General features: G+C 44.2%; 2 protein-coding genes across 2 annotated transcripts; both read right to left on the reverse strand.

Moving 5' to 3' along the window:
- Positions 1-40,527: 40,527 nt before the first annotated feature.
- HHEX (hematopoietically expressed homeobox) lies at positions 40,528-46,138 on the reverse strand. Its single transcript, XM_062214705.1, has 4 exons — positions 45,738-46,138; positions 43,630-43,808; positions 43,391-43,441; positions 40,528-41,608 (listed from the first exon to the last, which is right to left on the reverse strand). Exons 1-4 carry the CDS (start codon positions 46,102-46,104, stop codon positions 41,390-41,392), a joined length of 816 nt encoding a protein of 271 aa, XP_062070689.1. The 5' UTR covers positions 46,105-46,138; the 3' UTR covers positions 40,528-41,389.
- Positions 46,139-61,699: 15,561 nt separating this feature from the next.
- On the reverse strand, positions 61,700-120,329 carry KIF11 (kinesin family member 11). The gene is made up of 22 exons (XM_062214563.1): positions 120,014-120,329; positions 109,635-109,767; positions 109,321-109,418; positions 109,160-109,238; positions 105,552-105,737; positions 105,314-105,438; positions 103,297-103,387; positions 102,832-103,074; positions 100,841-100,936; positions 96,236-96,324; positions 91,028-91,115; positions 88,982-89,170; positions 87,524-87,731; positions 83,706-83,878; positions 80,961-81,086; positions 80,723-80,881; positions 76,825-76,931; positions 73,409-73,688; positions 69,010-69,232; positions 66,953-67,101; positions 65,851-65,967; positions 61,700-63,134 (listed from the first exon to the last, which is right to left on the reverse strand). Exons 1-22 carry the CDS (start codon positions 120,088-120,090, stop codon positions 63,003-63,005), a joined length of 3,168 nt encoding a protein of 1,055 aa, XP_062070547.1. The 5' UTR covers positions 120,091-120,329; the 3' UTR covers positions 61,700-63,002.
- Between the last annotated feature and the right edge of the window lie 1,567 nt (positions 120,330-121,896).

Below are 121,896 nucleotides of genomic sequence, written 5' to 3' on the forward strand. Positions count from 1 at the left end.
TCTCTGTTAAGCCATGAAAACCCATGCAATGCTCATCACTCTAACCCCCAACCCTTTCTCCTACTTCTCCTACCTTCGGCTTCTCTGACAGCCCACCAGAACCACCATGCACACCCACCAGGTGGATCTGCACTTGTTAATGAACAGTTCCAAGGTGCTCTGATGTCATACCAGAAGCTCTCTCTCCCAACTACCTTTCTAAGCTCCAGGAAAAGAAGGCAGTCCTTCTCTAAGTCTAAAAATTTGGAGTAAGAGGAGCTGGATTAAACTGGAGGTTCTGTCACTTACTGTGTGGTCTTTGGAAAAGGATTTAGCATCATACCTTGTGTGTATACTAAGGATAACAATACCTACTTTAAAAGGTCAGTGCAAGCTTTTAATGAAATAATGCAACACAGAGCACTGAGTGGTATAAAGTTGCACACTGGAGTAGAATGGTGGCACAATATGTGATTCTTCTCATTATTTCATTTGATGCCAGTCTCCCTGAAGGCCTAATCCATGTTGTTGGTCAGACCTGGGCTCAAATCCTAGATCTACCACTGATCAACTTTATAACTTTGAGCATTTTCTATGCCTTCTTTGAGTTTCCACAAATAAAGCCTGGGCCACACTCAACATTTACCAGCTCTTAGGGATAAAGCTCAATATCTCCTTATTGCATACGACACAATTTCCTTATGGACAGCACAGAGATAATAAATTTGATCTCCTCTTATTGTTACAGGAATAAAATGAAATCTGTAAACACAGTACCTGCTTTGTTCCCCTTCTTCTTTAGCTTAACTGAACTGGTTGCCCTGGAAGGGGAAGGATTCATTGGGTATTAGATAAAGAGTCTTTAATTTGTGTGATATCTTATTACCTATCCATATTTCCTCATTTACCTCCCTTAGCAGCTCTTGTAAGAGAGTGCAGGAGGAAACACAACATCCTCTTCTCCATCTAAACTCTACATCAGCTGAGAAGACAACAATGGCATAATCAAATAGGGGCCCAAGTATCCTTTTCATTTTTAATATAATTTATTTTTATTATCTGAAGACAGATACAGTAGATTCAGATCCACTGGTTCACATCCCAAATGCCCACAACAGCCAGGATTGGGCCTGGTCAAACCCAGGAGCCATAAATTGAACCCAGGTCTCCTATTTGGGTGGTAGGGACCCAACTACGTGAGGCTTAACCTGGTACCTCCCAAGATCCACCTTGGCAGGAAGCCTGGAATCAGGAGCCAGAGCTGGTACTCAATCCCAGGCACTCTAATATGGGATACAGGTGTCTAACTGCTAGGCCAAATGCCCACCCCAGTATGCCATTTATTAAACTGACTTGGGGTTTATACAACTGGGGTTTATATGGGACAAAAGGCCTCCTCATACTGAACCCCAAAGTTAGGCATATTTACATACTCTGCAGCCCTGAAGGTCTCCCTCTCCCCACCCTATCAGGATGTTCTGCCCTAGGAGGAGCAGAACAGATTGTGTAGTTAGGAAGTTAGGCCATGGGTGGCTGATGTTGTGGCCCAGTGGGTTATGCCACCGCCTGCAAGACCAGCATCCCACATGGGTGCCACTTCATGTCCCGTCTGCTGCACTCTGATCCAGCTCCCTGCTAATGCACCTGGGAAAAGCAGGGAAAGATGGCCCAAGTGCTGGGGCCCCTGCACCTATGTGGGAGACCCAGATGGAGTTTCACGTTTCTGGCATCAGCCTGGCCCAGCCCCTCCCATTGCAGCCACTGGCAGAGTGAACCAGTGGATGGAAGATCTCTCCTTTCTCTCTTCTCTCTCTCCTCTGTGTGTGTGTGTGTGTGTGTAACTCTCCCTCTCTAACTCTGCCTTTCAAATAAACAGATCTTCAAAAAAGAAAAAAAGTTAGGCCATACAAGTCCCTTTCCCCTCCCACTCAGGTGACTCACTCCATCCCCCAGGGGAGAAGGAAGGTGAGAGGGAGGCCAGGGCTGTTGGGGAGAAGTCCCCTCTATGTGAAACAAAGTACCTAAGAAGCATTGGAAGTCTAGCAACCTCTGCAGGCAATATGGATCACATCAGCTTGCTCAGTTCCCTGCAAGGATCTGGAGGGGAATCCAGTGGCGGTTTGGGGCCCAGCCTGGAGGCAAACTGCTTGATTGTGAATCCAGGCTCTGCCACTTCATAGATGACTTTGAGCAGTTATCTACCCTTCCTGAGCCCTCTGTCTCTTGGTGTTTCTGTGTGTGTCTAAGTGTACAACACAATGATATACTTGTTATGTGTACACATAAAGCAAATACCACCAGTCACAAATTAACATATCCATCATCTCACAGTTACCTTTCTTGTCCTTTCCTTTTCTTACATTTTGTGATAAGAGCACCTAAAATCTACTCTTTTAGCAAAAACCAGTATTTGATCCAGTATTCTTTTTTTAAAAGATTTATTTATTTATTTGAAAGAGTTCACACAGAAGAGGAGAGGCAGAGAGAGAGAGACAGAGAAGTCTTCCATCCGCTGGTTCACCCCCCAACTGGCCACAATGGCTGGAGCTATGTCCATCCGAAGCCAGGAGCCAGGAGCCAGGAGCTTCTTCTGGATCTCCCACATGGGTGCAGGGGCCCAAGGACTTGGGCCATCTTCTACTGCTTTCCCAGGCCACAGCAGAGAGCTGGATCAGAAGTGGAGCAGCAGGGACTCAAACTGGTGCCCTTACAGGATGCCAGCACTGCAGGCGGCGGCTTTACCCACTAAGCCACAGCACCAGCCCCTGATACAATATTCTTAACTATAGTTCTCATGGTGTACATTAGATTTCTAGACACAGTCACCCCACACTACTGCAACTTGGTACCTGTTGTGAGCCTCTGTCTCTGCCAGTATTGTGAAGGTTAATTGTGAGACCATCTATCAAAAGTACTTAAAGCAATAAAAGGGTCAGTGCAAATGACACGTCATTACCGTGAGGTCGGTGATGTTGTCTTATAAAAAATTACAAGCTCTTGGCCGGCGCCGCGGCTCACTAGGTTAATCCTCCACCTGCAGCACCTGCACCCCGGGTTCTAGTCCCGGTTGCTCCTCTTCCAGTCCAGCTCTCTGCAGTGGAGATGGCAGTGGAGGATGGCCCAAGTGCTTGGGCTCTGCACCCGCATGGGAGACCAGGAGGAAGCACCTGGCTCCCGGCTTTGGATCAGTGCAGTGGCCGTGGTGGCCATCTGGGGGGTGAACTAACAGAAGGAAGACCTTTCTCTCTCTCCTCTCTCTCTCTCACTGTCTAACTCTGCCTGTCAAAAAAAAATTATAAGCTCTTAAGGCAGATGGATGGCCTAGTGGTTAAGATACTCATGTCCCACATCAGAGTGCTTGGCCTAAGCTTAATTCCCAGCCGCAGCTTCTGATTAGCTTCCTGCTAACGCAGACTCTGGGAGTCAAAAGTAATGGCTCTAGTCTTTGAATTCCTGCCACCCACATGGAGGACTGAGATGGAGTTCCTGGCTCCTGGCTTCAGCCTGTCGCAGCTCTGGCTGTTATACGCATTTGGGGGCAAGTCAACTGCTGGAAGATCTCTCTATGTCTCTCTGCCTTTCAAATCAGAGTAAATTAAATAAGTTTCAAAAAGAAAGCTGAGAAATATTTCAACTTAGAGGAGACCAGAGTATTTTAATAAAAGTCTGAAATGTGTGCAAGTGGTGCCCAAGTCAGGATAGAGCACTGACGGAAGGGACCCCTCCCTCCCAAGCAGACATGCATAACAGTGGTTATATGTGTGGGTTGTGGAGCAGTTAGGCAAGTTTTCATTCTTTCTTATATGACCTTGGGTAACTCAAATGTCAGTATATCTTTTGGTATAAAAGTGAGATAATAATACCTACTTTATGGGACCATGAAGAGAATTAAATAAAGCAATGTGTATAAAATTTTAGTACATTGCCTGTACATATCTGTGCTCCCTAAATAAAATCAATATTACTATACACAATAATATACACAATAATAAAATAAATAACAAAACACACAATAATATAGTGAATGTGTTTCATGTGGAAAACCTTTTTTTTTTTTTTTTAAGATTTTATTTATTTGAGAGAGTTACAGACAGTGAGAGGGAGAGACAGAGAAAGGTCTTCCCTCCATTGGTTCACTCCCCAGATGGCCACAATGGCTGCAGCCGTGCTGATCCAAAGCCAGGAGCTTCTTCCCTGTCTCCCATGTGGGTGCAGGGGCTCAAGGACTTGGGCCATCTTCCGCTGCTTTCCCAGGCCATAGCAGAGAGCTGGATGGGAAGAGGGGCAGTCAGGACTAGAACCGGCACCCATATGGGATGCTGGCACCACAGGCGGAGGATTAACCTACTGCACCACGGCACTGGCCCCCTGGGTTTATTCTTTTTAAATTTTTTTTTTTATTATTTCTTTTCATTTGATTTGAAAGGCAGAGAGCGCTCCCCCATTTGCTGATTCACTCTATAAATTCCTTTTTTTTTTTTTTTTTTTGACAGGCAGAGTGGACAGTTAGAGAGAGAGAGACAGAGAGAAAGGTCTTCCTTTGCCGTTGGTTCACCCCACAATGGCCGCTGCAGCCGACACACCACTCTGATCCGAAGCCAGGAGCCAGGTGCTTCTCCTGGTCTCCCATGGGGTGCAGGGCCCAAGGACTTGGGCCATCCTCCACTGCACTCCCAGGCCACAGCAGAGAGCTGGCCTGGAAGAGGGGCAACCGGGACAGAATCCGGCGCCCCTACCGGGACTAGAACCCAGTGTGCCAGCGCCGCAGGCGGAGGATTAGCCTATTGAGCCGTGGCGCCGGCCTATAAATTCCCACAACAGCCAAGAGGTAGGCCAGGCCAAATCCAGTGACTGAGAATTCAGTCTGGGTCTCCCACATGGATGGCAGGGACCCAACTTCTTCAGCTGTTGCCTCCCAGAGTGTGCATTAGTAGGAAGCTGGACTCTAAAGCAGAGCTGGGACTCAAAGTAAGGCACTGTTATGGAATGTGGGCCTCTCAAGCAGTTATGCCACATGCCTGCCCCATTTTCCTATGTTAAACAAATGCTTACATTCTTGCTGCCTTCAAAACCTTAAGGCACTTGGAACTTCATCAGTTGAGTCAATGGGAGACAGAGAACACAAATGGTGAGTTGCACACATTATCCAGACTTTCAATCTGACCTGGCAATTTCAGCCATCGTCCTTTACATTCTTTTTCCAGAGTCATCAAGAGGGCTATCTGAAGCTCATGCAATGCCGTTGCAGCTCAGCCCCATGACTACTGGGGACCAAGGGAGAAGTGTGGTAGGAAAAAGGAGCCCTTCCTCAGAGCTAGCAGAGCCCCAGACTGGGGCCATAGCTCGACAAGTGGGGATCAAACTGAAGTTCAACTCTTCAGTCTGCCCGACTGTACACAGCGGCCCTGTTTAGCTGTCAAAGCAATTTTGAATTACTCCGTCCACAGATGAAAGTGGTCTTCCTCCAAGGAAGCTGTGAAACTAAGGGCAAGAAAACAAGGCAGCATCAGAGAAAAAACCCGACAGCTGTAGTTGGCTATTTTGAACTCTCCGCATCAGCTGCTCCATCTTACTTCTCTCATTCTAAACCCACAGCCTCAGCTGAGAAGCCAAGAGTCTATTTACATAGCATGGATTCAACCACAAACGATTTGAATTAATGTTGGAGGACCTGATTAAATTCTGCTGCACAAGAACAAGGCAGTGTTTATTGGCTCACTAGTGCTTCCCCAGCTCTTTAACTGGTGCTTAATAAAATAAAACAAGTTCAACAAATATTTACTGGGGCAAGTATAGAGGTGCAGCAAATTAAGCTGTTGCTTGGGACACCCCCATTCTCTAATGGAGTACTCTGCTCCCAATCCAGCTTCCTGCCAATGAACCTGGAAAGCAGCTGATGTCAACTCAAGTATCGGGGTTCCCGCCACACACGTAGGAGACCTGGATGGAGTACCTGCTCCTGGTTTCTGCCTGGCCCAGTCCCAGTTGTGGGAGTGGGTTTGGGAGTGAACCCACAAATAGAAGATCGATTTCTTCTCTCTCTCTCTCTCTCTCCTTCTTTCCCTCTTTCCCTCTCTTACCTCCCCCACCCCTCTCTGTGTCACTCTACATTGCAAATAAAGAAAGAAATCCTAATAAATAACTATTTATGTATTAAATTTTTTAAATTATTCATTTATTTGAGAAGCAGAGAAAAAAAGACTGTGAAAGAAAGCTCTCACCTGCTGCTTATCTGCCTAAATTCATGGACTATCTGGGACTGGATAGGCCAAAGCTGAGAACCAGAAACTCAGCCAGGGTCTCCCACATGTGTGGTAAGGACCCAACTGCTTGAACCATCACTGTTGCTTCTCAGGTTCTACATTTGTAAGGAGCTGGAGTCAGAGTCAAAGTTGGGAACTGAATCCAGGTACCTCCAATGCTATGTGCCCATCGCTGAATTGATTTTTTTAATATAATAATAATAAATGGGACCGGCGCCATGGCTCACTTGGTTAATCCTCCGCCTGCGGTGCCGGCATCCCATATGGGCACCGGTTCAAGTCCCGGCTGCTCCTCTTCCAGTCCAGCTCTCTGCTGTGGCCCAGGAAGGCAGTGGAGGATGGCCCAAGTGCTTGGACCCCTGCACCTGCGTGGGAGACCAGGAAGAAGCGCCTGGCTCCTGGCTTCAGATTAGCGCAGCACCGGTCATAGCAGCCATTTGGGGAGTGAACCAACGGAAGGAAGACCTTTCTCTCTGTCTGTAACTCTACCTGTCGAATAAAAATATGTATATACATATAATAAAGCCCACTGCTGTCCTCCCTTCACAGATATGATAGCATTTACCTGAAAGCTTAGGCACAGCAACTGCACTTTGAACATTTTAAGTCTGAAGACTTTCTGGAGAAGAGCAAGCAAGTGGGAGAGAAAGGTATTTGATTAAACTTCCAACAGGCAAGGTTTGTGGCTGACAAGAGCTTTGGAGTCCCATATGTCTACCATCTAAGCTGGGAACACTGCACACAGTGACTTGAGTTGTCACAGTCTGCTCGAATCTAAGATAGGGCTACTAATGCCCAACAGAAGGACAGAGAGGATTCCACAACAACACACTTAAGAAATGTTTATCACACTTACTGATACATAGGAAAACTCTGAGTAAATGGTAGTTAATGTTTCTCTGCAGCCTAGAAAAAAATTAAAAGAAAAAATCATATAAATGAGGCAAAATGTTGACAACTGGTGACTCTAAAAGATGTGTATAAAAAAAGTTCAGGGGCTAGTGCTGTGGCATAGCGGGTAAGGCCGCCACCTGCAGTGCCAGTATCGCATATGGGTGCCGGTTCAAATCCTGACTGCTCCACTTCCGATCCAGCTCTCTGCTATGCTTAGGGAAAGCAGCAGAAGATGGCTCAAGTGCTTGGGCCCCTGCCCAGGTAGGAGACCCAGAGGAAGCTCCTGGCTCCTGGCTTCAGATTGGCGCAGCTCCAGCCATTGCAGCCAACTAGGGAGTAAACCAGCAGATGGAAGACCTCCCTCTTTTCCTCTCTCTCTGCCTCTCCTTCTCTATGTGTAACTCTGACTTTCAAATAAATAAATGAATCTTTTTAAAAAGTTCAATGTATTGTTTTATCTACTTTTTTTTTTCTTTGACAGGCAGAGTGGACAGTGAGAGAGAGAGAGAGAAAGGTCTTCCTTTGCCGTTGGTTCACCCTCCAATGGCTGCCATGCTGATCTGAAGCCAGGAGCCAGGTGCTTCTCCTGGTCTCCCATGGGGTGCAGGGCCCAAGGACTTGGGCCATCCTCCACTGCACTCCCGGGCCATAGCAGAGAGCTGGCCTGGAAGAGGGGCAACCGGGACAGAATCCGGCGCCCCGACTGGGACTAGAACCCAGTGTGCTGGCACAGCAAGGCAGAGGATTAGCCTATTGAGCCGCGGCGCCAGCCTGTTTTATCTACTTTTATGGGCATTTGAAATTTTTCAGTTTTCTTAGGTTAAAAAGGCAGAAAATAGGAGCCAGTGCTGTGGCGTAGTAGATCAAGCTGCTGTCTGTGATGGCAGCATCCCATTTAGGCACCAGTTTGATACTGGGCTGCTCCACTTCCAATCTAGCTCCCTGCTCAGGGTCTGGGAAAAGCAACAGAAGATGGCCCAATTGGGAGACCTGCAAGAAGTTCCTGGCTCCTTCCACCTGGCTCAGCCCTGGCTGTTGCGGCCATCTGGGGAGTGAATCAGTGGATAGATCTGTCGCTGTCCCTCCCTCTCTCCATAATTCTGCATTTCAAATAAGTTAAATAAATCTTAAAAGAAAAAAAGCAGAAAATATGAGGGCACTTTGACTAGTTCATGGAAAATTTGAATTAAATGATAAGTTTATTTTTGTGCAAAACTTTTTTGAAATGTATAGTTTTTTCAATATGCATTTTCCATGAGCTGTTTGAAGACTCATCCTACACAATTACCTTCAAACCAACCAGTCAACCAAGACTTCACTTATTTCCTCAAGAAGTATTTATTCAGCACTGTGTGCCAGGATTTTGTGTGCTCTATGTGGGATGCTGGGATCCCTGCTCTCATAGAGCTTATGGTCCAGTGGGAAGTCAGATGTTAAACACAAACTCACACAAATATACAACTATGAAAGTAGAAAACAAATCCCCAAAAGAAGTAATCTGGCTATGCTAAGAGTATAGTGAAGGAGGGCAGGAAACCCCCTCTGAGAATGTAACGTGTAAATGAAGATCTAAAGAAGGCTAGCTGGGCAAAGGAGAGGAGTGAACCCATGTAGCATAACTATCACAGAAAAAGGTCTTGAGGTATGGACAAAGGGAAGGCTAGGGTGGCTAGAGCACAGTGAGAGGGGAAATGTGGCTCAATAGGAGGCTAAAAGCTGGACAGAGCTTTGGAGGCCCTGTTAGAGCTGAGATCTTTGTCTTCCACGCACTGGGAAACCTACAACGGAAATGCACTCTGGTCACATAGAGCAAATGAAAGGGGGAGTGTTTGTATACGTGTAGAATCTCTCTATTATAAGATTACATAACAAATCAGTAGGGGCCAGCGATGTGACATAGTAGGTAAAGCTGCCACCTGTGGTGCTGGCATCCCACACGAGCACCAATTCGGGTCCTGGCTGCTTCAGTTCCAATCCAGCTCCTTGCTAATGTGCTTAGGAAAGCAGTGGAAGATGGTGCAAATACTTGGGCCCCTGCACTCACATGGAAGACCTGGAAGAAGCTCCTGGCTCCTGGCTTCGAACCGACCTAGCTCTGGCCATATTGGCCCTCTGGAGAGTGATCCAGTAGATGGAAGATGTCTCTCTGTCTCTTCCTCTCTCTCTGTTAACTCTGCCTTTCAAATAAACAAATTAATTAAAACAGAAAATCAGTAGTAGTGGCTGCCTGTGCAGTAGGGAACTGAGAGACTAATAACAGACGAGGGAGACAATGCTCACTGTATATGCTCTTTTGTACTGTTGATGGATTTTCCAATAAAAACAAATTAAAAAAATCACTTCAAGAGAAAAACACCGCACTTCTTCAAAGTAAAAATATCTAAGCTACACATCAGAAGTGCACACCCACACACAATACTGGGTTACACAACAACACAGCAGAAGACAGGCCAGTGGCAGATTGCAGCCCTAGCAAAGGCTTCCCCAGGAAGAGTCTGACTTCATCTTTCCTTAGGCTTCCAGGGAGACAGCCCTACAGTGGTTTGCAGTGAGAACTCTGGAATTTCTAGAGTCTTTTCAGGCCATGGCTCTTGGAGCACTACGCTTGCCTGAGAGGCTTGAGAATGTGTTCGGCAGGCATGGCTGGCTGGTTACTGGAGGGACTGTCCTGGGCTGCTGCAGGGCTTTCGAAGGCTCTTGAAATGACTCGCACCAGGCCTGGGGAGGGGGTTACAGCAAAGCAAAGATAATGCAAAAGGCCAGTGTTGAGGGAGAGGCCTCACAGGTGCCCTGTCTTTAGGAACTGACACTCTGCTCACTGAAAAACACCCGCAGCTTCCCGAAGCAGCCAGACGGCAGCTGAGAGATTACAGTTGATTTTGTTTGTTCTGACCTTTGCCGTGGCAGTTCCTTTGCCCCTTCCTTCCCATCTCGCACAATTACTTGATTACAATTTTTTTGGAGACTTTGTGACCTGTGAGGCTGTGATTCACAATTTGTAAACAGCGGTCATTATTTACTATATTGTATTTTGGTAGGTTATGGTTTTATCTTTCTTTCTTGTTTCTAAATTGTCTGCAGTAGACATATATACTTGGACAGTGTAGAGGGCACAGAGAAATCTTTTTTCAATGTTTGCACACAAGTTTGCACCAAGAAATTGGAAACTGCAATTTTGTGCTTTCATATGCAACACACAAAATGAGCAGGGTTCAGAACAGGTAAGGAGAGGCGATACAAGGCTTTGTACTCTTGTCCATGTTTGTTATTTCAGGTACACGGTTTATTTTTGTTGACTGTGTTAACCCGTGATGTACAATTCTGTTGAACTCACTGCTCCTGCCTAGCCAAATTTGTGTTTCCTTTGACCAGCATATCCTTAACCCTCTATCTGCTGGCCTCTGGTGACCCGCAAGGTCTGGATCTGTGTGTTTGACTTTCTACCTCTGCATGTGAGAAGATGTGGTGTTTGTCTTTATGTGCTGAGCTTATTTCACTTACTATAATGTCCTCCTGATTCAGCCACGTTGTCAGAAATGACATGTAGTCAAAAATGCATTTTTTCATCCCATGTTCTTCAAGGGTCAAAGATTCAAATTATTTCCCGATTCTCCAGCCCTACATTCCCCACCTCTACCCTGTTTCCGCCAACACCTGCTAGCTGGGGCACGCTCTTAAACCATTTTCTTCACTTCAGCTGCCTTTATAAATCAACTTTCTAAACTGGGAAAGCAATACTCCACACCGCTAAGCAGAGGCAGTTTCACTAAGGCAGATGGAAACAGAGAAATGGGACCACATTCACTTGAAGATTTGCATAGGCCCAGACACTGAAAGCTGGGGCCCCTAGAATTCAGCCAAGTTGCTCTTACGACTCCTGAAAAGTCACCCCTCCTCTTGGTCCCTGCCTCATCAGTGGTCCTCCACCCCTGTAGGTCCATAGCCACTCAAATTCCTGCCCCAGAGTCAAGTTGCCGAGTTCAAATCCTCATGCTGCCAGTTCAGCGGCAGGACCTGAATAAATCACTTCGCTAAATCTGTTTTCCCATCTGCACAATGGGGCTAACATGTGAATTCAGTAAGAAAATGCCTGTGATAGCTGGTAAATGCTTCCTGGATGTGAGCTATTTTTTTTTTTTTTATTCCAGTGATTCCACTTCTTTGTGCAGCCTCCCATCTCTCAAAGGGCTCTCATTTAGATGTCTGTCTTTAATCAAAGAGCATTCATTTTATTTTTGGACAGTTTGGGGAATTTTGTCCAGGCTGCTTCTGAGGTGCCCCAAACATAAAGGAGGAAAGAACTGCCTGGGTAACTGGCAAGCTGGCACTGAATGCTCACTCAGTACAGAGTTCTGTGTGGGCAAGAGACGGGAAGAAGGAAGGGGGAGAGGAGACAGTGCAGATCCAAGGCCTTGCCATGGAGAGGACAGATGAAGGAGCAGTCAGCGAGAAGGGGATTCCTGGGAGAGGTGGGATGTTCAGCTGTGTCTTCAGTGATGCCATGGAAAGGGGTCGGCAGGGCCACACCAGGATATCTGCGATTCATGCCTGGATATCTGGAACCCTGTCTGGTTCTCTCCTGGAGGCAACTTTGTTCCCAGGAGACATCTAGCAAAGCCTAAAAACCTTCAAACAGGGGGAAGGGCTACCACTGGCATCTACTGGGCAGAGGATAAACATCCTTCGGGCACAGGACAGCTCCTCACAACCCAGCCCCAAAGGCCAATAGAGCCAAGCTTGAGAAACCTTTTCCACTTTTTATGGAGTGCATCCTAGCATTCCTTTGCCTTGAAAGGGTGAGTGTGCCCTGGAGTTCTTACTGATGTTCTCAAATCCTTCCATCCCTGGCAAGAGAGACAATGTGTTCATGCTCAGCTACCAATGCAATTAGGGTCCTCTTTTCCTGTCAGTGCATCAAGGGCTCAGCCTCAGGTCCCTACTCCCCTCACTCTACAATACCCTACACTCTCCTGCATTTCAAAAAGGCATCAAAATGCAGGAAAGCAGTAGCCACATGAGTTAATGATTACAAGACATCACAATACAATCTCTTCAATGCTTCTTTAGATAAGTCCAGACACTTCACTCCAATGAGCTGCTGTCCAAGCAAATTAAATTAAAAGAGCTCATAGCACTCTCCAAAAAACTTATCAACATGATTAATCAGAAGGAGTTTCCCTAACTGTTTGTTAATGCATTTCACCAATCAAACAACTGAGGAATGTGACTGCTGGCTGTTGACCCTGGTAACCCAACACCCACTACGCTGTGTTAAAATGATAAATTCGTTGAAAAGAACGCTTACCTCCCTTTACTGTATGACTCTCTGCCCTTTTATAAGAGGATGAGCCTGACTTCCAAGAGAACAGCAGGTAAGGTAACGGGGACTGACACAAAGAAACCGAATTTACCATGCAAATCTGTCCCTTCACACTCAGAAGGAAAGCAACTCCAGGTCCCTGGAGAGCAAAAGGCCATGGGCCTCCTTAGAAGCTGCTCTTCTACTCACGCCCAAAAACAGAGAAAAACAGAGGCCTCTCCATGAAGCCATGAGCCACTCTGCTCACATTAGGACAGGCCCTCCAATCACTCCCTCTCTGAACTACTTTGGTAGCTAATTCGGGTCTGAGATGTACCAAGCAAACACAAATGGCATTCCAGACAATCAGGCCTCACTGACCAGGAAGTTCAGTAAACCAATATCTACTGGCACTCGTAAGAGCCAGAGAATGTGTGTAGCAAGAGTTAAGGGGGTGTGTTAAGAATGATGTGCTTGAAAGGAGCTGGCACCGGAGTCAGACTTAATGACTTAATGGCTAACAACAGTTGCTACTGCTTATTGAGCACCTATTATGGCCCTTGTGCAAGGCACTGGCTCTCCATGGGATCATTAATCCTTGCAACAGTCTGTGAGGCCGGCAAGTCTTAGGAAGAAAGCTCACAAAACTTGTCTCTGTGCAGACCTGAATGAGTGGCAGGTGAGGCAAGGTACAAAGGCCCAAGAAAGAAGCCAAAGGAGAGAATACAAGACACCAGGCCATCAAGGGGTGGCTTGGGCATTCAAGTTAGGATCAGGATAGATTCAGGTAGTTTGATTAGCAGCCCATCTGCAAGGAAATAGAGCCTTAAGGTGTGATGTGCAGGGGCCAGCGCTGTGGCACAGCAGGTTAAAGCCCTGGCCTGGGGGGCCAGTGCCATGGCTCACTTGGCTAATCCTCCACCTGCGGCGCCAGCATCCCATATGGGCGCCAGATTCTGTCCTGGTTGCTCCTCTTCCAGTCCAGCTCTCTGCTGTGGCCCGAGAGGGCAGTGGAGGATGGCCCAGGTGCTTGGGCCCCTGCACCCACATGGGAGACCAGGAGGAAGCGCCTGGCTCCTGGCTTCAGATCAGCACAGCACTGGCCATAGCAGCCATTTGGGGAGTGAACCAACAGAAAGAAGACCTTTCTCTCTGTCTCTCTCTGTCTATAACTCTACCTGTCAAATAAAAAAATTAATTAATTAATTAATTAATTAAAGCCCTGGCCTGAAGCTGCAGCATCCCATATGGGCACCAGTTCTGGCCCCAGCTGCTCCACTTTCAATCCAGCTCTGCTATGGCCTAGGAAAGCAGTATAAGATGGCCCAAGTCCTTAGACCCCTGCACCTGTGTGGGAGACCTGAAAGAAGATCCTGGCTCCTGGATTCAGATCGGCGCAGCTCCAGCTGTTGCGGCCATTTGGGGAGTGAACCAGCGGATGGAAGATCTCTCTGTCTCTACCTCTCTGTAACTCTTCCAAATAAATAAAATAAATCTTTAAAAAAGAGTGTGATATGTGAATACTTATAATGGATCACTGTTGGCATTTAATAACAGTAAATCATTTGAAGCAATTAGTTTTTCAGTTCTTGTTCAGTGGTTTTGGATTAAGTCAAAGGAAAAAAATCTAAGTTGGCTGCTAATCTGTTTTTAAAGGTGAACACTTACTACTTCCTTTTTTTATTTATTTGAGAGACAGGGCAATACAGAGCAACGGGGTGTGGGGGAGAGGGAGAGAGAGGGGGGAAAGGGGAGAGAGAGAGAGAGGAAGAGAACAAGAGCGAGTACTACCATCCTATCTGCTGCTCCACTTCCCAAACACCTACATTGGCCAGGACTGGACTAGGCCAAAGCCAGGAGCCAGAAATTCAATCCATGTCTCCCATGTAGGTGGCAGGAATCCAGCTACTTGACCCATCACCTGCTGCTTCCCAGGGTCTACAATGGCAGGAAGCTAGAATTAGGTGAGTGGTGAGCTAGCAGTTAAGACACCCATGTGGCCAGTGCCGCTGCTCATTTGATTAATACTCTGCCTGTGGCGCCAGCACCCCGGGTTCTAGTCCCAGTCGGGGTGCCGGATTCTGTCCTGGTTGCTCCTCTTCCAGTCCAGCTCTCTGCTGTGGCCTGGGAAGGCAGTGGAGGATGGCCCAAGTGCTTGGGCCCTGCACCCACATGGGAGACCAGGAGGAAGCACCTGGCTCCTGGCTTTGGATCAGCACAGCACGCCAGCCGTGGCGGCCACTTGGGGGGGTGAACCAACAGAAAAAGGAAGACCTTTCTCTCTCTCTGTCTAATTCTGCCTGTAAAAAAAAAAAGACATCCATGTTCCACATCAGAGTTCCTGGGTTCTATTCCTCCCTCCAGCTTCCACCTCCCATCAGCTCCTGACTCCAGCTTCCTGCTAACACGCACCCTGGGAGGCAACAGCCATGGCTAAACTCACTGGGTTCCGGCCACTCACATGGAAGACACGATTTAAGTTCCTGGCTCACAGCTTCTGCCCTAGCTTAACCCTGATCATTGCTGGTATTTGGGGAGAGTGAAACAATGATGGGAGCTCACTCTCTTTCTTTCCTTATCTTTCTCTTTATGTCTCTCTACCTCTCAAGTAAATAAAAAAAAAAATTTAACAGAAATAAGGTTTCTTTAAGAAACATTAGAGGAAGATAGTAATAAAAGGAAAATACTACCTTGAATTTGTGCTTGTTTGTGTGATACTGTGAAAAGCAATGTAGCAAAAATTCTCAAAGGCTATCCAATTAATAATGACTGCTTAAAAGTGAAAACTGGGGCTGGCATTCTGGTGTAGTATGTTAAATTGCCACTTGCAATGCTGGCATCCCATATGGTCACCAGTTCATGTCCCAGCTGCTCAACTTCCAATCCAGCTCCCTGCTAATGGTCTAGGAAAGCAGCAGAGGATGGTCCAAGTACTTAGGCCTGTGCTACCCTGATGGAAAACTGGGAAGAAGCTCCTGACTTCAGCCTGACCCAGCACCAGCTATTGTGGCCAACCGGGGAGTGTACCAGTGGATATAAGATCTTTCTCTTTCTCTCCCTCTCTCTGTTATTCTGACTTTTGAGTAGATGAATGAATCCTTAAAAAAAAAAAAAGTGAAAATCTCAGTTGATTAACCAGCTGTTTTCTTTACAAAAGGGCAACTAATTAGTCAAAGAATTGATAGGTTAAACACACACACACACACACACAGGCACCTGAACTAACTGGTTTCTGTGCCACCACTCTGAACTGCTCTGATCAAGAAGGGGACATCATAACATAGAGACTGGGGTGACTTTGCCCTGTAAGAGGGAGCAGCTTTTTACCTGGTGGAGTTTCAGGGGTTATGAACAACCTTTATCCTCCAACAAAACAGAGCCTCACCTCACAGAGGCACGGGTGTGCTGTGCCTACTATTTGACACAGGAGTAGAAATCAGAATTGAAATTGAGCTGTCAGCTGTTAACACCTCAGGTCAAACCAGTCCCACAATGTAATTGGGAGCCTTGAAAAACAAGTCCCTTGCAGAACGAAGGCCTTGTTGAAGAACTTGGAAGGGAGAGCAAGGGACCTCAAAGAAAAGCGACAGTGCAGTCACATAGCTCCTCTCCTTTCCTGGGGACACAGTGCTTCCTTGAATGCCCACCAACCCTTCTAATGCATTGGTGTCCAGGAGGGCCCTGGGTCAGGAAGTCCCCAACACCTGGGCCACTGTGACTGAAATGCCTTCATAGCATGGTTATGGAGGCAGAGCCAAGGAAGAAGAGCTAAAGAAGGCACTGGCAGGCCACCTGGCCATTCTCCAGAGGGGAAACTGAGTCCAGAGAAGGAAATAGAAAAAAAAAGGCAGCCATAGGCCAGTGCCGCGGCTCACTAGGCTAATCCTCCGCCTGCGGCGCTGGCACCCCAGGTTCTAGTCCTGGTTAGAGCACCGGATTCTGTCCTGGTTGCTCCTCTTCCAGTCCAGCTGTGGCCCGGGAGTGCAGTGGAGGATGGCCCAGGTCCTTGGGCCCCTACACCCGCATGGGAGACCAGGAGAAGCACCTGGCTCCTGGCTTTGGATTGGCACAGTGCGCCGGCCATAGCGGCCACTTTGGGGGGTGAACCAACAGAAGGAAGACCTTTCTCTCTGTCTCTCTCTCTGTCTAACTCTGCCTGTCAAAAAATTCTAAAAAAGGCAGCCATAGTTTAACCCATTTTTACCTATGAGAAAATACAGGCTCAGAGAGATGTTAAGGGGCTTATTCTGAGTCAAATAAGCCAGTAACTAGTCAGATGGTTACTTGGTTAGTTAGTAAGAAAAAGGAACAGAAGAATGGAACATGGAGGCCACTAAAGTAACTCTGAGTTCCTAATCTCCTCCTGGCACTGGGTAAGCGTGATGCCTGCGTCAGTGGATATACAGCATACAGAAAGGTCATTCTCAGAAAGTAATGTGCATATCACCTAGAAACTTCTTCCTTTCAAATCTGCCATATCCAGGACTGGAAGTGGGGAGTAAGCTCTTTGTTGTTGTTGTTTTTAAAGATTTATTATTTACTTATTTGAAAGGCAGAGACATACAGAAAAATAAGGGTCCTCCATCTGCTTGTTCACTTTCCAAATGCCACAATAGCCAGGGCTGAGCCAGGATGAAGCCTGAAGTCCAGAACTCCGTCCAGGTTTCCCACATGGAAGGCAAGGACCCAAATACTTGGGCCATCATCTGCTGCTTTCTCAGAAGCATTAACAAGAAGCTGGATTGGAAACGAAGCAGCCAAAACTAAAACTAGCACTCCAATATAGGGGAAGCAGGCATCCCAAGTGACTGGCATGTGATGAGTCCAAGACTTGGCAATACCTGAGCCTGGGCCTTCTTAAATCACACCTCTCTCTCCTTCTCTCTCTTTAAAAACATTTGTTTATTTATTTGAAAAGCAGAGTTACAGAGAGGCAGAGGCAGAGAGAGAAAGAGAGGTCTTCCACCTGCTGGTTCACTCCCCAGATGGCCAAAGAAGCCGGAGCTGTGCCAATCCAAAGCCAGGAACCTGAAGCTTCTTCCAGATCTCCCACATGGGTGCAGGGGCCCAAGGATCTGGGCCATCTTCCAATGCTTTCCCAAGCCATAGCAGTAAGGAATCTGAAGGTTAGAGAAGCCCTCCTAAGTGAGAGCAAAACAGCTGGGATTCAAACGCAGCCAGGCTTATTGTAAGACCTGCCTCCCTGACTGTGGTGTCCTTCATAATTCTGGAAATAGGATTGGAGATACTACTGAAAACTAGCTACTTCATAAAGATTTCAATGGACTTTACTGAGTGCCTTTGATATGGAAAAGTTCTACCTACAAACAAAAGTGATTTAAGAGATAGTCCTGGGGATGGGCATTTGATGCAGTAGTTCGAACACCTGCATCTCATATTGGAGTGCCTGGTTCAAGTCCTAACTCTTTCATTTCTGATTCAACTTTCTGCTAATGCACACTCTACAAGGCAGCAGGTGATGGCTCAAGTACTTGGGTCCCTGCCACCCATGTGGGAGACCCGAGTTGAGTTCTGGGCTCCTAGCTTTGGCCTGGCACAGTCGCAGCTGTTGCAGGCATTTACGGAGTGAACCAGAAATGGAAGATCGATCTCTCTCTCTCTCTCTCTCTCTCTCTCTCCCTGCCTCTCCGTCTCCCTCTCCCTGTCCCTCTCTCCTTCACTGCCTCTCTCCCTCTCCCTGCTTTTCAAATAGAATAAATGAGTGAGGCCGGTGCTGTGGCGCAGCAGGTAAAGCCACCGCCTGCAGTGCCGGTATTCCGTATGGGCACTGGTTCTAGTCACGGCTGCTCCTATTCCAATCCAGCTCTCTGCTATGGTCTGGGAAAGCATTAGAAGATGGCACAAGTCCTTGGGCCCCTGTACCCACGTGAGAGACCTGGAAGAAGCTCCTCACTCCTGGCTCAGATCGGCACAGCTCTGGCCACTGCGGCCAGTTGGGGAGTGGACCAGCGGATGGAAGACCTCTCTCTCTGCTTCTCCTTCTCTGTGTAACTCTGACTTTCAAATAAATAAAATAAATCTTTAAAACAATTTAAAAATTTAAAAAATCAAATGAGTACAATTTTTTTAAGTATGTAAGAACAGACAGGCAATCAGCAATGGCTTCCTGGAGGGGTTGGTATATGTAACCTCCTTGAATGACAAATAACGCACTACCAGTAGAGAGAGGGGAGGGCTCAGATACAGCTTCCATCACCTACTGGCTGCAGGTTCACTTCCGGGCCATTTTGACGGTGCTGATTTAGACTTCTCAGGGCTATGTGCTGACTGTTTAGGGATCATGCATCGGAAAGTCTTAAACAGCACACAGTAGGGGCTCGCTGATGCTCTGTCCCTTTCAAGCTCACTGAGTCATTTCAGAACCCGTTGCTCCGAGGCCACTGTCCAGCAAAGCTCCGTCTCTTCCTCTGAGAAAGCACTCTCGTCATGGCTATGCTTCAGGCAAATATTCAAAAGCGGGCCACTTAAACTCACAACAGGGTTTGCAAAGGAAGTGAGCACTGAGGCTTAACTTCAGTAGTGTGACTCAGAGCTACTGTAACAGAACAAATGGATTGTTTATCAGCTTTCTATCTGTCCCTAACAAAACCATGTGAAATGAGGCATTAAACCCCCAGTTTTTTAAAAAGATGACAAACACTGGCTAATTTACTGGAGTAGAACATATTGAGCCAAATGTTTAGTTTTGCATTAAATCTATATCTAGCGTTTTCATTAAAAGGGACAAAATGTAGACTTTATTGATGCTTCAGTGACCATTTCAGATTAATGCTTAACATTTAAAACTGTGCATGAAATCGCAAATGTATCGGCAAACAGCAGAAGGGGCAGGCTGAGGGTTCTGTGCTCGTTCATGGCCAGTCATTTCTCAGGCTGCCGCTGTGTTATTGCAGGCGTTATTTGCCCATACTTGCGTAGGCTGTGAATAGTTAATATCCCTGATTGCTTACTTAAATACCCTTCTAGATAGAGAGAGCAAAGACACGGAAGAAATGGGGGATCATATGATTTTTGTGTAATGAACAATTAAGTCATGATATACTTCTTGATGCATAGTTGATACTTCCAGGGTAATTAGGTTAGTTTCCTTCTGAAAAAGCTGTTAGTTTCCATAACCATCATACATGACCACAGTTTAGCTGAAATAGTTAAGGAATAAAAAAGGATGAAAGGCCTTAGAGGAAAAATAATCATTGTTCAAAAATAACTTTTCTCCACTAAGAGATGATAATTTTTACTTATTTTTATAACCTTAAATCCTGACTCAGATATTATCTTATATGTGGTTATCCAAATGGCTGGCAAGAAACTCTATGGTCTAAGATACTTGGCTATTTAGAGCAATGAAACTTCAAGGCCATATGAATGAAAAGTGATGCAGTTGGGACCAGGAAGCAGGCTAGTGTAATTTTATTATGTTCTAGAGTCAGACCTCTTGGCTTGTAATCCCAGAACTGTTCTTTACTGGCAATTTCTGATCAGTAGATCCACCTGAATCTAGAATGGAAGAGGATTAGTTCTTCCAAGCAAGGGATATCTTATCCTAAGAGGAAAAACAAAAGGGATGCCAACAATTGCAAACAGCAGGTCTAGGGTACTTCAAGGAATGATAATATAACTGAAGGGTGAAAGGTGGAGATCAAAGGCCAGCTCCCAAACCCATAGGACAGACCAGGAAACTGAAGAGTTTTCATTCAAAGCTAAGGGATCATTTCTCACTGAATCAATGTTCATCAAATGGGTTCACCTGGGGTCAGCACTGTGGTACAGCAGGTTAAGGTTATGCCATCGCCTGCAGTGCTGGCATCCCATATGAGCACCAGTTCAATTCCGGGCTTTTCCACTTCCAATCCAGCTCCCTGCTAATGTGCCTGGGAAAGTGGCAGAAGATGGCCCGAGTGCTTGAACTCCCGCCACCACTGTGGGAGACCCACATGGAGTTCCTCACTCCTGGCTGCAGCTTAGCCCAGCCCTAGTAAGCATTTGGCAGTGGAAGATCTCCCCACCCCCTCTCTCTGTCTCTCTTCCCCTCTCTCCATTACTCTGCATTTTAAATAAATAATTTAAAAAATTCATATCCAGCCCTACTATACAAATGCAGCTCCATATTGAGGGCTTACCTCAACCACACAGTAGGTTGAGATCAAGTGGCAGGAAGGTTTCCTATTGGACTTAGAAGATGTAGGGTGAAAAGACAGAGATTCAGGGTGAGAGGAGAACCAATAGAAAGATCTAGATATTTCCAGAAATTTTATTTTCATTTACGTGTCCTCTGAAGTCATAGCATGCAAGATGAAATGCCAACAACTGAGCAAAGCCATTGTCAAGTGCCTCAGTACCACCCAGCACGCTTGCCCCATCTTCAGGATGGTTTTTCTTCCTAGAAATACCCACGGGGATTCTGATACCATGAGGGATCCTGGCTTTCTGTTTTGGTTCCAGTTTTCAGAGAATAAAACATCAACATTCAGGCCTCTGTTTCCCAAACTCTCCACAAAATTCTAAGAGAAATAATGGGTGCAATACAGGCAAAGCTCTATGTTTAAGCAAATTTTAGGAACACCATTAAGCAAAGTTGAATTTATTTCTCTGTCCCGAAGGACTTCTCAGAGTCTTTGAGATGTTCATGTGCTATACAAATAGCTCAAAAATAGTAAGATATGCCAAATTTCTTAAGTGTCTTTGACCCCAGAATTCTTTTTCTCCACACTCTATGTATTAGTGTATTTCTAAAAGTTATTCTGTAATTTTACTTTCTCTGCCTTGAAACTGGGAGGTTCCATTTCCACTTAGGAGACAGAAAGCCACAAGGCCATGTTGCTCCCACGTTAACAACAAAAAGAAGATGGATTATCTACAAGACCGCGATTTTTTGAGCCCATCAGAAAACTGAGCTGTAGAGGGACCTAGGAAGTGAATTCCAAAGGACAAGTCCTTTTAAGGAGAGACTCAACACATCAACTCTTTCTCTTTTGGCAGAGAATGGGAAAAATAGATAATCACCGTCAAGACGGTTAAGAAGAAACGAAATCCTCACAGTAAAACCTGAGTATAAATGAGGGTGAGTGTGCAGAGTGCCTGAGCACTCCAGACACAAGAGGAACCCCCACCTCCGACTTTGCTTTCCCACTGGCCTCTACCGGGTGCCTGCGAGAAAGACCAGAGACCCGGCAGCCTTCGTGGGACAGCCCCACAGCCGGGTGGTCCTGGCCCACCGGAGAGGCCCAAGGCCTGCAAAAGCCAGGGTAGGATTCTGCCCACCAGCCTCCAAGCTCCACCAGCACGTCGATTTTCGACGTCTAGCCTACTGGATGCTGAGGTCATGAGTTTTGTTACTTGAAGCCACCAAGTTAGTGGTACCTTGTACGGGGCTCTAGGAAACTGAAAAATAATTTTGATGTAGGCAAAAAATGTATTCATTTCCAACCCAGGTTTTTCTGCACAAGTAGAAACACTAAACGGAGCCTAGTATTGTGTACAAATAGGAACAGAATTTACTTAACAGTGGGCCACCACACAGAGGCACACCCGATGTGAGTAGGCCAAAGAGGAGCCCATAAACGAGAAACTGAAATGTTACCTCCAGACGAGAGCACGACAGGGCCTTCCGGGATGGCAGAGAGCTGTCAGAGCGCTCCGCGTCAGAAAAGAACGTTCTCCCGCCTTCTCTTTTTATAAGGAAGGGGGTGAACAACCCGGGTGGGGTCTGAGCATGCGCCCTGGTTCCATATGCGACCGGCGCATCCTGGGAAGGTGGGAGGATCAAACCGACAGTTAAAGAGATAGGGTTCCATTGTGAGGGTACAAGCATTATAGCTCACATAAATTTTAACTACCTAGTTACACATCGCAGTCTGACAGTTTATTAAGATAAATCTCCATTTCTCCTATAACTCTGGAATCCCATTCCTAGATTTCTACCCAAGAGAAATGAAAACTATTTAGTTCAACAACCATTTACTTCAACAACAATTTAATTCAAAATACATTACTGATTGACTTATCCACAGCAGTTTCCCATCTGGTGAAGGAGATTGACGGGAGCTCGTGTTATTGCCTATGTGGAAGATTTCACCAGGAACCACTTTTGAGTTGTGATAATAAATCAGATTTGTACACTTTTCTCAAAATAGAAAATAACCTCAAAACATCCATCTGAAGACATAAGATCACAGAAAGAGGAAGGCAGAGGAGGATGCAAAACTATCTGAGTAGTCACAAACCCTATAAAAATTAAGTACTAAATGTGGAAAAGAAAAATGGGTTTCGGTATATCTATCAACCTAACTGTGGGTTACCAATGAGGAAATGTTCACTAGCACAAACACATTTTTCACCTGTTTCCCTAGCCGTTCATAAACCCAAAGCAAACAATGTTACTTAAGCTCCAACAGTCCCTTCATCTTTGACAGTGACAGTATCTCTAATTCTTAAAAAAGTGGACTTGGCAGTTACAGAATCTTGGTTTTAATGCTATTTCTACAGCCAGATCTGTAACCTTCTACAAGCTTTTTAAAATAAGATTTATTTATATTTATTTGTAAAGGAGAGAGGGAGAGACAGAAAAGAAGGAGAAATTCCATCTGCTGGTTCACTCCCCAAATGGTCACAACAGCTAATTGTGGGCCAGGCTGAAGCCAGGAACCCAGAACTCCAACCAAATCTTCCATGCGGGTGGCAGGGTCCCAACCACTTGGGCCATCTTTTGCTGCTTTCCTAGGCACATTAGCAGGGACTTGGATCAGAAGTGGAGCAGCCAGGACTCAAACCTGTGCTGCAATATGGAATGCTGACATTGCAGGCAACAGCTTAACCCACTGTTCCAAAATGCTGGCCCAAGGACAAACTTCTTAACCTGTAAAGTGTGGATATTAGTATTTATATCACAGAATTACGTAATTCAGAACAGAATTGTCACATGAAATATCTAAAATAACATGCTAAGATTTATAATATAAGCCTTCAGTCAAATAATCTTGAAAAAGAATAAAAATGAAAGACACACTTCTCAATAAAAACTTACTACAGGGGCCAGCACTGGGCACAGTGGGTTAAAGCCCGGGCCTGCAGCGCTAGCATCCCATATGTTCACAGGTTCGAGTCCCTGCTGTTCCAGTTCCAATCCAGCTCCCTACTAATGTGCCTGGGAAAGAAGTGGAGGATGGCCCAAGTGCTTGGACTCCTGTACCCACGTGGGAGACCAAGAAGAAGCTCCCTGCTCCTGGCTTCGGATCAGCTCAGCTCAGGCCGTCGCAGCCATTTGGGGAGTGGACCAGCAGATGGAAGACCTCTCTCTCTGTCTCTACTTCGGTATGTAACTCTGTCCTTTAAATAAATTAATTAAATAAATAATAAAAGACTTACTACAAAGCTCCCATTGCCAAATCAGTATGGCACTCACACAAGGATAGACATATAGACAAATGAAATAGAAATGAAAGTCCAGAAATGAACTCATGTATCTATGGTCAATTAATCCTTAGCGAGGATGCCAAGACCATTTAACTGCATGGGGCAGGGAGGACAGGGTGAGAATCTCTTTAAATGTTGCTGGGACAACTGGACATCTGCTTGCAAAAGAATGAACTTGGACTTCCCCTTTTCATATGCAAGAATTAAAATGGAGCTAAAAGAGTAACATTTTGAGAAGAAAACATAGAATTAAATGTTCATATCCTTGGGTCTAGCAATGGATTCTTAGTTAAATGCTAATAGTATAAGCAAAAATAGAGAAACTTGGCTTGATCAAAATTAAAAATTTTTGTGCATCAAAGGACATTATCTAAAAAGTAAAAGAAAACCTACAGAAAGAGAGAAAATATCATACATCTGACAAAATATCTAGAATATGTAAAGAACACTCACAACACAACAACCCAAAAAAAAAAAAAAGAATTTAAAGATGGGCAAAGAATTTGTGTGGGCATTTTCCCAGAGAAGATATACAAATTTCAAATAAGCACATTAAAGCTTATCATCATCACTAGAGAAATGCAAATCAAAACCACAATTAGGGTGCCAACATTGTGGTACAGTGGGTTAAGCTGCTGCTTGGGATGCCAGCATCCCATGTAACAGTGCTTGTTCAAATCCCAGCTGTTCCACTTCTGATCTAGCTCCTTGCAAACATGCAGCAGATGACGGTCCAAGTACTTGGGTCCCTGTCAACTACATGGGAGAACAGCATGGAGCGCTGGACTCCTGGCTTCAGACTGACCCAGCCCAACCTGTTGTGGTCATCTGGGAAGTGAACCAGCAAATGGAAGATCTCTGTCTCTCTCTGTCTCTGTCTCTCTCTCGCTTCCTCTCTCTCTCTCTGCTCTTCAAATAAATAAATCTTTAAAAAACTACAAACACATACAACACAATAGCTCAGATATGCAACCAACCCAGATATCCATCAACTGTTTTCTGGATAAAGAAATTATGGGGGCCAGCGCTGTGGAGTAGCAGGTAAAGCCCTGGCCTACAGCACTGGCATCCCATATGGATGCTGGTTCAAGTCCCAGCTACTCCACTTCCGATCCAGCTCTTTGCCATGGCCTGGGGAAGCAGTAGAAGATGACCCAAGTCCTTGGGCCCTGGCACCCACATAGGAGACCCCAGAGGAAGCTCTTGGCTCCTGGCTTTAGATTGCCTCAACCCCAGCCATTGTAGCCATTTGGGGAGTGAACCAGCGGATGGAAGACAACCCCCCCACACACACAACTCTGCTTTCCAAATAAATAAATACATCTTTAAAAAAAAGAAACTATGATGTACATATATACACTACGGAGTATTACTCAGCTATAAAAAACTAAAAGAAATCCTGTCTTTTGCAACAAGATGGATGCAACTGGAAACAATTATACCTAGTAAAATAAGCCAGTCCCCAAAAGACAAATACAATATGTTTTACCTGTTCTGAGGTAACTAATACAGTACCCAAAATGTAGTATATTGGAGTGAAATGGACATTTTGTGATTTGATGATTGTTCATAGCCCTTGTCTCTCCAATTGAGGAACAGTGGTTTGGTTGTTTTTTTTTGTTTGTTTGTTTTTTTTTCCTTCATACTATTTGTTGAACTCTTTTACTTAGTTAGGGTTAACTTTATGGTCATTGACTAAACTGAAAGTAGATCTCTGTAAAAATTAAGTATGGTAGGGCTGGCGCTGTGGCGCAATGGGTTAAAGCCCCAGCCTGTGGTGCCAGCATCCCATATGCATGCCGGTTCGAGTCCCGGCTGCTCCTCTTCCGATCCAGCTCTGCTGTGGCATGGGAAAGCAGTAGAAGATGACCCAACTCCTTGGGCCCTTGCACCCACGTGGGAGACCTGGAGGAAGCTCCTGGCTCCTGGCTTCAGATCAGCTCAGCTCTGGCCTTTGCGGTCATTTGGGAAGTGAACCAGTCAAATGGAAGTCCTCTCTCTCTCTCTGGCTCTACCTCTCTCTGTAACTGTCTTTCAAATAAATAAAATAATTAAAAAAATTAAGAATGGTAATAGGAGAGGGAGGAGGAAGAAAGATTGGACCATAGGTGAGAGGGAGGGTAGGGTGGGAAGTATCACTATGTTCCTCAACCTGTATATATGAAATACAGGAAACTTGTATAACTTAAATAAAATTTAAAAAAGGAAACACAATGAGATACTGCTTTATATTCATGAGCTATTATTTTGTAAATGGAAAATAGCAAGTATTGGTGAGAGAAAAATTGGAATCCTCCTACATTGCTTGTTGGAATGTAAAATGGTGAGGCCATAATGGAAAACAGTTCAGTTTTCCTCAGAAAGTTAGATATGGAATAATCATATGATCTGGCAATTTCACTCCTAGGTATAGAACCAAAATATCTGAAAATATATATTCAAATAAATGCTTGTACACATATATTCATAGCAGCAGTATTCATAACAGCCAAAAGATGATAAAACCCACATATTCATCAACAGATGGATAAACAAACTGTGATATATGTGTACAATGGAATGTTAACCAGCCACAAGTAAAAATAAAGTACTGGTACTGCTATAACATGGATGAACCTTGAAAACATTGTGTTATAGTTTTAGAAACTAGACATAAAAGATCACACATTGCATTATTCCATGCATATGAAATATCTAGAATAAGAAAACCTACAGGCTGGTGCTGTGGCATAGCGGGTAAAGCCGCTGCCTGCAGTGCCAGCATCCCATATGGGCGCTAGTTCATGTCCTGGTTTCTCCACTTCCGATCCAGCTGCCTGCTAATGCACCTGGGAAGGCAGCCCAGGACAGCCCACATCTTGTATTGCTATTCAAGTCTTGGCTCCACTTCCAGTTCCAGCTTCCTGCTAATGTGCACCCTAGGAGGCAGCAAATGAAAGCTCAAGCACTTGAGTCCCCGCCTCCCACGTGGGAGACCCAGACTGAGTTCCAGGCTCCTGGTTCAGCCTGGCCCAGAACTGGCTGTTGCAGGGATTTGGGGAGTGAACCAACAGATAGAAGATCTCTCTCTGTTTGTCTCTATCTATTTCTCACTCTAACTTTCAAATAAATAAATAAGATTGGTTCCTCACTTGACACTGTGGAGTAAAATAAATTCCAAGCAGATTAACTGTTAAACGCAAAGGGAGTGCCAATTTACAGTTAGATGGGGATAAGACATTCTGGTGTTCTATGGCACAGCTGGGGGACCACAGACAGTGATAAAGTGCTATGTATTTTTCTAAATTAAAAAAACAAAGGAAAAGCTAGAAGAAAGAATTTTTAATGTTTTCACCATAAAGTAATGAAAAAAATTTTTAAATTAATTTGAAAGCAGAATTCAGAGAGAAAGGGACAGAGACAGAGACAAAGACATCTTCTATCCACTGGTTCACTCTCTAGATGGCTTCAATAGCCAGGGCTGGACAGGGCTGAAACCAGGAACTAGGAGCTTCTTCCAGGTCTCCAACATGGGTAGCAGGGGCCCAAGCACTTGGGCCATCCTCTGCTACTTTCCCAGACACATTAGCATGGAGCTGGATCAGAGCAGGAGCAGCTGGGACTTGAACCAGTGCTCATATGAGATGCTGACAGCACAGGCAGTGGCTTTACCCACTACATCACAATGCCAGCCTCCAATTAATTATTTTCTATTGATGTATTCTAGAAGGAATTAAATTGAAATGCAGGCAATGGTGCCTGTTTTAGATTTGATAACAACAAGACAATATCAAACAACCCAACCAGGGAGTAAAGAAATTATGGTATCAATATATTACATTATGCAGCCATGAGGGAGGCCTTTGGCACAGGGGTTAAGATGCTGTTTGGAACACCTGCACCCTATACTGGAGTACAAGGGTTTGCATCCAGCTCCATTTCTGATTCCAGCTTCCTCCCAACATATACCATGGAAGGGTAGCAGATGATTGCTCACATACTTGGATCTCTACCACCCACATGGAAGACTCAGATGGAGGCACTGACTCCTGGCTTCAGCCTGGCCCAGCCCCAGCTGTTGTAGGCATTTGGGGAGTGAATCAATAGATAGAAGATCTCTCTCTCTCTCTCTCTCTCTCTCTCTCTCTCTGTTGTCCTGCTTTTCAAAAACAAATTAATAAACAAATATTTTTACATATACTTAAAGAATATATTATGCAACCATTAAAATAACATTTATAATTTTTTTATTTACTTGAAAGGCAGAATTACAGAGAGGAGGAGAGATATTTAGAAAGAGAAAGAGACAGAGATTTGTATCTGCTGGTTCACTTCCTCAAATGGCTGTAATGGCTGGGGCTGGGCCAGGCTGAAGCCAGGAGCCTGGAGCTTCTTCTGGGTGAACCATCACTCTGACATGGGACACTAGCATCACAAGCAGCAACTTAACCCGCTGTGCCACAATGCTGGCACCCTAATTGTGGTTTTGGTTTGAATTTCGTTAATGATGGTGGGAAACTTTCATGTGCTTATTTAAAATTTGCATATCTTCTCTGGAAAAGTGTCTACTGAAGTTGTATGTCTTTTGGTTGTTGCATTGTAAGAGGTTTTTGTTTTTTTATATATTCTAGATGCTTTGTCAGATGTATGATTTTTCTCCCTTTCTGTACATTTTCTTTTATTTTTTTATAATGTCCTTTGATGCACAAAATTTTCAAATTTTGATCAAGCACAATTTCTCTATTTTTGCTTTGTAGTTCATACTCTTGATACATTACTGAGAATCCATTTATAGGGGCCGGCCTTGTGGCATAGAGGGTAAAGCCACAGCCTGTGTGATACCAGCATCTCATATGGGCGCCAGTTTGAGATCCCACTGCTCCACTTCCGATCCAGCTCCCTGCTGGTGACCTGGGAAAGCAGTGAAGGATGGACACGGAGACAACACTGGGGGACCTGGAGGAAGCGCCTGGCTCCTGGCTTCAACCTGTCCTAGTCCTGGTTATTGCAGCCATCTGGGGAGTGAACCAGTGATGAAGGACTTTATCTCTCTCTTTTGCTCTATTAACTCTTTCAAATAAATAAATAAATATTTAAGAAAATGCATATAAAGTATTTAAAATTTGAAAACAGGAAACAAAATTGCATTTCAGTATAACCATAATTATGATGAAAAATAGAGAGCGGATTGGCAATATCTATCTAGATAAAAAAGACACACACCACAATTCCACATCTAAGAATTTGTCCTAGGTAGGACAAATTTCAGAGCAGGAATGAGATGTGTACAAGATATTTATTGTGCCACTGTTCGTAACAACAAAAGCCTGCAAACCACCTAAATATGCATCAAATCAGTTCGGATTCAGACATACAGTGAAATACAACCCAGCCAGATAAAAAATGGGAGAGACAAAAGTTTTATCTACACTGATATGAGATCATCTTCAAAGTCTATGGCTCCTCCTGCACTATGGTATAGAAGATTAAGCCTCCACTTGCAGTGCTGGCATCCCATATGGCTACCGGTTCCAGTCCTGGCTGCTCCACTTCCAATCCATCTCCCTGCTAAAGCACCTGGGAAAGCAGTAGAGGATGACCCAAGTGCTTGGGCCCCTGCACCCATGTGGGAGACCCAGAAGAAGCTCCTGGCTCCTAGCATCAGCTTGGCCCAGCCCGAGCCATTATGGCCATTTGGGGAGTGAACCAGCAGATGGAAGATATTCTCTCTCTCCTTATAAAAAATAATAACAACAATAATAACGTATTCCTCAGTGAAAAAGCAAAGCATAGAAAAGAATGTATAGTTCAATATCATTTGTATTGAAAAGCAGATAATTTATAAACATGCTTATAAGAGTGTGTGTGTGTGAGTGTGTACACACTTACAGAGAGAGAGAGAGAGAGAGCGAGAGAGACCACCGCTGTAAGACCGTGAGAGAAATCAGGAAGAAGTCACTTCTGATGGGGAACTACATGGCCAGGCAGTAGGGAAAAGGGATAGGAGGGACACTTCCTATTATTGTGTTGTCATTTGTACTATTCCCACTTAAAATGTTTTTTACCTAGTAAACATAATTTTAAGGTGAAATACATTACACGTATAATCATGTGGGAAGCACAGCAAAAGGAAATGTCCTAAGGGGTCCCTGGAGTTTAATTCCTAGATGTGGAATTGTGGATGACTGTGACTACACGCTTTATTTTCCATCTGTTTCACACTGAGGAGATACGGCTTTTATAACCAAGAAAAAATTTTAAGAAAATTAAGAGTATATTAAAGAGATAGATTGAATGATTGATCAAGTCCTGAACCTATTTAATCCCTAAGTAACTGAAATAGCCCTTTTCTACAAAGCAGATAATAGAGAACAGATTTTCTTATATCTAGGAATAAATACCAAAACTGAAGTCAAATCAAAGCTACTCTTAGGTGGTGGTATAAGTTGTCTGTGAAGATTCTAAGACAGCTCTGGGTACTTTCCCCAGTTTTTAGTTCAAAGACTAGAATTTCCTTTCCCTTAAAGAGACATTTCACTGATACGATGTGACACTTCCCAACTTTGCTTTTAAAAAATTTTTTTTAGTTCCCAATTAAAAAAAAAAAAAAAAAGAAGAGAGAGAGAGAGGGTAGAAAATGCAATGCAATAAATATGAGTCTCCTGTGGTTAAGCAGGCATGGCTAGAGGGGCAGAAGGAGGAAGCATATGAGCAAACAGATCAAAGGCCTTGCCCAAGGTGAAACCACCTGGATGAACCCATGGGCGATGGACCAGTGTGCAGCGTGGTGGGAAAGGAAGGAAGTCGAGAGGAAGAGTAGAGGGTTCTGAGTGTGAGGGCCAAGAAACGCCACTTGTCTGGGGCACTTTGGTTGTTACTGAAACCACCCTGGGTTGGGTGGTGGAAGGGGCACATCTGGCCAAGGATGGAAATGAGAAGACAAGAGGGTAGTGGTGAGGGAGGGGAATCCTCTAAACAGAGCCGCCTCACTCAGTTATTTCCAACTTGGCATCCTGCGTGTGTTCATTAAATGTTTTGCTGGGTATTACTTAATTAAAAGCTTTCGCAAAGGTGAACTCAAGAACTGAAATGCTGTGAAATTATTACGCAGCACGAAAACCAGAACGGTGCTTGGAAGCCAAATAGGTGTGTCTTTAAATATTATAAATCCAAAAGATGTTTTTGGTCTGCTCTCCCAAATCATGCTATTTCTTGTTCAAATGTATATTCCAGTGCCTCTCATAACAACTGGTATAGTGGATGTTCAACACATATTTGCTGAATGAATACCTAGATGAATCAGGTATTAATGGATGCTTTATCCATTAGTGGATAAAGGTTGGAAGGGTTGTAATCAACATTATCGTTCACTTAAACACTCAATTATTTGAATGGAAGTACATATGACAAGAAGTGCTTTCCCTAAGAACAGCTCCCTAGGGTGAGTCTTCATGGGCTTTGATGAGACTGAGCCTTGATTCAAACTTAAACCTGAGCATAAGTGTCAGGCAAAGCCCAGCTTGGGAACTGAACACCAGAAATCAGTGAAATAAGGGACCTCTCACTCTCCTAAATGCCTCAAATGAATAAATGTTGAGATGTGAGAGATTCAGAACAGAAAATTGTAGCATCTCAGTGCGGAGGGCAGCAAAGATGCACTGTAGGCTGTGGGACTTACCAGTAATTTCACATTATCTGGAGTGTACATGGGGAGCTTCGTGTCATTTAGGTGTTTGCAAAACAAGCTTTAAGTTAAATTAATGGAATTTCAAGAGGATGGTTGCAGAAGCTTCTGGACTTTTAGATGAACTCAGACCCAAGTCCACCTCAATGAGCTTATGTACATCAAGTTGATAGAGGCCCTTTGTGCTGGGCACCAAATTAATTTAAAATTGCTGACAACAAGACTCTAGGGGAATGGGAAGGCCTCTCTAAAACTGACCAAGAGGGAAGAGCCTATTGGTTGCAGCTGTGTTGTGGTTAAGGCCTATGGCAAAGAAGCTCACGCCAAGGATGTCATCGAAGAGAACTTCAAATGCAAGAAATGAACAAATAAGAGGGTAGGTGTTGTGATGCAGTAGGTTAAGCCACTGCTTGGGACACCCACATTCCAAATCAGAGTGCGGGTTGGAGTCCCAGCTACTCCACTTCCCATCCAGCTTCCAGCTAATGTGCCTAGGAGGCAGCAGATGATGGGCAAAGTTCTTGGGTTCCTGCCACCCACATGGTAGACCTGGGTAGAGTTCCTGGCTCCTGGCTTCAGCCTGGTGCAGCCTTGGCTTCTGGATGTTACCTGTTGCAAGCACTTGAGGAGTGGATGGAAGATCTCTCTGTTCCTCCCTCTTTCTCTGTCACTCAGCCTTTAAATTAAAAAAAAAAAAAAAATCCTAAAAAAAGTTGTATTTAGAATTTTTTTTAATTTAACTCCTTTTACCAGCTAAATTACTGATTTTCCTAGCCCTCCAGACACATGGCAGGTTGCAGAAATTTGTTCCTTAGTACCCTGCTGGATGTCCCAGGTCATTCCACTTTCTTTCCTTTTGTGCACCTAGGAGTTTCAAAATAATATGGATCATGTCAGGTGGATCAGCACTGTGGCGCAGCAGGTAAAGCCACTGCCTGCAGTGCTGGCAACCCATATGAGCACTGGTTCAAGACCTGGCTGCTCACTTCTGATCCAGCTCTCTGCTATGGCCTGGAAAAGCAGTAGAAGATGGCCCAAATGCTCGGTCCCCTGCTCCTGGCTTTGGCTCGGCCCAGCTCTGGCTGTTGCGGCCATTTGGGGAGTGAACCAGCAAATGGAAAACTTCTCTCTCTGCCTCTGCCTCTGCCTCTGCCTCTCTGTAACTCTGCCTTTCAAGTAAATAGATAAATCTCAAAAAAAAAAAAAAAAAAAAAAAAAAGGATCATGCCTCTTGGAAAATTAGTATCTAGTGAGAATATATGACCAGCATTCTTGTTTTTTTTTAAATGTTTATAGGCCAGCACCACAGCTCACTAGGCTAATCCTCCGCCTGCGGCACCAGCACCCCGGGGTTCTAGTCCCAATTGGGGCGCCGGATTCTGTCCCGGTTGCTCCTCTTCCAGTCCAGCTCTCTGCTGTGGCCCGGGAAGGCAGTGGAGGAAGGCCCAGGTCCTTGGGCCCTGCACCCGCATGGGAGACCAAGAGGAAGCACCTGGCTCCTGGCTTCGGATATGCGCGGCGTGCCGGCCGCAGCGCACCAGCCGTGGCAGCCATTTGGGTAGTGAACCAACCGAGAAAAAGGAAGACCTTTCTCTCTGTCTCGCTCTCTCTCTCTTACTGTCTAACTGCCTGTCAAAAAAAAAAAAAAAAAAGTTTGTAAATTTTGTGGTGCAGATTTTAATTTAGATGTTTGAAAGTAGCAGGAAAATGCATACCGTGGACTACTGAACAGCAGTAGTGTTGAACAAACAACATCACAGTAGCATGGATGAATTTTACCAATAAAAATCTAAAAAAGTAGGAGACAAAAGAGAAAAGTACTGTGTGATTCTATTTTTATAAGGTTTAAGAATCAGCAAATGAATCTGTGCTCTTTGGAATCAGGATAAAGGTGTCTCTTAGGGTAGGAAGGGGACAGTGACCCTGGGGAAGCATTAAAGAGACTGCTGATGTTCCGTCTCATGATACGGATTCCAGTTACACGGTACCTTTGTTTCCTGAGCTGCACGTGTAGTTTGGTGAACTTTTGTATATATGCTATACTTTAATAAAAAGCTTCTTTAAAAATAAACAAAAATCTACAAGCCCATTTGTTTAAAAGTTTCATCTGTTAAAAACTACATATTTTGTAAACACAACACTTTAGAAAAAGTAAAATATCATGTAAATATAAATGAATTTTAGTGCCCAGGGTTCTGAAAAGATGGATAAGCTGTGTAATGGCTAAGATTTAGAACCAAACAAGCTTATACAAGAAGTTACATGTTTACATTTTCTGGTCACTATTCTCACCGTGTTTTTATTACTGACTGAAATAACATCTAAACCCGGTGCAGCTGCTTCAGACAAAGTGGTATTTAGGTGATTTTAAAGACCTAATGAGATCAGGTAATTGCTTGATGAAGCTAAAAATTTTACCTTCAATTAACTACTCAACAACACCACCTATCATCATAACTCTCTCACTGCCTTCCACCTACGCATCATCTAGTCAACACATGGGAGGCAGGTGTCTAAGAAACCACTTCCTCTGGACGTCCACACCTGCACTCTGGGGCCATTTTTTAAAAGATCTATTGAATGAGGCTGGTCTAATTTACAATTAATGGAAAGTCTTCAGTAATGCGGATTCCATTCGCAGCTAAGGAAAGGTAAAGCTTTGAACCAGTGGGTGAAGCCAGCACCCTCTATGTTCTTTGCAATTCATGGAATACTTCCAGAAAACTTTTAGGAACATATGAGTGGGTGGCTTGCTTCCATTTTCTAAATGGTTGATGCTGATATAAATAGCAGTAATAACAGGCTACCCCAAATGGTGACATTTTTTCAGTAAACTAGCTGCACATTAAATAAAATTCTTTATTGAAATTGAGAAGTGTGAGTTAGAAATTGAATATAATTGCCAAGTGTAAAGGGAACAATGATCAGTATAAACCACAGAAACACTTCCTCTTAAAATTCATATTATTTAAAAAAAGTCATGTATTCTGAGGAGCAGGCATTTGGGGTAGTGGTTAAGCTGCCATTTGGAATGCCCACATCCCATATCAGAGGGTTTGAGTCTCAGCTGTGCTCTCAATTCCATTAGCTTCCTGCTAATACACACCCTAGGAAGCAACAGGCGATGGCCCAAGTACTTGGGTCCTTGCCATCCACATGGGAGACCTGAATTGAGTTCCCATCTCCTGGTTCCAGCCCTAGCTGCTGTGGGTATTTGGGAAGTAAAGCAGCAGATGTGAAATTTCTCTCTTCCTCTCTTTGTCTCTGTTTTTCAAATAAAATTGGTAAATAAATAAGTTTTTGAAATTCAAGTCAGTAAAAAGAGGAGAGGAAAATATCTTCTTTTAGCACTTGTTTAACCTTAAACCAACCTAAACACATCCTGACCCAGTGGTGGCCCAAGCCTGGCACACACCTGCCCCAGCACTTGCAGACACTTCGTGCCATGCTGTCTGCTCTGCTCTTCGATTCATCTAGAGGAGCTGTGTTTCTAGTGGCCGAGGAATGGGAAATATGATAAGGGTGGAGCGCTAGGAAGGGCAGGGAAATGTTTCTCCTCTCCTTCAGGGAGGGCACACGGCTTTCACTTTCATCCCATAGAACAATATTTATGAAAAGCTCACTGTGTGCTAAACACAATAGTCAACCACTGCTCTGCTGTCCCCTATATGGTATCGTTGTCCCCTCTAGAGTTAATGCTACATTGCAATTATGCCAAAGAGTAAATAAAATGTATGAACTCAAAACCCGAGCTCTCTTCTTCCAATTACAATTAGACCTGACTTGATGGCTTCTCCAAGGGGCAACAGATCCAAGAAGGAATTTCTCACAACAGCGCTGCCCAGTACAGTAATTGAGGTCTTAAGCTGACAGTTTCCTTATCTGGAAAGTGTGGCTGATAACAGGATGGCCCTCACAGGGCTGTTGTGCAGATTACATGCTGTGAAGCATGTGAAGGACTTACAGTGTGCTCATTCATGATCAGTGCTCAGTATACTTCTACACTCATTCATTCATTCAACACACATGTATTGTGTACTTAGTATGCATCAGGCTGGAATGAACAAAACAGAAATCCTAATATACCAATGAGGACAGACAAATGACAACTCAGTGAAATACTGCATCTGATTATAGCAAGTAAGGAGAGAAAAGTAACTTGTGGGAGGGGGCAGGGTAGAGGGGGTGACAGTTGTAACCAGGATGGTCAGGAAAGCCAAGTCTGAAGGAGGGAGCAGGCCAATGAGATTATCTGGAGAAAGGGTGTTTCAGATGGAGGAGAACACTGGTGCCAGGAAACAGAGCAGCCAGGAGACCCACATGGCCAGAGAATGAGTACATGGGTCCACAATCCCTTCTCCAAAATTCTGAACTCCAAAACCCTCCAGTCATAATTATTCCCGGCCCTCTTGCACCTGCAGTTCTGTGGACATGGATCTTCCCTGTCCCTGGAAGGGCAACTTTCCATTTCCTTTTCTCATAGCCTAGGAGCCCCTGGGGATGCTGCCATAGCAACCTGCAGCTACCCCTACTGCTGCCATCTCTCTCTCTCTCTGTCAGCTCCATCACTTCCCTGGCTGTGAAGGGGGTCACCCGTATCATTCATTACTCTGCTATTAATGACATTATTACTGCTTATCTTGGGGGCAATAAAAAAATTGAAGAACTGTCCCTAGAGGGACAACATCCCCCTCAAACAGGTTTGTCACCTCTGCTGAAAGTTAACACTGTGAATCTGATGAAGATCTTGGCCCTAACAGTGACATCTAAAGAGTTAAGATTAGTCATGTTCTGTTCTTAATGGGGAAATAAACTGAATAAGGCAGAGGAATTCTGACAGAGAGGAAGGGGAAAGGAGGATAAAAGGAATGACGAAAAAGAAGAAATAAAAGCAGAGAGGAAGGACACAATTAAACTACAAAAGAAAAACATAAACAAGGTATAGGCAGGGCTCTTCCTGCACCTATGAAAACGGGATGCCCTCACCACTAACTCTTTCCTGCACTCGCTCATCTGGAAAGTTGTCTTTGAATAGTTAAGATTTTTTTTCAATAACAGCAAATTCTCCTTCCAGATTAAAAATGGGGGGTCGGCAGAAAATACCCTCTTCACAAAGGTTTGAAAGTGGGAGGCGGCCTCCTTGGTTTTCCCCTGCAAAATCGCCTGAAACTGGGGGTGACTATTTTCTCTTTGTCTAGTTCTTTTTAAGTAGCTCCACAGGAAAGTGTCGGGATGCCTCGAAACCCTCGCGGCGACCGCCGGAAGCTCCAAAGTCAAGATCCTCCGCAGACAGGAAATGCCTTTGCCTGCTCCAAGGTCTCGCCGCCTCAGCCCTCTCTATTGTCTGCGGAGATTTGTGTACATCCGACTGACGAGGTTTCCCGCCTGCAGATGCGAATCAAAGAGCTGGTCCCAAAGAGGGCCGTCCTGCGGGCTTTCTAGCTCCCCGGGCGAACACTTGGAGCCCACTGTGTGCCAGTATGGATGGATCCTCCTAGGTGAGCGAGCGCCCACTCGCTAGCAACTGAGGGGCTGAGGTCAGGTTTCCCAGGGTCCTCAACCAGCCAGCTCTTTTTCCCAGCGGTGGGGTTGCCTTTGAGATAGGGTTCCCGACAGCCACATCGAAAGGGATCGCTGCTGACTCGCAGATTCTGGATCTCAGATATTGGGGTGGGCTGGAGGAATGGCCAAGGTGCTACTCATTGGAATTTAAGAACAGTTTCAAAAAATTTATCAGGCGACAAAATTAGATCAGACACCAACAGAGTGCAGCTGGGGTTTCATAAAACCCAAACGGGATGGAAAGCAAATGTCAGTACAACCTGAGTTTCTTTTGCCCACAAGATCTCAAACGCCTAACCATTTACAAGCATCCTGAGTGATTGGTTTACCCTATTCTGTCCCGTGCCATAAGCAGGCACATTAATATCTCCAGGCACAGACCTAAAAGATCACTAACTGTTAGATTTTAAAGAAAAGTCAGCCTGACTGGAGCAGTAACTTTGGTAAATATGTCCCCCAGCAAAATGCATTGCTCCCAAATGAAATTTTCTGGAATTCCTGTCCTATCTCCATTAGCTGAGATGAATATTCATAGTAATAAACCGCCCCCCCCCAAAGCTGGCCAAAAATGAAGAAAGAATAGGTACTTTCACTATCAGAGATGGTTTCCTCTTTTCCCACAAGATGTCTTATCAGCTTTCACCCTGAGAAAACCATAAAAAGTAAGAAAAAGAAACCTTATGCAATAGTTCTCTAAATAAAATACTACACAGCAGGCCAGTCATCCCAAAAGTGATGTTGTTTAAAGAGTCAAAGTACATTATCCAACAAAATCAATATCCTATTAAGTTAAAAAGGGCCCTGAATATCAAAGACCAACGAACTGAATCACTTAGAGTGTAAGTACATGACCCAGGGGATTAATCACACACTGTCATGGTGAAATTAGGGCAATTCTTCCAATCATTAACGTTTTGCTTACAAAAATGTGCTTTTCTGTTTGTCTTCCTGCTAAATGATAACCGTTTTCAAGTTGAATCTCCTGATAAAAAGAGTTAAAAACAAAACAGGAGTTGTGCTGTAAAGGTCATACATGCTGCTTCAACATGAAGTAGCCACAAGACAAACAAATGAAAAATGCTTGGATCGTAGGAAGAATTTGTAAATATTCGTTGGCAATCTGCAATGGGGCACTTTACAAAAGTCGATGCCAACCAGTCCTGAGAATACTGTATCTCCTCCAGTCCACATGCTCTTGATTCTTAAGGATATATTTAGACTCGGAATATGAGTGACTGGGAGAGAAGATTCACTTCCGATTGGAAAACAGCCTGCTTCCAGGGAGTCACCTACTTTAGAATGTGATTTCACTCCTCAGATTTTCTAATGTGGATCGATATGAAAACTGGTATTTTTCTGCCTAATAGTCATCATACAGTTACTCCCAAGAATAAATATTTAACCAGAGGTTATCTCCAGAAACAACACACACACACACAATTTCAGGATCACTTTAATTCAACAGTAGGTCCACAAGCACCCCAATTCTCCAGAAATCTGATAGTTCCATTTTCAGACAAGATTATGACCCTTGAAGCTTTGATGTACCTGTTGGCAGGGTCTGGGGGTGGAAGCCTGAATCTGATGCGAAGGGAAACTCACCCCATGGATGGCAGCTTTGAGCCCCAACCTTGAGGAGCCACGGGAAATAGGGGAAGTAGCCAAGGAATGCAGCTCAACAGCTGGCAATTGGGGAACTGGAGGGGGGTCCTGGACAGCCCTCAGACCACCTTCCCTCTTACAGATGAGTGTACTGAGGCCAAGAACTACAAGTCCAACTTAAACCTTCAAATTTCCACATCGACTGATACTTTTTAAAAAAGATTTATATATTTATTTAAAAGTCAGAGTTATATATAGAGAGAAGGAGAGGCAGAGACAAAGAGAGGTCTTCCCTCTGCTGGTTCAGTCCTCAATTGGCTGCAATGGCCTGGCCGGAGCGGCGCTGATCCAAAGCCAGGGGCCAGGAGCTTCTTCTGGGTCTCCCAGGTGGGTGCAGGGGCCTAAGGACTTGGGCCATCTTCTACTGCTTTCCCAGGCCATAGCAGAGAGCTGGATTGGAAGAGCAGCAGCCAGGACCTGAACCTGCGCCCATATGGGATGCTGGCACTGCAGGTGGCAACTTTAACTCCTACTCCACAGCTCTGGCCCCTATACCTCTATCTTAAAGACCAGTACTAACTGTCTCAGAAATCTAAACTCACCTGCACTTCTTGGGACCTTGTGGAAATCTAAGAGGAGGATGGGACAGTCCCCTAAGAGCAAGGACTTTTTCACTATTTTCACCTGAGTGTCCATGTCTGGAAAACCCCAGCCCGGGTAAGGGTCATTCCTGTGAAGGCCATCGGCTGGGTATTCCCAGCTCCCCAGCTAGAGGGGTCCATGGAGGTCAAGGCCAGACAGAGATTTCCTGGCCTGTCCCAAGCATGGGTCTTTGTCATAGTTTTCCTGGAACCTCAGGGACCTGATAGTTCATCTAAGCAGGCACCTGGATGTTGGCTAGCAATACCCAGCTGTCTGAACCCACAGCCCACACCCACCTCACCTCAGCACTTTCTCTCCCTCACAGCCCCTTTCCTCAATCCTGCCATAAAGCCTCCAGCTTCCCTCTGTGCCCTCTCCCTCCCTCCCAGTCCCCACCACCCAGCTCCAGGGGCTGGCAGGAGTTCCGGGAGGGAAGCTTGGGGCGCTGGGGTGAGGAAGGAATTCTGGTCCCACTTGCTGCTAGCACACTTCGGAGCGCCCAAAAGCAGTGGTTCTCCTGCCCAGCAGTCCCCGGCCCAGCAGCTCTGGCATCACCTGCGCGTTCCTTAGAAACACAAACTCCCCTTCCCACTCCACTGATCAAGGCAGGACTCCAAAGACCGAGCAGCCCCAGCCTTTCAACCAAGCCGTGCTGGTGATCTTGCTGCTCCTTGGGTGCAAGAACCAGTCTTGGCGCAGATCACCTGCCCGCGGTTCCGGGCCCACCCGGGCTCCCCAGCCCCAGACGCGGATCCCCACCCCCGCCCCAGCCCCGGCCTGGCCGCTCCGAGCCGGGTCTGGAGCAGCAGCCGCCAAGGGATGACGCAGTGTTGATTCACGCTGGTCAAGGACGGCGGCCCGGGCCAGGTCGGCGACAGAGGTGAATCGATGGGGCCCGGGTGGCTGGCGGAGCTGGCCGCTGCGGCGCTTCCCGCCACCCGGCGCGCCCTGTCCCAGTCAGAGTCTGCGCACAGGAGCCACACCCACACCCTCGATCCCCCACCCAGGTAAACAGCCCCCTAACAAACAGCCAAGGGAGGCCCCGATCTACGATCCAGGGGCCCATCACCAGCCGCAGCCCAAATCCACTCTCGCGGGAGCAAGGGTCCCACCCTAACCCAGCACCCCAGAAGGCACTACAAGGACAGGTTCCTGTGTTTTGTCCATCAAAGAACGAGATGAGACGTGCAAAGAGGTCAGTAGTCCCATGGACGGATTTATTTTGTAGACGTTACTCATTAAAAAACCAAACACAAACACACAATTTGGGCCATTTTTTTTTTACAGGAAACAGATCTATATATACACGTTATAAACAATGTTTGATAGAAAACACAGTATCTACAATCTACTTACATTTAATAAGCCTGCAATGAATTCTGTCTCCAAGGAGTCAGTTTCTCTGCCTGTGCTGGACTGTACTACCCCTTAACACCTTGGTCAAACAGGTAATAAGTGACAGTGCACAACAAGCATTGAAGTCTTATATGACAGAAAGGACACACTGCCCCCAGACACAAGCTATTGAAATGGTTTTGGATTTAAGGCATCGGGATATGACCATCATATAGAAGTAAAGAATGTTCCCTTTTAACACCAAGGGACCCAGACCCAAAGTACACTCTGGATTCGGGGTTGGTTCTGCTCTGCTTTCCCACGCAGTAGGATGTACAGACAGGTCATGGAAAAGTCGTTCAAGCAGACCCTATGAAAACCTTGACGTTATAACAAAATGTTCACAGAAACCTTCAAATATTGCTGTTTATAAATACCAATAACAATTTACTGTTTTAAAGGGGGGTGGTGATGGTGGTGAATTTAATCACTGAAAAGTCACCTTACCCAAACAACCTACATGAACCATCTGTTAAGTCAAAATGCAGGCTTCAACGTAGGTTTGTTCATTAACCAGTGCACCAAATATTTTCGGTTTCCAGAATACCAGAAAATTGATTCCCTTTCTTATAAAGTTTTCCAGTTCTTCTACGAAGACCTTCTGTTGCAAAACGTTATTCCCAAGTCCAGTTTTCTGTGTGCCAGTGCCAGTGGTAATCATCCAGCATTAAAATAGCCTTTATCCCCCTCGATGTCCACTTCCTGATCAGAATCCTCTGAGATCTCTGACTCAAGGTCTTCCTGGGAAGCAGGGGACTGTGAGCATTGGGAGCTATCCAAAGAAGCACCTTTGTGCTGTTCACCGGGCAAGTCTGGCCGCTGCTCACAAGGACTGTCCACATTTTCCTGCTCTTTTTTGCCGCTTTGAGGGTTTTCCTGAAGGAAGCGAATGAAAATGAACATGGGTAGGATCGTGAAACAGGGAGAAGGAAGAGGCATAAATCGAATCGTCTTTCCAGCGTGTACCGTCCATTTGGTTTTTCATTTACCAAATGTGGCCAGCAATACTCTTAATTCATAACACACATACTTATGCAACTTTCTCACTTTGGGAGAAGTAAACAGTTTCTGTCACATCAGAGAAAGATCATCCTCTTGCCAGATAAGTACCAGCCACAAATCTCAATGTCAATGTACTATGCCAATTGAACACTTTACACCAGCCCAGACCTGTGGTTCTTACAAGTTTTAAGGGGGCAAAGACATGAGATCATCACTGCAGATGGGAGCTATCTTCATTCTTCACATTTTTAAACCTTGTCCATTAATGCAACCTCTTAGACATTTTAAAAATAAGAATGTTAAATTTAGTGAGTTAAGAAAGAAGTTCAAAATTATTAGCTTGAATCCCTTTGCAATTCATCTCTTGGAGTACATTTATAAACATCTGCGTGCCACAAGTTACAAAGCCATGGCAAAGAAGCAAATGCCAAACTGGAAGCATGTGGCCGGCTGAGAAGGGAGACTTCCTACAGTATGCTTCAACTCTGGGGCAATCTCCTACAAATATTCCCATATTCCAATACTTTTTTAAAAGCTCCAGTAAGCTAAAGGCTTTGACCAAGAAGTAAATAAATCTGAGCATTTCTAATCCCGTGCTTGTCTATAGCGAACACTGGACACTACACAGAAGCATTATGGTATTCTGCTAAGATTTAAAAAAAAAAATGATTGTAGAGTAATAAGCTCACCATACACAAACTATGTAGCAAACAGACAATCGCAGGGAGATCTGCAAACATTTAAATCATGTGAGAGTACTGGAATTATGGGAATTTTACTTTTGGTTTCAAAATTATCTTTAATACAACACCTTGTCTGGAATGAAAAAGTAATGAGCACGAATATTTTAAAATCCACATTGCTAAAACTTTGTGTTTTTGTTTCAAAATCTTTTATATACTCGAAATTGTATATGCACTGGCAAAGCGAACAGTGTAGCAATTTTCCTATAATTTCGGAAACGCATCCAAATTAGGACATCAAAAATGAATCTTTAGCTTTAAGCCAATAGAGCTTCTTTAGAAACTCAGCCTTTAGTTTTTATCACATATTGCGAAACAAGGTCATTGGAAGAAAGACTAAGAAAGTCTAAGCCACTTTGCAAACAGGCTTGAATATTTTCTTACATGTTTTATAATCGTTGTAAGAGCTGGCATTAGGTGGAAAATAATTTTAAACTCTTTGATATTTAATTCTTGTTTAAAAGAAGCACACAATGCAAACAAGACTTAAAGGTGTTTGTTTCCTTATATTTACCCTTGAGTTCTGTCTGGTTTTATTATGGCTGTGTAAATAAAAGAAACAATTTTCTCCCGAAGATAACTGCTTAAGTCATTTACTGTCAATTACTTTATCTTTCCTGCGTTAATTAGATAAACAACATATGGGGTTTATAAAACAATTAGCCGGGAGTTTTACTAGCCAGTGTGTGAAAACCCAAGCATAATTGATATAGGAACTGCATTAGGCGCTTTTAGCATTACTGCCACCTGAGCAACTCATCCTGCATTTCGGCAGGAGTATTTGCCTTTTGAATCAAGGTGGAGAGGTTAAATAGTCTCTCAAATGACTTTTGCATACAGCCCATAACAGGCCCCGCAAAGAGATAACATGATACAAATATTTATTTCCATAGAAACGGAACCACGTCGATACCTGTTTTAGTCTTCTCCATTTAGCGCGTCGATTCTGAAACCAGGTTTTGACCTACAGGAAGGAAAGAAAGAAAACTTGCCAGGAGCTTGGGATCCAGAGGGCCAGAGAGCGAGCGCTGGGAGGCGGGAAGCCGCGGCCCCGGGCGGCGGCGCAGGCCAGCTCTCCAGGGGCGCACGGGGCCCCGTGGCCCCCAGCGTCTCCCGAGCGGACCACCCCGGCAGGAGGCCGGGCGCGCTCACCTGCCTCTCGCTGAGCTGCAGCATCTTGGCCAGCCGCTTCCTCTCGGGCGGGGAGAGGTACTTCTGGGTCTCGAACTTCTTCTCCAGCTCGATGGTCTGGTCGTTGGAGAACCTCACCTGGCCGCCTTTCCTCTTATGCAGAGGCCTCTGCAGGAAGGGGCTCCAGAGCAAGGGTTTGCCTGCGGAAGGCGGGAGCGGAGGTCAGCGCGCTCCATCCGCTCCGGGCCTGCTCACGGGGTGACAAAGGCGGCGAGGGGGGCTCCGGGGGGCCACCCAGACACGTCCCCGGGGCAGCACTACTCTCCCCCGCCTCCCCGCGCAGCTGGACACAAACGCACACATCTCTGGGCTTAAGAGACCTGGGCCTTATTTCACCAAGAACTGCTCCGCAACTGTTTACACCGCCAGGTCCTCTCCCTGAGTGACCCGCATTTCCAAACGCTCGGGGTAGGGAGTGGAACGCGGGGGTGTGCGTCTGGGGGCGGAGCGGGGCTGCTTCACTACCCCAGCGCAGGCTGTGCGTGCGGGCAGCGACCGGCGCGGGCGCCCCGTTAGGCCGCGCGATGAGCCTCCAATCCGGACCGGAGCGCGCCGCGGGAGCCTCTGATTTCACACTCGGCCGGCGGGGGCGGCCAGTTAAAGCCACGCCGTGGGCTATGGCAACATTTCCGTCAATGTGTTTCCTGTTGGTCTATCTCGAAAAACCCTTCGCTTCCTCCTGCGCAGTCCCAGCAGTAACCCAAGGAAACCCGGAGAGCGCTCGGCGACAACGTTCGCCACAGGCCGGCCAGGCCGAGGGTCCCACTCGCGCCGGGCCCCACGGGAGAGTAGTCACGCCATGGGGCCGCGGCACCAAACCCTCGAGGCTGGAATAAGAAACACGACCTAAGTTTGCGAAGGAACTCAGACACTACCCCTCCATCTCGCCAAAGGTGCGCGGCGAGTTCAACGACATCAAGTCCATAATGGATTAAAATGCTAATGGCCTCCAGGGTCCCTACTGAAGCTGCCAACAGCAGAGTAGATTGAAAACCCTGGTGGCCCCAGCCGCGCCGCGCCGCTTCCTTATTTGCCCTAGGGCTTCAGACCCCAGAGGCGCCAAGGGCCACCCAGAGCGCGAATCACGGGTGGCTTAATTCTAAGCCGGCGCGCTTAGGGGACAAGCCCCGCAAATTCGGTGCGCCCCAAGTATCCTATCGGCCGGCGCCGGGATGGGGTGGGGAGGTCTGCAGTTTCCCACTGCCAAAGGGGGTGTCCGTCCGTCCGTCCGTCCATCGGTGCCTCTGCAGGCCTGCGCTTAAACGCTTTGAAAGCTGGTATTGTTTTTTCGAGATTTTGCTTGCGTCAGGCTTCAGACTGGTGCAAAACAGCCTCGAGAAGAAGAAAAAAAAAAAAAAAAGGAAGCAACTGGTTATTTTAGCTGCCATACAGTCACATCCCACACAGAGGAAATGAACAATATCAGAAAAACGGATCCCGGCTATCAGAAGTCGAGTGTTTCCTGAATTTGTCTGTATTGAGGATGTCGATAAAATAATCAGCAGCGTGCACTACTCCGGGGGAAGGGTCTGCTTCATGCAGCCAGGAAAACACTTAACAGCTTCTGAAACCAGATTTACTCCTATCGAGAACTCAAGATTTCCTGTATGAACGGAAAGGGTCAGGCTCTTTCACTGCACAAGCTTGTTGAACCCAGGCCAGCCCGGTAACCACCCGGGGCCCAGCAGCTCGCGCTCTCTGGCCCGCAGGAGCCGGCCCGCGCCGCCCCGACACCCGCTGCCTTCGTCCCTCCCGCGCAAGGGCCCCCCACTCCGGGCGACACGCGCGGCCCACGGCAGCTCTCCCCCTGGCCCGCGCCTCCCGACGCCTGCAAGGTGCAGGAAAACCAATCTGAGTCACCGTGCGGTCAGCCCGGGCCCGCGCTTCGAGTCCCCCGCGCGCGCGCGCCCGCCCGAAAGTCGCTTTTCAGTCGCTTTCGCCACAACTTTCTATTGCTTTCCCCCGCGCCGCCCCCGCCGCCTCCCGGGCGCTGCCACCTGCCGGGTGGCGCCTCTCTAGCCGTCGCCGGGGGGGGGGGCTCGGCCCCACCGTGACCCCGGCCGCCTTACCCAAGGGGTCGTGGCGGAGCAAGGCGTGCGTGTAGTCGTTCACCGTCCGCGGGAAGGGGTACAGAGGGCCCCCGAAGCCGCTGGGGCCGTAGGCGGCGGCCAGCGCGGCGGCGGAGTGGTGGGAGAAGGCGGGGTGGATCGGCGTGGGCTCGTATACCGGGGTCCGGTAGGAGGACACGAGGCTGGTGAAGGACGAGTTGGGGGACGGCAGCGTGGGGGTGGGCGTGGGCGCGGCGGGCGCCCGGCCCAGGATGTCCTCGATGTAGAAGGGCGTCGGGTGCGCGGGCTGCAACAGAGGCGTGGGCGCGTACAGGGGCACCCCCGCCGCCGCCGCCGCCGCCGCGGGCCCGGGGTGCGGGTACTGCATGGCTCCGTGCGCTGCGGCCCCTCCGAGAGCTGCCGGCCCGCGCCGCGGCGCTACATTTATCCGCGCTCCGCGCTCCCGGCGATAGGCTCCGCCGGCCGCGGGGTGGGGCCGCGCTCGCTGGCCCCTTCCTGCCGCCGGGCTCTGCGGCCAATGGCGCGGGGCCCCCAGAGCCGCCTCCCGCCCCCACCCCCGGCCCGCCCCCCGCCGGCCGAGCTCTCCGCCCCCCCTCCTGTCCCGGACCCGCTAGCTCCCTGGCTCCAGAGACCCCGAGCCGGGGCGCCCCGCCGCCGGCGACCCCATCCCCGCTCGGGGCTGCAGACCCCTCGGGGCCACGGACGCCTTCGAGGGCAGCCCAGAAGCGCGGCCGTCGCTGGAGGCGCGTGGAAAGTAGCCGCTGGGAGCGCAGGCCTGGCCCGGAGGCACTTCTGCCGAAATCGGGGCGGGTGGGGGGAAAGGAGGACAGTCCAGACACGGGCCGGGCCCCTGACCCCGGCAGAGATGCGGCGGGAGCGGGGGCGCCCAAGCGCTGGCGGAGCAACGCCCCGCTGCCCGTGCGCCCCCTCCCTTCCCCGAGGCAGGCGGCGCTGGCTGTGGTCGCTGGCAGCCGGAGAGCGCCCTGGGTTCCCGGCGCTGCTTCAGAGAGCCCCGGCCCTGAGCTGCGCACCCCGCGGGGCCCGCACCGCTGGACTTACGGCGCTCCGGGCCCTGGGCCGCTCCAGCCCGTTTCACTTGCGGGACTCGGTCTCAGCCACCTCCCTCCATGGGATGCTAGCAGAAAGCTGCTCTGGACAGGACTCCAGGGGGAGCCCGGGGCCACGGCGTCGGGCAGAAGCGGTGCAGTCTTCTTGGATCCCATGGGGGGGCAGTCCTCTGTCCGTTCTCCGCCTGCCCTGGGGGTCGCAGCTGCGCGCAGCCGGGCTTCCCCGTTCTGCATGTGTTTCCTATTGTCGCGGTGGCGCTGGCCCGCGTGGCCCCGGCTCTGTTCGACTCCACTCGCCTCCGGGGCGAGGGGGCATTTTATTGATTGACGCCCTCCTGCGGTCGTCACACCTCGCGGTGAGCTGTTTCTGCTGAGGTCCTCCATTAGTCGTGGAAATGGAAAGACTTCCCAGCTTCTGCTATTGCGCAGGGTTTAACGTCTACGCCTTGGCACTTTTTCCAGCTGCAGCCAGGCCGGGGTGGGAAGAGGAGGGGCCTGGGAGCCGGATGGCCTGGGTTCGAGTTTCATTGCGCACGTTTTTGTTGCGCGGCTACTGTGGGCCGGCAGTGGACGGGTCACGCGTGGCCTCTGCCCTCGGGAGACGGGAGGCAGATCCAACGCAGTGACCTGTATGCGTTTGGGAGGAGACGTCCCTAATTACCTGAAACCATGCGCCGTGACCTGATTGCGGGGGCGGGAGGAGGTCCTTAAGGGAGGGAACGGTTTCCCAAGGACAGGATGCTTGAGAGGAGCAGGTGTCACCACGCCCGAGGGGGACAGGGACCAACACTCCCAGTCTAGCATCTAGCACGTGAGCATTCGGTAAATGAAGCTTCGGTGGAGCCGTCACCTTTGGCCTTTTTCACCTGGAACATTTGAAACTTGGCCTGAAGATGCCTGATCTTTTTGAGTTGGGGGCATAAGTATCTTTAGGCATCTGACTAGAGCAACAAGTGCAGACCCAGCGAGTGTAGTGTGCTCTCATTCCGGTTCAAACCTTGAGGGTAGGTGAGAGAAAGGGAGAGAAAAGAAGGGGGGAGGGGAGATTGCTTTTTTTTTATATAAATTATCTCTGGAAGAATAACGAACTAGTGATCTAGTGACGACTTTAGCTGTCCCGGAAAAGAAAGGTAGGGTTGGAGGGTGAATGTTTGAAGAGTTGACCCATAGGAAGACAGAACTGCCTTGAAGGGGCGTCCATTAACCAAAACCGGGTGATGTAAGCCTCAAAAGTAAAGTATGGCAGTGGGCATTTGGCCTAGCGTTTGAGATGCCCACACCCCCTATCCCAGGTCCTGGGTCCGAGCTCCAGTCCCCATTCCGGCTTCTTGCCAATGCACACCCTGGAAGGCAGTAAGTGATCGCTCAAGTAGTTAGGTGCTATCACCCGTGGGGGAGACCCGTGGGGGAGTTCTGTGCTCCTGGCTTCACGGGCATCTGGGGAGTGAACCAGGAGATGGAAGTGGAAGCGCTCTCTCTCTCCTCTTTCTCCCTCTCAAATAAATAAGTAAAATTTTATTTTTTAAATTTGAAAAGCCAAGTTACAGAGGGAGAGACACAGAGATCTTCTGTCTGCTGGCTTAATCCTCAAAATGGCCACAACAACCATGGTTTGGGCCACGCCAAAGCCAGGACCAGGAGGCCCATCCAGGCCTCCCGAAGGGTGGCAGGGGCCCAGGGACTCAGACCATCTTCAGCTGCTGTCTCCAGGCAAGTTAGCAGGGAGCTGGATGGGAAAGTGGAGTAGCTGGGACTCCAAACAGCACTCATATGGGATGCCAGTGTTGCAGGCAGCAGCTTAACCCTCTGCACCACAACTCTAGCTCCAATAAGTGAAAATTTTAAAAATACATGATTGAATATAACAACTTGTAAGTCCACAGTGATATTCAAAGAGAGGGAGAAAGGGAAGGTGGATGGGAAATCTGGAGCGATGCCAGCTAACAGAAGTATTCATTAAAACCCAAAAACGGCCTTACTCAAGAAGGCCAGCATTGCACATCACAACCAGCACGTGAGATGCGGATGAGAATTTTCACAGAATCTCAGAGGATTGCCCCAAATGGTTTGATTCTGGAGTTTTGAGAAAACTGTAAGTGACATTTTGGTGGAGAAAACTATGAACTGCATGTTTTATGTTTGGTATTCAGAGTTATATAAAAAAAAGTCCTGATTCTTGGGAGATGCAAATTAAAATATTTAGGAGTGATGGGTCACAGTATTTGCAACTTACTTTCAAGTAGCTCACTACACATACACATATGCACACATGTAACATGCACATGTAAAATGTACACATCTGTATAAATATACATATGTGTATATACAGAGAGAGATACAAGGGATGTTCAAAAAGTTTACGGAAATGAATATTTGAAAAAACTGCATGGACTTCAGAAGTGTTTGTACACAGACAACTTTTAATTCCATTTTCCATGAACTGTTTGAAGTACCCTCATAGAGCAAATGTAAAAAACTTATTGGTGAATTCAAGTGCAGAGTATACAGATATTCGTTGTACTATAATTTCAACTTCTCTGTAGGTTTGAAATGTTTTAGCATAAAAACTGGAAAAAATTAAGTGTGATTTTTGTTGCACAATGGAAGCACTGTCTCTTGGGTGTTTGGGAGTCACTGGGAACCCTTCTGCGGGGCAGCTCTAATGTTGTGCTGCCCCGCCAGTCCTCACTCTCCCCACGTGGCCTGCTTGAGAGTCACTGTGTCCCGAGGACATGTAACAGCTGCAGAGACAGGACAGTAACTACCTGAAGTCAGATGCGCCTTCACATTTATGTCGGGGCCTTTGAAGATTGGGACCTCATGGAACTAAGGAGATAACTGTGATTAGTATCTTTCTTAAAATTTGTTTCCCCTTCATCTTTGCTTTTCACCTTTTTCCTGCCCCTTCTATCTCTGTGTAACTTTGATCACTGCTCCAAGTCATTGGATGCCTTTGCAGTAAATCACTAGCCAGCCGTCATTCTCCATCTTCAAAAATTGTATGGGTTCATGATATTAGTTCATTCTGTCATGATTCAACCGCCAGTCAAAATGATCTAAATCTAGAAACTTCCAAAAATAAATATAAAAAGCTAGGCAAAGAATCACTAATATAGGATTATTAAATAATCACTAATAAGGGGAGCATCATCTCTTTCTTTGATTTTTGCCACAGACCCTGGGAAGTGGCTGGAGATCTTTTAGCACTGGTAGAACATTCCAACTTAGCTACATAATCCTCACCAGCAAATTGAAGCACTTAATTCTGTTAAGCTATATAACACCACCTTTTCTAAATCCAATCGTCAGATCCACGTTCACTTTGCTATAGTTAAAAAAAAATTACAACCACATTTGTGAATGTCACATTTATTGAACTACATAATTTTTAATATCACTTGTGTGGGTTTTATAGTTTGTTTTATTGTTTTAAAAGTCATTTGGGGCTCTAAAAGAACTAGATTTTTCCGAAGTTTTCCCTATGATTTTTTTTCACACAGTCAGAACTAATAAAACAAAACTGTTGCAGCTATTTAATTCAAAATCTCTTGGAGTTTCAATATTTTTTCTCTGCTGGATACTAAAACCAATAAAGCTACATGAGATTTTAATTATATTCTGAATTAAACAAGACTCTCTCCAAAAAATTGGCACCATTTATTTTAGTCATTGCTGTTGTGCAAGAGCCCAAATTTTGTAAGAAGAGACGGTGGTTCCCACTTCTAGTTTATCTTATAGGAACTTAGGTAAACTTTTTGCAACTTATTTTGGTAATTAAATGTACACTGCGGTAAAATTTGAAATCAGCTGTAGCTTGAAAACATTGGTGAGTTTTATTATACCAACTTGGGTCTGTACATACACTAAAAGTTTTATTACCGTCAAGCACTGGGGTGACAAAATCATTTATTAAATCACATATCAAATCATTACATTGTATTTAATATTTGGAACAATCTGATTAGTCAGGAATTTAGTGCTTTACTAACCCACAAAATGCTGATTTGGTTGAGTAGAAATGCTTCGTTCATGTCCCAGATGGAATCAAAGCTCTGAACTACATGGTAGCCCTTCACTGATGTTCTCTTTCCATGTTTTACATTCTACACTGTGCATTGCATGGCATTGGCACGTGGGAGAATTTTACTGACCATGCAGCTTTACCTAGAGCTTATGCTATTTATTTGTTCAATTTAAATAGTGAAGAAGAACTCAATAATAGAAAAGCACCCAATTTCTAAATAGACACAAGATCTAAACAGACACTGCTCCAAAGAAGATACACAAATGACCAATAAGCACATGAACTACAAATCTAAACCACAATGTTCTGCTGCTTCACACCCAATTAGGATAGCTACAATCATTTTTAAGAAAAAAAATTAAAAGTGTTGGTGAGGATGGGTGATTTGGAGCCCTCGTATTTTGTGCTAGTGGCAAGGTGAGGTGAAGCAGCTGCTTTGGAGAACAGCCTGGTGGATCTTGCAAAGGTTCCACAGTATCTACCAGTTCTACCAGTATCCCAGTGGGATGCTGGGATTCCGCTTCTAGGTGGATACCCAAGGAAGGAAGGCATACATCCATGCAAAATCTGGTTCTCAGATGTTCATAGCAGGATTGTTCAAAGTAGCCAAACAATGGAAATGGTCCACATGTTCATCAAGTGATGAATAGATCACTAAAATGAATATTCATAATGGAATATTATTTGGTAATAAAAAGGATGAAGTCCTGATGATACACACTACTACACAATGAATTTTTGAAATCATTGTTTTCAAAAGACGCCAGACACAAAAGACCACAAATTGTATGACTCCACTTATATGACCGTACAGAACAGGCTCCTCTACAGAGAGTAGATGAGTGGCTGCATAGCATTGGTGAAACTGGCAGAAAAACAAGGGTGACTGCTAATGAGTACAGGAGGTTTTTTAGGGGCTAGTGAAAATAATTTCGAAGTTACTGTGGAGGTGATCACACAGGCTTGTGAATACCCTGGGAAAAGCATTTTAAATGGGTGAATTACATGATACGTGAATTGTATCTCAAGCTGCACATAGTTCTGTTACAAGAATGTCACATGAAAGCCAGTGACGTGCCCTAGAATAATTTAAACAAGGGTCACAACATCAGAAGTGAGATTTTTACATATAATCCAAACCTGTGGCTATGCAGCCAAACTCCTAGACAACAACCCTGGAACCCTTGGAAACGATGAGCCAGGACTTCTGTTGTCTGGAGCATCTGCCATTCTAATCCGGGCACTAACCTGCTCCTCTAGATCCTACACCTCTATGTTTGTAGTTTTTCACCAGACAGGTGTCCTTGTTTTATGGTTTTGTAAGATTTATTTTACTTGAAAGGCGGAATGACAGAGAAATGGTGAGACAGAGAGATCTTCCACTCCCCAAACAGGCAGGACTAGTTGAGGCTGAAGCCGGGAGCCCAGAACTCCTTCCAGGTTTCCTACATGGATGGTGGGGGCCCAAATCCTTGGACTGTCTTCCACTGCTTTCCCAAGCACATTAGCAGGGAGCTGGATTGGAAGCAGAGCAATGGAGATCCAGACTGGCACTCTGACGTGGGATGCTGGTGTCACAAGCACTATGCCACAAGGCTAGCCCCAGGCTGGTGCCCAACTAATCATTGTTCAGAAAGGAGAACAGGGACTCTTGGGCTAAGGATCCAAATATCTAAAGTGTCCTAAAGTGGGCATTTGACCTGATGGTTAGGACGCCAGTTAGGTCACCTGCATCCCCTGAGTGCCTGCAATTGAGTCCTGGCTCTGCTCCCAGTTCCAGCTTCCTGCTGATGCTCACTCTAGCCCGCAGTGGTGATGGCTCAAGCAGTCAGTCTCTGCCACCCACATGGGAGATCTGGGTTGAATTCATGGCTCCTGGCTTTAGCCAGACCAGTCCTGGCCATTGCAGGCATTTGGGAAATGAACCAGCAGATGGAAGCTCTCGGTGTGACTCTGCTTCTTAAATCCATAAATGAATAATTTTTTTTTTAAATTAAGGAGTAAAAATAAATTAGTGTCCCAGTTAAGCCCTACTACTGATGCCGTGTAGAACAAACACCGCAGGCCTCATGAGCGCCTTGCCTGGCAGCCGCTTCTCAGTTTCCTTCAAAACCGGAGCTTTGAGCAAGGAGGTGAGGTTGGAGCTAACAAGATAGCAGATCAAGTACTTCACTTCAATTAGCATCTTAATTTAAGGATCTAGTTCGGGGGCAGATGTGGTGCGCCAAGTTAAGTTGCCATGTGCAGTCTCATCCCATATCAGAGTGCCTCAATTCAAATGCGCACTCTGCTTCCAATCCAGCTTCCTACTAATGCGTCTGGGAAGCAGCAGATGGTGGCTCAGGTGTTTAAGTCCCTGTCAGCCATGTAGGAGACCCAGAGGGAGTTTTAGGCTCCTGGTTTCAGCCTGGCACAGACCTGGCTGATCCAGGAATTTGGGGAGTAAACTGGAAAACTGGCAGATGGAAAATCTCTCTCTCTCTTCCTCTCATGTCACTCTGCCTTTCAAGTAGATGAAAAGATTTTTTTTTTCAAAAATCTAGTTAAAATTAATAGCAACTTACTATCAGTTATTTGCAAAATCTGGCTACTGTATAGTCCTATTCTCTCCTCAACTTTTCTCTCAAGATTTATTTATTTACTTGAAAGTGACAGAGATCTTCTATCTGCTGGTTCACTCCCTAGTGGCTACAACAGCCAGGGATGGACCAGGCTGAAGGCAAGAGCCAGGAACCTCATCTGGGGTCTCCTACGTGGATACCAGTATCTCAAATACTTGAGCCATCACCCCCTGCTCCCCAGGTGCAGTAGATGGGGACCAAATTGGAAGCAAAGTAGCCAGGACCCAGACTCCCACTTCAGAACAGGATGCAGGTGTCCCAAGGGGTTCCACAACCTGCTGCTCCGCAAGACCCACCCCCCTACTGCTTTATGATTGTTGTATACAAATTCCATGTATTACGTAAGCTGTGTGCCCATTAACAGCTTTAAAATAATTATAAAGATATATTTTCTTTTTAAAAAATTTATTTATTTGAAATAGTTACATAGAGAGAGGGAGAGACAGATACAGAGATCACCCTTCAGATGGCTACAATGGCCAGGGCTGGGCCAGGCCAAAGCCAGGAGCAGGAGCTCTATCCAGGTCTCTATCCAGCTCTATCCAGGTCTCCCATGTGGTACAGGGGACCAAGCAGCTGGGCCGTCTTCTCCTTTTCCCAGGTGTATTAGCAAGGAGCTGGATCAGAATCAGAGTAGCTGGAACTCGAATCAGTGCCCATACAGGATGCCGGCATCACAGGCAGCTGCGTTACCTGCTTTGCCACAATGCCAGCCCTTATACTGTCTTTTATGTTTACCTATTCCGTTGCCTTTACCAGTGCTCTTTATTTCTTCCTGTGCACAGAAATTCCTACCTAGTGCCCTTTCACTTCAGCCGATGGACTCTCTTTACTAGTCCTTGGGTGGTAGGCTTGCTAATGCCTTAGTAACCCAGTTTTGTTTATCTTGGGATGATTTATGGTCACCTTCATTTTTGAAGGATAGTTTTGAACACAGAATTCCTCACTGAGTCTTTTTCTTTCAGTACTTTGCTATCATCACATCTGATTACCATGGTTTCTGATGAGAAATCAGCTGTTGGTCTTATGAAGGACTGTTGCAGTTGATTTCTCAACAATGTTGCAGTGGATTTGTTTCTGAGAGGAGCAGCGTGGTGGGGGCAAGAGGGGTGGAGTCAACACACAGACCCAGGGAGTCGGGTGAAAGCCGGCTTGAGGCAAGCAGCCCGCAGACTCGTTTATTTCAGTTAGGACAACAGCTTATATAGCCAAGACCAGCCAATCCGGTCAAGGGGCGGTCTATGCCCCAACTAATCACAGCCTGTTGCCAGGCAGTTTCCAAAGCCATCCAATCACAGCCTGTTGCCAGGCAGGCTCCATTTGCCATGCGGGTTTCAAAGCCATCCAATCACAGCCTGTTGCCAGGCAGGCTCCATTGCCAGGTGGGTTTCAAAGCCATTCCTGAGTAACTGACACTTGCTTGCCAGCGGCCATCTTGGCATGGCCTTCTCATTCTACCACAAAGGACCTCTTCTGTGATTTTTTTTTTTTTTCATTTTATTTGAAGACAGAGACAGACAGACAGATCTCTACCCACCCATTTACTTCACAACCGCCAGGGTTGTCTCAGGCCAAAGCTAGCAGTCAGGAACTCAATCCATATCTCCCGCATGGGAGGCAGGAACCCAAGTACTTGAGCCATCAGCCACTGCTTCTGAGGATGCACTAGTAGGAAGCTGGATCAGGAGTGGAGGAGTGAGCACTCCAGTATGGGCTGTGGGCATCCCAGGTGGTGGTTTAACCTGCTGCCTCACAATGCCCGTCCCAGAATTCCGAAAACTTCGATTTTGAAGTTACCTCAATGTCCTCACTGCATTTATGGGAATGGACTTTGGGGGCCTTTCTCCTCCATTCTTACTCACATCACTTCATTCAGTACATTGAAACTGTCATTCCATTGTCGATTTCCTTTCTCTTTTAAAAACATTTTATCTATTTTCACTTTACTTGAAAGTTAGAGACAAGGACAGGAAGGCAGTCAGGTATTTTCCATCTGTGGATTCACTTCCCAGATACTAACAATAGCCAGGGCCAGGCCAGGTGGAGCCAGGAGCCCAGAAACCAATTCAGGTTGAATTGAAAGGCAGGACGCAGGCACTTGAGCGGTCACCTGCTGCCTCCCATGGTGTGCATTAACAGAACACTGGATTGGAAGTGGAGCCGGGGCCAGAATCCAGACACTGCAGTGTGGGGTGTGGGCACCCCAAGCAGTGTCTTCCTGCTGTGCCAAGTGCCCACCTCTACTGCTTCCATTCTTTCTGTTGCAAAATTAGCTGATAGTTGGCAGTTTGCTGTTCCTCTGGAAATAATTTTTCATCTGTGGTTGTGTTTGATTTTATCTTTGGTTTTCTAGCAGTTTCACTGATATACATAGGTGCAACTTCATATTTAGACCGTGCTATGGACTGAATTTTGTCACTCCTCCCCCTAATTCACATGTTGAAACCTTAATCCCCAGTGTATTGGGAATATGGTGTATAAGGAGGTTCATAAAGGTGAGGCTCGGACACAATTGGATTAGCGTCCTTATAAGAAGATAGCACAGAATGCCCACCCCCTCCTGGTACTTTGTGATGTGAGGACACAGCGAGAAGGCATCATCTGCTAGCCAGAAGACAGCCCTCACCGAAACCCAACCACGATGGCACTCTTATCTCAGATGTCCAGCCTGAGATAAGAGTAAGAAATGAATTTCTCTTAAGCCACCCATTCCACAGTATTTTGTTATAGCAGCTGGAGGTAATATGTAGAGCTTCAGTTCCATTCTTTTTCCTTCTGAGCCTCCCATTACATGCGTTAGACTTCTTTGCCATGACCTTTTTGTTTCCCATCTTTTGCCCACCCTGCTTCAGTATAACTATTTTCTTCTTTTTTTAATTTTTTATTATTTATTTATTTTTTGACAGGTAGAGTCAGACAGTGAGAGAGAGAGAGAATGGGAGAGAGAGAGAGAGAGAGAGAGGTCTTCCTTTTTCCGTTCGTTCACCCCCTAAGTGGCCACTACAGCCAGTGCGTTGTGGCCGGCATGCTGCGCATATCCGAAGCCAGGAGCCAGGTGCTTCCTCCTGGTCTCCCCCATGTGGGTGCAGGGCCCAAGGACCTGGGCCATCCTCCACTGCCCTCCTGGGCCACAGCAGAGAGCTGGATTGGAAGAGGAGCAACCGGGACAGAACCGGCGCCCCAACCAGGACTAGAACCCAGGGTGCCGGCGCCGCAGGTGGAGGATTAGCCTAGTAAACCGCGGCGCTGGCCAACTATTTTCTTCTAAATCTATCATCTACTTTTTCTTAACTGTGACTACTCAGCAAACACATCCCTTATGTTTATAACATTGCATCTTCAAGTCCTACAGTTTTCAACCAATTTCTTTTTATAGTTTCTAGTTCTTGGCCCAAATACTCTATCTTGTTTTGAAATTTCTTGAATTTAGAAAGATCTTGCTTGGCAAGATACAGGTTTCCCATGCGGGTAGCAGGAACCCAACTACTTGAGCCAGTACCACTGCCTCCAGAGTCTGCACAAGCAGGAAGATGGAGTGAGAGGCTGGAGTTTGGGGTTGAACCCAGGCACACTGATGTGGCATATAAGCATCTTAATTAGCGTTGAACTCCTAAGCCAAATGCCCACCCCCGAAACAGCCCGTTTTTTGTTGTTTTTTTTTTTTCATCTTATTTATGTATTCATTTACTTCCTTACTTTTATTTGAAGGGGTGGAAGAGAGGGATCATCTATTTACTTGTTGATTCCTCAAACACCTGCAACAGTTAGAGCTACACCAGGCTGGAACTCCATCCACGTCTATCCTATGGGGGAGGTCAGGGCCCTAACTACTTGAGCCAGCACCTTCTGCCTCCCATGACGTACACTATCAAGAAGCTGGACTGAAACTCATGCACTCCCATCTGGGATGCGGGTATCCCAAGCAGCAACTTAACTGCTGCCCCAAATGCTGCCCTAACAACCGTGTTTATTGGACACATGGTGTAACAATATATTTTTCAAATTGCAGCATTTAGGAACTTTTATTGTATTTGAAAATTAATGTGGGGCCTAGTGCTGTGGCACTGCGGGTAAAGCCACCATCTGCAGTGCCAGCATCCCATATGGGTGCTGGTTCAAGACCCGGCTGCTCCACTTCCAATCCAGCTCCCTGCTATGGCCTGGGAAAGCAGAAGATGGCCCCAAGTCCTTGGGCCCCTGAACCTGTGTGGGAGACCCGAAAGAAGCTCCTGGCTCCTGGCTTCAGATCAGTGCAGCTCTGGCCCTTGCGGCCAATTGGGGAGTGAACCAGCAGATGGAAGACCTCTCTCTCTATCTTTCTCTCTCTCTCTCTCTGACTCTGCTTCTCTCTGTGTAACTCTTTCAAATAAATAAATCTTTTAAAAAAGAAAATGTGAGCAACAATGGATGACTTTTTAAAAAAATTACTTTATTTGAAAGGCAGATAGATAGAGAGAAACAGAGAGGATCTCCCATCTACTGGTTCCCTCCTCAAGTGGCTTCAAAAGCTAGGGCTGGGCCAGGCCAAAGCCAGAAACTCCCTCCTGGTCTCCCATGTGGGTGGCAAGGTCCCCCGTACACAACCTGTTGCCTCCCAGGGTGCACATCAGCAGAAAACTGGAATGGAGTGGGGTCTGGACTCAAACCCAGACAGTTCAATATGGGATGCAGGTGTCCCAAACACTTGCCCTTCATACCTCTTCTAAATAGATAAGTGGACACTGTATTTTGAATTAGTTTTTTTTTTTTTTTAATTTATTTGAAAGGCTGTTAGAGAGACAGATCCTCCATCTGCCAGTTCACTCCCTAAATGGTTGCAATGGTCGGGACCATGCCAGGCCAAAACAAGGGGCCCAGATCCTTATTCTGGGTTTTCTACATGAGTGTGGGGTTCCAGCACTGGGGCCATCTGCTGCTTTTCCCAGGCCATTAGCAGGGAGCTGGACTGGAAGTGCAGCAGCTATTGTCTTGAACTGGCACCCATATAGGATGCTAGCACTACAGGCGGCAGGTTAACCCACTACACCATAGCCCTGACCCCTTGAATTACTTTTTTAAAGGTAAAATTCATGTAGCATAAAGTCAACTAAAGCATTATAATTCCGTGCCATCAGTATATTCACAATGATGCCCAAATGCAACTTCTGCCTAGTTCCAATACATTTCCAATATCCCAAAAGAAAAATCACATATTTATTAGGTGGTCATTCCCCAAACTTAGTAACCACCAACCTAATTCTATTATCTATTCTAGATATTTCATAAAAGTGAGGCCATATAGTATGTGAACTTTTGTGTCTCATTCACTTAGAATATTTTTGATGTTCATCCACGTAGTAACATGTAATAGTACCTCATTTTCACAGCTGAGTAGTCCATCAAATGTACGTACATCTGGTTAATCCACTCATACAATGATGGGCACTAAGGCTGCTGACGCTAACTCGGTCATTGTGAGCACTGCAGCTATGAGCATTTGTACACAAATTTTTGTCTTGGGCGCATCTTCCTTCTCTTAGGCAGATACCTAGTGGACGTGTTGGGTCATGATAGTTCCATGGTTAAAATTTTAGGAACCACCAAACTTATTCTTCAATGGCTGAACCACTTAACATTCCTACTAGCAATGTACAAGGGTTCTCATTTCCCAACATTTCCACCAACACTTGTTACTCTCTGTATTTTTTGTTAGAACCATCCCATGGATGTAAAGCAGTATCTTGCCGTGGGTTTGAATTTTGTTGCTCTGATGGTCACTTCCCTGCTGCTTCCAAGCCACTTCAGTTTTGAACAATTTGGTGACACCATTGAGTCAGCATGGGTGTCTTCGGAATTTATCCTGTTTGGTTTTGCATAAATTTAGACGTGTAGGTTAACATATTGAGATGCTTTTGGCCATTATTTCTCTACATATTCTTTCTTCATCTCTCCTCTACTTCTGGAATTCTTGTTCTGGAAATATTGGTATACTTGGTGATGCTCCACAGATCTTTTAAGCTGTTCATTTTCCTTCACATTGTTCTTTCTGCTCCCCAGACTGGATTTTTTTTTTTTTTTTAAAGATTTATTTGAAAGGCAGTTAGAGAGAGGGAGAGACAAAGATCTCCCATTTGCCGGTTCACTTCCTAACATCCAGGTCTCCCACATGGATGGCAGTGGCCCAAACACTTGGGCCATCTTCTGCTGCTTTCCCAGACACATTAGCAGGGAGCTGGGACCTGAAGTGGAGCAGCTGGGACTTGAACCAGCACCCATAAGGGATGCCGGCACCCCAGGTGGCAGTTGAACCCAGTGCACAACACCAGCCCTAAGACATTGTTTCTTTGGATTCTTTTAGCTCTTGAGCATATCTGAGACAGCTGATTTAAAAATTTTAAGTCATTGGACTTAAAAAGTCTATCTTTTCTCAGAATCAGTTTATGTCAGTTTCTTCTGTGAATGGTCATACTTTGCATGCTTTATAGTTTTTTTTTTTTTTTTTTAATGAAAAACTGAACAGTTTGAATGTTATTCTGTGGTATCTCTGGAAATCAGATCCTTCACTCCTTAGGATTTGCTTTCGTTGCTTGCTATAAGCTATAGTGATTTGCTTAACCACTTTACCTACATTCTTTTTGTAAAGTCTACTCTGGCTTATGTGGTCTCTAAAGTTCTTCTTTTGTATATGTTTAGCTAATGTGTTGACAGATTTCCTTGAATAACAGCCTCCAAACATGAAACAGATAAAACAAGAAAAACTCACGTTCGCAGATTGGCTGCTGGGGCCCCCTTCAACACGCAGACAGGCCATTTTAAATCTGCCCTCGCCTTCACTCCCTACTTGGGCCGAGCCTCAGGACTTGTCTGAGTATGCAACCTTCCTTGGGCATACGCCTTATATGGGTGCTTCTGAACAACCTGATTTCAGGAGCCAGTTGCTTTCCACACCAGCGTCCCATATGGAGATCCTAGTCCAAGTCCCCACTGCTCTGCTTCTGATCCAGCTCCCTGCTAATGTCTCCTGGGAAAGCAGTGGCAGATGCCACCACCTGGATTGGAGGTTTGGGGGCTGCTGATTTCCACCTCAACCATGCTGAGCACTGAAACCATCTGAAGAATGAACCAGGAAATGGAAGATCCCTCTTTCTCTCCACCTCTCTTTCAAATAAGTAAATAAATCTTAAAAAAAATAAAGTAAAAATGAAAGACACTCTTCACTGCCTTCCCTCCAAGGCTTTAGACACTCCCGTTTACCTCAACCATAAGTATTGGACCACATGGCAGCTGGTTGCTCTTCTGTCTTCAGTTGTTTGTGAGACATGTCCACCATGTTTCTACCTTGAGTTCTAAGTTAAATGAAACAGAAGCAAGTACCTTGTGTCGGACAGGCAATCTTGAAAACAAGGTCTGCCTGCTGCCTAGAACTGGGGACCAATGACCCGTGCTGAGAATGTCAGCTGGGGAAGGGAGAGGTAAGGGGCATGCAGAACAGCTTCCCGCTGTTTTTAGATGGTCTCTTTCTTGATTCAGCATATGCTTCCTGGCAATAAACCCTCATAGTTGTTTCTGAAGCTTTTTGCTTGATGTTTCCATGCTTCTTTATAGAGGAGCAGATCCTTTACCTATTCTGCCATTTTTGCTGATGCCACTCTTGGTGCATGTAAATATTAGAGCTAATTTACAGCTCTGGATATTAAAATTCTTAAAGATTTATTTTTTGCTTTTGACAAGCAGTTAAGTTTGTTATATTTCTTAAAAACAGTGAGGCAGGGGCCAGTACTATAGTGTAGCGGGTAAAGTCACCACCTGTGATGCTGGCTGATGTCACAGCAAGCAGCAGAGGATGGCCCACTTGTTTGGGCCCCTAGCACCCATGTGGGAGATCTGGCTGAAGCTCCTGGTTCCCGGATTCAGCCTTGCCCAGCTCTGGTTATCTGAGAAGTGAACCAGAAGATGGAAGAGCTCTCTCTCTGTCTCTCCCTAACTCTGACTTTCAAGTAAATAAATGAATAAATAAAAAAAATCTTTAAAAATAAATAAAACAAAGAATGAGATGACGCAGGGCTGGACTTCAGGCTGTGTGGTGGTGGGTCTGTTTCGCCCTGACCTAACACCTAAGGTACACCCACAGGTGCAGCTGAAAGCCTGGGATGTTTAGCAATGCCTTTGCTTTGGCAGCACTGGCTAGAAGTCTGCTTCCGGAGTTTTAGTGCAGCTTGTAGAACTCTGTAAACTTAACCATGCAATGGAAGAAATTACGGTGCAAGCACAATGAGGAAACCAAATTTATTAATCAGGATTCACCAAGGGCACTTTATTAGATATTACCCATAAGTTATGTTGACATGTTTGCAGAGAAATTTTATACATTACTTTCATTAAGAAAATTAGTACTTTTGTAAGGTAAATTTAGTTCCTTCAAGTTCCTTCTATCTGCTAATTCTCCACTAGGGTTTGGTTTTACCTAGCTATTAAAGTCAACTCTCTCTACAACGTATACATTAAACCTCAAGTAGACACAAAATTTATTCTCTGCACATATTCCTTCTAAGTGCTCTGGTTCTTTCTGCCGAAACACCTATACTTCCAGAAATATACATGCCTGATCAAAAATGCCAGGGACTTTCCAAGAGTTATAATTGCAAAAGAAAAATATATATACAAATTTTATTATATACAAAGAACAAAAAAAAACCCTCATCCAGTAAACAAAAGAATATAAATCATAGTCATAATTGGTAAGTTTTAAAACATCCTTAAATCACTGTGACCTTCTCCAAAAGACATAGGCTTTAGCCTGGTGACCCCGTGCCGTTGATCAGCGCTCCAGGAAGTTCTCCTAACAGCAGTCTATGTTCTGGAGAAGCTGGCTTTTTGTGAACTCTGGGGAGGCTAACGTGTTAAGTGTCATAAAGGAATGGCTTTCACAGCCAGTGGAAAACAAATTCAAAGTACTGAAAAAAGGGACACTCCCAGGCTAATGTTTATTGTACACAATTTGAGAGATAACCACTGAAAAACATGAAAGGCTTCTTGACAAAAGTCTGACTTTTTCATAATAAGAAAGGATACCTTTTTATAGCTCTATAAATGAGGTAATGACAAAAAGGGAGAAAGTGAGCTCAGAAGGCAAAATAAGAAAGTCTAAGGAGGAGGTAAGAATATACATACTTAATTTAGTTATAGCAAGAAAAGAGATGGTCCTCTCCAAGGTCAAGTGTCGGTGATATTACCTCTGTAAGCTCAAGCCTGGAAGAGCAATGCAGTCCCTGAAACTCACTATTTAATAATATATAAAAAACCCTTCCATCTGTTTTATAAAAGAGTTACTTTATATGAAAAGCTAACAACATAAACTTGTATTTAGTCAATGCAAATCCCAAATGCAACCCAACTTAATACACAGGAAATAACAGGGAAGACCCAAAAAATGGAAGGGCAGACTTAAATTCAAAATATTTTACAGTACTGCCTTGATACATTCTGTTCTTTTTAAATCTATACACAAGGCTCAAGGTCTAGGGCTTCAGGTTTTATTTTTTCTTAAAAATAAAATTTTTGACCCTCAAATTAATTAAAGATTTATCTGGGCTCGTAGAGGTAATCTGCTCTTTGTGACAGAGTACTCTGTAGTTTCTTCCACCTTAGATCGCTCCACTGGGTTAATGCCTTTGTTTTCTTTGTCTTTTCCATGTGACTTTTTATGCTGTGGATTTAAGGGGAGAAATTAAGTTAATATAATGTAATATTTGATGCACATTAGCTTACTCTATTTTCAAATTTTCAGAGTTATAGATAAGAACACTTAAGCGTAGAAAACTTCAGAAAAGGTTCAGCATAAATTTAGGCAAATAAGCTATTTGGCAAGTAAAGGTGAATGTTTTGTTTTACCACTTAGAAGAAATAGGGTGAAAGAAATATTAATTTCCTGTGTTTTTTCTAAGACATAATCACAGCTTTCACGATAAGGTAGTGGTTGTGGACAGGAAGCGATCCTGCCCCGCAGGGGACATTTGGCGATGTCAGGGGATGTTTTTGGTTGTCACTGCTAGGGAGAGATACTGCTTCCAGTAAGTAGAAGCCATGGATGCTGCTGAACACCCTGCAACCCAGGACAGTGCATCACAGCAAAGACTTCGCCAGCTTACATATCAACAGTGCTGCTGCTGAGAAACCCCACTCCAGGGGAACAAGGCTTTGTCATCAGGAAAAAGCCCATTCTGTTTTAAGCAGAGAAGCTGGTATATAGGCTACCTTAATATACTTTTCTTTAATTTTTTTTTATTTATTCGAAAGGCAGAATGACACAGAGAGAGCGAGAACAAGATTTCCCATCTGTTGGTTCATTCCCCAAATGGCCACAATAGCTATGGCTGGGTCAGGCTGAAGCCAGGAGCCAGGAACCCCATCTGGGTCTCATACATGGATGAAAGAAACTTGAGCCATCATCCCCTGCTTCCCCAGGGTGTTCGCAGGGAGCTGGACTGGAAGCAGAGTAGCTGGGACTCAAACCGGCATTCAGATATAGGATGTCAGTGTCTCAAGCAGCAGCTTAATATGCAACACTACAATGCCCGCACATTTTTTCTTATATCACTCATTTGAGAAATATATTTCATTGGAATATTCCAATGAGGAGGTGACTTTCAATATATACTGTCTTTTCAGTGCCAAGAAAAATCATAAACAACTTGTAAGGTTTCAGATGCAGGGCAAGTTAAGCAGCCATTTGTGACACTGGCATCCCAAATGAGATCAGAATACCCATTCAAGTCCCAGATGTTCCACTTGAGATCCAGCTCCCTGCTAATGCATCTGAGAAAGCAGTAGAAGGTGACCCATGTACCTGGGCCCCTGCTACCCAAGTAGGAGGTCCACATGGCATTCCAGCTTTCCAGGCTCCTGGCTTTCGCGTGGCTCAGCCCTGGCCATTGTAGACATTTGAGGAATGAACCAGCAAATGGACTCTCTCTCTCATTCTCCCTCTCTCTCTGTTACTTTGCCTTTCAAATAAGTAAATAAATCTTTAAAAAACTAATTAAAAAGTTTTAGACCCAGAGAAAATTTCCACATAATCTTGAGTTTTAAACCCAGCAAATTTCCCATATCGCTGCTATGACAGAGAAGATCTGAAGGTACAAAACCCAATCCCAAATCCTTTCTGGTACTACGTATACTTCCTTGCCATAGCTGAGTCACAAAGCCTAGTGTGCAAGGATGCCACAAACAATAGTAAGAACAGATTTCTTACAGGGGATTAAGTGGGTAACTAAGGTCCTCTTTTCTCCTTTTCCTAACTTGGTAAGATAGAAGAAAGGGATGAAAAAAACCTGAAAGAGTGGCATGTGTTGTGGCAAAGCAGATTAGGCCACTGCCTGGGATGTCTACAGCAATACTGGAGTGCCTGGTTCCAGTCCAGGTTAATTCACTTCTGATCTAGCTTCCTGCAAATGTACTTGGGAAGGCAACAGATGATGGCTCAAGTACTTGAGCCCCTGCCATCCATGGGGGATGGATTTCCCAGCTCCTGGCTTCAAAAGAGAGGGAAGATGCTAAGCAGTTCACAGTGCCACATTCTCAGCAGTGTTGAACAGCGGGTAGGAGAAATGACAGCACATAATTGCCTAGGATCAGAGCAGACAAGGAACTCAGGAAACACAGCAACAGTTAACCTCAGGCCAGAGAAATCACAAATGTAATCCAACAGGCCTTCCATGACTCCTCCTTTGAAATCCTAATCTTCAAAATCTAATGGGCAGGCCGGCGCCGTGGCTCACTAGGCTAATCCTCCGCCTGCGGCGCCAGCACCCTGGGTTCTAGTCCCAGTTGGGGCACTGGTTCTGTCCTGGTTGCTCCTCTTCCAGTCCAGCTCCCTGCTATGGCCCGGGAGTGCAGTGGAGGATGGCCCAAGTGCTTGGGACCTGCACCCGCATGGGAGACCAGGAAGAAGCACCTGGCTCCTGGCTTCAGATCGGTGCTGCGCGCCAGCCATAGCAACCATTTGGGGAGTGGACCAATGAAAGGAAGACCTTTCTCTCTGTCTCTCTCTCTAACTCTGCCTGTCCAAAAAAAAAAAAAAAAAAAAAAAAAGGTCTCACGGGCAAAGATAGACTCCAGGATTTCCAGGTCAGTGGTAGAGGGAAGACAGAAATGACTGCTCTCGGTATTCATTCTGAATATATGATAGGAAGCATAAAGGGGATAAATACAGGTGCTAAGGATTACCAGCTAGGGGTGTAGACAAAGTCAAATTTTACCTTTATTTATCCTATAGAAAATCCCTCATCAGTATCAGAGTTGTATAAATATAGGCAAAGTTAACAAGGCATCTATTTGTGAAGAGTAAGGCCTTTATGTTAAATCATAAATGCCAGATTTACACCCAGTGTAGAAGGGTTATAAGATATGATGTGATGAGGTACCTGGAAAAACGGAACCCCGCCCCTTGAAGGACAAAGCACACTGGCATCCACAGGTGGCTCCTGGCCCACAGGCTCTTCAGCGTGTTGCCCCAGGAGTGTCTTTTCTTCATCCATGACCTGCAATTAAGTAGCTGGATAAGTCATTAAGCCCAAGTGCTTAAAAGTCATCACAGAAAGCAAGTTTATTTCATTTCAAATAACACAATGCTCAGTGTATAAGTCAAGGTTCAACAAAATAATAAAACTAATCCCTGTTATTCTTTTATATGATATGACCCCTATGATAAAATGTTAAAAGTGGTAATATCAGAATTAATAGACTCACAGTTTATTTGCTTCTTTGCTCCTTTTTAATTTACAACTTTTCTGTAATTTCTATAGTTACAGATTGTAGGTGTCATTATCCAGGTTCTAACTCTCCCTTGTTTTCATGACCTGAGCAGTCACTAAAATGGTTCCTCATCTATAAAATGGGGATGATCCTAGCATCCACCTCACATGGTTATTGACAGCCATCAATGTACAAATACATAAAGTGCTTAAAACTGTGTCTGGCACATATTATTATATTGTGCCTATTATTATTACCTACTAGTGTAATTCAAAAACTGACAAGATTAAAAGAAATAGGCTTATGGGTCAGCCAACACTCATTAATGAGTTGCAGGGTAGGATTAGACAGTAAAGAGTCAAATTCTTCACGTGAACTCTACCACATCAGGAGCTTATGTGAGGGGCTGCACTGTGGCATAGTGGGTAAAGCCTCTGCCTGCGATGCCAGCAACCCAGGTAGGTGCCGGTTTGAGACCCAGCTATTCTACTTCCAAACTGGCTCCCTGCTAATGTGCCTGGAAAAGCAACAGCAGAGGATTGCCCAAAGGCTTGGGCCCCTGTACCCAAAGATGGCAGATCCATAACAAACTCCAGGCTCCTGGCTTTGGCCTGGTCCAGCCCCAGCCGTTGTAGCCATCTGGGGAATGAACCAATGAATGGAAGATCTCTCTCTCTGTCTTTCCTCTTCTTTCTGTAACTCTTTCAACTAAATAAAAATAAATAAAAAATAAAATAAAAATTTCTAAAATTATGATGCCTTAATTTTTACCTGACTAGTCTCTTTGTTGTCTTCTGAGCAGCTGACCATCATCAACAGCTCCGGCTGTTTGCTGTGCAGCTGATCAAGGAGCTGTGCCCGCGGCTCAGTTCTCACCAGTGTCGATGGGTACGAGTAATTCTTCCTCTGTGGTGTCGTACCTTTAATGGATGTGAGATATGGAAAAAATTGAAGTTTAAAATATATATATTAAGCACTTTTTAAAAAAAGATTTATTTATTTACTTGAAAGTCAGAGTTACACAGAGAGAGGAGAGGCAGAGAGAAAGAGAGAGAGAGAGGTCTTCCATCCACTGGTTCACTCCTCAATTGGCAGCAACAGTCTTAGCTGTGCCGATCCAAAGCCAGGAGCCAGGAGCTTCTTCCGGGTCTCCCATGCGGATGCAGGGGCCCAAGGATGTGGGCCATCTTCTACTGCTTTCCCAGGCCACAGTGGAGAGCTGGATTGGAAGTGGAGCAGCCAAGACTCAAACTGGTGCCCATATGGGATGCCAGTGCTGCAAGCCAGGGCTTTAACCCACTGTGCCACAGCACCGGCCCCTACAATATATTTTTTAAATGCTAAAATTTATACTTTCAGATGAGTCTCATCTTCCAAAAATAAATGGACTTGCCATACATGAGAATCAGCCTTGCCACCTGTCAGGCACATACTGCTTTCAACTAGTATTTTCTCATCTGACAAATGATCTTAAAATGAAGTTTTCCATCTCCAGAGATATACAACAGATGTGTTGTAGACTCAAAAAGGAGTTAAAGGCTGTTCTGAGAAGTGGCAGCATTGCTATAAATAAGGGAACTGTTTTCCCAGCATGATCACTTTGATTGGAGTAAACATTTGGTGTGGCAGTTAAATATTAACCAGCTACATTTCTTATAGTGAATTTACACTCTCACAATTTACAAAGGAACTTGCCTTTTCATTTAGCATTTACATTTCTAATCAATAAAAAATGGACAATCAATATTATAAGTCTCTTGGGGAAAACAAATGAAAATGCTCTAGCACTATCTTCTGTTATAACTGCTTTAAAAATAAATAGCAGCTTTGAAGTAAAATTTATATACCACAAAGTTTATTCATTTTAAGTGCACAATGATTTTTAATGAATTTTCAGGATGTGTGACAATTACTACCATCCAGTAAATAACTCAGTTATTCATCCTATGTAAAATAGCTTATTACGCTTGCTTCCATGAAGGCCTCCCTAAATCATTAAAGCTGACACTGATCTCTCAAAATGGTGATTCCTAAATGGTAATATCCAAGACAAAATGTGAGGGACACATAACACAATGCACAGTGAACTCCGCATTGAACTAGACTTTTTCAATTATATTCCTCTAATAATTCTGATATTAAAATGTCCTTTTAGAAACACTGCTAGGTAGGTGGTTGCTTGCTTTTATTTATTTATTTTGACAGGCAGAGTGGATAGTGAGAGAGAGAGACAGAGAGAAAGGTCTTCCTTTTTGCCGTTGGTTCACCCTCCAATGGCCGCTTCGGCCGGCACATCGCGCTGATCCCAAGCCAGGAGCCAGGTGCTTCTCCTGGTCTCCCATGCGGGTGCAGGGCCCAAGGACTTGGGCCATCCTCCACTGACTTCCCGGGCCATAGCAGAGAGCTGGCCTGGAAGAGGGGCAACTGGGATAGAATCCGGCACCCCAACCAGGACTAGAACCCGGTGTGCCGGCGCCGCAAGGCGGAGGATTAGCCTGTTAAGCCACGGCGCCGGCCTTATTTTTGTTTTTAAAGTGTCTTTTCTTAACAAGGCCAGTTCCCTAAATGTTTGTGACATTTTACTGAATTGTGATGCCCAGATTGTTAGGAGCTAATGTCATGATCATATCATGACACATAATGTCTGATTAAAATTATTTGGAGGCCCCAATTTTTCCTTATTTGAATTGATTACATTTTGATGGTAAATTCCTATCACTCAGTGGCAGGGCCTTGCTTATCTGCTGATAAGCAGATTATATAAGCAGATATTATGCTGACTAGGGTTGAATTCAATGTCAAAAAACCTTTAAATTTCTTCTAAATACCTGTTGGAATATCCAGTTTCAGATCCTGCTGCAGGAAACAATTAAGCTTATTCAAACCAATTTTTATAGTCTCGTTAAGTTCTATACTTTGTGCTATCAATCTTTCTTCATCAGCAGTTATCTGACCCAGAAAAGTATTACGATGATTCTCATTAGCTGCTTTATGTCCACTTAATTTTTCTGTGATCTCTGAAGTTGAAGCCTTACAACATTGGTTTACAACCTGTAAATGATGTAAATAAGCTTTCATTACTAAAAGTAAAGTTGTTAGTGCTTTATTCAATCAATCATTTTCCCTTGCCCCGAAAATTACCATAACAAAAGGTTTTTTTTTTTTTAATTTATTTGACAGATAGAGTTAGACAGTGAGAGAGAGAGAGAGAGACAGAAAGGTATTCCTTCCATTGGTTCACCCCCTAAATGGCTGCTACAGACGGCGCTGTGCCAATCCGAAGCCAGGAGCCAGGTGCTTCCTCCTGGTCTTCCATGCGGGTGCAGGTCCCAAGCACTTGGGCCATCCTCCACTGCACTCCCGGGCCACAGCAGGGAGCTAGACTGGAGGAGGAGCAACCAGGACAGAATCCGGTGCCCATATGGGATGCTGGCACACAGGCGGAGGATTAACCAAGTGAGCCACGGCACTGGCCCCCATAACAAAAAAGTTTTAAAAATACATTTAAAGTAAAAAACAGCGTAATTAATGCCCATGTATGCACCACCTCATATTCATAGCCTCAACATTTTTTATTTTATTTTTTTTTTATTTTTGACAGGCAGAGTGGACAGTGAGAGAGAGACAGAGAGAAAGGTCTTCCCCTTTTGCCGTTGGTTCACCCTCCAATGGCCACCGCGGTTGGCGTGCTGCGGCCGGCGCACCGCGCTGATCCGATGGCAGGAGCCAGGAGCTTCTCCTGGTCTCCCATGGGGTACAGAGCCCAAGCACTTGGGCCATCCTCCACTGCACTCCCTGGCCACAGCAGAGAGCTGGCCTGGAAGAGGGGCAACCGGGACAGGATCGGTGCCCCGACCGGGACTAGAACCCGGTGTGCCGGCGCCGCAAGGCGGAGGATTAGCCTGTTGAGCCACGGCGCCGGCCATATAGCCTCAACATTTACTGACACATGGGGGTTACAGCTAAAACAAGATTGGACACTTAATCCTTTTCACACCCAAGATTTCTTTGAAACAAATCCTATGTCACTTCATCCTCTCAGTGCTCCAGCCGTAATGGCCATTTAGGGAGTGAACCAACAGAAGAAGACCTTTCTCTCTGTCTCTCTCTCTCACTGTCTAACTCTGTCAAATTAAAAAAAAAAAAAAGATAATGCAAAATTTCTATGAACAGTTGGAAGCATCTTTGTGTATCCTGAAGAGTTAAAAGCATTTGAAGACCACAGCCATATCTAAAAAATTTAACACTAATTCTTGGATATCAAACGTCTATTCTGCGGTCAAATTTCACCAAATGTCTCAAATGTTTTCCACAATTGGTTTGTTGCAACCGGAATTCATCATTACATTTGCTTGATGTGTCTTAAGTAGACGACTACATAATTTTAAAAGTCTACAGTCTTAAATCTTTTATTATTATTATTTTTTATTTATTTGAGAGGTAGAGTTATAGTGAGAAGGAGAGACAGAGAAAGGTCTTCCTTCCGTTGGTTCACTCCCTAGATGGCCGCAATGGCCGGAGCTGTGGCAATCCAAAGCCAGGAACCAGGAGCTTCTTCTTGGTCTCACACATAGGTGGACTTGGGCCATCTTCTGCTTTCTCAGGCCATAGCAGAGAGCTGGACTGGAAGAGGGGCAGCCAGGATTAGAACCGGTGCCCATTAGGGATGCCGGTGCCACAGGCAGAGGATTAACCTACTTTGCCACGGTGCAGGCCCCATACAGTCTTAAATCTTAATTGATCTATAAGTTAATTTCCTTATATTTTTTTCTTTTTTAAAGATTAATTTATGGCCGGCGCCGTGGCTCAATAGGCTACTCCTCCACCTAGCGGTGCCGGCACACCGGGTTCTAGTTCCGGTCGGGGCGCCGGATTCTGTCCCGGTTGCCCCTCTTCCAGGCCAGCTCTCTGCTGTGGCCCGGGAGTGCAGTGGAGGATGGCCCAAGTGCTTGGGCCCTGCACCCCATGGGAGACCAGGAGAAGCACCTGGCTCCTGCCTTCGGATCAGCGCGGTGCACCAGCTGCAGCACGCCGCCCGTGGCAGCCATTGGAGAGTAAACCAACGGCAAAGGAAGACCTTTCTCTCTGTCTCTCTCTCTCACTGTCCACTCTGCCTGTTTAAAAAAAAAAAAAAAAAAAAAAAAAAAAAAAATTTATTTGAAAGGCAGAGTTACAAGAGACAGAGAAATCTCGCATATGCTGGTTCACTCCCCAAATGGCCACAATGACCATGGCTGGACCAGGCTAAAGTCAGGAGCCAAGAGCTACACCTGGGTCTCTCATTTGGGTGGCAGGGGCCCAAGTACTTGGGTCATCTTCTGATGCTTTCCAAGGTGCATCAGCAAGGAGCTGGATAAGAAGTGGACCAGCCGGGACTTGAACCAGTACTCATCACAGTCAGTGGCTTTACCCACTATGCCACTGGTCCCTTATTTTTTTCCCTTAAAAAAAAATTGTGGAAGAAACCAGCTCTTACTATCTCAACCGCTAGATTTGGTCAACTGCATCCTCATGCTGCATTTTCTTTCTTTTTAAATTCTCATTTATTTATTAGTTTGTTTGAAAGGCAGAGACAGATTTCTTCCACTTGCAGATTCACTTCCCAAATGCCCACAAGATCCAAGGGCTGGGCCAGGCAGAAGTTGGGAGCAGGGAATTCAATCCAAGTCTCCTATGGGTGGTAGAACCAAAGTACTTGAGCACATACCTGCTGTCTCCTAGGGTGTAAATAAGCAGGAAGCTGGAATTTGAAGTGGAATGGGGACTTGAACCCAGGCACTCCGATATAGGCTAAGGGAGCCCAAGCCACATCTTAACTGCTGTGCCAAATGTCTGCTCCACCAAACCCAGGAGCTTTTGATTAAACGACTTAAGCAGTTATTAATGCTCACAAAGGTACTTTCATTAAGGTCTACAAAATAGTGATAGTCCAATTCTATCATTTCTTCTCCCTTTTAGTAGCTGAAATTCTATTACGAGAAACTTTTCTTAACCAACTGTCCTACTAAATCAAGATATGAGTCTTTCAGGAAAGACAGAAAGATGCTTTATTATGTCTCTATTTACTAGTTTTCAGAATGATGTATTACTTGCTGAGCATGATCCAAAGGAAGACACATCTTTATGAATTCATGTATTTTAACAAATTTGATGTGTTTCAATCTGTTGTAGCCATTAGTCATTTGATGCTCAAATTATACCATATAGTGGGCCTGTGCTGTGGTGCTGTAGGTTAATGCCCTGGCCTGAAGCACCGGCATCCCATATGGGCATCGGTTCGAGATATGGCTGCTCCACTTTCAATCCAGCTCTGGCCTGGGAAAGCAGTAAAAGATGGCCAAGTCCTTGGGCCCCTGCACCCACGTGGGAGACCCGGAGGAAGATCCTGGCTCCTGGCTTTGGATTTGCACCGCTCCGGCCATTGCGGCCATCCAGAGAGTGAACTATCAGATGGAGAACAACCCCCCCAACCCCGCCTCTACTCTCTCTGTGTAACTTTCAAATAAATAAACAAATCTTTAATTAAAAAAAAAATATATATATATATATACCATATAGTTGAATGGGGGAATGCTGTCAACTTGGCTTTTTTTTTTTTTTTTAAGATGTATTTTTTGGGGCTGGTGCTGTGGTGCAGCAGGTTAAGCTGTTGCTTGAAATGCTGGCATTCCATTTAAGTGCCATTTCAAGACCTGGCTGCTCCATTTCCAAATGCTTCTGAGAAAGCAATAGAAGATGGCCCAAGTACTTGGGCCCCTGCCACCCAAATGGGAGACCTGGATTAGGCTCCTGGCTTAGGCCCAGCCCAGCCCTGGCCATTGCAACCACTTGGAGAGTGAACCTGCAGATGGAAAATCCCTTTCTCTCTCTAATGATTTCTCAAATAAATAAATAAAATATTTTTAAAAAGACTGTTAAAAAGAGATTGAATATACCTGGGAAAAAGTAAAAAGCAAATATAAGTAGGTATTAGATGTGAAAAGATGAGTGTCCTTGAAGAAATTAACAAGTGAAAAAAACCAAGGACAGATACAGGACAGAAACTGGATAAATGTTTAACACTATTCAAAATCTAGAAGATGTATATGAGTACATGAAAAGAGATCATGTATAAGCATGAAAGTCTGTCACTCATTATATCTTAAAATTTGAAACCAAAACCTTGCCAAGAATATTTAATTTTCTGATTATAGCTATTGTCCCCCAAGTAGGTACCAAAGTTATTACCTCCAATAAATTCTGAAGTTCTTCTTCCCTCTTACTTAAGCAAGATGCCCACTGTTCAGAAAAATGAACTGTGCTTGTGTTCAGAGATTCACATCTCTGTTGAGTCTCCTGAGATATTTGTTCCAGGTTGCTGCTGAGTTTATCATAGTGTTCGACTGATTCTTCTACCAATTTTGTACCATCTTGGTTAAAATGTCTGAGTTCTTGTGACAAGCCATCAGAATCAGCGCAAAATTTTTTACTGTGAAAAGCTGTTTTGTTGATTATATCCTTAGATGTCCTACAGAAAAAAGCACAACACCATTGAAATGGAAAACCAAGACTCGAGGCCTAATACCTTCCCAAGCCCTTAAGCTCTTACGTGGCAGATCTGAATACAGGCAGTCTGGTTCTGGAGCCCACGTTCTTAATAAGTCGTCTACACTGAGAATCAGTGCTTTGGCCTAGATCTTTTCACAGCAGATTGACATTCCTTATGCCATTAAGTGATCTTTAAAAAGGTCATCTGTTCTCATAAAACTTCCCCCAGCACTCCTCCAGGTATGATACTTTCCTTTGCATCTCCTATAGTACTTAACTATACAGTTACTAAAATGAAATCTGTCTACTTGATTTATGCCTGCTTCTAGGTTTTGTTACTCAAAGGCATCTCATATAGCATCTGATCTAGTCCCTAAACTGGCCAGTCATTCTGTTATTAAAGCAGTTTTCCTTTCCCATGACAGTATAAATCATAAATATTTCAAATGTTACTTTAAAATATCAACTATAAAGCTTTCTAATAATGAAAAAAATATATATTGGGGAATGACAAATTATACATGTAGCACATATAGTACAATGTAACATAAACGATATAAAACCTCTGTCAGAATTCATATGTTAAATTCATTGATGATTCCCTTTTTTAGTGTTTTCTTAAAGTCATCTCACAGCACTAGAGTTAAACCTTAGGGAATAAAAGTTACCCCCTATTACCACTAGATGGTACACCATATGAGTCAAGTGAATAAACAAAGATGCTGAAAATCAGTTTACCTACAAATTAAGTGGAAATGATTTAAAAAGAAAAATGAACTGATAAGCCTGGAGACTATAAACCTAAATCTCTTAAGAAACTCAGTGGGAAAATAATAATTAGTCAAAAGTGACTACAAACTATGTTAATAAATTCCAAACAGAGTCATGTTCAATTTACATAAACATACTCCAACTTTCTGAATGATTATGATAGTCACTGGATCACAATGAGAAACACTAGTACAGACAATAAATGTCAGGAAGGAGGCAAAAATGATTTGCATAGGCCTTAAGAAAGTATACCATAATTTCTTTCCCATTTCAACCCTATTCAAAGCTTTGGGAGGGGCAAGAAACCTATCACTATGGATAAAAGGTGGGGAAACATTTTATAGATTCAGAATTTGTAGAGTTCACACACCTACACACACACAAAGTCCCAAAGTTTATAGGATCAGTAACAAGTTTATAAAACAGATGGTGCAAGTTAGGTAGTAAGGATATGTGATGGCTAGAATTTCAGCTGTATTCAAAAGAAATATAATGTGAGTTATAGATATAACCAGTAATTTTCTACTAGCCATATTAAAAAATAAAATAGATAAAGCAATTAAAGTAAAATGTATAAAGTATGTAACATATGTACAAGTTAAATATGTGAAAATTATGACAGGGTCATAGGAAGAAGGAAATGGGAATAGACTATTATAAACTTATTTGATTTATACATGAAATGGCAGATTATTTGATTGTGGATTCAAATCATTTAAAAATATATTTGTAGGGGCTGACACTGTGGCACAGTGAGTTAAAGCCCTGGCCTGAAGAGCCAGCATGCCATTTGGGTGCCAGTTCTAGTCCCGGGTGCTCTTCTTCCGATCCTGCTCTCTGCAATGGACTAGGAAAGCAGTAAAAGATGGCCCAAGTTCTTGGACCCCTGCAACCATGTGTGGGAGACCAGGAAGAAGCTCCTGGCTCCTGACTTTGGATCAGTTCAGCTCTGGCCATTGTGGCCATCTGAAGAGTGAACCAGCGGATGGAAGACTGCTGTCTCTGCCTCTCTCTGTAAATCTTTCAAATAAATAAAAATAAATCTTTAAAAAAAATATTTGTAAATAAAAAAAATAAAGAAGGGTAACAAAATAAGCATAAGTAAGATCATAGAAGAGATAAAATTAAAACAAAAATGCTCACTCAAATTAGGAAAGGTTAAAAAAGAAACATTAACAGTGACATAACAAACAGAAACCAACAAAACTGTAGATTTTAACACTCATTTTAAATGTGATGGTCTAAACATATCAATCATAGATTATAAATCTGATGAGAAAGCAAAGCCCACAAAGAAAACCACTTTAAAAAAAAGACATGGGCCATGCTTATGGAGGAACAATTATTTTGATAGCAGAGGATTTCTTATCCCATGAAAGCCAGAAGGAAACAGAACAGAGTGCTTCAAATGTTGAAAGAAAAGAACTGTCAACCCTGAAATCTCTATCAGTGAAAACATCTTTCAGAAATGAGGAGCACATCAAGACCATCTCAGAAAAAATAAAACAGAATTTTGGCTAGCAAACCTACCCTTAAAGACTAATGGAAGTTTCCACACTGAAGGAAGCTTGAAACTTCAGGAAGGAACAATTAAGTAGACAAAAATTAGCTGAAATATAGTAGAATGTCCGTCTCATGAGTTTAGAATATCCACAGATAAAAACTGAACCTTGACAAAACTCATGCAAAAAATTTAAAATGGATTATGGACATAAATATGATACATAAAACTATAAAACTCTTAAAAGAAAACATAGATCTGACTGGTGTCTGTGGTAAGTATGTGGGACTAACAAGCAATGACTAAAACAACCTAAACTCTAGCTCAGGAACCACCAAACTTTTTCTTAAAAGCCAGGCAGCAACACTTTAAGCTTATGGTCCAATGACTTTAAAACAATGACTCAATTCTCCTGCTGTAGCTCAAAGGCAGCCAAAGAAACCACATAAACCAAAGGACATGGTGGTGTGCAATAAGATTATTAAAAGGAAAGGCACCCATCCCCTCAGTCATGATTTGCCCTGTTCTACCTAAATAGTGTACTTTTTATCAGTGTTACAGGTTAAGAATTGTAAAAGCACTGAATGTGTATTCTAAGACTGAGAAAATAAGAAAATACATTATAGATAAGAACCAGCTTTCTCACTAAAACAGAAGCACAAATAGCAATAGGATATTTATGTAGGTGTATATTTATACATTTATATATACATGAACAATAAAATGTCCACAAATCAGATGTCCGGTTGAAGGTATATAAGAATTTTTTTGTACTGTTTGAAGTTTTTCTTCTGAACTACTTTCAGACTTACAGAAAAGTTAAGAGAAGTTAAAAATAGCTTACTGCTCTGTATTTTCTCGGACTCTACTAAGTGGTTTCTGGATGTTTTCACATTTTTCCTCCAAAGCACAGAATCTTTCTGCCCAAAGATTGGTTAACTGGTGAAGTTCCTGTAAGAAAGGTGGGAAAAGGAAAAAAGACTTGAAATTACGGTGACAGATGAAGAATTATTCTGCACAAGACTGATGATACTACATGTTCTGCCATAGCAGAAAATTACACAACTTTGTAAAAAGAGATTTTCCTCTCTCCCATACAGGAAAACCAGTGAAAGTCAAATTAATTAAGATGATTATTAGAGGGATTTTTAAAAAAGTAAATAATTAGCCAACTTTGTTATTTTAATTACTAGTAACAAAACCAGAGTACCTCCATACTGACCAAACACACCAAGATGTTACCTTATGTTTGAGAACCACTTTGATGAGTACATATAGTTGCTTTTTAACTGCCAACACTACTAGAAGGGAAAATTAATGCTGATAAGCAATCCCCAAGTATCAAGCTAAAAAATTTTACAGAACCTAATTGGAGCTAAAATATTTTTACAGTCTAGTTGGAGCATATTAATAAAATGTAAATACTTGTAAAATCTTATCTTTGCACTTAGAAGGGGTATTCAAAAAATTAATGGAAAAATATACTTTGAGAAAACTATACATACATGAATTTTATTTTGAAGATTTATTTATTTATTTGAAAGAGTTACAGAGAGAGAAAGGGAGAGGAGGAGAGAGGGGCACGGAGAAAGAGAGAAAGATCTTCCATCTGCTAGTTCACTCCCCAGATGGCTGCCAAGAGCCAGGAGCCAGGGCCTTCTAGGTTTCACATGTGGGTGGCAGGGGCCATCTTCTGCTGCTTTCCCAGGTGCATTAGCAGGGAGCTGGATCAGATGTGAAGCAGCCAGGACTTGAGCCAGCGCCCATATGGGATGCCAGCATTGCAGTCATTGACAACTTGCTGTGGTACAGTGCTGGTCTCTCTAGGAATTTTTTGAAGTTCCTCATATTTAACATCTTTAAAAGCAAGTACTTACTGGCAAATAATATGCTATATAGCAGAATGAAGAAGCTATAAAAAAGATCAAAGAAATGAAAACGTATTTAAGCTTTTAGAATCAGGAACTCAATCCAGGTCTCCTGTCATCTGCTGCTACCCAAGGTACACAAGAGTAGAAAGCTAGCATGAAGGAGCCGGTGCTGTGGCGTACAGGGTTAAGCCTCTACCTTCAGTGCTGGCATCTCATATGGGTGCTGGTTCAAGTCCCAGCTGCTCCACTTGCTATCCAGCTCTGTGCTAATGCACCTGGGAAAACAGTGGAGGATGGCTTCAGTGGAGAATGGCTGCATTCACATGAGAGAGCTGGATGAAGCTCCCAGCTCCTAGCTTAGTTCTGGCTCAGCCCTGGCTTTGCAGTCATTTGGGGAGTGAACCAGCAGATGGAAGATTTCTCTCTCCCCTTCTTTCTCTCTCTGTATCTCTGCCTTTCAAATAAATAAATCGTTAACAACAACAACAACAAAAAGCAAACAAGCTGGAATGGAAAGTGAAGCTGGAAATCAAACACAGGTACTCAAATATGGGATGTGTGAGTCTGAACCTCTGCACCAAATACCCACCCCATCTAAGCTTCTTATTTACCATTCAGTCCATTGGTTGCCAATGAATAATACATCAGCTAACAATGCATATCTAACATTCTGACTGTGAAAACTCTGCCAGTACTTTTACTAGTCCAAAAGTAGGCAATAATGCAGATATTATCAGATATAACTACATATAAGTACGGATTCAAAATTTTACAGAATTGTTTTATTAGTGCTCATTTCAAGTTCTAGAAAACCTAAAAAATATTCCATGTAATAAACTTGCACCCTTAAATCCAGGGAAGTCAGGGCCACCACTGTGGCATAAGAGGTTAAGCCACTGCCTGCATCCTATTTGGGTGCTGGTTGGAGTCATGTGGGAGACTTGGAAGAAGCTCCTGGCTCCTGGCTTCAGGCTGGCCCAGCCTCAGCCACTGTGGCCATTTGGGGAGTGAACCAGCAGATTGGAAAGCCTTTCTCTCTAACTCTGCCTTTCAAATAAATGAAATAAATCTTAAAAAAAAAAAAAAAAAAAATCCAGGGAAGTCAAATCATTTATGCTAAGATATTTTTTAGATCAGTTTTTTTTGCTTTGTTTTCCAAAACCTATCAATTTCAAGCATTTTCTTTAAGTTGCAATAACCACACTTCAGATAAATCTCATTGGCTATGATAACGCCAGTGTGTAAAGCTGAAAGCATTTTATTTAAAATTTATTTTATTATTTGAAGGATAGAGTGAGAGATAATCTTTCATCTGCTGGTTCATTCCCTCAAAGGCTGCAACGACCAAGGCTGGACAGAGTTAAACCAGGAGCTTGGAGCTACTTCCAGGTCTCCCATGTGGGTGGTAGGGGGCCAAGGACTTGGGCCATCTTCCCCTGCCTTGCCAGGCACATCACAGTGAACTGGATTGGGAGTGGAGTAGTCGGGACCTGAACCCACATAAGATGCTGGCATCACAAATGGCAGCTTAATTCGCTGTATCACAATGCTGGGCCCTAAGCATTTTCAAACAGCTAATTCAAAAAGAGGGGATTTGCCTTAGAAAATTCACCTAAAAAGATCTAGACAGGTCTAAGGCAAATGCCTTATGTAGAGGTATAAGACGCTGCTGCAATTTCAAATTGCCAAGAAACATAGAAGAACTGCTGAAAAATGAATGCCTCTTCAGCAGTATAATCACTACCAACATCTGTAAGTGGAACTAAATACTGTGGATGCTCCTGAGGTTTCAGTTTCCTCATCTGAAAACAGGACTAGTGAAAGAATCTGTATCTATATTGGTGTAAATAAATGTTAACTATCATTTTGACTAATTTCCAGTGTTAGTCCTCTTTCTGAAAAGTCTTATATTTAGAGAGGCTAACAATCTTAAAGTTGTTTTAAATCTTGCCTAAATATCGTGGATGTATTTTGCCTTCTCATCTTACATGACATGGATGTGACTCTTTCTCCCTCACTTTCCAAAGCCAAAGAACCTTTTATGACTCAGTAGATCATGTCAACCATTTTATTGACCAAAGAATTCTTGCATGTTATAACACGCTCATTAGTAAGACTTAGATGTCCACTACCAAGTCTTTTTGTTAAATATGTTTTTTATTTAAGGAAACAAATTTTGTGTAATTCATATATACAGATTTAGGAACACAGTGATATTTCCCACCCCATTACTAAGTCTTAAGAATACCAGAACACTGTTTTCCAAATATCTGATATTGATAGATTAGGGTTTGAAGGTTTGGTTTGGGTTTAAAGTCTCATATACTTAAAAATAATTTACACAGAGGAAGGTAAGTTATGAATTACACTTATAATCAATCAATAAATAAAAATTAAAAGGTATATCTGTTTACTACAATATGAAGTATGTCATCAATGAGACAGCTATAAAAGAAAGCAGGACTTAGTTTATGAAAGATAATAACCATCAATGCCCTCCTAAAAAGAACGAAATTGTACCATCAAGTTACAAGGGAGGCACATGCTCACTTTAAATGTTACAACCATTTGCCTCTAAAGATATGTTTCACCCATATCATCTTTCATTTTGGTGTGGGAACAGGACTGTTTGGTTTGTCATATTGCACTTCAGCATAGGATTCCACATGTAGCAAAACCTCAAATATTAACTGATCAAGAGAAATATTCTCAATTATTTTACACTAATTACTGCTATAGGCAATGGTAGCTATAACATTTTCAGGTTCTATATTAGTTTTACAGCATTCAGCTTGTGTAACATAGGTTATTAAGTCACAAGTTATCATAAGACTTTCTTTTTCCACTTCCCAAGTCAGCCAAACAAGATACCTGTGCGTGTGTTTGCTTTATTGTTTTCAAGTCTTCAGTTAAGTTTTCACATAATTTCTGTGATTCAACCAAGGAAGAAATTGTATTGTCTTGCAGTTCATGTAGATTGTTACACAACATACTGAGAAAACCATCCATTTCCTTTTTCTGATCTTCTATCTTTGAGAAAAAAAAATATTAGCTTCTTTCTAAAACAACAAAGTAATTTTGAGATAATTAAGAACATAACATTTGTTACCTTATCAGCTACTGTCAATGCAGTCTTGAAAACATGCTTTAGCTGACTATTGATTTTCAATATAGACACCAGAGTAGGGGATAAAATCGTTTCCAGTGAACTTAGGAGGTCAGTCTTAAGTACATTCTAGTTTTAAAAATAAACAAACAGATCTTTTAAAAAGTGTATTTTCATAGCCTGGATGGTTAGATTACATTTAAAATACTTTTGAAAAACATACACATTAAAATTCTAAGTTTACATTCTCTGTTCTTCATAGCCTACAGAGATGTATCTATATGCCTAGTGTTTACATTCAGCGTAAACTCCCTTAGTTCTGCCTCTAGTAATTAATGGTCACTTAGTATACAATAATAATTTCCTTTTTTTATTTTATTTTCATTTATTTATTTTTTTGACAGGCAGAGTGGACAGTGAGAGAGAGAGAGAGAAGAAAGAAAGGTCTTCCTTTTTCCGTTGGTTCACCCCACAATGGCTGCTATGGCCGGTGCATTGCGCTTATCCGAAGCCAGGAGCCAGGTGCTTCTCCTGGTCTCCCGTGCGAGTGCAGGGCCCAAGCACTTGGGCCATCCTCCACTGCACTCCCTGGCCACAGCAGAGAGCTGGCCTGGAAGAGGAGCAACCGGGACAGAATCAAGCGCCCCGACCGGGACTAGAACCCGGGGTGCAGGTGCTGCAGGCGGAGGATTAGCCTATTGAGCCGCGGTGCCCACCTACAATAAATTCTTAAAGAGTCTAATGAAACACATGTTAGAAGAATTCAAAAATGGAAAAAAAAATGACAATCAATTGGTAAGATTTCAGTATTCTGAATAAAATTTTAAAAATTTCAAACAAGTTTAAGTCATTTGTCAAAAAGACCAAGACCAAAAAGTCATCATGAGTAGGCTTTGGGATGGAGGTATTTAACTCTGGAGACTGTTGACTTATAGCCTATTGTATCAGAACCTGCTAAGGTTCTTAAACTTGTCAATGCATATGAAAAGTAAATAATAAAGTGCAGACTGGGAAGTTTCATGATAAACAAAAAATCCAGACTAAAGATCCTTTCACCAGGGCAGAGAAAAAAAAAATAGAAAATCTATAATAGAAATAATTTATAAATACTTTTAAAAAAGGCCACTGGTAATCCTGTGGAAGGAAGAGCTATTATACTAATTACAATTAATTCTGTAAGAACAGAAGTCATCCTTCTTTTGATTCAAGTAATGTCTTTAACTTGGTACACAGGAAGAAGACATCAATAAATACAGACCACAATATCTGAATCAATCAATTTCTAGAAAGTTAAGGCTAACTGAATACTTTAACTTTGTCAAATTTAGATTAAAGATAATAACCATTCATACCCTCCTAGAAAGAAGGAATTTGTATCAAGTTACAAGAGAGGCAACATGCTCACTTTAAAGTGGTCATTTGGATTGAAGAAACCTATCAAATAGTGTTACACTGCATGAACCTAAGCAGATCAGCTGATATTTCTAATATTTACTTGGAAAAATGTTTAATAAAAATATTGTCAACCTCAAAAAGGGAGACAGAGAACCTGCATGAAGGAGAGAACAAAATTAGTGCAATGGCAAACTGCCTAGACAAACCTTGCAAACACAAGAGAATATATGTAAGTCATGTATCAAGGAGGCAATATTAACTGCAATTAGGTTAGTGACTTCTACAGAACTGTGGGGAAAAAAATTTAGTTATAAGATCCAGAAGGGCTTGGTCAGACAGATCTAACTCCAAGGATTTTAAATGTATTCCCAGAATTCCTTAGTCATTAAAAAGCTTATAAATAACTCCTACTTGTTAACACTGTAAAATATGAGTAAAATTTTTCAAATATTGGTTATATACATTTGGAAATCAATCTTCCTGGGAGAAAAAAAAAAACAATGGAGAGATTGGTTTTTAAAAATATAAACAGAGAGGCCAGCGCCGTGGCTCACTTGGCTAATCCTCCGCCTGCGGCGCCAGCATCCCATATGGGCACTGGGTTCTAGTCCCGGGCGCTCCTCTTTCGGTCCAGCTCTCTGCTGTGGCCCGGGAAGGAAGTGGAGGATTGCCCAAGTGCTTGGGCGCCTGCACCAGCCTGGGAGACCAGGAAGAAGCGCCTGGCTCCTGGCTTCGGATAGGCACAGCGCACCGGCCGTGGTGGCCACTTGGGGGGTGAACCAACGGAAGGAAGACCTTTCTCTCTGTCTCTTTCTCTATCTGTTAAAAAAAAAAAAAAAAATATATATATATATATATATATATATATATAAATAAAAACAGAGGCCAGTTCTAAAAACAGAGGCCAGTTCTGTGGCACAGCAGGTTAACTGCCATCTGCAGTGCTGGCACCCCATATAAACTCTAGTTCAAGTCCCAGCTAATTCACTTCTAATCCAGCTCCTTGCTAATGTGCCTGGGAAAGCAGCAGAAGACGGCCCAAGTACTTGGGCCCTTGCACCCACGTAGGAGACCTAGAAAAAACTCCTGGCTCCTGGTTTTGGATTGGCCCAACTCCAGCCATTGCAGCCATTTGGGGAGTGAAACAGCAGATGGATGATCTCTCTGCCTTGCCTCTCTCTCTGTGTAACTCTGCCTTTCAAATAATAAATAAATCTTAAAAAGAAATAAATTCTCGAAGTGATACATGTGTCACTATTTAACAAAACTGAAGATGAAAGAATACCAGTTAATATTGCTTTTAAAGACTTAACAAATGTAACCCTTAAAAAATATTTTAAGAGATTTACTAACAATCAATTTCTGTAGTACAGTTTTACTTTCTGCTGCTAATGATTGTTCTTTCAGTATCATATTAGAAATCTGAGAAACACAAGTAGACACATTTTCTGGAACAGATGTGAGAGATCCAAGTGCTGTTGTAGTAATGGTGTCTAATGCAAAGACACTGGAAGACAGCAGATTACCTATAACAAAAAAAAAATAAATAAATAAAAATATAAAACGACATAAATATACTTATGCAGTTAGAACCACTTTAAAGAGGTTACCAAAATGATATCCTTACTATAGAATCTGTAATAACAAATAAGTTTAAAAGAACTGCCTGGGGCCAGCACTGTGGTGTAGTCAGTAAGGCTGTCACCTGCAGCAATGGCATTCCATATGGGTGCCAGTTTAGACCAGGCTGCTCCACTTCAGATCCAACTCCCTGCTATGTGCCTGGGAAAGCAGCAGAGGATGGTCCAAGTGCTTGGGCTCCTGAACCCACATGGGAAACCAGGATGAAGCTCTTGGCTCCTGGCTTTAGCTTGGCCCAGCCCTGAACATTGTGGCCATTTGGGGAGTGGATGGACTCGGGGATAGAAGATCTCTCTCTTGTGAATTTCTCTGGCTCCCTTTCTCTGTAACTCTGACATTCAAAAAAATAAATATTTTAAAAAAGGAAAAAAAAATGGCCGGCACTGCGGCTCAATAGGCTAATCCTCCGCCTGCAGCGCCGGCACCCCAGGTTCTAGTCCCGGTTGGGGCGCCGGATTCTGTCCTGGTTGATTCTTTTCCAGTCCAGCTCTCTGCTGTGGCCCAAGTGCTTGGGCCCTGCACCTGCATGGGAGACCAGGAGGAAGCACCTGGCTCCTGGCTTCGGATCAGCGCAGCGTGCCAGCTGTAGAGGCCATTTCGGGGGTGAACCAATGGAAGGAAGACCTTTCTCTCTGTCTCTCTTACTTTCTAACTCTGCCTGTCAAAAAAAAACAAAGAAAAAAAAAAAAAACTGTCTCACTGGGACAGGAACTGTAGCATAGCCAGTTCAGCCACTGTTTGGGATACCCACATCCCATACTGGAGGACCAGTTCGAGTCCCAGCTCTTCCATTTCCAGTCCAGCTACTTGCTAATGTGTCTTGGAAAGTTCCTGATAAAATTCTGGGTTCCTTGTTTCAGTATGGCTCAACCCAGGCTATTGCAGTCATTCAGGGAGTGAACCAGCAGATGGAGGACCTCTTTTCACTCACTCACTCTGCCTTTCAAATAAATAAAACTTTTTAAAAAATTGCTCACTCTATAAGCAAGGAAATATTTATTTATTTATCTGAAAGTCAGAGTTACACAGAGAGAGGAGAGGCAGAGAGGTCCTCCATCCTCCATTGGTTCACTCCCCAACTGGCAGCAACGGCTGGAGCTGCGCCAATCTGAAGCCAGGGGCCAGGAGCTTCCTCTGGGTCTCCCATGTGGGTACAGGAGCCCAAGGACTTGGGACATCTTCCACCGTTTTGTCAGGCCATAGTAGAGAGCAGGATCGGAAACGGAGCAGCCAGGTCTTGAACTGGCGCCCATATGAGATGCCGGTGCTTCAGGCCAGCGCATTAACCCACTGTGCCACAGTGCCGGACCCAACCAAGGAAATGTTTAAAATGTACAATATGTGTTCCTAAGTGTTCAGTAAGCCCTTGATAATTTCTAAGTATATCAAACTCAACTCACAATAAATCAGAATTAGAATATTCTAAAACTAGTCTCTAACTAAAAATAACATGCAGTATTAGAATAGATAAGAGTTTACAGAAGAAAATAGAAGCTTGAATTCAGTAAAAAAAAATTAGTAGTAGGTTGGTTTAATACAACTAGAATCATTATGATTTTAATTTTAACTTCATTCTTATGTCTACATCTTCCAAATTTTTGATAATGAGGATATTTTCAGAACAACCAAATTAATAAATTTTAATTTTTACTTCATTTTTATGTGTCTACATCTTCCAAATTTTCAATAATTAGGATAATATTTTCAGAACAAATCTACTTAATAGCTTTTACTAGAGGGGGATAACACTGGAATGGTTAAAAATAATGATACACGACCATGTAGGGGATTACAGCCATTGGCAGTGACTAAAATTGCTCCAGCTCATTAAGCAAATCTGTTAGATGAGATAGGCAGAGACTTCAAGACCCAAGACAGGCAGGGCCTGCACTATGCCCCTCATAAACAGGAAGCAGCTATAAAAGATATGATTCTACACCCTTCAACAGCCCTTAGGATTAAGGGCTGGCGTCTCTCTGAGGGGGGAATAATGTAGGCAGGCAGACAGGATAAAATTTATTATATCTGTGAGCTGGAAGGCCATGCTTTCACTATACTCCTGTGTGATCTCATACCCCTACCTCATCCACGTGTATGCACACCTGCCCGTCAGGCTACGTAACCACTCCCCTTTGGAAGTGGATAAAAGGCCTGGAGCACAGTGGGCCCCTCCCTTTGTTGCCTTTTTTTTTTTTCTTTTATTTTTTTTTTTTTAATTTTTAATTTTTTTTTTTTTTTTTTCGACAGGCAGAGTGGACAGTGAGAGAGAGACAGAGAGAAAGGTCTTCCTTTTGCCGTTGGTTCACCCTCCAATGGCCGCCGCGGTAGCGCGCTGCGGCCGGCGCACCGCGCTGATCCGATGGCAGGAGCCAGGTGCTTCTCCTGGTCTCCCATGGGGTGCAGGACCCAAGCACTTGGGCCATCTTCCACTGCACTCCCTGGCCACAGCAGAGAGCTGGCCTGGAAGAGGGGCAACCGGGACAGGATCGGTGCCCCAACCGGGACTAGAACCCGGTGTGCCGGCGCCGCAAGGCGGAGGATTAGCCTAGTGAGCCGCGGCGCCGGCTTTTGTTGCCTTTTTGTCACCCTTGTTCTCATGCCTTGGGGTGAGTGGCCTTCAGGCTGCCTGCCCCCTGCCTTCCTGCCTGCACATGGCTTGCTCCAGGCCTGCTCTCTGCGTGGTATGGACCCCAACTTAATCTCTGAATTTTTCTATCTCCATTAGATAAAGCCCTTACTCTCCTATGCATTTCTCTCAATGAATAAAATCCTTAAAACTGGAAAAAAAAAACAACCACACAGACACTCCAGTTTTAAATGTTTACTCATTTTTATTTGCTTGGAAGGCAGAACAACAAAGAGAGAGGGAGAGAGACAGATCAATTTGCCAGCATCCACTGATTTACTCCTCAAATGCCCACACAGCTGGGAATAGGCCAAGCTAAAGCCAGGAGCCAAGAACTCCATCCAAGTCTCTCCCATCTGGGTGGCAGGGACTCAGGACACGAACCATGATCTGTTGTCTCCCTGGTAGATTAGTAGGAAGCTGGATCAGAGGTGGAGGTGGAACTTGGTCCCAAGTAGCAGACTAACCCTCTGTGCTACAATGACCCTAATACACACACACACATTCTGCAACTACAACCCTCAAAATAAGTATTCCAAAAGTAAAATAAGTTGAGAATGTTTAAGTAGACAAAATTTCTAGAAAGAGAACCAAGAAATTTAACAATAATACCTACAAGGAATGAGTCAGGGTCAGGGACAAGGGGACGTTTACTTCTAATGACTATACATTTGGCTATTAATAAACACAATTTATTTTATAGAAAATTGTGGGGGGCTTATATTTGTTTCAACTCAAAGAGGATGAAAACATTAATCCCTAGCGTAAACAGAGAGTATGTGCATTGAGAAAGGTACTAATGGTCAATGTCACCTGAGTATTTCACAATATTAAATGACCAGTTTTGATATTAGCCTCACACTAAAAACAAAAATCCAGAATAATTAGAAATGCCAGAACTTACCAAATAAGGTCTTGTGAATTTCTAGCATGGCCTTTTGTTTTGAGCTGCCATCCTTAATTAACTCTTCCATACCACTGAACAGATTATTCAAGTTTTTGCCAAAAATATCTTGAGCTTCTGCATTGTGTTGGTCAATTGCCTTCTTACGATCCAGTTTGGAATGGAGACCAGAAACATCTTTTGTAGTTTCTTCAACTGTGTTAAGCAACTATGTAAAATTAAAAAAAATAAATGTTGATAAGATGGACATGACAGCAGCAATCTAATGAAAAAATATCTTTTCTATACAAGGATATTTCTAGAGGAGAACTAATAGATTTTAAACATTGGATCAAATAAATGCTTAGTCTCACACTAACACAGCCAGAGGACCAGCAATGCTGATTTCCCATCTCCTAGTCATTCATTCAAGGAAGACTGACTTTGTCAATTTATTACAAAAAGCGTCTTCACAAAGTTTTCTATTATGTTTTTTTTTTTTTTTTTTTTGGCAGGCAGAGTGGACAGTGAGAGAGACAAAGACAGAGAGAAAGGTCTTCCTTTGCCGTTGGTTCACCCTCCAATGGCTGCCACGGCCAGCGTGCTGCAGCCAGCGCACCGCGCTGATCCGAAGACAGGAGCCAGGTGCTTTTCCTGGTCTCCCATGGGGTGCAGGGCCCTAGGACCTGGGCCATCCTCCACTACACTCCCGGGCCATAGCAGAGAACTGGCCTGGAAAAGGGGCAACCGGGACTAGAATCTGGTGTGCCGGTGCCGCTAGGCGGAGGATTAGCCTATTGAGCCACGTCACTGGCCTCTATTATGTTTTATTACCTCTCCAAAGTATACACAGTAAAAAATTAAATATTGCTATCATCTATCATTAGAATGTGTTAAATTCTTTTTTATTTATTTATTTGACAGAGTTAGATAGTGAGAGAGAGAGAGACAGAGAGAAAGGTCTTCCTTCCATTGGTTCACCCCCAAAATGGCCGCTACGTGGAAGCTAGGTGCTTCCTCCTGGTCTCCCAGGTGGGTGCAGGGGCCCAAGCACTTGGGCCATCCTCCACTACCTTCCCAGGCCACAGCAGAGAGCTGGACTGGAAGAGGAGCAGCTGGGACAAGAACCGAGTGCCCATATTGGATGCCGGCACCGCAGGCGGAGGATTAGCCAAGTGAGCCAGGGAGTAAATCAGTGGATGGAAAACACTCTGTGTAATTCTTTCAAATAAATATATAAATAAATCTTAAAAAAAAAAAAGATACTGTGATGGTAAAGAAAGCCCATGCATAGATGCATGTTACTTTGTTTGATAAGCACCTTGGTTTCTTGTGAGGTATTTAAAAAAAAAAAAAGAAAAAGAAATATCATTTAGGATGAATAGATAGAACCGCTCAATTAACGTTAAAGCAAAGAAAGTTACTTTTACTCATTCTCCAATTTCTTTAATGAAAGTAAAATCAAAACAAAGTACAAACCTTGCTGGCAGCATCATGAAGTTTCTCCTCAGTACTCTGCAAAGCCGATGTGATATATTCTTCTTTAATAAGCTGCAATTTGGTTTCTTGCAAATATTTTTGAGTGGTTTCAAGTTCCTGTGACTTATTTTGCAGGTCAGTTTTACACTGGTCAAGCTCATTTTTATTATCCATAAACAACTCTGTAACCTAAATATAGTACAGTTAACACCTTTTGTTAAGAACGCAAAAATGTTGATCTGGTTGGTAAGATACTCAGCTAACTCATAATATACTAACAGAAGAAGGAGAAAAATTATTTCCATGAAAAGTTATAATGAATTACTAGGCAGGTTAGCATAATTTATATTATATCTGGTTTCTTCCTATAATCTTACTCAAAACTTTGAGATTCATAAACAGGTCTGTTGTAGTTGTATTAGTTCTTCAGTTCCTTTGAACACTGTCAGTAGATCTGAATGTGAGGGTATTAATGTGAGGGTGGCATCAAAGCGTCAGGTCTCCCCACCTAATCCAGTTACTGCTTTTATTTAACACCCAATCTCTTTCAATATCTGTATTCCTTCATCTAGTAAACATCTAAATGAAAATGCCTCAGCACTCACTGGTTTGTAACTTTAACAACAAAACTGCACAATTCAGTTACAGTCATGCATGACTAACAATGATTTGGTCAATGATGGACTGTATTTATGATGGTGATCCTGTAAGATTATAACAGAGTTGAAAAATTCGTATAACCTAGTGAGTGATGTCAGGCATCATAGCACAACTTATCACTCACTTGTTTCTGGTGATCTGTTGTAAACAACCCCACTGCACTACCAATTATATAAAGTACAGCACATAGGGACAGATTTTTGTCTAGCAGTTAAGATACCACTTGATACACCCACACCCCGTGTCACAGTGTTTCCATTTGAGTCTCAATTTCAGCTGTTCCAAATTCCAGCTTCCTGCTCATGTGCACCCTGGGAAGCAGCAGGCCAAGGCTCAACTGGTTATATTCTTGCCCCTTACATGGGAGACTCAGACTGAGTTCCTGGTTACTGGCTTCAGCCTGGCCCAGCCCTGGCCATTGCTGGCATTTGAGAAGTGAATGCTAGCAGATAAGAAACCTCTGTCCATCTCTCTCCCTTTTTCTCTCTCTCTTTCATATAAAAAAAATAAACTAAAAAAAAATTTAAGTATAGTACATAAAATTATGTATGGGTCATAATACCTGATAATAATAAATGGCTATGTTACTGGCTTATGTATTTATCCTACTTTAACAAAAGATTTATTTATTTGAAAGACAGAGTAACAGAGAGATCTTCCATCTGCTGGTTCACTCCCCAGATGGCTGCAACAGCCAGGGTCAGGAGCCTGGAACTCCATCTGAGCTTCCCACATGGGTGGCATTTGGGTGGTCTTCCAATGCTTACCCAGGCACATTAGCAGGGAGCTGGGTCAGAAGTCGATGAGCCAGGACTCAAACTCACATGGAATGTGCTCACATGGAATGCCAGCATCTCAGGCAATGCCTTAACTTGCTGTACCCCAATGCTGACTCCTACCCTGTGTGTATATATATATATATATATATATTTATCATTGTTAGAGTGTACTTCTATTTGTTAAAAAAAAAAAAAGTTTGCTGTGAAACAGTGTGCTGTGTTACACACAGCAGCCTCATATAGCTCATGTTTACCTTATCTCTTGATTATAGCAAGAGGCCATGTGGAGTGATGGACCCATTCCATCTAGCCTTGTGGGATATACCCTATACAGTTCATACAATGACAGAATCACCTAAAACGCATTTTCAGAACATATTCTAATTGTTAAGTGATGCATGACTAATTTCCTGCAACGCTGCATTAATATATCAAAATAGCTTTTTCATTATCACTGATAATAGCAAAACTATTATACAACTTACTTTCAGTACAAGAGTCAGCAAAAACAAACTTTAAAAGAAAAAACATAAGGTCCTTAATATTCTAAAATTTTCTTTTACTATCTGCTTTTCTTGTAACATTAAATATTGTTTTGAATACTTACCCTATTTAGCTCTTCCTCAACAGCACCAATTTTTTCCATCAGTTCTACAATCTGTTCTTCTTGAATAGTTAATTTTCCATTCATGGCTCTAAAATAAAGTTTAATGAGTTTAAAAATAATTTTCTTTAAAAATTTATTCTGACATAAATATGACAGTTACATAAACTCACCTCTACCATTTATCACCATCATGATAATGATGCTTGTCAATAAGCAATATAAATTGCCAAGAGCAAATATTCCTTGTGTTTCTTTTATAAATGAAAGACTTTTCTCTTGGCCTCCATTCTGAAAACAATCACTACCAAGGAGGAGAAACGTATGTGTGTATATTAAATCTGAGAAGCTAGAAAGCTGAAGGAAGACTGAAATGCAAAGGAGAGATGAGGAGGACACAAACTACAGTGTCTTTAACACGGCTATGGCATTCAAGATGCCCCCCCGGAGAATGCTAGAAAGACTTGAGACTTGAAGGCATCAGTTATCACAAGAGAAAGGGGTAAAGGGCTAAAACCTGAAAGACTGAATTAAAGTATGTATACAAGCAATTAATTATACCCCCAACACCCATATACATGTGCACACGCACACTCTAACGTACACATAGCCCATCATAAACAGCACTATCGCATCATCACAGAGCAGAGTTTCCCAGCCTCAGCACTTCTGATATTTTGAACCAAATAATTGTTTACTGGGGTGTGGGGGAGATGTCCTGTGCATTTAGATGTTTAGTAGCATGCCTGATCTCTCCCTACTAGATGCCAGCAGCATTCCCACTACCCAGTCCTGTCCCCACTCCAGTCACAACAATCAAAAAATACCTCAGGACATTGCTAAATGTCCATTGGGGGGTGCCTCTAACCTTGTGAGCCACAGATCTAAAACAACTGCATCAGAACTTCCAGCTTTACTTTCACTAGATACCGTGGAGGGTGGGAGTAAGGCTTATGGGCTGGAAACAGGCACTTAAGTGGAAATGACATACAGGATGGTCACATCCCAGGCCCCTTAGACCTATTCTAATCCAGTATCAGTAGCCAGAGTAATCTCCAAGTACAAAAAGTAATAATTTTGAAATGTATTTAGATCTAAATTATAATCAAAATCACTTTAGTGTGATCTTTTACTGAACTTTTTAAATAGATCTCAGGTTTTTTCATTAATTTCTAATTGTCATAATGTGTGATACTCTTCTGGTGCATATGCTAACTTTACAAATTCATTAGTTTAGATTATATGAGTATTACAGATTGTTTAATGATAAATTTTCCTATGTGACTTTAGTTTTTTTGGCTCTTTTAAAGATTTGTTTTATTTATTTGAAAGGAGATGTGTATGTATGTATGTATATATATATATATATATATAGAGAGAGAGAGAGAGAGAGAGAGAAAGAGAGAGATAGAGAGAGAGAGAAATATATATCTTCCATCCACTGATTCACTCCTTCAATGACTACAACAATCAGGGCTGGGCCTGGCTGAAGTCAGATGCCTGGAATTGCATCTGATTCTTCCATGTGGCAGCAGGGACACAAGTAGTTGGGCCATCTTCCACTACTCTCCCAGGCTCATTAGTAGGGAGCTGGATTGGAAGTAGAACAGCCAGAACTCAAACTGGTGCTCATATGGGATGTTGGCATCGCAGGTAGTGACTTAACCTGCTGACCCCAGCACCAGCCCCTGTTTGGGGCTGTTGGCAAAAAAAGTCTTTATAAATTATATTCTGCCTTTCTGTGGTTTTCAGATACATTTCTTCATAGTAAACACTATAGTGTTGCATTGTATTTTTCAGTTGTTTCTTTTTTTTTTTTTTTAAGATTTTATTTATTTATTTGAGAGGTAGAGTTACAGACAGTGAGGGAGAGACAGAGAAATGTTGTCTGTCCGCTGGTTCACTCCCCAAATGGCTGCAACAGCCAGAGCTGCACCAATGCCGATCCGAAGCCAGGAGCCAGGAGCTTCTTCTGGGTCTCCCACATGGGTTCAAGGGCCACCTTCTACTGCTTTCCCAGGACATAGCAGAGAGCTGGATGGGAAGAGGAGCAGCTGGGACTGGAACCAGTGTCCATATGGGATGCTGGCACCACAGGCGGAGGATTAACCTACTGCACCACCACAACGCCCCAGTTGTTTCATTTTACAGATATTCCATTATCTACCATTTTAGATTTTTTACACTTTTTTTTGATAAACACTTTTTGTGCTTTAAGTTTACTAGAAGAATGCTCTTGCTTTTAAGTAAAAATTAAACTGTCATAAAACAGCAAGGGGGAGGTAGGTAGTTAGTCTAGGAGATAAGAGGCCAACATCTCATATCAGAGTATCTGAGTTCAGTACCAGCTTGGCTTCTGATTCTAGTTTCCTGCTAGTGTAGACAACTGGGAGGCAACAGAACTCAGATAACTGGATCATTGCCACCATGAGAGTGACCTGGTTTGAGTGCCCAGCTTTAGCCCAGCCCAGCCCTGGTTGGCCATCGTAGGTATTTGGGGAGTGAATTTGTGGGTGGGAGTATTCTCCAACTATCTGTCTTACAAATAGTGAAAGAAAAAAGAAAATAGCAAGGGCATTTATTATTAGCTTCTAATTGTGTGAACTCCAGAGGTGGAATAAGATTCAATATTGTTTGATCCAGTAACCCAAGGTCCAATTTCTGCCTCTTCCCATTGCTGTCTGGCTAATGACTTTCTCCTAGAGCTGACCCTTCATCAAAGACAGTGGTCAGCAGCAGCACAGGAGCCACATGCTATCTCATGCATGTCCAATGCAGATGAGAAACTGCCCATCCTTTACCTATCGAAACTGACTAGGGGAATATCACTTAGTTCTGAGTTGGGTCCATCCATATGTGAACCAGTAACAGGCAAGGAAGTTGAGATTTACCTGCCTGATGGTCTTGACCCACTTGGTCATCCCTGGATCTGGAAATGGGGTCAAGGTTGGCTGCTACACTTGCAAAGGACAATCACTTCCCACAGGAAATTTGGATGCTGAAATGAGCGTTTAGTAGGCAACCAGTGTTACACGTGGTTTTGGTCCTCTATTTGCTGTTATTAATAAATTATTTGGACTTTTATACTATTTTTGACAGGCAGAGTTAGAACTATAGGCACACATTGTAGCAATGTCACTTTTCCAGCTGTGATATTGTTCCATACTAAGTGATAAGTACATGGGATTTCTCTTTTTTTTTTTTTTTTTGCAAACTCATACATCTATAATTATTTTTTTAGATCTATTTATTTATTTACTTGAAAGTCAGAGTTACACAGAGAGAGTAGAGAGGCAGAAAGAAAGAGAGGACTTCCATCCGCTAGTTCACTCCCCAAATGGCCGCAACAGCTGGAGCTGTGCCAATCCAAAGCAAGGAGCCAGGGGCTTCCTCCGAGTCTCCCACACAGGTGCAGGGGCCCAAGGACTTGGGCCATCCTCCACTGCCTTCCCAGGCCATAGAGCAGAGAGCTGGATAGGAGGAGGAGCAGCTGGGACTAGAACCAGCGCCCATATGGGATGCTGGCACCGCAGGCGGAAGATTAACCTACTGCGCCACAGTGCCAGCCCCAAATCTATAATTATTTTAAAATATAAAGTTAAAAAAATATTTTCTAAGTGTCTGATTACTTTATGATTAAATCAAAAACAGGGATGTGGCTGGCGCTGTGGCGCAGCAGGTTAACGCCCAGGCCTGAAGCGCCAGCATCCCATATGGGCGCAGGTTCAAGACCCGGCTGCTCCACTTCTGATCCAGCTCTCTGCTGTGGTCTGGGAAAGCAGTAGAGGGTGGCCCAAGTCCTTGGGCCCCTGAACCTGCGTGGGAGACCCAGAGTGAGCTCCTAGCTCCTGGCTTCGGATCAGCGCAGCTCCGGCTGTTGTGGCCAATTGGGAAGTGAACCAACGGATGGAAGACCTCTCTCTCTCTCTCTCTGCCTCTCCTCTCCCTGTGTAACTCTTTCAAATAAATAAATCTAAATAAATAAATAAATAAAATAAAAACAACACGGGTTGGCACTGTGATGCAGCTGATTAAGCCACTACCTACGACACCAGTATCCCAGATGAGTGCTGGTTTGAATCCCAGCTACTCCATTTCCCAGCTACTTGCTTATGTGCCTGGGAAGGCAGACTGGGGCCCTGTCCATGCATGTAGGAGTTCCAAATGGTTTTCTGGCTCCTGGCTTCGGCTTGGTCCAGCTCCAGGTGTTGAGGCCATTTGGGAAGTGAACCAGTGGATATAAGAGACTCTCTTCTCTTTCCCCCTCTTTCTCTGTAACTCTGCCTTTCAAATAAATAAACAAAACTTTTGAAGAAAGAGTTGTGAGGGAACTTTAAAAAGTTCACAGAAAAATGGAATTAAAATATAAAGTACATCTTCCACAAACTTTTTCAAGTAACCTACTACAGGCACTAACAAGAAGCTAGAGGGACCAGCTCTGTGGTGCAGTAGGTTAATCCTCTACCTGTGGTGCCAGCATCCAATATGGGTGCCAGTTCTGGTCCTGGATGTTCCTCTTCTGATACAGCTCCCTGATGTGGCCAGGGAATGCAGTAGAAGATGGCCCAGGCATTTGGGCCCCTGCACCCATGTGGGAGAGCTAGAAGAAGCTCCTGGCTTTGGATCAGCCCAGGTCTGGCCATTGTGGCCATTTGGGGAGTGAACCAGCAGATGGGAGACCTTTCTCTATCTCTCCCTCTCACTGTCTGTAATTCTACCTGTCAAATAAATAAACAAAATCTTTAAAAAAGAAAATCTTTAAAGGCCAAGATCCAAGATAAGGTAGGAGTTCCTCCTGATGTGCAGATTGGTCTTTGCTGGCAAGCAATTAGAGGATGGATGAACTTTATCTGACAGTCAAAAGGATTATCCTTTTCATCTTGTTCAGAGTCTTTGTGGTGGTACTAAGAAAAGGCAGAAGTCTCACACCACTCCTAAGAAGAATAAGCATAAGAGAAAGAAGGTTAAGCTGGTGCCCTGCAATACTACCAGGGGGATGAGAACGACAAAATTGGTTGCCTTCATCGGAATGCCCTTAGGATGAAAGTGATGCTGAAAATTTTACTGCTAGCCTCTTTGACAAATGTGGCAAATGTTTTCTGATTTACTGCTTTAACAAACAAGAAGACAAGTAACTATACATGAAGAGTTAATAAGAACTAATATTTAACAAAAAGAAAACACATATTCCAACCCCAAACCGAGGCTTACCTGAAATTTTCTTCAGAAATGTACACACCATTCTTCTCTCGGGCTGCAGCAAGATCTCGTTTCAGGCGCTCTATCTCTTCTGTATACTCCTACAGAAGAAGAATGTTGTAGCTGTCAATGTAGTACTTTCAGTTTTCATTCAGTTTGGGAAGATATGCAACAAACAAAACATGAAGTTAGCCCTCCGGTTTCTAAGACATAACGTATAATTAAAATAACCATACTTTTAAATCAGAATTAGTTTATTTAGAAATGCTCATAAAGGCTTTCTACAGTTTAAAAGCTCCTTTAAATGGTCTCATTACAAACTTACTTTTAAACTGTCTATCCAATTATAAGTTATTAAATAACTACTGAAAAGTAATCAAAGACAAGTAATATTGTGAGGGATGATTATGTTCCATGAATAAGTCTGTTGTATGGAACACAACAGAGAAACCAGAAATGGGTCCACCCAAATGTGGAAAAATTGATAAGCTGGACCCCACTAAAAAGCTTTTGCTCTGTAAAATCCCATGTGAAGAAGATGAGAGACAACACAACTGTAGAAAATACTTGCAAACCATTGTATGCAATGATGGACTAATACCTAGAATATATTATAAACTCTCAAACTACAACTTAAAAAATGACATCCAATTAAAAAATTGGCCTGAAGGAATGAAAAGAAAATACACAAATATCAAATAAAAACATAAAAAGACATTCAACATCTTTAGCCACTAAAGAAATGCAAGTTAAAAATCACCAGATACATAATTTTCATTACAGTTACCAGAATGGCTAAAAATAAATGCTTATAAAATAATGTTAACAGTAGTTTTATTTGTAATATGCCCAAACTGAAGTTAACCCATATGACATTCAATAGGCAAATGATTATACACACCGTATATATTGTGAAATATTATTATTCAACACTAAAAAAAGAAGGATCTACTAATAGCAAAGACTCTAGAGAATTATGCTGAGTTAATAAAGACAACCCCAAAAGTTTACATACTATATGATCCCATTCAATAACTTGTCTGAAGGGCTGGCAAAGTGGCACAGCAGGTTAAGCCATGGCCTGCAATGTTTCTGATCCAGCTCCCTGCTAATGCGCCTAGGAAAACAGCAGAAGACGGCCCAAGTCCTTGGGCCCCTGTAACCATGTGGGAAACCCCGAAGAGGCTCCTGTCTCCTGACTTCGGATCAGCTCAGCTCCAGCCATTGCATCCATTTGGGGAATAAACCAGTAGATGGAAGAACTCTTTCTCTTTCTCCCTGTAACTCTTTCAAATAAATAAAATAAATATTAAAAAGAAAATGGCCAAAGTACTTGGGTCCTTCACACCCACATAGGAGACTTGGATGGTGTTCCAGACAAGTATGAAGGCATTTGGGGAGTGAACCAGAAGATGGAAGAGCTCTCTGTCTCCCTTTCCCTCCCTCCTCTCTGTAATTCTGCCTTTAAAGTAAATAAAATAAATCTTTAAAAGGAAAAAGAGTCTGGCCGGTGCCGCGGCTCAACAGGCTAATCCTCCACCTGCGGCGCTGGCACACCGGGTTCTAGTCCCAGTCGGGGTGCTGGATTCTGTCCCGGTTGCCCCTCTTCCAGGCCAGATCTCTGCTATGGCCCGGGAGTGCAGTGGAGGATGGCCCAAGTGCTTGGGCCCTGCACCCGCATGGGAGACCAGGAGAAGCACCTGGCTCCTGGCTTCGGATCGGCGCGGTGTGCCGGCTGCAGCGGCCATTGGAGGGTGAACCAACAGTAAAGGAAGACTGTCTCTCACTATCCACTCTGCCTGTCAAAAAAGAAAAAAAGAGAAAGAAAAAGAGTCTAGGGGCCAGCGTCATGGCTCACTTGGTTAATCCTCCACCTGCAGCACCGGCATCCCATATGGGCGCTGGGTTCCAGTCCCGGGTGCTCCTCTTCTAGTCCAGCTCTCTGCTGTGGCCCGAGAAGGTAGTGGAGGATGGCCCAGGTGCTTGGGCCCCTGCACCCACATGGGAGACCAAGAGAAAGCACCTGGCTCCTGGCTTCAGATCAGCATAGTTCCAGCTGTAGAGGCTATTTAGGGGGTGAACCAATGGAAGGAAAACCTTTCTCTCTGTCTCTCTCTCTCTCACTGTCTAACTCTGTCAAATAAAAAAAAAGAAAAAAGTCTAAACTGACAAAATTCTATAAATAGGACAGATCAGTGTGTACTAGGGATGAGGAATGGGAGGTAGGAGGTGAGAAAGTAGCAGTTATACAAAGGCAGTATAAGGAATTCTGGTGGTAATGGAACTGTTCAGTACCTAACATGACAAAATTGTTCAGAATTAAATGCATACAAACGTGTGTGTGCACCTACGAATGTAAGGAAAATGGGAAATAAGAACAACAAATTGTTATTAATATCTATATCCTTGTGTTGGGATACTAAAGTTTGACAAAATGCACCAAATTTCATTCTGTGATCTTACAACTGCACGTGAATCTAAAATTTTCTCAATACAAATTTTTTAAAAAGCAAAAAAAGGACACTGACAAGAAAAGGAAAAGCTGGGCCAGTGCTGTGCCGTAGTGGGTTAAGCCTCTGCCTACAGCGCTGAAATCCTATACGGGTGCTGGTTCACATTCTGTCTGCTCCATTTCCGATCTAGCTCCTTGCTAATGGCCTGGGGGAGCAGTAGAATATAGCCCAAGTGCTTGGACCCCTGCACCCACATGGGAGACCTGGAAGAAGTTCCTGGCTCCTGGCTTCGGATCAGCACAGCTCTGGGCGTTGCAGCCAGTTGGGGAGTGAACCAGTGGATGGAAGACCTCTCTGTCTATAACTCAGCCTTTCAAATAAACAAATCTTTCTCTTTTTTTTTTTTCATTTGAAGGACAGAGTTACAGAGAGAGGTAGATTCAGAGAGAGAGGTCTTTCATCCGCTGGTTCACTCTCCAGATGGCCCAAGTCCTAGGGCCCCTGCACCCACATGGGAGACCTGAAAGAAGCTCCTGGCTCCTGCCTTCGGATCAGTACAGCTCCAACCATTGCGGCCATCCGGGGAGTGAACGAGGGGATGGAAGACCTCTCTCTGTCTCTAGCTCTCTGTGTAACTCTTTCAAATAAATAAAATAGATCTTATTTATATTTATTAAATAAAAGATAAAAAAAAATAAAAAAAGAAAGAAGAAAACAGACCACAAGAGCTGGCTTAGTAGCACAGCGAGTTAATGCCCAGGCTTGAAGCACCGGCATCCCATATGGGCACCAGTTTGAGACCTGGCTGCTCCACTTCCAATCCAGCTTTCTGCTATGGCCTGGGAAAGCAGTGGAAGATGGCCCAAGTCCCTGGGCCCTTGAACCCATGTGGGAGACCCAGAAGAAGCTCTTGGCTCCTGGCTTTGGATCGGCGCAGCTTTGGCTGTTGCAGCCAATTGAGGAGGAGTGAACTAGCGGATGGAAGACCTCTCTCTCTCTGTGACTTTCAAATAAATAAAATCTTTAAAAAAAAATAGATCAGAAGTGTTGGAGATCATATGCACATTGCTGGTACAAAGGTAAAATTGTATGGCCACTTTGGAAACATTTCTTAAAAAGCTGGAAATACATATACTATTCAAGCCCCTAGGTATCTAGGCAAGAGAAATTAAAACCTTTCAGCACAAACACAAGTACAGGAATGTATATTGCAGCATTACTGGGAATGATCCACAGGTCCACTGACTGGTGAACGCATGAAATAAAAAAGATATTATCCATATAGGGCCGGCGCTGTGGCTCACTTGGCTAATCCTCCACCTGCGGTGCTGGCATCCCATTATGGGTGCCGGGATCTAGTCCTGGCTGCTTCTCTTCCAGTCCAGCTCTCTGCTGTGGCCTGGGAAGGCAGTGGAGGATGGCCCAAGTGCTTGGGCCTCTGCACTCACATGGGAGACCAGGAAGAAGCGCCTGGCTCCTGGCTTCGGATCGGCGCAGCCCTGGCCATATCGGCCATTTAGGGAGTGAACCAACGGAAGGAAGACCTTTCTCTCTGTCTCTCCCTCTCACTGTCTATAACTCTACCTGTCAAATAAAAAATTAAAAAATTAAAAAGAAAAGAAAAAAAAGATATTATCCATATAATTGAATACTACTTAGCAAAAATAATAAATGAACTATTGGTATATAAAACAAATATGGAAGCCCAAATACTATGCCAAGAAGCCAGATGAAAAAATCAAATATTATATGATTCCATTTCAGCAAAAGAAATCTATAGACAAAAGGCAGATCATTGAGTGACTGCCTGATTGCAAAGGAACAATGGCAAAACTCAACAGTGATAAAACTTTTCTGAAACAAAATCATGTTTTACACTACTCTATTAACATACCGAAAAGCATTGAATTGCATGCTTCCAACGGGTGAATATTCTGGTATATAAATTCTGAGTATTTTTGTCAATGTAAATAAATTGCAAATATTGCTAAAGTACCATCTCAATGATAGAAAAAACATTTTAACCTTAAAATATTAAACCACTCATAAAATAGTCTGCCACAGGTGACATAACAAATCTTGCTTAACAACTAATTGCTTCATTTACTTATTTTCAAATTTGTCCAAAAAAAAAGTATACTACACCATAAAAGTTCCAAAGTACCTTAATAAGAGCTTTTTTGGTGAGTTTCTGATTAACTTCGGGCTTATTCAATATGTTCTTTGCTCTATGTGCATACTCCAGTGTACTGAGAGTTTCCTGTTATGAAAAGGAAAAGTCAACTACTAAAGATATCACAATAACAGAGCACAATGATATAAAATGTACTACTGATAAACCAAATATAATGTAATATGTATCATATAATAATTTGTTATATCTAATCTAAAAATCAACTCATAAAGACTACAACCAACCTTTAAAAAGGAAGTTGGGGCTGGCACTGTGGTGTAGCAAGTAAAGCCGCTGCCTGCAGTGCCGGCATCCCATATGGGCACCAGTTCCAGTCCCGACTTCTCTACTTCCAATCCAGCTCCCTGCTGATGGCCTGGGAAAGCAGTAGATGATGGCCCAAGCTCTTGGGCCCCTGCACCCATGTGGGAGACCTGGAAGAGGCTCCAGCTCCTGGCTTCAAATTGGCCCAGCTCTGGCCATTGTGGCCATCCGGGGAATGAACCAGTGGATGAAGACCTGTCTCTCTTTCTCTCTTTCGGCCTCTGCCTCTCTGTAACTCTTTCAAATAAATAAATAAATCTTCAAAATAAATAAAAAGTAAAAACGAAGGTATTCAAAAGATTTTTATCTTTCTTTCTTTCTCTTCAATTCCAGGGTTCCTTAGACAAGTCTTAAATCCAATAAATTCAGGGTAAGACTTAGGGCACAGTGGGTTAAACTGCTTTACTCCCCAAATGCCTGTAACAGCTGGGGCTTGTCCAGGACAAAACTAGGAGTCTGAAGCCCTCATTGTGGCATAGTGGGTTAAGTCACCACATACAGCACTGGCATCCCAGATGGGTGCTGGTTTTTGTCCCAACTGTTCCTCTTCCAATCTAGCTCTCTGTTTATGGCCTGGCAAAGTACTGGAAGATGGCCCAAGTGCTTGGGCCCCTGCACCCACAAGGGAGACCCATAAGAAGCTCCTGGCTTCAGATTGGTCCAGGCAACGTCGTTGTGGCCATTAGGAAGTGAACCAGCAAATGCAAGACCTCTCTCTCTGTCTCTTCCTCTTTCTGTGTAACTCTGACTTTCAAATAAATAAATAAATAAATATTTTTAAAAATGTCTCCCAGGAAGGATAATTTTTTCAGTGGTGTCTTTCTTTATATGCCCATATGCAATATTTAGATTCTTATATACTGAATGAATGAAGCCAGTTATTTAACTTTTAAAACATGTGATGGGGGGCTGGCACTGTAGTGTAAGGGGTAAAGCTGCTGCCTGCAGTGCCGGCTTCCCATATGGGCACCAGTTCAAGTGCCAGCTGTTCTACTTCGATCCAGCTTTCTGCTATGGCCTGAGAAAGCAGTGGAAGATGGCCCAAGTCCTTGGGCCTCTACACCCATGTGGGAGACCTGGAAGAAGCTCCTGACTCCTGGCTTCGGACTGGCGCAGCTCTAGCCATTGTGGACAATTGGGGAGTGAACCAGCGGATGGAAGACCTACCTACCTCTCTCTCTCTCTCTTTAGCGGATGGAAGACCTACCTACCTCTCTCTCTCTCTCTCTGCCTCTCCTTCTCTCTCTAACTCTGAGTTTCAAATAAAAATAAATAAATCTTAAAAAAAAAATGTGATGGGCCAGTGCTGTGGCACAGTGGGTTAAAGCTGCCACCTGCAGTGCTGACATCCCACATGGGCACAGGTTCGAGTCCCGGCTGCTGTGGCCTGGGAAAGTAGTAGAAGATGGCCCAGCTCCCTGCATCCCTGCACCTGAATGAGAGGAGACCTGGAGTAACCTCCTGGCTCCTGCCTTGGGATCAGCTCAGAAGTGGCCATTGCGGTCATTTGGGAAAGAGAACTAGTGGAATGGAAGACCTCTTTCTCTGGCTCTACCGCTCTCTGTAACTCTTTCAAATAAATAAAATAATTATAAAAAAAAGTGATAATTAATAAGAATTATAGTTACTATACGTGCAGCTTCCTTTCAAAGGGTTACCTCAAGATTGAGAGATGCAGGAGAAATTGTTGCAATTATAGATGTTCTCGTACGCCCCCCAAGAGAATCCTGGAGGATTCTAGTTAGTTTAGATTCTCGATAAGGAACATGAGGTGTTCTTTCCACAAGAGCAGTAATGACCCTTCCCAAGGTCAACAGGGACTGATTGATATTTCCAGCTTCTCGGGCTCTCTTGTCAACAGCTCCAGAACGACCAATATTTTCACTTCCTGCAAGATCAACCTTAAATTTTAAAAATAAACAGTTTATTGGATTTGAATTCAAAGACTTTCATTCTCATATATACAGAATGTATTAAATAAAGAATAACATGATTTTTCTCATAATTAACACATTTCTTCAACAAAGCTGTTAACCCAGAATACAAAATCATGGTCTAGAAGCATAAATTTTCCATGTGCTCTGTTAGTTGGTCAAGAATGAAACACTAAGGTAGACACTTACCAGGTTCAACTTTCCAATTTTAACAAGCTCTTCTCCATCAATTGTAGTTTCCTTCATATGTATCGTAACAGAGAAAACTGAGTGGGAACGACTATAAAACAAGATGAAATTGCCCAGTCATGATCATGTAAAACATTTGCTTCCTATAAAATACTGAAAAACAGGAAAGGAGGATCTAAATACCAAAGGCAGAGCAAGATATTATCAGACAGGAAGTATCAATACTGGTGCTTTCCTTATAAATCTCAAGTCAATTATCAAAGTCCCTTCTTTACACCACACAATCTAGGTATGTGACTCACACATTTTTTTTTAATATTTACTTATTTATTTGAAATCAGAATTAGAGAGAAAAGGAGAGACAAAGACCTTCCATCTGTTGGTTCACTCCCCAAATGGCCACAATGACCAGGACTGGGCCAGACTGAAGCCATGAGCTAGGAGCTTCTTCTGGGTCTCCCAAGTGGGCACAAGGGCCCAAGGACTTCAGCACTCCTCTATTGCCTTTCCAGGCACACCAGCAGTGAGCTGGATCTGAAGCAGAGCTGCTGGGACCTAAACTTGGCTTAACCCATTCTACCACGGCACTGGCCCCTGAACCACACACCTTGACCCATTCCAATTTGACTTCCTTGGGGTTCTTAACTCCCTTTAAAAAAAACTTTGGCTTATTTATTTTCATTTTATTTGAAAATAGAGATAACCAGAGAGAAATCTTCCATCTGCTAGTTCACACCTCAAATGCCTACACAACAGTCACATCTGGGTCAACCCATCTCAGGAGCCTGGAACTTAATCTTGGTTTCCCATTTGTGTGGCAGGGACCCAAGAACTTGAGCCATCATCTGCTGCCTCCCAGGATGTGCACTAGCAGGAAGCTGGATGGAAGCAGAGTAGTTGGGAGTCCAAAAAGGCACCCCACTATGGAATGCAGGCATCCCAAGCAGAGACCTAACTGCTGTGCCACATGTCCACTCCCTTAATTCCTTTTTTTTTTTTCTTTTTAAGATTTATTTATTTTAAAGCCAGAGTTGAGAGAGAGAGAGAGAGAGAGAGCGAGCAAGCAACAGCTGGGACTGGGCCAGGAACTTCATCTGGGTCTCCCATGTGGGTACAGGTGCCCAAGCACTTGGGCCACCTTCTGCTGCTTTCTAGGCACATAAGCAGGGAGCTGAACAGAAGTAGACAGCTGGGGAATCAAACCAGCACTCATATAGGATGCCAGCATGCCACAGGGCTGCCCCGCCGCGCCCTGTATTATTTTTTTTTTAAGATTTGTTTATTTGAAAGTCAGAATTATAGAGAGAGAGAAGGAGAGGCAGAGAGAAAGAGAAAGAGAGAGGGAGAAAGGTCTTCCATCCACTGGTTCACTTCCCAACTGGCTGCAACGGCCAGAGCTGTACTGATCTGAAGCCAGAAGCCAGGAGCTTCTTCTGGGTCTCCCACGTGGGTGCAGGGCCTCAAGGACTGGGCCATCCTCTACTGCTTTCCCAGGCCATAGTAGAGAGCTGGATCGGAAGTGGAGCAGCTGGGTCTTGAACCCGCACCCATATGGGATACTGGCACTGCAGGCAGCGGCTTAACCCTCTATGCCACAGCGCTGGCCCCGCTCCATAATTCTTTTTTTTGTTTTTGTTTTTTTTGACAGGCAGGGTTAGGCAGTGAGAGAGAGAGACAGAGAGAAAGGTCTTCCTTTTGCTGTTGGTTCACCCTCCAATGGCCACCGCGGCGGGCACATCCTGCTGATCCGAAGCCAGGAGCCAGGTGCCTCTCCTGGTCTCCCATGTGGGTGCAGGGCCCAAGCACTTGGGCCATCCTCCACTGCACTCCTGGGCCATAGCAGAGATCTGGCCTGGAAGAGGGGCAACCGGACAAGAATCTGGCACCCTAACCAGGACTAGAACCCGGTGTGCCGGCGCCGCAAGGCGGAGGATTAGCCTATTGAGCCACAGCGCCGGCTCGCTCCATAATTCTTAAAAAGAAAACAAAGCGAGGGAGGAAAGGATGGCTTTCTTACCTAGAGTATGCATTCATCAGTGTCGCTGCAGTTGTCCTTTTTGCTGCCCCCTTCTCCAAAATCTGATAGACTTCATCCTTATTATGTACTGTAATTTCTTCTAAACCTTTGATTATCACTCCTCTCTGAACAAGTATCAAAAATAACCCATTAGATGTGTCAAAAAAATGTATACTGACTTCTCAAAGCCTCATACATTAAAATTTAGAGATATTTTCCTTCTCAAAGTCTTAGTTACCTTGTTACGAGGATCATCAAACATCTGTAGTCGCTCAGAAACGTCAGAAGATGGATTAAGCAGATCAAAAAGTTCTTCATTATAGATTTCCAACAGAGATACTTTGACTGAAAATTCAGTACCGTTATCAGTAAGTTTCTCAAAAATTTGATGAAGTGTACGTGGAATTATACCAGCCAAGGGATCCTGAAATGATAATATTAATAAGGATTAAAATAAAAGAGTATAACACATACTTGAATAACAAGAGCCTCATTGTACATTTAAACATAAGCACGGCTGGATTCTGTATTCATGGACTACACAGACTCTGATTCAACCAACACGGACTGAAAAATACATGGGAGGGGCCAGTGCTGTGGCACAGAGGGCCTGGCATCCCATGTGAGAACGGCTTCAAGTCCTAGCTCTTTCACTTCCAATCCAACACCCAGCTGATGTGCCTGGGAAGGGAGCAGAAGATGGCCCAAGTACTTGGACCCCTGCCACCTACAGGGATACCCAGATTGAATTCCTGGCTTTGGCCTGGCTCAGTACCAGCTTTTGCAGACATTTGGGAAGTGAATGGGGAATACTTTTCTCTCCATCTTTCATTGTCTCATTGTAACACTGCTTTTCAAATAATCTTTTAAAAAATGAAAATATATGGGAACAAACAATACTTATTACATCTACATTGAACATGTACAGAATTTTTCTTGTCATTATTCCCTAAATGATACAACACAACAACTGTTTCTATGGCATTCACATTGTATTAGGTATTACAGATAATCTAAAGATATTTAGAGTATGTAGTTATTTAAAGTATGTAAGATGTGTATATTCAAATATATGTATGTAAGAAACTTGGGTGTAGATTTTGGTATCCAAAGGGAATCCTAGGACCAATTTCCTATGGAAACTATGACCATATACCAAAGCAAATTACAAACTAAACTAATCTAATGTTAGAGATCTGTCATACCCGTTAGCCATTTTCATGTGTGAACATTACAAAGAAACTAACTGAACCAAGCTAATTATAAAGTCAAGTTCAATAATCCTATTCAACTCTCCTCATAAGAACATAATACCAAGAACCATTGCTGCAACACTTCCAACACTGGTATCCCATATGGATACATCCCATATGGGCGCCAGGCCAGTTCGAGTCTTGTCTGTTGCACTGCTGATTCACCTCCCTGCTAACGTGCCTCGGAGAGCAGCAGAGGACTGCCCAAGTGCTTGGCCTCTGCACCATTGTGGGAGATCAGGATTGCGGCCATTTGGGGAATGAACCAGAATATGGAGGAGCTCTCTCTGTGTCTCTCCCTCTCTCTCTTTAATTCTGCCTTTCGAATAAAGAAATCTCAAAAAATAAAAAAACCCTAATACATAATTGTAATGTAATCAGAAAAACAGCTCATCTAAAAGCATATTCCCTAATTCTGACATAAAATAGGGCTGTTTGTCAAATATCCACATATCCTTAATAAAATTATCATAAGCCTCTAAGTGCTATGTCTTAAGCCTAGTCCATATTGCTTATGGATAGAATTCTGTAACTTTATTGTCCCAATGTCAAGTAAGTTAATGACACAACTATGTAAGCACTAGGAAAAAGGATTTATCTAAATGTCAATAACTTGGAAATTTAGTAATTAAACTCATTTACTGTCCCACTTGGGTGCAGGGGCCCAAGCACTGCAGCCATCTTCCACTGCTTTCCCAGGTGCATCAGCAGGGAGCTGGATAGGAATAGAAGCAGAACAGCTGGAACTGGAACTGGCGCCCATAAGAGATGAAGGCAGCGGCTTTTCCTACTATACCACAATGCTGCCCCTAATTTAAACACTGCTGATGTAGGTGTTTGGCAAAGAGGTTAAGCTGCTACTTGGAACATACATATTCAAGTCCCAGCTTAACTCACCATCCTGGCACCTGCTGATACACCGCCTTGGATGCAGCAGGTAATGGCTTAAGTAGTTGGGTCCCTGTCACCCACACTGGGACCTGGATCAGTCTCTTGGTTCCTGGCTTTAATCTGACTCAGACCCTACTGCTGCAGCCATTTGGGGAATGAACCAGCAGATGGGAGACCACTTCCTCTCTCTTTCACTTCTCCCTATTTCTCTACCTTTCAAATAAACAGAATTTTTTTTAAAAAGGAAGCAAATTTAAAAGAATTTTTGATGAGGGCCAGCGCTGTGGCACAGCGGGTTAACGCCCTGCCTGAAGCACCAGCATCCCATATGAGCACCGGTTCTAGTCCCAATTGTTCCTCTTCTAATCCAGCTTTCTGCTATGGCCTGGGAAAGCAGTAGAAGATGGCCCAAGTGCTTGGTCTCCCACATGGGAGACCTGGAAGAAGTTTCTGGCTCCTGGCTTCGGATCGGCGCAGCTCTGGCCGTTGCGGCCATCTGGGGAGTGAACCAGCGGAAGGAAGACCTCTCTCTCTCTGTATCTACCTCTCTCTGTAACTCTGTCTTTTAAATAATTAAAATCAATCTTAAAAAAAAAAAAAAAAACCTTTTGATGAACATCTTTGTGAAATGTACTATATGCTTAGTACAATACTGTAATACAGTGATCTTAATTTCTTGAATACTCAAGATCATCATTAATAAAGTACCACATTGCCTCTTGCTATGTTAACTTTTGAGACTTATTTCCACACTACAAAGTCCTCCCCTCCAAGCACTACTGATACTCAAACTTCACCACAAGGTAGTAGTCCTCCTTTTCCTGTGGTCTCACTACTTGTGGTCAATCACAGTCCAAAAACATTAAATGGAAAATCCCAGCAACAAACTATTTGTAAGTTTTACATTGCATGCCCTTCTGAGTAGCATGACAAAATCTTCCCCCATCCTGCCTGTTAGTCATTTAGTAGCTGTCTAGTTATCAGACTGACCATCGCGTGTATGTTATCAGACTGACCATCGCGTGTATCACAGTGTTTGTGTCTTTTACTTAACAGCGGCCCTGAAGTGTAAAGGTACTGCTGCCAGCAACTCTGAAAGCCAAAACAAAGGCCACAAGTGCTTCCTTAAAGTAAAAAGGTGAAAGCACAGGGCTGGCGCTGTAGCTTAGTGGATAATGCCACACCAAGTGACACTGGCATCCCACATGGATACCAGTTGGAATTCCAACAGCTCCACTTCCAATCCAGCTCCCCACTAGTGTGCCTGGGAAAACAGCGAAGGATGGCCCAAGTACTTGGGCCTCTGCACCCACGAAGGAGACCTGGAGGAAGCTCCAGCCTCCTGGCTTCAGGTGGCCCAATGCCAGGTATTGTGGCCATTTGGGGAGTGGGCCTGCAGATGGAAGATCTCTCTCCCTCTCTATCCCCTCTCTGTAACTCTGCTTTTCAAATAAATAAGTCTTTAAAAAAGTGAAAGCACAATAAGATATTCTGACAGAGAGACCACATTCATATAACTTTTATTACAGTATATTATTATAATTGTTCTATTTTATTATTATTGTTCATCTTACTCTATCAACATAAATTAAATGCTATCACAAATATGTATGTATAGGAAAAAAACATAGCATATATATAGGGTTAGATACTATCCAAACTGGCACAGAAGAGATTAAAGTATGTCATAAACAATAAGTACCTCCTCCCAGGTGTACACTTCATTAGGTGACCTTTCACCTTCCATTGTGAAGGTTTTTCCAGTGCCAGTTTGGCCATATCTGTCAAGAATAACAACAACGTTAAATCAAAACCAAATACATGTATCTAAATATTTTTAACAACTTGATAGTGTTCACTTACGCAAAGATGGTGCAATTATAGCCCATAATAACTTCATCCAGAATTGGGCAAACAACACTTCGGTAAACATCAATTTGTTTAGTAGATGCTCCAAAAACCTATCAAAAAAAAAATTCTTAAAACTCAAAAGTACTCATTTCAATAATTTTGTTTTTAGTATACTAATTCCACCCACTGGAGACCATATGACAACTTGAAGAAATAACTGAAATGTGTAAGTATATACCATTTTTCTAGGGGAAACATGTATATTAGGATTACTTTACATTGTGGACACTCTAGAAGTAGCAGTATTTTAGGAAGAAGATAAATACCATATCAAAAGTATATGTTTTCCTTGAGCTCTTGTCAGCCAATCCTCCAGTTCGTACACTCACTTCTTTCCGTACATTATCACACTCAACTACTGAATGGGCATTAGCTTTCCTTTCTGCCAAATTAAAGGGTCTGTAGAAAGAAATACATAAAGTTATTCAAGAACTCTCAGGTACCAGGTTATCAATGACATTTTTGTTGACTACATTAGTCAGAAAAAATGTGGGGGTGGGCATTTGGTCTTGAACTGAAGCAGTTAGTTGAAAAGCCTGCATCTCATATCTGGGTGCCTGGGTACTATTGCTAGCTCCAGCTCTGTAAATACCTAGCACAAAATTAGAAGTAGATAAAAATAATAACTAATGTGATAAGTCCTTTCTATGTGCCTGGGACTCGTGGCTCTAGGTACTTTAAATGAACTTTAAATGAATGGTCCCTAAAATACTGTGAAGTTGGTAATATTGCTAGCCCCATTTTTCAAATAAGGCAACAGAATCAGAAGAGTTAGGTTTCCTAAGCAGACTGGGTCAGAGTCCTATTCTATTTAAATGCCTAAGCAGGTAGTACTTGCTTCAAAAATTACCTCCTCTAGAGCCCTTCCCACTACATAAGGCTTCCACGCCTGCCCCAACCTAGACTACATTCAACTTTTGTTCCTACAGCACCTTTTTATATTCCCTTTCTAAACACCACCTCTCAGAATCATGGTTTCTACTAGACCTCAGGTACCTGGAGTTCCTGTTTAGTTTGCTGTTTTCCTAGTGCCTGTAATTATGCTTGGCACACAGTAGGGACTCAAATATCTGTAAACTACATTACTTAATAAATGTCATCCTAAGAAGAATGATGGGAAAACTTAAAAAAAAAAAAACAAAAAACAACAACAAAAAAAAACACCATAGTACCTAGAGTGGCATACATAAAATATTTGTATTCTTAATACATGCCTGGGTCAGAAAGACGCGTACTCTTGATCTGAGCTCATTTTTCCCACTGAATATCTCTCTCAGATTTTAGAAGGAAGTGCCAAATAGGAAATTATTTTCCTCTTATCACTAAAAAAACCAAACTGCTATTTACTTAAGCAGGATAACCTCAACTTCCTCTGACATATTTCTGAGTGGCCAGAGACCAAATTTGTGATCCCAGGAAATAACAGCTCTCAGGTATTGTCTGGCAATGCTGTCATCTGCCAAGTGTACTGACTTACCTAAGACACATAACCCAGATGATTCCGCGGTAATACCAAAGGTTCAACAAAACTAAGTCAAAACCTACTTTGGGGGTAAGCGCCGTGGCATAGCAGGTAAAGCCACCGCCTGCAGTGCCGGCATCCCATATGGGTGCCGGTTTAAGACCCGACTGCTCCACTTCTGATCCAGCGCTCTGCTATGGCCTGGGAAGCAGTAGAAGATGGCCCAAGTCCTTGGGCACCTGCACCTGTGTGGGAAGACCCAGAGGAAGCTTCCAATCGGCACAGCTGCAACCATTGAGGCCAACTGGGGAGTGAACCAACAGATGGAGGACCTCTCTCTCTCTCTCTACCTCTCCTCTCTCTGTGTAACTCTTTCAAATAAGTAAATATTTAAAAAAACAAAAAGCCCTACTTTCACCAACCGAGGCCAACCAGCGGGATAAATTGTTTCCATGTGCCAGCCCTGTGCTTTCACCTTTTCACTTTAAGGTTTTAGCTTTTCCAATCAGTCTATTATTCCTAGCATCCCTAAACCAACCTCTTGCCTGGATATGTGATTCAGTTACCAAACGAATACCACTCATGTTGTCAGGAAATTCACACAGATGGCACCTTTCTAAAAGTTATCAGAACTCCCAGAGTTCTTACCTGTGCTGTAAGCACATTGCCAAGCCTTTATTTTCCTACCCAGACATCTCTGATTAGAAATTACAATGATTCTAGTGATCACACTAACAAACCCATCAAATTCGTTGGCTAAAATACCATTACTTAAAAACTCAAGACAACCAAAATCATGATGGGAGAACAAGAATAAAGAAAGTTCTATCATGTGAATAAGTGCTAATTCATGTTTCACAGACAGTCATTAAGTACTAGACACTGGGTTTATAGCAGTGAACAAAGTAAAGTATTAAAAAAAAAAATCCCAAACACCTATTTCCTGTTCTCAGGGAGTTTTTTAACCTGGTTATGGGTGGGAGAAAGACAACTATCAAAAAAGAAATAAAAATGTTAGGTGCAGATAACCTAGAAATGACAATAAATAAAGCAGATTAAAAGGGATATGAAGTGATGATAGGGAAACATAGGTGGCTGTTATTTTATGGTAGTCAAGGAGTGTGGATCTGGTGAAGATAACTTTTTAAACAGTTATTTATTTATTTTAGAAGATGCTATGAATATCATTTTGATCTTGTGTGAATATATGCAAAAGGAAAAAAATATGTTTACGTGGAAAGTAGAGTTAGAAAGGAGAAACAGAGAGGAATCTTCCATCCACTGGTTCATTCGCCAACTGGCTGCAATGGCCAGGCCTGGGCCAGGCTAAAGCCAGGAGCCAGGTCTCCCACTTAGGTGGGGGTAGCAGGGGTCTAAGTATTTGGGCCATCTTCTGCTGCTTTCCCAGGCACATGAGCAGGGAGCCGGATCAGAAGTTGAGAGGCTGGGGCTCAAACAGGAGTTATTTTTTTTTAAAGATTTATTTATTTACTTGAAAGTCAGAATTACACAGAGAGAAGAGGCAGAGAGAAATGTCTTCCATCCGCTGGTTCACTCCCCAGTTGGCCACAAAGGCTGGAGCTGCACCCATCCAAAGCCAGGAGCCAGGAGCTTCTTCCGGGTCTCCCACATGGGTGCAAGGGCCCAAAGACTTGGGCCATCTTCTATTGCTTTCCCCAGGCCATAGCAGAGAGCTGGATAGGAGCAACTGGGACTCGAACCGGCGCCCATATGAGATGCTGGCACTGTAGGCGGTGGCTTTACCCGCTACGCCACAGTGCCGGCCCCTCAAACAGGAATTCTGATACAAGATGCTGGAGTCATAGGAAGTGGCTTAACCCACTGTGCCACAATGCCAGCCCCAAAGGTGCTATTTTTTGCAAAAATCTAGAAAGTGAAGGAATGAGTCATGTAGATAATTTGGTGCAAAAGTTTTAAAAGCAGTGAGAACAGAAATTGTGAATGAAACCCTGAGATAAAACCTAGTAAGGATGTATTTTTAAAATATACGTGTACGGGGGCCAGCACTGTGGTGTAGCGGGTAAAGTTGCAGTCTGCAGTGCCATCATCCCATATAGGCACCAGTTTGGGTCCTGGCTGCTCCACTTCCAATCCAGCTCTCTGCTATGGCCTGGGAAGGTGGTGGAAGATGGCCCAAGTCCTTGGGCCCCTGTACCCGCGTGGGAGACCTGGAAGAGGCTCCTGGTTTCTGGCTTTGGACTGGTGCAGCTCCAGCTATTGCGGCCATCTGGGGAGTGAACCGGAGGATAGAGGGCCTCTCTCTCTCTCTTTCTGTAGCGCTGCCTTTCAAATAAATAAATTAAATCACCTCGCTCTGTAACTCTGCCTTTCAAATAAATAAAATAAATCTTTTTAAAAAAAGATTTATTTATTTGAAAGGCAGAGCCACAGAAAGAGAGAGAGAGAGGTCCTCTATCCTCCGGTTCACTCCCCAGATGGCCGCAACAGCTGGAGCTGCACCAGTCCAAAGCCAGAAACCAGGAGCCTCTTCCAGGTCTCCCACGCGGGTACAGGGGCCCAAGGACTTGGGCCATCTTCCAACACCTTCCCAGGCCATAGCAGAGAGCTGGATTGGAAGTGGAGCAGCCTGGACTAGAACCAAAGCCCATATGGGATGCCGGCACTTCAGGCCAGGGCATTAACCTGCTGCGCTACAATGCCAGTCCCTCAAATAAATAAATAAATCTTAAAAAATATATATATATATATATATGTGTGTGTGTATAGGGCCTGCACTGTGGTATAGTGTATTAAGCCTATGGCAACGGCATCCGGTATGGGTGCCAGTTTGAGTTCCAGCTGCTCCATTTCCATTCCAGCTTCCTACTAACGCACCTGGAAAAGCAGTGGAAGATGGCCTGAGTGCTTGGGCCCTTGCACCCACATGGGAGACATTAATGAAGCTCCTGGCTCCTGGCTTCAGCCTAGCCCAGCCCTGGCCATTGTGGCCATTTGGTGAGTAAACCAGTGGATGGAAGATCAATCTCTCTCTCTCTCCCTCTCCTTTCGTAATTCTGACTTTTAGATAAGTAAATCTTTTAAAAAAAAAAAAAATGCGTGTCTGTGTGCTTAAACAATCGAGGATCAAAGAGGAAATCATAAGGAAATTACTTAGAGTGAAAAAACCCACAACATTATCAAAATTTATGTGTTGCAGCAAAAGCCGTAATAAGGGGGAAACTTTTAGCTATAAACACATTTAAAATCAGTAAAGATCTCATGTCAACATCCTAATTTTACAACTTAAGGAACTAGTAAAACAAGCCAAACCCAAAGCCAGCAGAAGGAAGAAAATAATAAAGATTAAAGCAGAGATAAAAGAGAAGGGGATCTGTACTGTGGCGCAGTAGGTTAAGCTGCTGCTTACAATGCTGGCACGTCATATCTGAGCACTGTCCTAGTCCTCACGAGTCCACTTCGATCCAGTTCCCTGCGAATGTGCCTGGGAAAGCGGCAGAAGATGACCCAAGTATTTAGCCCCTGCCACTCATGGGAGAAACCTGGATGGAATTCCAGGCTCCTGGATTCAGCCTGGCCCAGACCTGGCTATTATGGACATCTGGGGAGTGAACCAGCAGATGGGAAATCTCTGTCTCTCCCCCGCTCTCTGTGGCAGAGTTAGAGAGAGAGAGAGAGAGAGAGAGAGAGAGAGAGAGAGAGAGATCTTCTATTCACTGGTTCACTCCCTAAATAGCCACAATGGCCAAGGCTGGGCCAGACAGAAGCCATGAGGCAGGAGCTTCATTTGAGTCTCTCATGTGCATGCCAGGTCCCAAACACTTGGGCCATCTTCCTCTGCTTTCCCAGATGCATTAGCAGGGAGCTGGATTGGAAGTGGTACATTTGGAGACACAAAGAGAGATCTTCCATCTGCTAGTTCACACCCCAGATGGTTGCAACAGCTAGCACTGGGCCAGGCCAAAGCCAGGAGCTTCTTCTAGCTCTCCATGAGGGTAGCAGGGGCCCAAATCTACTGCTGATTTTCCCAGGCCACTAGCATGGAGCTGGATCAGAAGTAGAGCAGCCAGGTCATGAACTGGTGCCATCATGGAATGGACAGCATTGCAGGTGATAGTTTAACTGATTACACCAAAATGCTGGCCCCAAATAAATAAATCTTAAAAAAAAAAAAAGAGGCCGGTGCCGCGGCTCAATAGGCTAATCCTTCGCCTAGCGGCTCCGGCACACCGGGTTCTAGTCCCAGTTGGAGCACCGGATTCTGTCCTGGTTGCCCCTCTTCCAGGCCAGCTCTCTGCTGTGGCCAGGGAGTGCAGTGGAGGATGGCCCAAGTGCTTGGGCCCTGCACCCCATGGGAGACCAGGATAAGCACCTGGCTCCTGCCATCGGATCAGTGCGGTGTGCCAGCCGCAGCGCTCTGGCCACAGTGGCCATTGGAGGGTGAACCAACGGAAAAAGGAAGACCTTTCTCTCTGTCTCTCTCTCTCACTGTCCACTCTGCCTGTCAAAAAAAATAAAAAATAAGGCCGGCGCCATGGCTCAACAGGCTAATCCTCTGCCTTGCGGCGCCGGCACACCGGGTTCTAGTCCTGGTCGGGGCGCCGGATTCTGTCCCGGTTGCCCCCCTTCCAGGCCAGCTCTCTGCTATGGCCCGGGAGTGCAGTGGAGGATGGCCCAAGTGCTTGGGCCCTGCACCCCCTGGGAGACCAGGATAAACACCTGGCTCCTGCCATCGGATCAGCGCAGTGCACCAGCCGCAGCGCGCCAGCCGCGGTGGCCATTGGAGGGTGAACCAACGGCAAAGGAAGACCTTTCTCTCTGTCTGTCTCTCTCGCTGTCCACTCTGCCTGTCAAAAAAAATAAAAATAAAAAATTAAAAAATAAATTAAAAAATAAAAAAAATTTTTAAAAAGAGTGGCAGGAGTGGGGGGGAGGTGGGGGCGGCGGTACTGTAATGTAGCCAGTAAAGCACTGCCTTCAGTGCTGGCATCCCATATGGGCGCCGGCTCTAGTCCCGGCTGCTCCACTTCCAATCCAGCTCTCTGCTGTGGCCTGGGAAAGCAGTAGAAGACGGCCCAACTCCTTGGGCCCCTGCACCTGCATGGGAGACCCAGAGGAGGCTCTTGGCTTCGGATCAGCACAGCTGTAGCAGTTGCAGCCATCTGGGGAGTAAACCAGCTGACGGAAGGCCTCTCTCTTCTCTCTCTCTGCCTCTGCCTCTCTAAAAAGTAAAATAAATAAATCTTTCAAAAAAATGAGAAAAAGAATTTTGCAGGCCATACAAACATATCTGAGAAGGAATTAATACAATCAGAATTTATATAATTCAACAACAAAACCAAGTTTAAAAATGGGCACAGGGGCCGGTGCCGTGGCTTAACAGGCTAATCCTCCGCCTTGAGGCGCCGGCACACCGGGTTCTAGTCCCGGTTAGGGTGCCGGATTCTATCCCGGTTGCCCCTCTTCCAGGCCAGCTCTCTGCTATGGCCCCGGGAAGGCAGTGGAGGATGGCCCAAGTCCTTGGGCCCTGCACTCGCATGGGAGACCAGGAGAAGCACCTGGCTCCTGGCTTCGGATCAGCGAGATGCGCCGGCCGCAGCAGCCATTGAAGGGTGAACCAACAGCAAAGGAAGACCTTTCTCTCTGTCTCTCTCTCTCACTATCCACTCTGCCTGTAGAAAAAAAAAAAAAAAAATGGGCACAGGACTTCAATAGACATTTCTCCAAAGAAAATATACAAATGGCCAATAAGCCCATGAAAAGATGCTTAACATCATTCATCATTAATCATCAGGGAAACGCAAATCAAAACTATAATGAAATACCACTCCATATCCACTAGGAAGGATACTATCCAAAAAACAGAAAATAACAAGTACTGATGAGGATATGAAGAAATTGGAATCCTTGTACAGTTTTGGAGGGAATGTAAAATGGTACAGCCACTGTGAAAAACAGTATGATGCAAAAATTAAAAAAACAGAAAAGGAATGAAAGAAGGATGGGGATTGAGAGAAATAGAGGAAGGGAAGGAAATATGGTTATCTTATAATTGTACCTATGAAATACAGGGAAACTGTTCTCCTTGTATTAAAATTGTTTCAGAACTATTATATTTACTAAAGCTTTTATACATTAGAAAAAGAAGAAGAATAGGGACTGTCATTGTGATGTAGCTGGAAAAGCCACTGCTTGCAATGTAGGCATCCCATATGGGCACCACTTCGTGTCTTAGCTATTCCACTTCCAATCCAGCTCCCTGCTAATGGCCTGGAAAAGTAGAGGAACATGGCCAGAGTGTTTGGGTCTGCGCTACCCTCATGAGAGATGTGGAAGAAGATCCTGGCTTCGACCTGGCACAGCACTGACCGTTGCAACCTTCTGGGGAGTGAACCAGTGGAGGGACAATCTCTCTCTCTCTCCCTCTCTCTATAACTCTGACTTTCAAATAAATGAATAAATCATTTTTTAAAAAGGTAGTATATTAGTTCTTAAAAAATTTTTATGTGATTCAGTAATTGCACTTCTGGCTAACTGGCAAAAAGACCTGAAAACTAGGCCTTGAAGGGATACCTTTATAGCAACATTATTCACAATAGCCAATATGGGTAACCATCCCAAGTGTCTACTGACAGACAAATGAATAAGCAGAATGTGATACATTGATGTAACGGGATATTATTGAGCCTAAAATGAAGAAAATTCTGAGTAACAACATGAACCTTGATGACATTAAGAGAAGCCAGTTACAAAGATACTGTATGAAGACTCCATTTTCATATACATTATTTTGAGTAGTCAAAACTATGGTCAGCTAATTGTGCTTATCAAGGAATAGGGTGAGAGGGAAATGGGGAGTTATTGTTGAAAAAATATAGAATTTGAGTTTTTCAAGATTAAAACAGTTATAGAAAAGAACGGCGGTGATAGGTCACAATATCACAAATGTACTTACTATTACTTAACTGTACACTTGAAGAGAGTTAAAAAGATAAATTTTCTATTATATATATTTGGAGCACAATCTTTAAAATCAGGAAAAATTGGAGGGTGGGTATTTGTAAGGGGGGTGGGGGTCAGAAAGTTGGCCAGTAGCATGAAGGGATCTGTTAACTTCAGCCTCTGGGTCAAATCCGGCCCTTGCCCTGCCAAAGATCTAAAGTGATTTTTACAGTTGTAAAGGGTTATGAAAGAAAAAGAGAAAGGACTATGCAACAGGGACCACGTGCAGTCTGCAAAGTCTACAGTTTAAATTAAAATAAACATTTCTTGTCTGGGGCCTTTACAAAAAAGATATGCCCACCCACTAGGGTCTCATAACTCCTAAGTTGCTTACTTATTTAAAGTTTAATGACATATTTGCAGGAGGAAGTCTATTTGAAACAGAAAAAGCTAACCTGAAAAGAAAAGCAAGGGCCGGCGCGGCTCACTAGGCTAATCCTCCGCCTTGCGGCGCCGGCACACCGGGTTCTAGTCCCAGTTGGGGCACCGGATTCTGTCCCAGTTGCCCCTCTTCCAGGCCAGCTCTCTGCTGTGGCCCGGGAGTGCAGTGCAGGATGGCCCAAGTGCTTGGGCCCTGCACCCCATGGGAGACCAGGAGAAGCACCTGGCTCCTGCCATCGGATCAGCGCAGTGCGCTGGCCGCAGCGCGCCAGCCGCGGTGGCCATTGGAGGGTGAACCAACGGAAAAAGGAAGACCTTTCTCTCTGTCTCTCTCTCTCTCACTGTCCACTCTGCCTGTCAAAAAAATAAATAAATAAAATAAAAAATAAAAAAAGAAAAAAAAGAAAAGCAAAATCTCTGTATACCAAAAATTACTGTAGATATCAGAAACAAACACTTTTTATTGTAATAAAACCAGAAGAACTCTCTTCTAAGGCACGGCTTGAAATGTATGAGACCAAAAAAAAATCAAGTTCAAGATAATGGTTAAAAACGGATGGAGGAAGAGCCACGCAGTTGGGGACACAGGCGGCTGCAGCTGTAAGGGTTGTCTCGTTTCTTGATCTGGGTGATGGATACACAAATATTTGCTACATTGTTCTTCATAACTTTTTATAAATCTGAAGTAGTTTGTAACAATTAAAAAAATGAAAGAAAATAAAAGCACACAGAAAAGGTACTACTGCCTAGTTTCATTAAACAACCAAAATAACTTGAAATTTGCATTCATCATACATGCTTTTTTTTTTTTTTTTCCAGTCTTCAAAGCAAGTTAGTATTAACAAAAGCCCCGGAGTGCAACTGGTATGCATCATTAACTCGACTTAAGATCCCCATCAAATTTTCTCTCTGGCACCTCGTCTAGGAACCTAGTCATCCCCTTTGACTCAAGTCATCAGGGCTGAGTAAACAACAATCTAAGAAACTTTGTTGATCTGGCTTTTTGAACATAACAAATCCACACACGTTTGGATTTACAGAAAAGTTGCAACAGCTTCCTTTGACAAGAGCAACAAAAGCGAACACACAGAATACACCCAACACCAGTCAACGGTGGACAGCATCTAGAAAGTTGAATAAATCAGTCTCTAGTTAAGCAGCAGTTTCCACAGGTCTGTTCTTCCTCTACAGGCTCACTGTAAAGTTGAGAAGTTGTTTGGAACCAGTTGGAGGAGAAAGGAACACTTGGAGATAATCCCTCATCTGGAAAAAATCTGTCTCCCTCTGGTCTGTAAAGAAACAGGCAGATGAAACCACCAGGTACACCAGCTCAAGCTGTCTTGCTCCCTTAAACTCACAAGCTCACTTTACAAGTTAAATTTCCAGGTCTAACTAAAGGGACGTTTGCTTGTTTAGCAGAGCTGAAAACACCGCATGCAAGCAAACAAACAAACAAAAAAAGCGATTACTTTCTTAGAGCTGAAGATACACAAGCGATTACTTTTATAGAGAGGAAGATGATGACAATGGCAAGGTTAAGTGCTAAAACATCTGCGAAGGGAGACTCGGCTTGACTTCCAAGCCGACTGCATCGAGCAGCACTTCCAAGTGACACAGAAATCCCGACGTTTAAAGAAAGCCCTTCCCCTTACGTTCTCCCGAACAGCGTTTAATCACAGCCTGTGTGACACAGCCCTCGCTCTCCCCGGTACGTCTCACAGCAGCTTCATGTCACCTCGACCCAACAAAGAGAGGCTCGCGGACCCGTCTCCGCGCAGCGAGCTGAGCCCCGCACCTCCGAAGCCGCCAGGCTCTCCCTACCTGCATCTCACCACCACCTGGATGTTCTTCCCCTTCTCATCCTTCTTCTTCGCAGAGGAGTTCGGCTGCGACGCCATGACTGTCCTCGCCGAAAAATCGAGGCCCGGCCGCGGGCTCGGGCGACGCGGATCGACGAGGGGCTGGAAGCCCGCCGCGGGCCTGGCTGCCCACTCCCCCACCGGGTGCTGGCGTGCCCAGGAGCTCGGCGTCCCGGCTGTCCACGGGGGGCTCTGACTGGCCGCGGCGCCGGTCCCGAACCTGCCGTACCGGCCGAATCGCCAATCTCGTTTCCGCCCAGAAACCGAGCAACGACTCGGCGCCTCAATTTGAAAAAGGAGCCGAGTCGCCAAGCCAATGGCAGCGCGGGCGCGCAAGGCACCATGGGAAGCGGTGTCGTCACGGGAGCCCCGGCGTCGGGGGCGTGGCCTGCGGGACAGGAAAAGCCGATCTGCTTGCCGCCGCCGGTGTAAGCGGCGCGGAGACGGCGGACTGAGACGTTTCAGCGTGGCGTGGCTCGAACACGACGTCTCTAAACCAGAGTTCCCTCATCTGCAAAATGGAAGAAGTAGCAGCCGTCCCAGAGGGCTGCGGTGGGAAGGAATGAGCTCGGGTGGTAACTAGCTTAGAGCATACGGTGAACGCTCCGGAAGCGCAGGCCATGATCAGAGTTTTTAGGGAATTGCCACAGTGACGCGGAGCACGAAAGAGCGAGGTCCAAAGCGAACCGCCCTCCCGGAGTACAATTAGGGAGTCTTGAGAGGTAAAGCTAAAAACGAGTACCAAATCGTGAGGAAAAGGACCTTCGTGCCATTTGAAGAGCTGGGAATTTATCCCTTAGCTGTTAAGTCACATGGCTACGGGGTTCCAAGCTAGAAAGCAAGGTCGGATTTGTAGCGACTCATAGCACTCTGGGAGGTTACTCTGCCCTCGTCGCCGGCCTACAACTCCCGGCATGCCGCGCTCTCCAGGGCCTGCGGCACTCGCCGCTCGCCTACAACTCCCAGCATGCCGCGCTCTTCGGGGCCTGCGGCTCTCGCCGCCCGCCTACAACTCCCAGCAATGCCGCACTCGCAGGTGCTTCGACGCTCGGCGGCCGCCGGCTTGCCGTAGGCGAGCTACCGACTCAACTGCATTGCGGTTGTTGATCCGGCGGTGTAAGGTGAAGCTTGCGGGCCTAGGAAATACTGGATTAGAGGTCTGGGCCAGAGTCGGTTCCTGGAGCTGCGATTCTGGCCCACACTTATCCCACAGGGTTCTAGACATCTTTTTAGAGTCTAAAGTAACGGCTTGGTGCGGAGAAAGCTCTCTTGTTCCCTTGTGTTCGTCCAGTGACTTACCCCCTACTTACCCCTTGAGAAAGCGTCTCCATCCACAGCTCAGACCGCTCGCCATAGTTCTGCATAGCCAGCTGCTATCTCCTCACGGTAGACACGGTTCATCCGCATCTCGAGATGGACCTAACGAGAACAGACCTCTGTCCCCTTCCTTCCACCCTAATCTTTCTCATCTGGACGCTTGGTGTTAACTAGAACCTTTGATTCCTCCACAGCTTAGTGCAGCCCCATTGGTTTTATCTCCTCTCAGCACCCTAGTCCAAGGCTCTTTCCGCTTCATCGATCAGCTACAGGTTGCCTTGCTTTTCTCCTCCTGGCACTGCACTCACTCGGCAAGATCACATCCTTCATTTGCTTTTTGATCCTACAACAGCCTCTCATTGCTCTTGGAGTGGAACCCAAACTCCTTACTGTTCCCGGTTAGCTCCTCGTGCTCTGGCCTCTAGCGGCTTTCCACACATCTCTACCATGCTTCAGATCTTTCTACGTGCCCCCTTCTCCAACACACACCACTCAAAGCCTTTGTACCTGATGCCCCCTCTACCTCAG

This window comes from Lepus europaeus, chromosome 17, assembly GCF_033115175.1.
Source record: "Lepus europaeus isolate LE1 chromosome 17, mLepTim1.pri, whole genome shotgun sequence".
NCBI classification, from domain to species: domain Eukaryota; kingdom Metazoa; phylum Chordata; class Mammalia; order Lagomorpha; family Leporidae; genus Lepus; species Lepus europaeus.

Bases quoted from the DNA above. Each gene is read 5' to 3' on its own strand.
- HHEX (XM_062214705.1), bottom strand. From the start codon at position 46,104: ATGCAGTACCCGCACCCCGGGCCCGCGGCGGCGGCGGCGGCGGCGGGG. The intron at 43,442-43,629 runs GTGAGCGCGCCC...TCCTTCCTGTAG, and splicing joins TGCAGCTCAGCGAGAGGCAG to GTCAAAACCTGGTTTCAGAA. The intron at 41,609-43,390 runs GTATCGACGTGG...CGCTTCCTTCAG, and splicing joins AATGGAGAAGACTAAAACAG to GAAAACCCTCAAAGCGGCAA.
- KIF11 (XM_062214563.1), bottom strand. From the start codon at position 120,090: ATGGCGTCGCAGCCGAACTCCTCTGCGAAGAAGAAGGATGAGAAGGGG. The intron at 96,325-100,840 runs GTACTTTGGAAC...CTTCTTCTGTAG, and splicing joins CCAAAAAAGCTCTTATTAAG to GAGTATACAGAAGAGATAGA. The intron at 69,233-73,408 runs GTAATAACTTTG...CATCATTTACAG, and splicing joins AACTTCAGAATTTATTGGAG to GTTGTAAACCAATGTTGTAA.